This window comes from Quercus suber, unplaced genomic scaffold (genome assembly GCF_002906115.3).
Source record: "Quercus suber isolate HL8 unplaced genomic scaffold, Cork oak 2.0 scaffold_233, whole genome shotgun sequence".
NCBI lineage: Eukaryota > Viridiplantae > Streptophyta > Magnoliopsida > Fagales > Fagaceae > Quercus > Quercus suber.
Window position 1 is genome coordinate 724,721 of NW_027069690.1, and position 143,310 is coordinate 868,030.

At 34.9% G+C, this 143,310-nt stretch overlaps 13 protein-coding genes, 2 long non-coding RNA genes and 1 other non-coding gene across 26 annotated transcripts in view; 5 read left to right on the forward strand and 11 right to left on the reverse strand.

The window, feature by feature from the left end:
- Positions 1-701: 701 nt before the first annotated feature.
- Positions 702-1,419, reverse strand: LOC136070416 (uncharacterized). Its single transcript, XR_010631654.1, has 2 exons — positions 1,329-1,419; positions 702-1,036 (listed from the first exon to the last, which is right to left on the reverse strand). It is a non-coding gene; the product is annotated as an uncharacterized LOC136070416 (long non-coding RNA).
- Positions 1,420-1,446: 27 nt separating this feature from the next.
- LOC111994249 (uncharacterized) lies at positions 1,447-3,112 on the reverse strand. Of its 2 annotated transcripts, XR_010631662.1 has the most exons (4): positions 2,979-3,112; positions 2,544-2,764; positions 1,686-1,850; positions 1,447-1,519 (listed from the first exon to the last, which is right to left on the reverse strand). It is a non-coding gene; the product is annotated as an uncharacterized LOC111994249 (long non-coding RNA). The 2 variants fall into 2 exon arrangements; XR_010631661.1 differs by having other exon boundaries at positions 1,686-2,764.
- An 888-nt stretch (positions 3,113-4,000) lies between these two features.
- LOC111994257 (pentatricopeptide repeat-containing protein At5g55840) lies at positions 4,001-9,287 on the reverse strand. Its single transcript, XM_024026136.2, is given in 9 exon segments — positions 4,001-4,493; positions 4,707-5,892; positions 5,895-6,053; positions 6,056-6,535; positions 6,538-6,744; positions 6,747-6,902; positions 6,905-7,264; positions 7,267-8,622; positions 8,711-9,287. Coding segments are annotated over 8 exon segments (3,495 nt in total). The 5' UTR covers positions 8,952-9,287; the 3' UTR covers positions 4,001-4,493; positions 4,707-5,356.
- A 1,951-nt stretch (positions 9,288-11,238) lies between these two features.
- On the reverse strand, positions 11,239-12,863 carry LOC136070426 (pentatricopeptide repeat-containing protein At5g55840-like). Its single transcript, XM_065780370.1, has 2 exons — positions 12,282-12,863; positions 11,239-12,194 (listed from the first exon to the last, which is right to left on the reverse strand). Exons 1-2 carry the CDS (start codon positions 12,520-12,522, stop codon positions 11,239-11,241), a joined length of 1,197 nt encoding a protein of 398 aa, XP_065636442.1. The 5' UTR covers positions 12,523-12,863.
- Positions 12,864-16,367: 3,504 nt separating this feature from the next.
- On the reverse strand, positions 16,368-32,138 carry LOC111993879 (E3 ubiquitin-protein ligase UPL1). 2 transcript variants are annotated; one of them, XM_065780347.1, is made up of 15 exons: positions 31,779-32,138; positions 30,295-30,390; positions 30,004-30,210; positions 21,857-29,839; positions 21,439-21,756; positions 20,746-20,947; positions 20,357-20,646; positions 19,886-20,175; positions 18,561-19,686; positions 18,300-18,446; positions 18,068-18,148; positions 17,667-17,892; positions 17,441-17,580; positions 16,667-16,773; positions 16,368-16,537 (listed from the first exon to the last, which is right to left on the reverse strand). In XM_065780347.1, exons 1-15 carry the CDS (start codon positions 31,809-31,811, stop codon positions 16,435-16,437), a joined length of 11,349 nt encoding a protein of 3,782 aa, XP_065636419.1. In that variant the 5' UTR covers positions 31,812-32,138; the 3' UTR covers positions 16,368-16,434. The 2 variants fall into 2 exon arrangements, with proteins under 2 accessions (XP_065636419.1, XP_023881478.2); XM_024025710.2 differs by having other exon boundaries at positions 21,857-29,842.
- Positions 32,139-47,688: 15,550 nt separating this feature from the next.
- On the forward strand, positions 47,689-53,817 carry LOC111994159 (uncharacterized). Of its 3 annotated transcripts, none has more exons than XR_010631663.1 (10): positions 47,689-48,167; positions 48,356-48,444; positions 48,538-48,645; positions 48,726-48,831; positions 49,103-49,194; positions 49,573-49,643; positions 49,749-50,681; positions 50,881-51,233; positions 52,525-52,842; positions 53,493-53,817. It is a non-coding gene; the product is annotated as an uncharacterized LOC111994159 (transcript). The 3 variants fall into 3 exon arrangements; XR_010631664.1 differs by having other exon boundaries at positions 48,730-48,831; XR_010631665.1 differs by lacking the exons at positions 49,573-49,643; positions 49,749-50,681.
- A 7,405-nt stretch (positions 53,818-61,222) lies between these two features.
- Positions 61,223-64,035, reverse strand: LOC111986569 (uncharacterized). 4 transcript variants are annotated; one of them, XM_024018236.2, is made up of 3 exons: positions 63,882-64,035; positions 62,963-63,030; positions 61,223-62,833 (listed from the first exon to the last, which is right to left on the reverse strand). In XM_024018236.2, the coding sequence occupies exons 1-3, from the start codon at positions 63,982-63,984 to the stop codon at positions 61,856-61,858; spliced, it is 1,149 nt and encodes a 382-aa protein (XP_023874004.1). In that variant the 5' UTR covers positions 63,985-64,035; the 3' UTR covers positions 61,223-61,855. The 4 variants fall into 4 exon arrangements, with proteins under 4 accessions (XP_023874004.1, XP_023874006.1, XP_065636421.1 ...); XM_024018238.2 differs by having other exon boundaries at positions 61,223-62,836; XM_065780349.1 differs by lacking the exon at positions 62,963-63,030.
- A 1,733-nt stretch (positions 64,036-65,768) lies between these two features.
- LOC111986553 (uncharacterized) lies at positions 65,769-70,519 on the forward strand. Its single transcript, XM_065780352.1, has 11 exons — positions 65,769-65,951; positions 66,420-66,482; positions 66,668-66,822; positions 67,111-67,224; positions 67,586-67,651; positions 68,317-68,400; positions 68,476-68,562; positions 69,258-69,349; positions 69,433-69,493; positions 69,737-69,796; positions 70,257-70,519. The coding sequence occupies exons 1-11, from the start codon at positions 65,819-65,821 to the stop codon at positions 70,347-70,349; spliced, it is 1,008 nt and encodes a 335-aa protein (XP_065636424.1). The 5' UTR covers positions 65,769-65,818; the 3' UTR covers positions 70,350-70,519.
- A 104-nt stretch (positions 70,520-70,623) lies between these two features.
- On the forward strand, positions 70,624-74,401 carry LOC111986532 (poly(A)-specific ribonuclease PARN). Its single transcript, XM_065780351.1, has 5 exons — positions 70,624-71,023; positions 72,158-72,271; positions 72,587-72,713; positions 72,794-73,064; positions 73,403-74,401. Exons 1-5 carry the CDS (start codon positions 70,754-70,756, stop codon positions 74,232-74,234), a joined length of 1,614 nt encoding a protein of 537 aa, XP_065636423.1. The 5' UTR covers positions 70,624-70,753; the 3' UTR covers positions 74,235-74,401.
- A 402-nt stretch (positions 74,402-74,803) lies between these two features.
- On the forward strand, positions 74,804-83,458 carry LOC111986552 (poly(A)-specific ribonuclease PARN). Of its 3 annotated transcripts, none has more exons than XM_024018216.2 (7): positions 74,804-75,373; positions 78,701-78,831; positions 79,566-79,888; positions 81,032-81,145; positions 81,612-81,738; positions 81,819-82,089; positions 82,427-83,458. In XM_024018216.2, the coding sequence occupies exons 1-7, from the start codon at positions 75,006-75,008 to the stop codon at positions 83,265-83,267; spliced, it is 2,175 nt and encodes a 724-aa protein (XP_023873984.2). In that variant the 5' UTR covers positions 74,804-75,005; the 3' UTR covers positions 83,268-83,458. The 3 variants fall into 3 exon arrangements, with proteins under 3 accessions (XP_023873984.2, XP_065636422.1, XP_023873985.1); XM_065780350.1 differs by lacking the exon at positions 74,804-75,373 and adding an exon at positions 77,338-77,837; XM_024018217.2 differs by lacking the exon at positions 74,804-75,373 and having other exon boundaries at positions 78,720-78,831; positions 79,585-79,888.
- Positions 83,459-83,792: 334 nt separating this feature from the next.
- Positions 83,793-84,735, reverse strand: LOC111986538 (early nodulin-like protein 6). The gene is made up of 2 exons (XM_024018182.2): positions 84,534-84,735; positions 83,793-84,208 (listed from the first exon to the last, which is right to left on the reverse strand). Exons 1-2 carry the CDS (start codon positions 84,733-84,735, stop codon positions 83,829-83,831), a joined length of 582 nt encoding a protein of 193 aa, XP_023873950.1. The 3' UTR covers positions 83,793-83,828.
- A 13,149-nt stretch (positions 84,736-97,884) lies between these two features.
- Positions 97,885-100,725, reverse strand: LOC136070421 (probable L-type lectin-domain containing receptor kinase S.7). Its single transcript, XM_065780354.1, is given in 6 exon segments — positions 97,885-98,358; positions 98,361-98,636; positions 98,639-99,056; positions 99,059-99,861; positions 99,864-100,064; positions 100,067-100,725. Coding segments are annotated over 6 exon segments (2,037 nt in total). The 5' UTR covers positions 100,209-100,725; the 3' UTR covers positions 97,885-98,161.
- Positions 100,726-101,568: 843 nt separating this feature from the next.
- LOC112038496 (uncharacterized) lies at positions 101,569-111,696 on the reverse strand. The gene is made up of 9 exons (XM_024071308.2): positions 111,368-111,696; positions 107,590-110,687; positions 105,335-106,679; positions 103,855-104,204; positions 103,565-103,765; positions 102,833-102,993; positions 102,486-102,577; positions 102,306-102,410; positions 101,569-102,120 (listed from the first exon to the last, which is right to left on the reverse strand). Exons 1-8 carry the CDS (start codon positions 111,549-111,551, stop codon positions 102,379-102,381), a joined length of 5,463 nt encoding a protein of 1,820 aa, XP_023927076.2. The 5' UTR covers positions 111,552-111,696; the 3' UTR covers positions 101,569-102,120; positions 102,306-102,378.
- A 17,800-nt stretch (positions 111,697-129,496) lies between these two features.
- On the forward strand, positions 129,497-137,291 carry LOC111999939 (nicotinamide/nicotinic acid mononucleotide adenylyltransferase). 2 transcript variants are annotated; one of them, XM_065780355.1, is made up of 9 exons: positions 129,498-129,841; positions 129,975-130,048; positions 134,200-134,285; positions 134,901-134,984; positions 135,193-135,277; positions 135,812-135,891; positions 136,311-136,412; positions 136,729-136,787; positions 136,880-137,291. In XM_065780355.1, the coding sequence occupies exons 1-9, from the start codon at positions 129,765-129,767 to the stop codon at positions 136,980-136,982; spliced, it is 750 nt and encodes a 249-aa protein (XP_065636427.1). In that variant the 5' UTR covers positions 129,498-129,764; the 3' UTR covers positions 136,983-137,291. The 2 variants fall into 2 exon arrangements, with proteins under 2 accessions (XP_065636428.1, XP_065636427.1); XM_065780356.1 differs by lacking the exon at positions 129,975-130,048 and having other exon boundaries at positions 129,497-129,841.
- A 1,735-nt stretch (positions 137,292-139,026) lies between these two features.
- On the reverse strand, positions 139,027-139,930 carry LOC136070427 (nuclear transcription factor Y subunit B-9-like). Its single transcript, XM_065780371.1, has one exon. It carries the CDS (start codon positions 139,928-139,930, stop codon positions 139,199-139,201), a length of 732 nt encoding a protein of 243 aa, XP_065636443.1. The 3' UTR covers positions 139,027-139,198.
- A 3,300-nt stretch (positions 139,931-143,230) lies between these two features.
- The window catches only part of LOC111999938 (nuclear transcription factor Y subunit B-9), a 4,989-nt gene continuing 4,909 nt past the window's right edge, over positions 143,231-143,310 (reverse strand). Inside the window, exon 2 of the mRNA XM_065780329.1 lies at positions 143,231-143,310. This exon is cut by the window's right edge and continues 837 nt beyond it. The gene's annotated coding sequence lies outside the window, so the exon portion shown is untranslated.

Sequence of the window (143,310 nt, forward strand, 5' to 3'; positions counted from 1 at the left end):
TTCTTTGTTCTTCTTCTCCTTTTTGTGGAACTCAAGTTTTACAAACTCAATTTCCACGTGTCTTTTTTCTTCCACATCGGATTTGAACTCAAGTCTGAAAGACTCAATTTTCGTCACTAATCTCGACCCTTTAACACTCGAGACATTAGTTTGATAAAATGTTTCCAAAACATGCAAACTAAAAAAATAGTTGCTAACAATAATGTTACTCTACAAATTACCCCGAGTATAGATGCCACAACAAGAATAGACATTGCTTCTTTGTTTATGTAATTGGGATTGCATTGAGTTCTTGCTGATGGTCTTAGGTTTTGGTTAGTTTTATTACTCATCTAGATAGGGGGCTACCAAAGGCTATATGTGTTTTGTCCAAAACTCATCTGTAGTGAACTTAGTTTAACTTTGTTTCTTTTCATTTTATCAATTATTTACTCATGTTCAACATTTTAAAATCTCACTTTTTCTAGGTATAACTGTAATTTTGCTAATTTTCAGCAAAAATAATTTGCCATCCAAACGGCAAGACTTGCAAGAACAAGTTATAAGCTCTCAAAATCATAATCAAGAGGTATAGCTTGAATGTGAAATAAGGAAACTCAATTTTTATTTAGTTTGTAAAATTCCAAGAAACTTATAAATGAGAAAATCAAGAAAAGAATCTGGCTTATGAGCACAAGGCACGACACATGACAACAATTACAGGAGCTCCAATCATGGTTATACTATAAATTATAATTGTGAAGTCAATAATAGTCTGATAAAATTGTTAGATTCTGTCTGCCACGCAATAACAATGCATTATATTTTTGTAAAATGGTAGTCCCTCGACAAATTTTTATGACAGCCTAGTTCATGCCTCCACTATAGGGTACAGATTAAAGAGAAATATTGAGGCACACTATAATAAATTTTAGACACACCACTACCATTATGGTTCCCACACAGGCCAACTTGTTTCACAAACAAGTTGCTTCATCCACCTTTGTTGGGCTGCTTTCTTTATTGTTGAGTAATCTGGCCTTCCCAAAATCATGACCTGGGGAAAGAAGGGAAAAAAAAAATCATTTACCAGGAAAAAATCTATACTGACAAAGGGTGATACTTAGGTCCAATTCTTTAGGTATTGTAACTTAGATTCTCCAATTATATTCAAATATAGGTACATTGAATTAAATTGTGCTTCAAAAAAATAACGTTGTTTGCGTTGCATTGGTCAATGCAGCCATGTGTTGAATTTAATTGGGAATCTTCAAGTACAATACCTAATGAACTGCATCTAAATTTTGTCCATTGACAAATAATGTGTTTTCTGTGTGAGATTAACTTACATATTGGTCACCATGTGCCACTGATTTTTTGTCCTGATCTTCCAAGCAGTAGACCAGATGACAGAGTTCACTCAAAATCCTGACCCCCCCACCCCCTTTTTTTTTTTTTTTTTTTTAAGTCTCAAGCAGCATGTGAAGAGATGTGCCCTTATTGCTTGACACCCCCTGCTGTGAGGCTCCATCTTCTAGTTCTGTTTTTGGCGGTATTTGTGAGAAACAAATCTAAAACTAAGAGGACTTATCAAGATATATCTAAATGTGGGAATAAAGAAGGAAACCTGTAGATGAGAAAGAATATACTTTCATAACAAAAATGAAATCATACCCACATTTCTTCACATAAAATCTGATAGATACCTTTGGAAATAAGTCTAATCATATCGTGTCTGAGTATCTTCAAAAGCTCTTACTGCAACTGGCCATCAGCAAATTACCCCCACATTGAGAACTAAAATGATTGTTTTGTAGTTCATTGCTCACAAAATGATTGTTGTGTTTTAGGCTTTCTGAGTGCAACATACTCTGTCAGAAGTTAATTGATTAGGAGCAAATGGTAATAATGTGAAGTGAAGCTTGGAATAAGAGAAAAAGTTAGACCCAAAGAACACAAAACAAGATAACTGATTACATTTTTACGGTCTGTCAAGATGAATTATAGTTTGTCAATAACAAAATTCATGTTTCTCCAAATTGAATTATCCAAACATTTTAATAACTTAGCATACCAATATCAAAGAAATGGGAGGAAACAAGATTATACATGGGAGTCTCCCAATGGAGCATACAGGTTGGCTGTATACCAAAGTTTCCCTACAAATACAGTACTCCTGCTAATTCAAATGATTAAAATACGGACAAACGTTATTAGTTGTTTGCTCTGATATGACTACAAAAAAGTTGTAGTTTCCTTCTGAAAGTTGCTCTAAAAGTTAAAAAGAACCAGAAAAAAGAAAACCTTTTGATAAATGATTATTTTTGGTAGGACCCTTGAATTCTAACCGTCCTTTTATTCCACACCATATAACAAAGGTGATGGGGCCAAAATTTCATTATAAATTTTTTCTCCACAGTCCACATCAACCAGGATATCCAGATCCTTACAAATGTGGGACCCCTAAGGCTTCAAATATCAAAGAAATTAAAGGACTACAGTCACTGCACACACATTTATTGAAAAAAAGAAGAAGAAGAAGAAGAAGAAGAAAGAAAATGGACTTGCACTGAATGCAATGCAACTCATGTTGGCATAACGAGACCAGCTCAGAATGTTGATCTAATGTCGAGACCAGCTCAGAATGTTGATCTAATGTCTTACTTCTTGTCTATACACTTCAAAACCCAGCATCAACACATCAAAGAGTAAAACCTTCCATGCCGTCAACCCCAGGGTTTGGTAATTCCAATGATGTCCAAGCATGAAGCGCAGTGTGTATCACCTAAACAGAACAGAAAATGTATAATTGGTTAAAAAATTAAATGAGGAACAAAACTGAAGGACACAACATATTTGAATCACATCTTATGCATCAAGATTCCATCTTGGATTTATAACCTCAAGCGGAATTGGCAACATTGACAGGAAGGGAGAGAAAAGGAGGTAAAATTATAATTTTTTAGGTGCAGCTATGCTAAAGTAAGTAGTCAGTGTACCTTGGTACAAGAGAGAAATGCAAGCATTGGATGCATGGGCATTGAGAAGGAAGGACACATTCAGAGGCTCCCTGAAAAAGTGGCATGACTTTTCAAATTGGAAGCGGACAAGTGAGTAGTTGAATATCTGACAGGCAGTTAGCTGACATGACCCCCCCCCAAAAAAAAAAAAAAAAAAAAAAGATTCTCTCAAGCAGCATGTGAAGAGATGTGCCCTTATTGCTTGACACCCCCTGCTGTGAGGCTCCATCTTCTAGTTCTGTTTTTGGCGGTATTTGTGAGAAACAAATCTAAAACTAAGAGGACTTATCAGGATATATCTAAACCAAGATGCTCATTAAGTATCAAAATGTGAGAATAAAGAAGGAAACCTGTAGATGAGAAAGAATATACTTTCATAACAAAAATGAAATCATACCCACATTTCTTCACATAAAATCTGATAGATACCTTTGGAAATAAGTTTAATCATATCGTGTCTGAGTATCTTCAAAAGCTCTTACTGCAACTGGCCATCAGCAAATTACCCCCACATTGAGAACTAAAATGATTGTTTTGTAGTTCATTGCTCACAAAATGATTGTTGTGTTTTAGGCTTTCTGAGTGCAACATACTCTGTCAGAAGTTAATTGATTAGGAGCAAATGGTAATAATGTGAAGTGAAGCTTGGAATAAGAGAAAAAGTTAGACCCAAAGAACACAGAACAAGATAACTGATTACATTTTTACGGTCCGTCAAGATGAATTATAGTTTGTCAATAACAAAATTCATGTTTCTCCAAATTGAATTATCCAAACATTTTAATAACTTAGCATACCAATATCAAAGAAATGGGAGGAAACAAGATTATACATGGGAGTCTCCCAATGGAGCATACAGGTTGGCTGTATACCAAAGGTTCCCTACAAATACAGTACTCCTGCTAATTCAAATGATTAAAATACGGACAAACGTTATTAGTTGTTTGCTCTGATATGACTACAAACAAGTTGTAGTTTCCTTCTGAAAGTTGCTCTAAAAGTTAAAAAGAAAACCTTTTGATAAATGATTATTTTTGGTAGGACCCTTGAATTCTAACAGTCCTTTTATTCCACACCATATAACAAAGGTGATGGGGCCAAAACTTCATTATAAATTTTTTCTCCACAGTCCACATCAACCAGGATATCCAAATCCTTACCAATGTGGGACCCCTAAGGCTTCAAATATCAAAGAAATTAAAGGACTACAGTCACTACACACACACATTTATTGAAAAAAAGAAGAAGAAGAAGAAGAAGAAAGAAAATGGACTTGCACTGAATGCAATGCAACTCATGTTGGCATAACGAGACCAGCTCAGAATGTTGATCTAATGTCGAGACCAGCTCAGAATGTTGATCTAATGTCTTACTTCTTGTCTATACACTTCAAAACCCAGCATCAACACATCAAAGAGTAAAACCTTCCATGCCGTCAACCCCAGGGTTTGGTAATTCCAATGATGTCCAAGCATGAAGCGCAGTGTGTATCACCTAAACAGAACAGAAAATGTATAATTGGTTAAAAAATTAAATGAGGAACAAAACTGAAGGACACAACATATTTGAATCACATCTTATGCATCAAGATTCCATCTTGGATTTATAACCTCAAGCGGAATTGGCAACATTGACAGGAAGGGAGAGAAAAGAGGTAAAATTATAATTTTTTAGGTGCAGCTATGCTAAAGTAAGTAGTCAGTGTACCTTGGTACAAGAGAGAAATGCAAGCATTGGATGCATGGGCATTGAGAAGGAAGGACACATTCAGAGGCTCCCTGAAAAAGTGGCATGACTTTTCAAATTGGAAAGCGACAAGTGAAGTAGTTGAATATCTGACAGGCAGTTAGCTGACATGCCCAGAAGGCCGTCTCCATCATTGGGTTCGTGGTTGAACCACATCGTGGCTGCTGTGGTGTTGTGGTGGTTTTTTTGTTGGGTTTGCAATATGGACATTGATCAATCTTTATGCTTCGCGGGAGCTAGTGCTTGCTATCTAAGAATTGCTCCATGGGTCTCATTGGAAATGTTTGATGCTTCTTGGGGCTTCTTTGGAAACCATGAGGTCACTGGATGAATTTCCAAGTAGAAGATCAGATACCGAGATATCCTTTTGTTATTGTTCCTGATAACGAGGAATAAAACCATATAGTCGTTATTCTTTCTGTTTTTCAGACGAAACCTGTGTCCCTTCCAAGCACCTCCATATGAACCACATGATAACGGACATTATTGAAAAAAAGTAGCAGTTCATCTGTTCATGAGTACCACAACTGCCATCATAAAGGAAGTCCAGTGTCAGTCTCATCTGCCACAAGTCCAGAAGAAGGGATTTATGTTTTGTGAACCCAATCAAATTAAATTGTTTTCCTACTTATTTTCGGCTTCCTTCTATTTTTCCTCAATGAACTTATTTTTTCCATGGCAATTATCAATCCCTCATTTAATTGTTGGGTGCTTCCATCCCAATCCCAAGATATCCATCCCCTTTCCTGCAAGTCCCTCAAGAGCATTTCACCCTTGATAATATTATTTTCTGCTGAAATGGCTTCAATGAGAACAGCATAGGTGGTGGTGTTGGGCCAGAGACCTATTTGTTTCATCTCTTCATAAAGTTCAAATGCAACCACACCATCACCATTAGCACAAAGACCTGAAATGAGAACATTATAAGCAGCAACATCAAGCTTCAGACCGCAATGTTCCATAATGCCCTTCAACTTTAGAGCCTGCTTAAGGTTTGCATCCTTGCACAAAATGTGCATCAAAGATGTAAAAGTTGCAGTAGTTGGAATGAGTCGCATCTGAAGCATGCAATTAAAAACCAGCATGGCTTCTTCAATTTTCCCACCTCGTGCAAGCCCTCTAACCATAGCACTCTCAGCAACATCACGGGAACTGATACCAGTGCTTCCATCTCATCTTTCAGCTTGAATGCTCCTTGTATATCTCCCACTCTACACATACCATTGATTAGAGTGATATATTGTGTACACTTCGGAATGAAACCCTTTTCTAACATGTCATGCAAAAGAATATGAGATTCCCGAAAGATGAAGTTCTAACCAGTCCATTTAAGATGGCATTTTGGGTATTTACATCTGAACATACACCAAAAAAATTCATAATATTAACCAGATCAAAGGCCTTTGACATCTCCCCAGTTTCACAACACTTGGCAATAAGCATGTTAAATGTAAACTGATCAGCTATAACACCTTCCATTGTCATTTTTTTCAGCATTTTGATACCAACATCCAACATACCAGACTCACAAAGTCCAAAAATAAGAGAATGCCAAGTTAATTTGTCAGGCAGAAAACCTGTCCTCATCATAATACTGAACAACCTAGAGCATGCTACCAAATTATGTTTCTTTGAATACCCATGCAAGAGAATATTATATGTAGCCAAGCTAGGACACAAACTTTTGCTCCTCATAGTAGAATAAAGATTATTTGCTTGCACCAGTTTTCCCATCCTTGAGTATCCATCTAAAATTGCATTAAGTGCAACAGTGTCAGGGTTCAGGCCTTGTTCTCCATCTCTTCATAAAGATACAATGCTGCCTTTGATTGCCCGACCTTAAAAAGGCCATCAACCAAACAGGTATATGATACCATATTTGGAGATAAAGTTTCTTTTTCCATCAATTTCCCCAACAACAAGATAGCAGCAACCAATTTTCCTTTCCTGCATAACCCAGAAAGAATAATAGTGTAAGTATAACTATCAGGCAGCAACCATTCTGGACCATCTCATCAAGAAGGACCACTGCCTCCTGCAAATTCCCCAATTTACATGTCTCAGCGAGTATTGTATTGTAGAGAACAGTATCTACAGCAGAAGGAATGTGATAGAGTTTATTCAAAAATTTCTTTGCCTCCCCCAGATTTCCCCCTTGCATAGTCCTTTCAGTAAACTCCCATATGTAAAAGGACTTGGGTGATGACCTAATCTATTCATTTCATCAAAAATAGAAAATGCTTTTAACCCGTCACCCAAATTTCCATAGCCATCTATGATACAATCAAAAGTGACAGAGTTAGGACCAAGGCCTACCCTACTCATGTGTTGCATAAAATCTTCTGCCTCTACAACTTTTCCAACCCCACATAAAGAAGTAACCAACATGTTACATGTGAAATGGTCCACATCACAGCCACTGATATTCATAGCTGCATAGACTCTCAATGCCTCTGTAATATTTCCCATCTTGCAAAAATTATAGACTAATGTTGAGTATATGATATTGTTGGTAGAAGTCCAGCTTTATAAATTTTACATAATATCTCCTTTGCATTTTTTATCTTCCCCACTCTGCAAAATCCATTTATGAGCACTGAAAATGTGAAAACATCAGGATCGACACATTCCGTGGACATCTTATTGAGCAACTGCACAGCTTCATTAAGCAACCCATTTTTGCATAATCCATCAATCATTGCAGTGTAAGAAATACAATTAACCTCCATCCCCTTCATCCTCATTCTCTCTAGAACACTTCTTGCTAATTCAAAATTGGCATGCTTGCACAGCCCATTTAAAAGAGTCCCATAACTGACATCATTAGGCTGCAATCCCTCTGCTTCCATCATATCCAGAAGTCTAAATGCTTCCTCAAAACTACCCTTTTTACACTGCCCATCGACCAAAGCATTGTAAGTAATACAGTTCAGTGAAAGATTAAGTAGTATCATCTCATCCAAAAGCCGAGTAGCAACTCCAATCTTTCCCTCCTTAACAAACCCATTAATCAAAGTATTATAAGTCACTTCATTAGGAAATACCATCTTTTTCCTCATCTTTTTTAGCAGTAAATAACCTTTTGCACTCCTGTTGTTTCTACACAAATCATCAATAAACATATTATATGTACAAACATCTGCTTCAATACCCTTAGATCCCATATAGTCAATGAGATCAAGTGCCGCTTTGTATCGTCCCTTCTTGCAATACCAATTGAGCAAAGTATTATAAGTAACTATAGTTGGAATGTAACCACTATCTTCCATCTTTCTTAACAGATAACCGGCTTTCTTTAGCTTCCCTTCCACACATAAGGCATTTATTAATATATTAAAAGTAGCAACATTAGGACAAACCTCCCTTCCAAGCAATTCCTTGAAAAAAGACCAAACCAACCCGGCTCTCCTATCTTTCACCATTGAAGCTAGAATCATATTACACGTAAAAACCGATGGCCTAAATCCCCGAAACCCCATCAAATAGAAAGTTTCTACAGCATCTCTAACCATCCTTTCTCTAATATAAACCCTAATTAGAAGGTCAAAAACTGCAGGATTTGAATTACAAAGAGGGTAAGTGTCCATAACAGCACCAAAAACTGAATTAGTCCCAATACCCATTTGTGATAAGTGCCTCAAAATTGATTTGGCAGAGTCGTACATTCTAGCTCTAACAAGTACATGTGTTGTAATGCAGAGTATATGGGTAAGATGATTGAGTTCCAAACCAGGTTGCTTGATAACCCAGTTGAGGAATTTCAAGGCCAGCCTCCCATGAACTGGTCTAAGTGAAGCCAACCTATATTCCATGTGGTTGAGTGACTCCCAACGGTCTATAGTGAGAAGTGTGTATATGCTCTTTTCCATTTCTGCACCTATTGGTCCCAAAATCCAAAAATTTACAATAAATAAAAGGCATATATATGTACATATATTCAAACACACATGAAGAGAGAGGCATACCAGCGGTTTTTATGTTCTGCAGAGCTTCATTTAGGCTACGAGAATTGCATGTATTCCTTTCTCTGGCAAAACTAGAGAACCCCATGTGAGAAAAGGCTCTAAATTTTGATACTCGGTGTGAAATCAGAGAAATTTTGGCTGATAAAGAAATAAAACACATTACTGTAGGTTCAGCAGAGCTATGTTTTGGCCTGCTAGAAGTGTGTATATTGTTTTCTTTGGTAAAACTAGAGACACCCATGTGAGAAAAGGGTCTAAAGTTTAAAACTTTGTGGGAAACTTATAGGCATCACTGGCTCTTCCTAATCATATTCATAGCCATTACTGTGTGTGGCGGAGCTGTGTTTTTGCAGCTAGAAGTGTGTATATTGGCAGAACTAGAGACACCCATATGAGAAAAGGGTCTAAAGTTTCATGCTTTGTAGGGAAACTAGAGAGATTGTGGCTGACGAAGAACTCAATCGCCGGCTTTTCCTCAACATCGCTGTTGCTCTGGAATCATAGGAATAATGAAAATGTAAGAATTTCATCGTTACCTCATTTGGGCCTAGGTAATGGGTATCCATAAATAAACATATTTTTACACAAACTTATACTACAATTCAATCTGAAGTCTATAAGCACATTCTATCAACAACCCAAAAAAAAAAAAAAAAAAAAATCTATAAACACAATATTCTTAACAAAGCCTTTATAAACATATTTTTAGACAAGTATATGTATAAAAATATCATATTATATATAATTAAATCAAGTCTTATGTTGACGAGTTGTTTAAAAGCACATTTTTATGTTTGAGCTTAATTCGTTTAATAATCGAGCTTAAACTTGGGCTCGAGCTTGACTTTTTTAGGGCAAATTACAGCTTACCCCCCTATGGTTTGGCTGAAATTTAAGTTGTCTATCTATGATTTGAAATTTGACACTTTCCCCACCTGATGTTTAACCAAAATTTTAGTTGTCTACCTGTGGTTTGAAATATCATAATGCAAGTGTTCCACTGGATTATTTTTTATCTTATTTGATCTTGTATTTTTACATTTTTGGATGAGAGAGACATAAAAGTGAAATAAAATTACATTTTTAACCATGTTTTTAACAATGGTGGTTTATAGAACTCTAACTGAGCTAACCTCAGGTGTGTAAAGTGTCAAATTTCAAACCACAGGTAAGTAACTTAAATTTTGACCAAATTACATGTAGATAAATTGTAATTTTTCCTATTTATAAAATAAACAAATATAAAAAATAAAAAATAAAAAAACTCTTTTTTTTTATCTGAGCTTGAGCTATTCTTAAGCAGTTTGGTTCATTTATAGGCCCAAGATCAATCCCACTAATTTCTATAAAAAAAAAAATCATCTATATAATTGGAATGAGGTTATGACACATATGGTACGAGAAAAAGATCTAAAAGTGATGAAGAACTCAATCACCTGCTCTTCCTCAAATAATTTTTCAGATATTCGCATTTGTTCAAAAATTGAAGTTACAGTATTTGTTAATATTTTTCATTAAATTCAATTTTTATTTTTAAGGGACACTGGATTTTTTTTTTTCAAAATTTATACACTACACCAATGTAAATGTTTAATAACCCTATTTTACACCCTCCCAAATAAAACAAACTAGTTCTCAAAATTAAATTAACCGAACCAAACAAATTATTATAAAAGTTATATGAGAGAGTGAGCGAGAGAGCTAACTTTGGCAATCTCATCAACCATTTAACGGGTAAGTTTATATTATAACATGTAGTGTGTCTGCTTCCACCTACCTACAAAAAATCTTCTTTAGATCTTTGTATATTGAAATATGTGAGTTCACAAATAATGAGATCTACTGTTTAGATTTTGTTTTCTTACTTGAATACTTTTTTTTTTACTCTGAAAATTTGGTTCGCATAGGAGTTTAGTCCACAAAACCTAAATTTTAGTATACATTCAATTTTAATTCATTAAATTTAAAAAACTACAGTTTAAAAAGAAATGAAAAGCATCAATTTCATAATTGTCTATTTATTACTAAATTTATTCTAGTCCAATTTCCACATGTGCAATTTCTTTATCAATGGATATAAGGAAGAATGAAATTGATGCCTTGTAAAATTTTTGGGAAAAAATTCTAACTTATGAAATTTGGAAAATGAAAATAAAATTTAAACCAAATAATAGGTACAAATGCTTCTTCTTCGTCTTTTTTTTTTTTTTTTTTTTTTTTTTGCAATCAATATCATACGGAAGGTCATGAATATTGCAATCTGGTAAATCAAGCAATTCTTAGTGACTTAGAACCCACAACTAACTGCAGTAGGTTTTATATATCAATAATTAGAGATAGGAGGATTTGAATATTGAATGTTTTTGTTAGAAACGTTCGAGATTTTTAATGCAAGTTGTAATGTTAATAAGACCGCTTTTGGCATAAAAGTTGTGTGCCAGTGTTTACCATGAACTTCATATTATCATTCTTCTTGTATTACATTACTTGATACAATTCGATCAGTTTGAGGACGGATATCTTCATGATCAGTTTGAGAAAATAAGAGNTAGTAGTATCATCTCATCCAAAAGCCGAGTAGCAACTCCAATCTTTCCCTCCTTAACAAACCCATTAATCAAAGTATTATAAGTCACTTCATTAGGAAATACCATCTTTTTCCTCATCTTTTTTAGCAGTAAATAACCTTTTGCACTCCTGTTGTTTCTACACAAATCATCAATAAACATATTATATGTACAAACATCTGCTTCAATACCCTTAGATCCCATATAGTCAATGAGATCAAGTGCCGCTTTGTATCGTCCCTTCTTGCAATACCAATTGAGCAAAGTATTATAAGTAACTATAGTTGGAATGTAACCACTATCTTCCATCTTTCTTAACAGATAACCGGCTTTCTTTAGCTTCCCTTCCACACATAAGGCATTTATTAATATATTAAAAGTAGCAACATTAGGACAAACCTCCCTTCCAAGCATTTCCTTGAAAAAAGACCAAACCAACCCGGCTCTCCTATCTTTCACCATTGAAGCTAGAATCATATTACACGTAAAAACCGATGGCCTAAATCCCCGAAACCCCATCAAATAGAAAGTTTCTACAGCATCTCTAACCATCCTTTCTCTAATATAAACCCTAATTAGAAGGTCAAAAACTGCAGGATTTGAATTACAAAGAGGGTAAGTGTCCATAACAGCACCAAAAACTGAATTAGTCCCAATACCCATTTGTGATAAGTGCCTCAAAATTGATTTGGCAGAGTCGTACATTCTAGCTCTAACAAGTACATGTGTTGTAATGCAGAGTATATGGGTAAGATGATTGAGTTCCAAACCAGGTTGCTTGATAACCCAGTTGAGGAATTTCAAGGCCAGCCTCCCATGAACTGGTCTAAGTGAAGCCAACCTATATTCCATGTGGTTGAGTGACTCCCAACGGTCTATAGTGAGAAGTGTGTATATGCTCTTTTCCATTTCTGCACCTATTGGTCCCAAAATCCAAAAATTACAATAAATAAAAGGCATATATATGTACATATATTCAAACACACATGAAGAGAGAGGCATACCAGCGGTTTTTATGTTCTGCAGAGCTTCATTTAGGCTACGAGAATTGCATGTATTCCTTTCTCTGGCAAAACTAGAGAACCCCATGTGAGAAAAGGCTCTAAATTTTGATACTCGGTGTGAAATCAGAGAAATTTTGGCTGATAAAGAAATAAAACACATTACTGTAGGTTCAGCAGAGCTATGTTTTGGCCTGCTAGAAGTGTGTATATTGTTTTCTTTGGTAAAACTAGAGACACCCATGTGAGAAAAGGGTCTAAAGTTTAAAACTTTGTGGGAAACTTATAGGCATCACTGGCTCTTCCTAATCATATTCATAGCCATTACTGTGTGTGGCGGAGCTGTGTTTTTGCAGCTAGAAGTGTGTATATTGGCAGAACTAGAGACACCCATATGAGAAAAGGGTCTAAAGTTTCATGCTTTGTAGGGAAACTAGAGAGATTGTGGCTGACGAAGAACTCAATCGCCGGCTTTTCCTCAACATCGCTGTTGCTCTGGAATCATAGGAATAATGAAAATGTAAGAATTTCATCGTTACCTCATTTGGGCCTAGGTAATGGGTATCCATAAATAAACATATTTTTACACAAACTTATACTACAATTCAATCTGAAGTCTATAAGCACATTCTATCAACAACCCAAAAAAAAAAAAAAAAAAAAATCTATAAACACAATATTCTTAACAAAGCCTTTATAAACATATTTTTAGACAAGTATATGTATAAAAATATCATATTATATATAATTAAATCAAGTCTTATGTTGACGAGTTGTTTAAAAGCACATTTTTATGTTTGAGCTTAATTCGTTTAATAATCGAGCTTAAACTTGGGCTCGAGCTTGACTTTTTTAGGGCAAATTACAGCTTACCCCCCTATGGTTTGGCTGAAATTTAAGTTGTCTATCTATGATTTGAAATTTGACACTTTCCCCACCTGATGTTTAACCAAAATTTTAGTTGTCTACCTGTGGTTTGAAATATCATAATGCAAGTGTTCCACTGGATTATTTTTTATCTTATTTGATCTTGTATTTTTACATTTTTGGATGAGAGAGACATAAAAGTGAAATAAAATTACATTTTTAACCATGTTTTTAACAATGGTGGTTTATAGAACTCTAACTGAGCTAACCTCAGGTGTGTAAAGTGTCAAATTTCAAACCACAGGTAAGTAACTTAAATTTTGACCAAATTACATGTAGATAAATTGTAATTTTTCCTATTTATAAAATAAACAAATATAAAAAATAAAAAATAAAAAACTCTTTTTTTTTATCTGAGCTTGAGCTATTCTTAAGCAGTTTGGTTCATTTATAGGCCCAAGATCAATCCCACTAATTTCTATAAAAAAAAAATCATCTATATAATTGGAATGAGGTTATGACACATATGGTACGAGAAAAAGATCTAAAAGTGATGAAGAACTCAATCACCTGCTCTTCCTCAAATAATTTTTCAGATATTCGCATTTGTTCAAAAATTGAAGTTACAGTATTTGTTAATATTTTTCATTAAATTCAATTTTTATTTTTAAGGGACACTGGATTTTTTTTTTTCAAAATTTATACACTACACCAATGTAAATGTTTAATAACCCTATTTTACACCCTCCCAAATAAAACAAACTAGTTCTCAAAATTAAATTAACCGAACCAAACAAATTATTATAAAAGTTATATGAGAGAGTGAGCGAGAGAGCTAACTTTGGCAATCTCATCAACCATTTAACGGGTAAGTTTATATTATAACATGTAGTGTGTCTGCTTCCACCTACCTACAAAAAATCTTCTTTAGATCTTTGTATATTGAAATATGTGAGTTCACAAATAATGAGATCTACTGTTTAGATTTTGTTTTCTTACTTGAATACTTTTTTTTTTACTCTGAAAATTTGGTTCGCATAGGAGTTTAGTCCACAAAACCTAAATTTTAGTATACATTCAATTTTAATTCATTAAATTTAAAAAACTACAGTTTAAAAAGAAATGAAAAGCATCAATTTCATAATTGTCTATTTATTACTAAATTTATTCTAGTCCAATTTCCACATGTGCAATTTCTTTATCAATGGATATAAGGAAGAATGAAATTGATGCCTTGTAAAATTTTTGGGAAAAAATTCTAACTTATGAAATTTGGAAAATGAAAATAAAATTTAAACCAAATAATAGGTACAAATGCTTCTTCTTCGTCTTTTTTTTTTTTTTTTTTTTTTTTTGCAATCAATATCATACGGAAGGTCATGAATATTGCAATCTGGTAAATCAAGCAATTCTTAGTGACTTAGAACCCACAACTAACTGCAGTAGGTTTTATATATCAATAATTAGAGATAGGAGGATTTGAATATTGAATGTTTTGTTAGAAACGTTCGAGATTTTTAATGCAAGTTGTAATGTTAATAAGACCGCTTTTGGCATAAAAGTTGTGTGCCAGTGTTTACCATGAACTTCATATTATCATTCTTCTTGTATTACATTACTTGATACAATTCGATCAGTTTGAGGACGGATATCTTCATGATCAGTTTGAGAAAATAAGAGTTCAGGGATTTTTCTGACTGGGGTTATAACCTTGTGGGCTATGCTGATATAAAAATAAACATGTCTTGGAGGGCCTAAATAATGATTAATGCTGAGTCAATCTTGCATCCTAGTATGATTCTGAAATGCTGAGTCAATCTCTTGAAGTAGAGATTATTAGTTCAGACTTCAGAGAAGGCTGCAATGGTTACTCAAGCCAGCTACTTGGTTGTTTGATATCAAACGGGAACTTAGACTGATAGTGGCGGGGAGAATTAGCAGAGCAAATTCATGGGGTCAAAGGCTATTTACTTCTTTTCTGGAAAAGAATAAAGATGGACATGCGCTCTCCTCTAGTAGTTGTCATTTTCTCTTCTCTTTTTTTTTTTAGCTTCTTTCCTTGTTTCAAAATCTCACTGATTGCACACACTCTTCACAATCACATTCTTAAGATACGCGATCAATACATGCTCATAATTCAGTATACACTGGTGAGATGTAAAAGGGCTTTCACAAATGCAAAAGAAATTTACTAATGTGTCTGAAGTTAAACCCCTCCATGCTTTTTAAATATTTAACTTGTTACGAACAAACAAGTTGAGAAGATATAATTTACCATTTAAAGAAACAAAAGAAAAATTTGCCTACAATTGGTGCCATAGATATACATTTCCTAGCTTATTACCAACTACTATGTAGTTACAGAAACTAAAATATAAGGAAGCTAGGGATAAAGCTCAATGCTAAATAATGTAAAAATTAACCCAAGAAAAAAACCTAATATGAACAATGAAATATTTATCTATTACATTTGTACACTCCCCCAATACTCGTTTCATGGCAAGAATTTAAAAAAAAAAAAAAAAAAAACAACATTTTCCTAACCAACTGTAACTGAGGAGCCCACCAATCCTTAAAAGCATAATCATCATCTGTTGAATATATAGGTTGATAGAAGCACCGAATGCCAGCCTCAATGGAACAAAAATGCTTGAAACAAAAATGCTTTCAAGAAACTTTTCGCGGTCCAAGTCCTACTTTTTTATTCTTGTCGACTTGGGCCAATAAGCCTTTTATCTGGCACCACAGAGGAGATGGCATTAAAAGAAAAGGTTTAGCAACAAATATACAACATTTAATATGGACCAGAGACACAGACAGACATGCACACCCATACATGAAAGAAACTAGCATTTTCAACCACTTTGTTGTCAAACAGAACTAGATAAAGTAAAGAAAACATAATTCTTATGGGAATGGCTTCGTTTCTCAACCAATCTAATAACCCTCCCACCCTAACACTCAAATCCTTTCTAGATCTAATCAAGCCCAAAATATGTTGAAAATAAACTATTCTTGCCTGTCAGGGCAAAAAAGGTGTCTTGCATGGATATATTCCCTATGACCGCAAATGTCCAATATTAAAAGAGCTATAGGAATCCTACAGAAAACATGCCTTGCTTATTATACCAAAAAGATTTTTTTTTGATATATAAAACAGAAGTAGAGCAGAGGATCAATAAGCAATTCTATACAATAAATAAAATGAAAAAGAGAACTGACATGTAATGGCAACTCTAAAGGTAGGTTGCTGGCATTGCTGGGGCCACAATATCACATTAAACTCAGGTCAACCAAAGCCAAACCCTTCGCTGGCTTCGTGGATAGCAAGCAGCAAACGTTCTTGAAGCTGTTCCTTGGAGGTATACTCAGGAAGGTCAAGTTGATTAAAGCTGAAGCATTTTGGGGGGTGGGGAGTGAATGGTTAGTTTAAGTCCTAAAAGCAGAAAATTTAATTCTATGCAACCATCTGGCTGAAAAATAAAATAAAATGAATGGTGCACATATATCTTAATACAGACCATGTATGAGCTGAGGGCAAACGGTCAGGAGCTCCATACGCCTTATGAATCTGAAACCGTTGAGGACCAGATATACCTTGCAAAGCTTTAAAACCCTCCAAAGGAACCTGAAAAGTCAAAAATAAATAATGGCTTCATGTCAAAACATATAATTCAACCTACCACCAAAAATAATGTAGATACATGAGCTGCTCTAGTTAAACAAAAACCCCAAACCAGCTTAAACCCTTGCCCAACTAATTGATTCAGATAACCAACTATTTTATTAAAAGCCATGCATCCACATGAAGCATTTTAGATAAAGAAGCAGAATATATCATGACCAGCAACAAGACATCAGCTTCTCCTATACCCTAACCACTACTTCCATGCCAAAACGTAACACTTAGATGAGGAAACAACCATAGTAACATGCATTACCCCAAAACAAAAACAAAAAGCCAATATCTAATTAACTAAAATAATCAAACTTCTGCCTGTGCCATTTTCCACAAGAAAGTAAGATCAACATCAGAAAAACAGCAGCAAAACAAAGCATCAGATGAAGACTGGCAAAGGACACATAGCAAGCATAACATAACCACTTAGTAGTCAATGACTTCTAACATTTGTGCAAAAGAGTCTTTTGTAAAATTTGAAAGGAAAACAAAAGAAGCCAGAAGAAGTGGCAGCAAAGAGGGCATAAAAGAAAATAAAAAATCTGCAAAATATACAAGTCAACTCATATTACATTGCATATTAAATTACCATTTTATGTACACTGCACCACATTACCTTTGATGTTCCAGTGACAAATTGCAGCAGTCTTGCCATGTCTTCCTTGTTGAAAGCAGTGACAACCTCCCAAAACCATTGGATAACACTAGATGCTGCTGTATAGCCAGTATACTCGGCATTGGCCTTCAAATCATCCACTGCAAAAGCAATAACACCAACCAAAAACTTGTTAAGTAAACCACAAGCACAATGCAGAAATAACTGCAAAGGAAAGCCAACTTACAATCAATTTCTGGAAGTCCACTTATAAGTAGCTCAAGCTCCTTATCATTAAAAATAGAAATCAGGTCTCGTGGTACCAATTCGTTGAAGCCTTCTAAAAAGGAAGTGATTTGAGGACGGATGGCATTGGTCAAGATATGTTCAGCAACAAGATCAACATACTCATGTTTTGTTTCTTCTGTAACCCTAATATTTCTTCCTCCAGGCTTAAGCTCATAATCAGTAACCTTTTCAAGGGGGAGAACCAGAACAAATATATTAGACAACTTGATAAAAACTTTAAAACTTATTTTTCATAAGAAAATCAGATCATAAGTCCTGAAAATTTTACAAAATCAGCTTTGAAGAATAGCCAAATTTAATACCATTTAAGTTACAGATCATAACTTGTAAATTGCATACCTCATTTTTCTCATACAGAATGAGCTTTTCCTCATCCGCATCCATGCTAAACGTCAGATCAGGAATTTCACTCACATCATTCTGAAATAGGAAAAATATAGAAAATGAGACAAAAAGCAAGACTCCATATAAAACAATAGTAAAAAAACATAGCAAAAAGTCATTATAACCACAAAGGTCAAAAAATATAAGAAGAAAAGACACGAGACTTTAAGTAGATGAATCCGCTGACCTCCAACATCCACTTTAAATTCTTGTAGTAATCAGGATCAACTGCCTCTATATCATGGTAAGTCACCTTTACACCAAGTATGTGCTTGTAGAATGATCGAGTAAAATAAACATCCAAAAGCTGCCCATCAAACAGTGCCTTGGCAACCTGCACGAAGGATCAAAGAAAAAATATAGGAACCTTTGGAAGCAGAAAAATTATGGTACATTAATGAATGAAAAAAAAAAATTCAAATTTAAAACTGGCTCCCAAAAAAATTACCACACGGCCCACAAACTTGAAGTAGGAAAGATGTTCCGTCTGGAAAACAGAATTGGGGTTTGGTTGGAACGTAGCATTATTTCCCACAGTAGTAAAAAGTAATGCTCCCTTGTCAAATATAACCCTTGACAGTAATTGATACCATTCTCTTGTCAAACCTCCGGCATCAATACCCTCTTCACCTTGAAATTGCACATTCAGCCGACCCTTCAGGTCCTGAAACGGACGCATCCGTAACTGATTGTATGAGTCCTCCAAGACATAAGCCCTCCTAACACTTATCCGCAGTGGACCAGAGAGATGCTGCTCATGCTGCTGCCTAATTTTTGATCGGAAATATGCTTTCTTATTGTCAAAATCAATCAGCCTTGGTGCCTTCAGCAGCATAGAAAGTGATTTCTCTAATAAACCTGGATTCTGTCTAATAAAAGCATTCAAAAGCCGGCGATGCTTCTCCGCAAACCTTGTAAATGTGACGGCACCATCAAGCTTCTTTTGAGATTCTACACTGCACTTAATGATGAAAGAGGATGAACTCCCAGCAGATTCTTTAACTTCTCTTGCAGTAATATTGGCCTGATCTTGCTGTGTGATGGATTGGTTTGCTTGTAGCTTTTCACACAAAACAAAGAAAGCCTCAATGAAAGGCAAGAGTCTCTGGGTTCCAGGAGGAAGAGGAGATGAAGAGTTCCCCTGGACATGTTCCCCAACATTTATATTTAACACGGTCTGAGAGAAGGAGCTTTGACCCAGCTGTGTCTCAGTCACACTTATACACTCACTCAATTCTTCCCACAAGGGGTCAAGTGCGATATTCAGCTTTTTCATAATAGCTTGCTCCTCCTGCTCCCCATCACTCTCTAGTCCTGCACCCTCATTAATGCTACGTGAAGTGAGTGAGCTAAGTGCTTGTAGAACGCGTAGGATTGCTGCACCAGCCATGGAACCAGCACTCAAACCTAGCATGTGCGTTTTCCGCAGAGTGACAAGCTCTTCAACAGCTGAACAGCCCAACCCATCGGCTAATTCAGAAAGCTCTGATGTAAAGAACTTTCGATGGGATGAAACAACTGAGGCCAACTTCTTCAACACCTCACTGGCAAGCATATAAACTTTATCTGAAAGCCTAAATAAGTTAATGAGGAAGGTTAGTCACTCTTTTAACAGAAGGAAAAGAGAAGAGGACATCAAGTGGATACATACATAAAGTGAAACACAAATAACAAAGGGTTGACAGGACATCAAAATAAATTGTAAAGGCTACAAGGTAATAAAAATTAAGAGAACATCTAAACCATCCAGAAATGAAAATCAGAGCATCGTACCCCTCACGACCAAGAATGCTACACAGATTGCGCAATTCTGATTGTGGCAATTGAGAAAAAGTATTATATGTATCTACGCTCTTCTTTCCATCTGAAGAGGATAAGTCAGCACCAGCACATTTATCCTCTTTCTTAGACTCTGGTTCCGATATGGGAGGATCTCTTTGGACATCAGCAGAAGCTTCATTCACTGACAAATCTGAGGCATTTGCTGTTGCATGTTCAGATTGAGGCTGGTAATCTAATTTTGATGCTGCAGTATAAACAACTACTTGCAGCAGACCCATAACCTGCAGCATTTAGAAAAATAAAGAAATATACTATATAAAATCAAAGCAAGATGGACTCCAGGTTACTAAAATTAATAAAAAGACTATGGAACAAGCTATGTCTATATATATATATATATTCAAAAGCCTAAGATTGCAAACTAAGATGTTTGAAATCACTTGACCAGGAAATCAGTCCAACCTGCTCAAGGTGAGCATTGCTGCGAAGAAAAAGTGGTCGATTCAAAAGCTTCAGGAACAGTATCAATGGAACATCCCCATCCAGAGAGTTTCCCAAAAGTTTTGGTGAAAGTCCTCCTTCCACAATCTTCTCTTTCCCTTTATCCTTCTTATTTTCCATACATATTGGACTTAGAGGCTCAGGAACAAGTGAGGGATCAAAGTAGAACAACATATTGGCAACAGCAGTATGATTAGTAGCCAAAAATGTCAAAATCTCAAAAATTCGACGCAAGACCAGTGGAGGGAGACCTGTTAAAGTAAAAAGTTGAGATAGCTTTAATAATTAAAAAAATTAATAAGTTAAAAACATAAGATGATAGTTCTAGTGACATCGGATGAAAGTCTTACCATCTAACAACTGCGATCGACCATAGACAACATTTGATTGACAACCATAAAGCCTCTGGGTGTTAATTGTTGCCAATCCACTGACTGCACCTTCAGCCTCAGGCTTGATCATATCAAGCAAAAGACGAACTAGAATTGCCCTTGTGACACTATGTGCACAAAGGTTTAACAGGAGTCTCTGCAAGAGGCCCTTGCCAAGGGGCTAACCCAATAAAAGAAAACAATTAGCTAGATATCACAGCACACACAAATACATCTAATTGCCAGGAAAATTTTGTAATCATCTTTACTCGGTCAAATTTTTAAAGAATTCCAAAAGTAATAAATTTTCTTCAAAAATTGAGATATATAAACATACTAAATCTGGAACAATTTTAAATTCTTTCTATACAAAATTTTGCATTTGGATTTGTCCAGGATAAGAATTGATATATGAAGTCCAGATCATCAGTTCAAAGTCCAACCTAATCACAACAGAAATTCGTAATTCCTTTTACACATTCATTTAAGCTTTGTTGATTTGACAAACCAACTTCCAATGTAGGTGCTGACACCATTTCCTTTGTATAAAAGAACTATAATTTATTTTCAACTATCACACAATCTATAACTACTACTTGCTAAAGATACACAAAAACTTCCCAACTAGAAATAATATTTACCCAAACAACCCAAGAATGGAACATGGCATACCTGTGCTACTCGTAGGAGCCGAACTAAAGCTTTCAATGCATTTGCATCCAAAAGTGGCTCGCCTTCAATTTCCTTCACGTTCAAGCCATCTGAAAACGCAGAAGCTGCCCTCCGGCCTATTGTAACTCCCACACCCCTGTCCATCACCGTCTGTCGGTCGAAACCCAACCCATTCCTCCGATTATTCAGCCTGTGGCTGCTTCCAAAAAGACTGCGAGCCTGATAATGACTCATTGCTCGGTCCCTTAGCATTTGGGCTTCAGCAAGTAATGGAGAGGGCAACGCAGACAGAACTGCTTCTGATGAAGTCAGAAGTACCTGAAAACAGAAGCAAAAGATAAGGGTTATTAAAATTCAATAGAAAAAGACAAATACATATCACAAGTCTATAATGAGAAGGAAAGTTGTAGATCCAAACCTCTTCACGCAAATCAGCAGGAAAAGTAGCAATGATTGAAGCATTGTCCATGTCAACTGGTTGTCCTTCAGCCTGTTGTGCAACCCTCTGAGCTCTTTGTTGGGCCAAAACTTCTGCCTGAATATCTGGAGGAAGAGCAGCTAAAAACTCTGGGTCAATATCTTCTGCCGAAGGCGGTGCATAAGTTGGAGGTTGAACAGACTGAGCTTGCTGGGAAGCTAGCACTTCTGCTCGAAGATCTTCAGGTAGTGCTTCCAAGAAGGTGGGATCAATAGCATTATTGCCAGGCACCTCACTACTCACACTAGTCTGCTCAGCCTGATTATTGTCCAGAGCAAGCAGTGTGTTTTGCCCTGATGATGGGTCATCTGTACCATCTTCGGATGCAGGCACAGGTTGCTCAGATTGATTTCCTTCAGCATCAATTGTATTCATATCAACATCAACACTTGCACGAACAGAAGAAGCAGGACAATCATCTGAATTAAGCATCTGTGAACCAGAAACTGCCAGACCATGAGTACTGGCCTGATCATCTGTTCTTGAAGATCCATCGCAACCTGTGGCCTGAACTGGAACATCATGGAGACTCGCATCTGCTTCAGAACCCCCATCATATTGTAGATCAGCATGAAAGTCTGTAGATGAATTGACAAACTCTGCCATTGTCCCCACCTGCACATCAGCAGTGTCATTTCCTTCAGCAATTTCCATGCTATCATGCACATTTGGCGTAGTGTTCAGTGAAAATGGTTGGATTAACATAGGTTCATGTGCCTGTAAAAGTTCGCCTGCATGTTCAAGAATGGATTCTGGATTAACTTGTCCTCCAGAAGTTACACTCTCAACAGTAGGGTTAACTTGCTGATGTGTGATTTCATCACCATTTTCTTGAGGCTGCCCTTCACTTTGATGACTATTGGTGTTAGCACCATCCACTGCTACTACTGGACTGTCAGCAGATGGAGGGGCATCTGGTTGTTTCTCTGGCACTCCTGAATTTTGGGACTGCCTTTCATTAGGACTGTTCACAGGAGCAATACTGCGCAATTGAGAAATGAACTGTTCCTCTATAGCCTGTGCAATAGCAGCAGCTTGAGCAGTAGCTTGTGGCTGACCATCATCAGTCCACCGACCATCACTAGGCCCTCTTCGTCCAGGTAACTGCAAGGAGTCCATGCCTACAGAATAATCAGTCAATGGAGGGGGTGCTGCACCACCCAACCGGTCACCAAAGAGACTGCTTGGTACATTATCAAACGGAAGAACAGGAGCATCAAACATGTAGAAATGAGATACATCAAAACTCCCAGATGACAAAGCTTCTACATCTCTGGATGAATTCCCACCTGATGACCACATTGAGACCAGATCCCCTGACTGGGATGGTCTTAAAAGGAGAGGATGTTGAAAACCATTTACTTCCGCAACAGATCGCTCAAAGGAAGACCTACCTGTCTGACGACGGCGTTCAAAACCTAAAGGCCTGCGAAGACCAAAAAGGTCATCCACATTAACTCCTTCAAAAGGTTCAGCTGCAACATCAATTAGACCACCTGTAGCCCCAGGTTGACCAAGTACCTGCAAATGATCTAACCCATCAAGGGCTTCCCTCCATCTTACCTCTATGACACGATTCTCATGAAAATCATCATCCTCTTCATCAATCATCTCATCATTATAGTCATCTCCCAAGCCTGTGTCATCATGGTCTTCCACATCTGTATCAGCTAAAGACATCATGCCACCACCATCTTCTGCTATATCCTCATCCTCATCCTCCCCTTCATCATCATCCTCATCATCCTCACCATCATCACCCATGTCATCATCTTCATCACCCATATCATCATCTGCCCTATTCTCAACATGAAAATTCATCTCAATTTGGTCAGTGTTGTGTAAAACACCACCCTCTTCCATCTCTTCACGCATAAAATCCATCCCAATCTCCATAGGTGGATTTGTAGCCATCGTCTCCTCCACATCTATTCTCATATCTTGCTCCACAGGCTCATTAGAATTTGCATCCTGATTACCTTCACCTTGAGAAGTACTTTGATTCTGTTGTTCATTTTCCACCACATCTCTGACTTCCTCTTGTCCAGCTGTATTCTGATTATGCTCCACAGTCTGAACAGCTGATGGTGCATTTAACTGGTCATCAGGTCTTCCACTTAGCCCCATGGTTTTTTTCTTGTTCATTCCATCAGATTTAAAAATTTGATCACTAGCATTAGCAGCCCTTGTTAAAATTTCCAATGCCTTAAGTATGAGATTCACAATTTTTGGGGCATCAGGATGGTCCAAATCAATCACTTGAAGAATGCCAGTCAGGCACTGAACCATTCCTCCATCTATCATGCTTTTTGCTATGTCTGGTGAGCACCCAGAACCACCAGGTAAGTTGCTGGATGACGAATTTTTTGACAAAATAGAGTACACCAAATCAACAAAAGCAAAAACCTTCTTATCTGGCAGCAATATGTTCTTAGTGGAGTTGCTCTCCAAGTTTGAAAACGAGGATAAGGCTTTCACAAGTTCATTAACTACTCGTCTACGACCTTCACCAGAACGGCCACACAGTACTACCACGAACCATGAAGCCTTTTCAGACAACTTGCCTCTCCATTCATCAGGTCCTGCAGATTTATCAGTAGAGAGTGGAAGCAGCCGATGTAAAATATGATGAAGTATTCCAACACCATTTCCAGGACTATCTGGAGGGTTGGATCCCCGGAGTTGACACATTTCCAGATCCCGCTTAAGAATAACCCCAACTGCATGTACATACATCAGAAGAACATCACTTAATAACTTCAGAACAAAGGTCACCTTTGCAAGCCCCGCAGACCTTTCAGATTCAGATTCTGATTTCATTGTCTCATCAACCTTCGATTTACCCTTAACCTTGGTTGCAGGTTCATCAACCTCCATGGAATTATTTGCACCAACTTCCAGGATTTTTGGAGAAGGGTATTTTAAGACTATATCAAGAAGCTGATCTATTACTTGAGTGAGATTGGCAGGGATCTTTTTGTGGCCTTTAGAGCATTTACCTGATCCATCATGTGTTTTATTTTCAGAAATACGGACACATTCATTGGAAGATAATCCAGCTTCAACACCAGATGCCTTTGATTTGTCCTTCTCCTTCTCTTTCTCCTTTGATAACACAACAAAAGTCCTACCTCCAGATGTCTCCAACTGGCAAACAGCACCAGCTGCTTTCATGAAAACCACAGGATCCCTAGAGATAACAGGTGCCATTGATGTCAAAAAAGTTCGTGCAGAAACACGCCCAGCATGCCGGTTTCCACTCAAAGTTTGTCGTATCTCCAATTCCATAGCTGTTTGCAGTGTCTGAGGATCCTCAAGGAGATGCCGGACAATAGTAGATGCAACAGTGTCATATCCAGGGAAAAAACAACTTCTTGGGAGACTAAAAAGAGCAGCCAAGCCTCCATTTTCAAGGAACTGCAAAGCTAGCGAATGTGTTTTTGTCAAGCGCGAACACAATTGCAGAACAGCCTGCATGATCATAGCAGGGACGTGCAATTTTATCAAGTCACAAGCAACTAACAGCAACTTACGAGACTCTTCAGAAGTCAAATAACCAGTAGATTTCCCCAATATTTTTTCAAATGCTGAACCAGATTCTTTTTCTTGAGCATCTGAAGCTGATTTTTTCTCTTGAACTGATGCAGGAACTGACAAGGAAGCATGTTCTCCAGAAGAGTCCAGCAGAGACCCTGCTGGAGTTCCATCTGTACTCTCAGAAAAAATTTTGGGCCTGGACTGCAGCATGTTATCCAAGATAAGAAGTAAAGAACTAATGCATTTTGGGACCAAAAGCTCATTCCCTGATTCATTTCTAGCCTTAAAGTTAGTCAAAATATCTATCGCAGCGGATACAATACCATTCTCTGCAGCAATTTCTCGTGTACTTCCATCCTCAAAGAGAATTAATGCTATAATATGTGATAATATACTCAATGCACTGGTATCCTTTGAAAAATCCAATGGGCAAAGCTTTAGCTGCTGAATAAGGTAAGATGTCACTCTTGGACGGTCTTCTCCTTTGTTCCGATTGCAAAGAGTAACAAACAAATCTGTCAATGGGAATGCCATAGTATCAATGATCTGAAACAGTTTAACTGACGCAGCAAGAATATCATCAACAGGGGGTGCCTTCGTCTGCCCATCTTCTGTGAGGACATCCATGGACTTGTCAACATTATCAACTTTAGATGTTTCTGTTGAACTTCCCAGTGACAGAGCAAGTGCCCGAGCTAATTCATCATCCTCCTGTACAGGATCATCAGCATGACTAAACAGCCATTCCATGGCCATTTCAACGCTATTTGTTTCCACTCTTCTCAGTGCTTCCTCTGCTCTAGCCCTTGTAAAACCCATTTCAACAATGGTAGCAATAGTACCTTCATCAGGAGGTGGGGGCATGAATCTCTGGTTTGTGGTACCCGCAATGCCACTACGATTTCGTTTCACATCTCCAACACCAGAGTATACATGTGTAACAAGTGAAAGAATGGAAGCAATGAATCCCAGACTACAATTGGGAAACATTGGGTGGTTCCAGACAGGAAGTATCACATCAAGAACCTGAGATTGCAGCATACGAACAAAGACTTCCGGGTCCCTAGGAACTGGAAATAGCCCAATTGAAAGACCAACTGCAACTGGCTGCACAAGAAGCTGCGCTTGGGATGCAGAGGTTGGAGATAGAAGTAAAGAAGAATTAACAAAATACTCAAGCACACGGCAATAGCTCTGTAATGTATCGAGCAGCCACGTATTGTGTGACAATTTACTTCCTTCACCTGTCTTTTCATGATCAATACCTGATGTTGGGATAGAGTATGGTAGTGTCCACAACAACTGACTAGTGGCTTCAAATGTTGTCAGTAGCTCCTTAAAGGTACCATGAACATAAAAATTATTAACCATTGCAGTATAACAAGTACGTCGCCGGCTGTCAAATGTTAGTGATGCCATGTCCTCTACTACCTTTCCTAGATATCGACACTTTACTGAGAGCACAGCAGAAGTAGAATGCCCAGAGAAACTAAGGGCATCAAGAAATACTTTAGCTAGGCCAGTTCCAAGGGTCTTCGAAGCTGAACTCAATGACCCTGTGTCAGCTCTACGACGGTTTGGTAACGTGAATCCCTTGACAAGAGCTGTGAAGAAAGAGCGCAACGTAGAAGCCAGCTTATTAAGAATCTCTGAAGCAAGAACATCAGGACTTTTCTTTTTCAAATCCTGGGAAGATGTCTCCGGTACATTAGATGGAACTTCATTATCAATGTTTAAAGCCTCCAGGTGCCGACCTGTCCTTCCCCGTATGCGTGTCAACCCATGTCGACTACGACGGTGCAAACCTTCACCAGAACGAACTACAGACAGAAACTCCCGGTCTCCAGCCCACAAGGACTGGGAACCATTCCTGACAGAAACAGGGTTCATATATCTCACCGCTGGAATATTTGCATCATCATCGCTTTCTCTACCAGCAGCATTAGATGGGGCTGCCTCTGAACTCTCAGGTTCTTGATCAGCATTTTTCTTCTCATCTACCTTGGAATCATTACATAAAGAAATTTGCCAGATTATTTCCCTGTATGTGCTCCCAAGATCTTTCAATACATCCGCATCTGCAGTGCCAAGCTCCGAGACCACACTAGTAGTCCCCTTCAATAAAAAATTAGATAGAGACAGAATACCTTCAAGACTTGAAAGATATCTCAAAACCTTTGTTTGCAGGGCAGATTCAACCACAGCAAGCTGAGTGCCTCCAACTGAAGCTAAGAGTTCATTCGTTAACTTTAGATGCTCTCTCAGAAATAAACATACTGCCCGAGCAAGAGCAGCAGAATGCTGTGGCGAGAAATTCTTAAAGGCAACAGAGATACTCTGACCAACTGATGCAGAAAGAGGCATTAAAGGCAAAGTAAACAACTGCAGAACAGCTTCAATGCCCTTCTTCTCTACAAATATACGACATGTGTCAGCATTCTGAAGAATTGTTTCAAGAAGCCGACCAGTATTGGCCACGCACTCAGGGAGGAATGACTCTAAATTAACTATTGAGGAATCAGCAGATGGCTCAGTGGTCTGCTCTGAATTTTCCATCTTCAATGCTTCCCTATCATCAGAGAGGACCAGGTTCCTCTCTTCACCATCAGTTTCCATGGGAACAGGAGTAGAAGAGCACAAAGGATCAGTGGACAAGTAAGAAGCATCAATCCCAGATCCAATTCTCAAAATGGTATTTAAGATCTCAATCAACATATCCACTCCAGGCCCACGCAATGAGGAAGCATGGCGCATTAGTTCATCTAGTCCGCTAGACAAGGAGGTATCGGTAGTAAGGGCACGCAAATACGTTCTTGAAGTAAATATTCTCACAAAGCATTTCAAAGCATTTCGATCTTTGACAGCCTGAAGGCCATTAGTGTTTAAGCACAAAGCATCCAAACATTGAGGTATGCATGCTATTGCTTCAGCAGAGCAGAGAACACCATCCATTATAGCGTCCAAGAAGGCAGAAGGAAGACCAGCTGCATCCAAGACAGGAAAACAAGTGGGATCTTTGTGAATCAGATCACTCATGACAGTAGCTGCAAGTGAAAACACCCCACCACCAAAATCTTTTGCCCTTCTAAAAATTACACATAAGCAATACGGTAACAAACTCTCCTCAGAGCCATAAATACGTGCAGTATTTCCGGGGGCATAAGTTCCAAGGGATATAGCACGCAGTAAAGCTTTCATCAGCAATCGCCGGTGATGCGAAACTAATGCTTCTGAATATAGAGGCTGCATGTCATCTAGCTCACTGGAGGTGCTTGCAACAACTTGCTTTCCCTTCCCACCACTGTTAGAACTTTCACCTTGTTGCCTTGAACCATTTTCTATATGTGAAACCTCCACCTTCAAACGAAAGATGGTATCATCTAAACCACCCAAGTCTCTGAACAAAGCAACAGCTGGATTACTGTAATCCAAAAATGCTTCTAGAATATGCACAGCTGTGCTTACCAAATGCAAGTGTTGTGGATTTGTATCTTTAAGGAGAGGTAGAAGTGTAGGGATGAATCCTGCTTCACGCATGGCAGAGCAACCTGACGATGATGAGACCAAAACAGTGACAAGAGATAACAGAGCCTCAGCAAAAACCACTGACCACTTTGAGGCATCACTAATGACAGAATCAATGGCCTTCTGCATGAGGCTGGACAGAATGCCACGGTGACCACCAGATGTGACGGCAGTCAAGACAGAAGGCTGGCGAGACCTATCTTGACAAAGAGCAACCAAAGAAAGCAAACATAGAATTCGAATTTTCTCAGGAACTGCATCTTCATAGCTCAATAAAGATACCAGCTCATTAACAAACTCAGGCTCAGAGTTGAAGAAAGAAACTAGGTCATCTGCATCACCGCTTGCTTGAACAAGAACTATGAAGGCATACAGACGAATGCAGGTATACTGCTGCCGAGAAGCTAAAGAGCCAAATGCCCTTGCAAACCGCAATCTTGTCAATAAAGAATATCTTAAACTGGTGGGTACTTTGTATTCTGCAACTAAATTACTCAAAAGCTCTAGATCAGTCTCTAGGCGAGTATTGATGTCAGGTAAATGGATGATTTGTAAGCCTTGGGGCGAATACTCTGCAGCAGGTTGTTCAGATGACAAATCACTGGAAGCATAGAATTCAAAATGCAGTGTGCAACCCAACTCATAGGCAATTGGGTCACAACTATCCTGTCCAGCAGTTGCAATTAATCCAAGTCCCTCTTCCTTTCCCCCCCAACCTTGTGCAAGAGCAAATAACTTTGAATTCAAGGAAGTATCTCTAATGGAGTACTTGCCAATTGTTTTCTTCAAAAAAGCAGCCAAGGTCTGCAGGCAAGCCTCAATGACATCCGGATCGGTGGAAGCAAGCAGTAACGAAAGATGCTGCTGCAATTTCATACAAACCAAAAGTGAAAATTTTAAGGAAAGATAAGAAAGAAGAAGAGAACTTCAACTGAAATTTACATGAAGCAAGACATACTAATTTACATGAATGTGACTAAAAAAGAAATTGCAAAAATACTTCTAAAACAGAAATATAAGCGTACCTCATAAGAACTATAAAAGTGCTTATTTGTACAATTCTCCAAAATTATTCTTATAACACGGAGAATTTGAATTACAGCTTCTCTTGGGAAGGGAGGATCAGAGTCCAGAAAATCATCTTCAATCTGCAAATCCTTCCTCAATTTTATGTGTTTCTCAAAAAATGAGTCAAAATGATTAAAAAGATCCACCCAGTGATGAAAATCCCCCTGCACCACCAAGATAAACATAAATCAAACTGCATAACAGCAATCATAACATTAAAAAAAGTAAGGTGGAAAAAAAAAAAGCACCTTATCAAACTCCCAAACAAAACCTTTGAGGGGTTCTTCTACATTCTCGAGTGGAACCGCAGTGACACTGTCGATGAATGATCTAATTTTTGGAGGCTGAAACAAACAACAGAGAAAAATAGTAATTTAATGTGCAGTTGTCACAACACTACTGGATAATGTATTTGTATCTCACTAATAAGATAAACACATCGCAAATTAGAGATCAAAAACAGATGAATTTTACAGAAGATAAATTTGTGAAGTACATACTCCTGAGCTAAACCTCACCTAACACCTAAAATGGGTCTACAATATCAAAAGCTAAAGGCATGAAACTTCCACGGACAGAGCTCCTAAAAGGATTTTCCAATATCAAAAGCTAATAAATTTCACTGCCAGAGGTCCTAAAAGGCTTTCCTATTATCAATTACTGATAATATATGAATGACAAATTCCTTATTTAACTCTTATATAAGCATGAACAACCCTACTTCTTTTCTTTTTTTTTTCTAAATCCTGCTCTGTGTAACATAATTAATTTATATCTAAAACTAAAAAATAAATCAAGCATCATATTTATCCTGATATAAGAAAATTTTACATTTCTACACAAATTAGGTTCTCTTGATTTCAGTTTGCACTAACGCCCATTTCACCTCTTTTTTTTTCCTATTTATATGTCATTAAGCATTCCCCCCGCCCCCCAACAAAGAAAAAAGAGAGATGTCAGGTAGCAGTAGCAGATTAGCAATCAAAACATTCTCATCCCATATTCCCACAACTTCTAAGCAACCATACAAAGGATTAGTTTCATGTTTGTTTGTTTTTTTGCTCTCTCTTTTTTTGGCTTGGCAGTTTCATATTTCTTGGGACCATGTACTTACTCCATCAAATAACATTCCTACCTCCGCAACAAGCAATAATCAGAAAGTATTCAAGTGATGACAGGAAAAGACTCCTTTCAACTTAAACAACTAAATGACCCAAAAATCATGGTTATAAACATCAAAGCTCTAATGGACTTCTCATAAAGTACAAAGTTTGAAACAACTGAACCCCATGTAATCAAAACTCTCACTGAAGCAGTAGAGTCTTTCAGCTCAATAAACTGAACATTTTCAAACTCGCACACCCCAACAATAAATCAAACTTAAAAAAATAACAATAAAAAAATAAATTAAAAAAAAAAAAAAAAGACATCAGTTTCAAAGTTCGTTTCCAGGACTTTCTCAGCAACCAAACAAGGCATGGCCATAAAAAAACCAATAAAAGAACAAATCTTTAGTCCATCCAAATCAGTCCCAGAGCATCACAAAACAATCAAATTCGCCTAAACCCCAATACAAACACACTCATTGTACTTCCAATATCACAGAAAAAACACACAACTAAAAATTAAAAATTTCCCAGAAAAAAAATTGATCATAAAAGCGCATATATTTATATAAATAAGCAAAAATCGAATAACAGTTTTGCATTTGGTGAAAAAAAAAAACACTAACCACTTCCAATGCTCTCCTTCTTTTCAACTTCATCTTTGAATCAAAAGCATTTCACGGCTCCAAAGCCTTTGTCGAAACCGATCAATTCCCCTAATAACCCGAGAATCGATCGCACAAATAGGAAAAGATGATGAAAAGGTAGGGTTTTGAGTTGAAGTATTCACAATGATCGGATCGTACAAATAGAAATCCGATGGAATTTGAAGAAAGAGAGCGAGAATTTTCTTGAAATTTCAAGATTGGGAATTTTAGGGTTTTTGATTAGGATCGAATAGATAGAGAGATAGAAATAGAGAGAGAAAGAAAGAGAGAGAGTTTTGAAGAAAGAATTGTGTATAACATAAAAGAAGAGAGCTAAAGTGCTGTGTATGTGTATATATATTTATATATAGGGAGAAAAAGGAAGAGGAAGAGAATAAGAAGAGAAAAAACTAGAGAGAGATATATTCGGAGAGAAGTATGAAAGAAAGAGGAAACTATATATAATTGAGATATTTTCTCTTTTTTTTTTTTCTTTTTTTTTTTTTTATGCTTTGGGGATTTTTTATTTTTTATTAATTTTTTTTTTTTTTTTTTTTTTTTTTTTTTTTTATGCTTTGGGGATTTTTTATTTTTTATTTATTTTTTAGAGGAAACTATAAATATTTCACTTTTTTTTAATAAAAATTGTTGAGTTTTTATGTTATGATCGTGGTATAAATGTGATTACGAGGGGGCTGGGCTCGGGTTTAACGGTAATTTATCATCCGACTTGACTTGACCATATTAGAGTCGAATGAATTCAAATTATTGATAATAGATGGACGGGAGAATTGTAGGGTGTCTTTGTTAAGGCTAAAATGATGAGTTGATTGGTCATATTCGTGGATTGTTTCATCAATACAACTAACTAGCAAGCAAGCTAATAGAGATTATAATACTTCATTTAAATCAAGTTAGAGATGGAAGTGCGAGGGACAACACCACACAGAATGGAGTCGAGGAGAGGATTGACGATGTGATGATAACTAAGAAAGCAAGGTATTGGGCAAAACTCTTTAAAGAGGTAAAGTTTATTAAAATTCCATAGAGGAAACTTGATACTCAATCCAATCTCATCAAGGTTTTATTGGTGCCATTGCCAACAAACTGTAGATTAAACTAACTGTTGCATTTATTTTTTTTCAAATTTAGCTCCAAATAAGATGAGTTTTGTCGAGTATGGAATTGAATGGTAAGGCTTATCAGTGTATTAAAAGTTCAATCAATAGCTCATTAATATAAAAGAGACGTTGCACCAATCATAACTTGTCACGTTAGTGAATTGTGAAATTCTTTGTGTCTTTAGATTTTTTTTTTTTTTAAATAACCATTATTTGGGTATATGAATTTTGTATTTTAGAGTTTATTTTTTTATTTAAATTATTGATTGCTAATTTGTTCATAAAGTTTTGAAAACGATTAAGCAATGTATATTTACCTACTAAAAAAAAACTAACAGCAATAATGATGAGGTGGCTCAATTTAGACATGTGAGATCCACTTTCACGTTAAATATCATGAATGAGTTATTTGACATCAAAATTAAGAAAAAATGAAAAAGAAAAAAGGAACACAAGTGTAAAATTAAACAAAAATTATAAATTAATTTGGATTCAATTTGAATTTTGTTTGTACATCAACTTTTTTAAAATTAATGGCTTACCTTTGGTAATAAGAATAAATAAATATATATATATATATATATATATAAGTTGAACAAACAATTAAGATGTGAGGGACTAAATTAACATGATAGTTCAAAGACAGAATTGAACCATAGTTCATAATTTAGTAACTAATATAATAACTTATCTTGTTTTGGTTTCTAGCACTCTTCATTTGTAATGCGAGGGGCCAAAATTAGTATGATATAAAACTAGCATTTTAGGGTTATTAGCATTATAAAAGTTGATAGCACTGTTTTTTCCAATGAGAACAAGGTCAATATAGGGGTGGTCATCAGGAACAACTCCGGTTTAGCCATTGCCTCTTGCTCTCAAAAATTGCCTCAAGCCTACACTTGTGAGGAAATTGAAGTTATGGCATCGACAAAGGCTTTGTTCTTTACTCTAAAGTTGGGTTTTACCAAAGTTGTGCTAGAAGGAGATTTTTTGCTCATTATAAAGGCGTTGTGTGATGATGGTTGTTCTTTGGCCCTCCACGGGTTGCTGGTTGAAGATGTGAAGTTATTTTCCCAATGTTTTGTTCAATTACTTTACTCTCATACAAAGAGAGAAGGTAACTCAGTTGCTTATAATTTGGCTAAATATGCTAGTAATATTCCAGACTTTTCAATATGGATGGAGGATACTCCACCTCAATTACTTTTTGTATTTTCAGGTTGATTTAGCTATTCTTTCTTAATAAAAGTTTTTAGTCTTCCTTCTATATAAAAAAAAAAAAAAAAAAAGGCTTTCTTGCAAGTTAAGAAACAAAAATAATGGTCTTCCCTTCAAACGATCGCTAGATTTTTGGGTTTTTGTATACTGCTAGAAATTTTTTTCCATGATTTGAGGTTATAGATAATGCAAAGAAAATTGTCTTTTTTTTAAATTAAAATTAAAATTTATTTTTTATTATAAAAATAAATTATAATTTTTTTTGAAGTATGTTTTTTTTTTAAGGAAGTATGTAATTATTATTTTTTCTTTTTTATTTATAAATTAATTAATTTTTGCTTAAAAAAAATACCAGCATTAGTAAAGTTCACATTAATGACCTTTACATACTCTTTTTTTTTTTTTCGGAGAAACAATAACCTTTACATACTAGTACTATTTTTTATTTGAGAAGGACATACATACTATATTTGGTTTAATGAAAAATAGATTTAGTTATATTAATTAATTTCTTATTAATGATTCTCAGAAAAAGAAAAAAGAAAAAAGAAACCGTCTTTATTAGAGTTGAAATCTGTGTACGTGTAATAGCTGAGTAGGTGACAGATGTATCCCACTAATTAATTACGGTTTAATAGCAGTTGCATATACCTAGGCCCCTACTTATAATTATTGAGCACACATCAAAAAAAAAAAAAAAAAACTAGTTTTACTTGTGTTAATAATTGTTAACAAGTGACTTCTTAATGACCCAATGTGTATTTATTTTGTTATTTTTGAAAAAGAAAGGTTAAGATGTAAAGTGCACCATCTAAATTTAACTAAAATTTATTTCAATTTTTTAAATTTCAAAACTATTCAATTTAAGCATTTTATCAAATTTTGTTAAAAAAATATTGCTATTAAATATGCGATTAACTAATGAAAAATTAATTTTTGAAAAGTAATTCTTACGTAAAAAAACTTACAAAATATTTTATTAATGTTTAAAAACTCCACAAATTGTTAAGTACTTTTTAGAGTTCACTTTTTTTTTTTTTTTTGGGAGAAACATTTAGAGTCACTTTGGTAAAACAGGTACGTGCATCAGCTTGACTTTCTTCACGACGAAGTTTTGGAGGGCTTACTTCCTTAAAAAAAAAATGTTTTGGAGGGCTTGAGGCCCACTTCAACTTTATTCCATGAACCAATAATTTTAAAAACCATAATATGCTTTTTGGACAAGAATGGAAAAAAAGAAAGAAAAAAACATAAAGAGGACTTTATAAAGTCTCACTGAAAGTGGCAAAACCAGTGAATACAATTTGAATTTACAATATCTGTTTTACAATGGTTATTTATTATTATTAGCTCAATATATTAATGTGTATTTTTTTAAAAAAACCAAATTTAATCATAAACCTTTTATTTGACAATAAAAGAAAAACTTTATTAATTGGACTAAATTTACCCATTCATATGATATAATTATTAAATGAGTTTGTAATTTTTTTTTTTTTTGAAAACTAAAGGATTCTGTTAAATTACTCATTCTGCTTTGTTATTGTAACATGTCCCATCCTGATTCAAGGAAGTATAGTTGCTTTGCATGTACAACAGTGAAGTACTGAAGTAACTGAACTCTAACTATAAGTCAAAGTCAAAATCATATAGTTAGACTTCAGTACGTCACTGTCTTATTCCTTACACATTCACCAAAGTTTAAGTCAAATTACTAAAGTATCCCATTGTGATTTTTTTAAAGAATTGAAATTTTAGATAGGGCAATTGTTGTAATTTGCAAGATAATACCCCAATATATATGTATATGTGGGGGATAAGGGGGTCAGGCCCAAGTTAATGGGCCGAATACCCAGGAGAGGACTGTTTCACATCCGAAGATAAAGATACGGAGAGTGCAGGGCTCAGAGTGACGCGGAATCCTCCTGTAGAGAATCAACGCTGTCCGAGGATGACATCTCCAGTCTGAGGAGGACATCACCTGTCCGAGGAAGATATTTTACTTTGATATGATATAGGAGACTAACTGAGTAGGGGAAAAGCCTGATTGATTGTCCGAGGACTCCACCTGATCAAGATAACCTCAAAACATACTCAGGAACGATAAGGATGAGGAAATATCTGAGGGAAAGGCTGCTGCCACCGTATTCAATGCACTGCAACAGCTTTTCTGGTCGCATTTATGTGGAGAAGACCTCTGAACAGTGCTTCATAACCTACCGCCACTCACACAGAGATGAAAAGAAGCTGCCTGACGTGACAGGTACTTGAGCAAGTTCATGGATGAGGAGCACGTGGACGGTAGAGATGAGAGTGAGAGTGGCTATATAATAGAGGGAGAGGGTTTGAAACGGAGCATGGAATGTATGGGAAACTGATCAATAAATAATAAAAAGAGTGATAATCCTTTGCTGTGAATCCCTTGTCAACTCTAGTTCTTCGACCCATACTCTACAAATTAATTGTCTTTGGGTTTACGTAAAGAAATTAGACCCTACAAATTTTTTTTTTTTTTGAAAACTAAAGGATTCTGTTAAATTACTCATTCTGCCTTGTTATTGTAACATGTCCCATACTGATTCAAGGAAGTATAGTTGCTTTGCATGTACAACAGTGAAGTACTGAAGTAACTGAACTCTAACTATAAGTCAAAGTCAAAATCATATAGTTAGACTTCAGTACGTCACTGTCTTATTCCTTACACATTTACCAAAGTTTAAGTCAAATTACTAAAGTATCCCATTGTGATTTTTTTAAAGAATTGAAATTTTAGATAGGGCAATTGTTGTAATTTGCAAGATAATACCCCAATATATATATATATATATGTATATATATAAAGCTTGAAGTTTATGAAAAAAGGAACTCTAGGCTCCAAAAAATAATTAAATGCAAAGTTATGGTATTCAAAAATATAAGTTTTTAGTGGGTTTTAATTAATCTAATTGCTATACTATTTTATTGTCAAAATAAGGGAGCTTTGGCCAAGGGTAAACAACTCATAGAATTGTAACTTTCAATGAAAAGGCACATTACTTCCTCTATAAATAGGGACAACATCATTAGGCAATTTCATTAATTCTCTTCACATTTAAACAAAACTCTCTTTTCATGTGACTCATGTTCATGAGATTCCATCTATTTGAGACTAATGACTACATTAAACAAGTGATGACACTTCGGGTTGTACCTTGACTCTTTCAATGGGAAAGGTTCAAAGATGCAATTGAGCTACAATAAATATATTAATTTGCATGTAATTTTTACATTATATAGCAATGGGGAAATATGATTTTTATTTTGACATATGTAGAATCCATAATGTGATAGGGAAGTACAAAATCAGCCATTATGAATAGCAAAAGAAAGAGTATATATATATATATATGTATTCCATCTTGCTTTTTTATAAAGCAACAATTAAGGTTGCCTAATTACTGCTGATTTTTGCAAAGTTGTTGATTTTAGCTTTAACAATGGGAAAAGAAGTTCTCATAAAAAATATTTAGGATTTTCTCAACCAATCCAAAGGTTTCTTGTCACTTTGGGGAAGCAGGAGGATCCTTAAAAGAATCCTTTTCTCTTTCATCCTATAGTGAAAAAGGTGAGAGAAAGGGGTACCAAATTAAAGCAAATTATTCCTTTCTTTGGGTCCAATTCATAGTTACTCTCCATTCTTTTCTTTTTGGGGCAGGAAAATAATCTGAAAACTTGATTGGACAAGCCCTGGGCTTTAAGTTTCTTTTACAAACATATTGAGTAGTACTTTAGTTAACCTGGTCCTTGGATTGGAACTTTGAAAATTATATTATAATTTATAAGCTGAGAAAACTGTGGGTTTTCTTTTATGCTTTCGATGTTGCAGAATATCAGCAAAGGAATTCATTGACTTGAGGAAAAGAGAAACAATTAACCAAAAGGGAACTAGGTTGACAATTACAATTTTGCACACTAACAAAAATGGAATTTTGATTATTTTTCCTAAAGTAGTGTTTTGTAATGCCATTGAAGGCAAACAGCTGAAGACACCAATAAACTAATAAATCATCAGAAATCAAGAATCAACATAGATAATGTTGGATATTTTATATATCCAACATTATCTATGTTGAATTAGTAATACAAGTTTGATATTTTATATATCAAAGCAGGAGGTTGAATTAGTAATACAAGTTTTGATCTCACTTTGGAAGAGGAAGAGTGTTGCTATTACTTTAGAGGGGATAGAGTGAATGGAACAAAAGAAAGTATGTGTAAAATGCATTTGTTGTGTCTGATAAGGAACTAACGAAACTCTATGTCTGACGGTTTAAAGTGTTTTGTTAGATATGAGTAGCAAACGAGATTGTGCAAAATTGCATTTTTTTATAGTACTTGTATACCTCCACTTTTCAGGATTTTTTTAGAAAATAACAATAAAACCCAAACAATACCATTAGTTAAGAAACGTTTCAAACATATTTGGTTTCTAACAATTTGAGTTCAAAGGAGTCGATTTTTGGGTTATAAAATCGAGTATACTGTATTCGAGTTTCCTGTTTTGCCAGCAGCTGAGGTGGCCAGAGTGGTAGCCACATAGGCCAAAAATCGAGTTCATTGGACTTGGTTTGTAAGCCCAGAAAACGAGTTCATTGGACTCGGTTTGTAGGCCAAGAAACTGAGTTAATTGGATTCGGTTTGCAAGCCCAGAAACCGAATATAGAGCACTCGGGTTGGTTAAAAGGAAATCAATTACAGTGTACTCGTTTTCCTTTTAACCACGTGTCAATCATCGCACTAAAAAGTCCTTTTTTTGTTTGAGACCCAAAAAAACTAAGTTCAAACACACAGAATGTTCAAAACACATAGTACACTCTTAGCCTCTCTCTCTCACTCTTAGTCTCCTCAGTCTCACTCTCATTCCCTCACTCTGACACTGCCCTCAGTCTCACTCTCAATCCCTCTCACAGTCTCACTCACCTCTCGCTCCGTCACCGTCGCCCCCTCTCACTCCGTCGTCGTCGCCCTTCCGCTCCGTCGCTCCGTCTCCGCCTCGCTCAGTCTTTCTCCCTCAGTGGTTTGGCTCCGACTACCTCACAAAAGTAAGGACTCTCTCTTTTTTCTGGGTTTATTGGTAATGGTTGATTGGCATGCATTGATTGTACTTGATAGATTTTGGGGGGGGGGGGGGGGTGCAGAGTTTGCTGCCATATCTGATACTCAGCATTTGTAACTATGTATAACCAAATTTATGTGAGGAAATGATTTGTTCACTTCAAGAAATATGTAGGATTTTGATTATGGTCATCTAGCTGGCCTTTAATAAAATGTGCTCGAGCTTTAATAAAATCTAGCTGGCCTTTACTTGTATTATTTATTCAAAAAGTTTCTCATTCTGTCAAATGTAATCCATGTAAGCTAAAAGATTTTGCTTGTACATTTTAATTCTTCCATTGCCTTAAAAATTGTGAGTCATTTGTTTCTCTGTTGTCTAATTCCAAGTACAATTTGGTTTACTTCAGTGTGTGGTTAAAATGGATTTTTTGCTACCCAAATCAGTGAGGGTTAGGTGCACTGGCTATTTTTGTTTTCTTTGAAAATAATGTTATTTTCAAATTTCAGGATGTGAAAAAAAAAAAAACCAAACCATAGGGATTCTTTCTATGATGGGTGTCTTAATTTCTTCACAAATGAAGAAATTATATATATGATGGGTGTCTTAACTTTGAACCCTCGTGTAATTCTAGGAATTTGCATAGAGAAACTTGTCTTGTGTGATAAAATTAAGCAATGTTATTGATACAACATTTTTTATAACAAATTTCACACCTGTTAATCTCATAAGAGTTCATCATTAAATACTATTTTATTATCCACTATTAACAACCTGCCAACTTAGATAGTTATATTTTTGTTCTGCTTATATTTTAAACAAAATAAACCAATAGAAATAAATTAAATTATACTAAATTACCACTTAAAAATAAACCAATTCGACACTATAAATCCCAAAGAATTAGGATTATCCCAATTCAACTCAAAGTTACATTTTCTTTTTCTTGCCTTAAAAAAAAGGTTACAATTTGTTTTACATCCAGCCCAAAGCTTATAATGAAGAAATGTAGAAGGCTTAATTAATTAGCTCATACTGAGTTTTTGGCAGCATATTGAGTTTTTTACATGTATCTTTATTCCCTGTGGTTGATTGTCATACTTATCGTTTGTGCAAGAAATTAGGCTATACATTGAGATCCTTGCCAATTTATGTTCAACATGTGCTTATATTACTCTTGACTCCCTAAACTTCGTGCAGTATGGCTGCTGTTCCTGCTTAGATTCGTGATGAGTTCAAACCTAGTACCATTGAGCATTCGGTGTTAAGGTTTCTAACAACTCATCGATCGTGCGCTGTTTGGGAAAGCAAGGTAAAATTAAAACCGACCACATGCTGAATATTCTCTTCTTATCCTTTTACATTATGTTTATTTTTTTTTCTATTTGTAAAATTCTAAGTTTGTCAATGGTATTACTAGGTTTGAATGCATAGTCATGCCCATTAGTTGGGTTAAGTTAGATTGGTTGACTGTTGCTATGAGAGAGATGATATATATAAAAGTGGGACCTATTTGCTATGAGAGAGATGATATATATACTCGATACAGGATATAATTCTTTGTTACTTGGAGTTGGATGCATAAGTTGATGGCTCATATATAATAATTAACATCCCTCATCCCTAGTCTTTGTAAGTACTCTTTATACAGTGAGAAACTAAGAATATTGTTTAAAGACAAGATATTAATTTTGTGGCCCGAAAGAAACCTATCTATGAGCTCCAAGTTATTTGGGTTTAGCTTTAGAAACATTCCCATGTAGGGTCCCTAACATATTATAGCACCCAAAGCTTAACTTGATTTTTTATTTTAAAATAAAACATTTGAGTTGTATATTTTTATCTCAACTTTTAAGAAGTATAAAAAAAGAAAAGAAAAAGTGATGTTAGATATTTTACAAATTCTATTTTTAAGTCTTAAAAATTGTTGTGTCACCTATCACAATAACTAATTCAAATTCATTTATTATATTGTAGTTGTGGAAGTGCCACCAAGTTATTTGAGTTTCTTAATTTTGTTTCCACAACAATGTGTAAGCTTTTTGTAGTAAAATTTGTAAAGATTTGAGATTTGGGAGATATAGTTGTTATTGCTTTATAGGTAGCTAATTGAGTTTTATAAATGTTATTATGTAGTTGCGCAAGCAATACTTATTAACTGTAGTTGAAGAGATTGACCTAAACTCAGGTGTAGTCTTAGGGGGAGTGCAATTCCACTTTCAAAATTACATAGGTCCCCCACGAGTAACAACAAGAGCGTAGCCATGAATTTTTATTTAAGAAGGCCGATTTGTAACATTGATATAATAAACATAATTTATAAGTCTATTATATACAAAATTATCAACTTCAATATATCATCATATTCTTAAACATTAATGAACATACAAAAACTATTTAATTCACTATAGAGAGATAGAAAAATATCCAAAAAGAACGTTTCACAGCAAAATCATGCATAAAGACAATTTTTCATGTAATAAAAAAAATTCATTTTCTATATAAACTATCATATTATTTGCCAAAAAGTTCATCATTTATTCTATTATTAAGTCTTATTTTTACTAGTTTCATAGCTAAAAAAACTTGTTTTATAGTTGCCGTAAAAACTGAAAGAATCAACACATAACAAATTAATCTATCAATCACATTCTAAATTTTAGACTTCTCGAAATTTCTAATCCCCTACATAGCTTAGATATTGTCCCCCTATTTATGAAAATCTGGATGTGAAATTTGTCCATTTCGAAAATGAGCTTTACATGGCTCTCTTTGCTGGACTTGGTCGATGATAACCATGACATCATTTACTCAAAGATGACTTCGTATAAACCAATCCCAACAACAAACATAATCGCACATTGACAAGCCAAAGCTTCAACTTCCTCCACTGTTTGTGGTAGTAGGATTTCTTGTGATAAGGCCCCAATAACCCTTCCTTCCGAGTCTCTAATAATCACTCTGATCCCTGCTGCTTATTTATCTTTGAATATAGCACCATCAAATCTTGCCTTGTAAAAATTGATTGCAACCTTGTTTATCCTCTCTAGTTACTTGGAATTACAAGAAATTACATCAATTTTTGAAGAAAAAAAAAATACATCACTTTTCATTATATCTCAATAGGCTCCAAGAAATTACAACATTTCCACCACTCTGTCCTGATTTAAAATACCAATAAAACTTAACATCACGCCCCTTAACCCCAAAATGCATATATCTTTCTAGAACCATGAATTTATATCCAACAAAGCTAAGAAAATTGATCCAACCTATTAACATCTTAGGTTTGATTTTTGTTAGGAGACTAAAGAACTATTATCTTATACCCCAAAATCAAACAACTCATTAGAGACTAGAACCCAAATTTCAACCTTGGGGGCCAATGTATGAAGTATGAACTTTTTATTTTTATTTTTTTTTATATTAAGAAAAAAAATACTAAGATTCAAGATTAAACAAATTTATGAAAAAATAAAACTCCTATCTATTCATTGTTGAAAATTTTTTTGATAGCCTTTCAAGAATCATCTAAAATTGTTTAAATACTAATTTCATAACAAATTCCTTTTTATTGTGTAAAATCTTCTTTGCTATTGGAAAGCCTAATTTTCCCTATTGAACCTGGTTTTATAAAGTTCATTTCCTCTCATGGATCCCAAAATAAGCCTCTCTCAATTTTGGACCTGGGCTCTAAATTTGAGAGGTTTTCAGTTGGGTTGGATTAGACGTGGGCTTGCTAGGTTTATAAGTAAATGGACTTGAAGTTTCAAATTGGGCTAGAATTAGATGTGGGCTGAGATTTTTTTATTTCAAAAAGGGCTTTGGTATGAGCTTCAAATGTGGGGCTAGTCTTATTGTTTTTGGGTTTAAAGGTGGTATTGGATTTCAAGGTTGGGCCCAAGAGAAGGTGTTGTGACATGTGAGGCTAAGTTTTGATTTGAATTGATGACACTACGCGCAATGGACCTTTCGAGATGAGGATGCCAACAAAGTGCAAGACAGAGAGGGGCTGATTTTTTTTTTTTTTGCTACTCATCTGCTAGTGCAGAAAATATTAACTGAAATGGAAAAAAAAAAACACAATGTATCAGATGATTTTTTTTATTTAGTTTAATTATATTTTATCATAATTGTCCTTGAAAATTTTGGTTTTATATGTTTGCAATCGGTGTTTAGGAAGTTGTAAATTTTATTGCATTGTGCTTATAATAGATTAACTCTTTTAATATAATTTTTGTATGTATGGGACAAGAGAGTCGAGCATAAAACATTTTTCCAAATTTACTTCTGAGATTATTATATTAACCACCACTTAGAAAATTGAAACAAAAGCTCTCAGTCTAGCTGGCAACAATAAAACCAGCATTGAAAACCTTCCAAGTTCTAAGTTCTAACACTGACCAATGATAATTAAGCATTGAAAACTCCATTAATGCTGGCTATATGTGGTCAATTATTATTTTTTTTTTTTGAGAGGAGAAAAAAAATTATCATACAATTGTTTGTATGATATAAAATTGTAAGATAATAATTTCAAATGGGTCTTTTTATAATTAAATATTACATGAATAATATTTGGTTATTAATTATCAATTTAGTAAATATTTGATAGCTCTGCATTGTGCACTAGCATTCTATCAAATGTATCAAGTGCATTGCATCCTTTTATTTTGCTCCCGTTGTTGCTTTTTTTTTTTTTGGGATGATATTTTAATTTCTCTTCATAACAGCTTTATTTTTGTTTTTTGGGATCAATAGCTACAATCACATATATAAAGGTTATGGCATATTGCATCTCATCACCATGGTTCTATCATGTGCAGGATCCGGGGGCACTGAAATGCTGTGGTTGTAATGACGAGCTCCGAAAACGACGCCCCATAGTGGTGGATGATCGCGTCCTCGACATTGTCAAGAGAGTTGGATTAATTGGGCTGTATAGGACCCTATGTAGAGAGATTGATACTAACTTGATAACGGCCTTGGTTGAGCGATGGCGACCTGAAACCCACACCTTCCACCCGCCATGTGGTGAGACAACAATCACATTACAAGATGTGGAAGTTATTTTCGGGATTCCAATCGATGGTGAGGCAATTGTTGGATCAACTGACTTGACATGGATAGCTGAATGTCAGAGTATGCTTGGAATTCCTCCTAATGGAAATGTGCTTAAAGGACAAAGGATCCTAATTAACAAGCTACTAGAAAAAATTGACCAAGGGTTGCCTAATGATGCAGCAGAGGTGGTTGTGCATCAATATGCATGGTGTTATATTCTAGCACTCCTGACAGACATAATTTTTGCTGACAAGTCTGGCGATAGGGTGCATACGATGTGGTTACAGATGTTGAGGGACCTTCGCAATCCACCTCAGTACAACTGGGGGAGCGTTTGCCTTGCATGGTTGTACAGAGAGTTATGCAGGGCAACTGACAGTGGTGCCAGTCAGATTGGTGGGGCCTTACTATTGGTTTAGTATTGGGCATGGTTTAAACTCCCTTTTTTTGTGCCTAAGGAAGGAGGACCTCCCACCAGATAATGCATATGGCCCACCATTTGCACCTTCTCCACTGTCCATTAAGCAAGTCTCTTCCTTGACGGTTCTCTCTATTGGAAATAGATCCATAATTTTAAACAACATGACACATTGTTAGACTCTGAAAATAGAATTTTAACCTTGAGATTCCTCAAATTTTGGAAATTAATAGGATTTTTTACGAAATCCAGATATATCGTCTTACAACCACTGAGGTCATATGTTATTATTGATGTATAATACAAGTGTTATTAATTTCTAGCTCCACCACTAATCATATGTTTACATAATCATTGTTTGGTATAAACTTAGTGGTATGTAATGTTAAATTTACAATTGTCCATCATTATTGTTGTTGATTACTTCAAATTCGCAATTCCAAGTATTGACTCTCTCTTTCTTAATTGTAGGACTGTGTGGGTCATGACCATGAAAAATAGCCCTCAAGAAATCTATCTGGTTTGATACTATCAGCTATTAGATTGTATGCGTCCTAACCAGGTACCCAAATTATGTTCCTTCTATTGTTGATGACTATTGTATTTACTGCTTGTAAAATAGCTCATAGTCGAAAATAATGGAACATTGCATAATGTGCTGCCCTTTTATTTGGCTATTTTAGGTGGTGTGGGAACCATATCAAGATGACTTAGCCCACCTGCCTCCGTTATGTGTCGCAGGAAGGGACGTATGGACGGTGAGGGTGCCGCTTGTATGCTTTTGGCTAGTAGAGAAACATACACTGGACCGTGTTCTTTGTCAGTTTGGGATGGTACAAGAAATCCCCCCATATGTTGATACTGACGACGTCCTTTATGCCATAGACCTGAGAGGGAAGATAGAGGTGAATTGGAGGAACAAACATTATGGCCATATCCAAGTATGGAATAGTTGAGCACGATCTCTATGTCATGGAGCATGACTACAGGGTGCGATGTCGCCTGCTCATCCATACTTCGATTGGTATGGTAGGGTGACTTGGAGGTTCGTCGACCACACTTCCGCTTCACTTCTTATTATGGCAATCGCTTTGACCTTTCTTTTCAATTTTTGTTACGTATCACCATTTTTGTGTCAGGTGTACTAATTGTATTTTTGTACTTGCAGGTTGCTAGTCACAAGCAGATGTTGACGCAGTATACAGTAGGCAGTCCCATGTACAAGCATATCTCAGCTGTACTTAAATATGTGGAACGCCTTCATCGTATAACTGTCAAACTTCCCTTGGAAGAGACCAATGGGGCAAATCCAGATGCTGCAGAAGATACTGGATGACCAAGCACGAGCTCAAATCGTGCCAGCCATAGCCATGGTCACCGTGGTGCACCCCATCAAGTTGTCAGTAGGCCGGATCCCTCTCCACCCCCACATGCATCACATGCATCTCCTGCCCCAGAGTTCCCTCCACCTCCACATGCATCGCCTTCCCCAGAGCTCCCTCCACGTACTGCTCATGCAGTTCCTGGCCTAGAGATCCCTTTACCAACTGCTCATGCATCTTCTCACCCTGAGATCCCTTTACACACCTCACGTACATTTTTTGACCCCTCTCATCTTTCATTTACTCCGCCATCCTTTGATCTCGGCTATGATTTTAGTCAGACTCCTCCTGTCATGCACACTCAATCCCCCTCGTACAGCATTGGTCATATAGACCATGTACCACCCTATAGTCACTCCATGTCATTCATGCCCACTCCTGGACTGCGTATAGATCCCATGACTACGGGCGTCACTCACATTTCATCTGCTACACCATCCTCCCCCGCAATTGTAGGATCTTCAGTTGTTGGGAGTCAAGCAAAACAGCCAGATGTGCATGTTGAGAATGAGCAGGTAGTTGGGTTACAGTCACCCCTGCAAGGTCAACCTAAACGCATAAGAAAAGCACCTCCTTGTGGGACAGGTGGTCATAAAGCAGGACACAAGGCTGGCCCCACGGTATGACAAGTCATTTCATGTAATGAATATTGAAGTAATTGCTGTTATGGTTGGTATTAGAATTCATGTAATCCATTGTTTGGTTGTAACTCCATCTTTGCAGCAATGTGAGGAGCCTCACCAAGGAGATGCAGTACTCCCTTCCCCATATACCAGACATTATACGAGACAACATAAACGTAAAATGCATTAGGATTAGCGCCCCATCTGAATGTGTATGTGAATTTTGTTATTGGGTTTGCAATTCGTTTTTTTTTAGGCTAAATGTAATATATTGTTATCTCCGAAATTTGGTGTAAGCTAGATTTCTTTCGTCACTTAATTTTAAAAAGTTTCAACTTTTGGCGGGCAAACAGAAGAAAGGACATCTAAATCATATGCTAGCACTGCAATCAGCAGTATATTTAACAGTCCAATTTTCAGCTGGTATTTTTTTGTTTTTTTTACAAGTTACCATAGTGAAAACAGTTATACCCGGTTATGTTGTTATGCAATACTGGTCTGGTTCAATGACATGCCAAACACCCTTCTTTGAAACCATAATCGTCTTTGTGTGTGTGAGAGTTTATTGCTTTAGAGTGAATCAAATGGTCTAACTGTTCGAGTTAACTTATATACATGTGTGAGCTTGGGTGTGTTCTTTTATTGTTTTATTGAATGAAATTGTGCAGCCTGACTCAATGCATATATGTGTGTGTGTGTTGGGTTGTTGCTTTAATGATATAGTATTTTTTTTAGGCTAAATGTAATATATTGTTATCTCCGAAATTTGGTGTAAGCTAGATTTCTTTCGTCACTTAATTTTAAAAAGTTTCAACTTTTGGCGGGCAAACAGAAGAAAGGACATCTAAATCATATGCTAGCACTGCAATCAGCAGTATATTTAACAGTCCAATTTTCAGCTGGTATTTTTTTGTTTTTTTTACAAGTTACCATAGTGAAAACAGTTATACCCGGTTATGTTGTTATGCAATACTGGTCTGGTTCAATGACATGCCAAACACCCTTCTTTGAAACCATAATCGTCTTTGTGTGTGTGAGAGTTTATTGCTTTAGAGTGAATCAAATGGTCTAACTGTTCGAGTTAACTTATATACATGTGTGAGCTTGGGTGTGTTCTTTTATTGTTTTATTGAATGAAATTGTGCAGCCTGACTCAATGCATATATGTGTGTGTGTGTTGGGTTGTTGCTTTAATGATATAGTTTGGGTTGTCAGCTGTACTTAAAAAAAATCCCCTTTTCCCAATCCAAAGAGACTACTTTCAACATGTATTGTCGTAAGAAATTATTGCAACCTACCATTATATTTCCTTTGTCTATTTGTTTCTCTTTCCAGCAATTCTAACTATATATAGCTCTTTTTTCCCAATATAGCTGGTAGCCTATATACGACACCTCCAATTGATCCTGTTTTTATTTTTCTGCCCATTTTTGAGGAAGCTAGAATGAAGGTACAATTAAAATTTATGGTGCTTTTGATCAAAAACAAAAATCATGTTCTGATTATGCATTGTCTTCCTTTTCATTGTCTAATAAGATTGTTAATTGCTCATTACAAAAAAAAAAAAAAAGTTGATATAGGTGAGTTTTGTGTGATTATGTCATTGTGCTGAATGGTGTTGGTATTTGGGTATGGCAGGGAAGGGGTCATATGGGGTTGTTTACAAAGCTAGGGATTTAAGAACTTCAGAGCTGGTTGCCATCAAAGTGATATCGTTAAGTCAAGGGGTGTGTTTCTTTCTTGCTCTTTCTTGTGTCTAGTGTTGCATTTACTGTGAGTTTGGCCCTTTTAAAGTGAATTATGATGTTTGCGGTGTTTAGGAGGAGGGATACGAAGAAATCTGTGGTGAGATTGAGATGTTGCAGCAGTGTAGTCATCCCAATGTTGTGCACTACTTGGGGAGTTACCAAGGAGAAGATTGTCTTTGGGTAGGAAACAAAGAGTTTGATTTATTTACTAGTGAAATGAATTGCATAGTTTGAGACTACTAATTTTAGTATCTTGGCAGATAGTTATGGAATATTGTGGCGGTGGAAGTGTTGCTGACTTGATGAATGTTACTGACGAGCCTTTGGGAGTTTCAAATAGCATTTATCTGTAGGGAAACATTGAAGGTATGGTTGACATTGGTTGGTTTGAATTTGAAAATTGTCGAGAATAATCAATTTTAAATACTATGCCTATTTTATAAAATCGTGCTAATTTTATTGCTAGAAAACTTAAGTCGGCCACTCTTTTTGCCATTGTTTATGTGAAGTAAATGCTTCCTTGCCTACCATCTGATTTATAATTAATTTGTTGGTAAGCAAAAAAATTTATTCTGTTGGTCGAACTTTTTGTTTTATTTTTTTATTTATCTATTTATTATATTATTTTTATATGTAGGGGCTTGCTTATTTGCACTCAATTTTCAAGGTCCATAGAGATATTAAGGGTGGAAATATTTTTGTTAACGGAACAAGGCGATGTCAAATTGGGTGAGTAAACTTCATATTGTATTGCCAACTTCATGTCTATTTACATCTAAAACACGTCTTGTAGTAGGGATTCATGAATCCTACGTTGTATTCCTATTTAATGTTGTTGATACTTGTTTTGTATTGGTATAAACCATATAAATATAATATTGCTTATTATTTTCAAAAGCTGGAATGCAGATGCTTTTTAGGACAGATTATTATTTTATTTTCAATTAAGCAACATGTAGGTATTGGTCTAAGTAATATCTACAGCCTGCTTTCTATGCATTTTAGTTTTGATATGTTGCTAGTTCCTTACTACACTACCTGTGTGTTATGGTTCCCTGTATGTTCTCCTTTTTGAACAAAGTATTATTATTTACCAAAAACATGTAGGTATTGGTCCAAGTAATTTTCCAAAGCATATTACAATGCCTGGACCTCGTGGTTCAATGTTTTGTTAAGAGGTGGGTTAATTCCAAGGTGTTACTAAAGTATCAGCTCTTTTTGTAGTTTCAAGAACTTTATAATGGAATCTTATTATGAAAAGTATGAGAACTTGCTTGATTCAGATTTCCAAGATTTCATAGCACAAGTACTTCCGTTGGGCATGTCTGGGAAGCTGCCAGATAATTTGAACCTTGTGCCAAGATTATTAGTTCTACAGCACAATCTGATTGGTGAAGGTTCTCATCGTCATTTATCCTCATCCATCAGATTTAGCATGCATCCAAATTGACTTGGAGAAGAGGAGTCTATTAAGGAGCGACATCATGGTTACCAGAGACCTAATATTGACTTGGAGAATGCAGATGGTGCTAAAGAAGGCCCACTATGAAATTATACTTTTATATAATGTTGTTTCTGCAACTGTTGTTAATATTTTAAATTATACTTTTTCAAATTAGAAGGGCCACTATGAAGTTATAATGAATGACAAGGTCCTTTCTCTTATCAAAGAGGCAGAGGCACATTACAAGGAGCTTGAGAAAGATCGTTTGGTACGTTTGGAGAAGAGGAGTCTATTAAGGAGCAGCATCATGGTTACCAGGAACCTAATATTGACTTGGAGAATGCAGATGGTGCTAACGAAGGCCCACTATGAAATTATACTTCTATATAATGTTGTTTCGGCAACTGTTGTTAATATTTTAAATTATACTTTTTCAAATTAGAAGGGCCACTATGAAGGTATAATGAATGACAAGGTCCTTTCCCTTATCAAAGAGGCAGAGGCACATTACAAGGAGCTTGAAGGGCATTTGTAATGTGCCTCTGCCTCTTTGATAAGAGAAAGGACCTTGTCATTCATTATAACTTCATAGTGGCCATTCTAATTTGAAAAAGTATAATTTAAAATATTAACAACAGTTGCAGCACAACACATGGAGATGCAGACACTGTAGATATTTAAGTCTCATTTTACTAGATTTAAACTCTTCCTCTACTTATCAACAAAAAAGAAGGAAAGATTTAAACTCTTGCTCTATGTATTGATATTTAAGGTGAACCCTTCAATCAATCATTCTCATTGTGTGTTTGCTGAATTATACAGTAACTCGAACAAAGCTTTAATCAATTGCCAATTATTGTAGGAAAAATGATTTGCGAATGTAGATGTAATGGTTATATTTGAAAAATATTTTTCAGTTATGGTACAAAAAACAGGTTCTGAGCTGTATTTTTTTGTTCTCTTCTTTTCAGTATCATTGTGGATCCTTCCAATCTTGCTGAAATCTGCCAAAGCAAGAAAGGATGAAATTCTTGCTTCTGTGTCTGAACTAAAAATAGCAAAAGAGAATCTGCCAAAGTTGGAGGGGAGATCAAAGCTTAAACCTGGTTTACCCAAATATGATGGGAAGATTGACTATACCCATGATTTCTTTGCCTGTCAAGCATTTTTGACTGTCTCTGGCCAATTACAAGTTGAATCTTATGCATGTGCTCTTACTAGTGTCTATACGTTTGGACCACTAAAAGCTGAAAACTCTCACACTTCCAGTCATTTAGCTGAGTTCTGGATGGTGAAGCCTGAAATAGCATTTGCAGAACTTAAGGTTTGTGAATTTGCATATACTTATTGATATTTATCGTGTTTGAGAAGGCTGATCTATAGACTTTTGAAGTTCTATTGAATGCTTCAAATGAGTCTGTGCATAGGTGTTTGTATGTGTGGAAAATCCTAGTGTGGGTAGCTCCGTTATCATAATTTAATAAATTAATTGTTGTTAAATACATCAACCTTGACATGGCTTTGGCCAAGGAGCAATGCAATTTCAAGATAATAGAGTTTTGTTCCAATGAATTCATTTTACACCGCTTTGCTCATCCATTTGCACTATTTCATCAGCAATTGTTATGTGTTGGGATTGCAATGCAAGCTGTTATGCAATAGGCTGTTAAGAAATTGAAGGAAATATTGGTTGAAATGTCAATTGTTGGGTCAAAAAGGCTGAAATGTTGATGTTTTATCTTGTTGTGGTGCACATATATACATGTAGTATGAAATTTAATACACAGATGCAAAATTAAAGTGTCTGTTTTTGTAGGATGATATGAACTGTGCAGAGGCATATGTGAGATTTCTGTGTCAGTGGTTACTTGATAACTGCCTTGATGATATGGAATTTATGGCTGATAAGTTTGCCTCTATAACTTTTTCTTTTTGGGCTTGGGCTAAAGAGGAAACAGATCTTAGTCGCATGACGAGATCTTTTACTGTCAGTACATATTTTGACTGCTTACTTTGTTTCCTGCTTTCTTTTGGTGCTTGTTCTGATTTTGATTTTCTATTTTCTTTGCTGAAAATTCATGAAATGTCTACTTAATTCATCATGTTTCAGCCACAAATTAAGCACATATTAATTTTATATTTGAAACTTTTCTAGAATCTAATAGAGTAAAGTTTTTGTTTTTGTTTTTTTGTTTTTTGTTTTTTCTTTTTTGTTTCATTCTTTATTTAAAGAGTGGTGGTGGATAACTGGTATTTTAATAATTAGTTAGCTTTCTGTTCTTTTTCTTTTTTTGTAATTCTTGAAGCTCTTCTTGGTCTATTATCTTTTTTGTAAAAAATGTAGGTAATTTTCCCAGCTATTCTATCATCATTGAGTGATTTGGGTAGGATTCAAATGCTTCAATTTAAGAACTATTATGTGTTCTTTGCTTCCCTTTAACCATTTGTTGCTATTTCAGCTTATACTTAATTTGCCTAGCTCTTTCTTTCCATTCTCTTGTTAGGACAGTAAGTCAGATCAAAAGGAAGCTACTTAAACAGTCACCCGAACACACTACTAATGGTCTTTTTTATATTTTTTTTAAAGTAATCAATGTTAAACTTTTCTCTTCCAGCTGGTGGATGTGCTTCTGGTACTTGCTTTACTCAGTGATGCTTCATGGGCTGCCAATGGCAACTTATGTTGCAAACAGACAAATTCAGGGGAAATTTGACCTCACAGTGTCTCAATTACTGAATTTGGCGCGGTTGGCGACAGGTCCACTCTCAATACAAAAGCCTTTCAGAATGCCATCTTCTATCTCAATTCATTTGCAGACAAGGGTGGGGCCAAGCTTTTTGTCCCGGCAGGCCAGTGGTTTACAAGAAGCTTCGATCTCATCAGTCATCTTACTCTTTGGTTAGATAAGGATGCAGTAATTCTTGGATCAACAGTAAGCATTCACCTTCCCTTATTAGCAGAAAAGCTTGTAAACATGAATATTAAATATGAAAATTTGCAGATGATTTGCCTCTGCTTTAAATGACATCTTTGCAATTAATCTAAGATAGGAAATTTAGTATGAGGGACAGTATGGAGCTATTCACAATATGGTTAGAAAAACTAATGCTCATTCCAGTGAAGTTGGTTTTGAGTTTTAACTAAATTACAAGCAAAATCAATGTATTTTTTGGGATAGATATGCTACTGTAATAATTCATTTACTTATCCATAATCATTAATGCTCCACTGCTAGTCCATATTTAGGAATAATTTTAGGAGTGATGTGAAAGATTTTATAATTTTATTGTATATGTCTTACAAACTGATATGTCACGAGATCACAAAAAAGTAATTTAGATAGCTATTTATTATGTTGTTGAAGTGGCACCAATCATATTCATTGTCATGTCAGTTTGTAAGTTTGTGTAATAGCTTTAGCAATTTCCTATTTATTGACCTTCATCAACGGACGCAATTTAACAGATGTTATCATAACAGGTTCGTGATATTAATGAAGAATCATCTTCCATATGCATTTTTTATGGGTTTTTATTTTATTTTATTTTATTTTTTTTCAATGCCTTTAATTTCTTCATACAGGTAACAATGGAATTATTGATGGTCAAGGTGACATCTGGTGGAACTGGTTTTAGAATGGAAGCCTGAGATAAGAAGCTGAGTCGAGTTGCTGATCTGTTGCTATTGGCTTTTGAGATGGGTATTGAGATGATTGTTTCTTGTAACTTTGTGTGCAATAACAAATAAGTGAGTGATTTATTAGAAAGTGGAAATAGAATGAGCTTGTCTTCAAAACAGTTTTCTTTTACTTTTGGAGTTATATATGGTTTTCAAATATTCAATCTTTCAAACTTTATGTAGAGAAACAAATTTCACGAAGATTTTGTGTATTTAGAAACTTTTTTGTCACTATTTGTCATTGTGAGTGTAACTTACTATGCATTGAATCAAAGGCGAAAGTGTAGCACATGGGGAGAATTATGTGGTTCTACAGGTAATTTCCTCAGTACCTCACCCTTGATTGAGAAATAAAGGCAAATTTTAATTTCATTATTGCACTAAACAGATCCAGGTCTTTCGGTTTCAAAAACAAAACCATTAACACAGATCTCTTAAAAAATAAGGCCCCAAAAAGGAAAAAAGAAAAAAAGAGCTACTGGCACAATGGAGCATGTTCTACGGCCTACCTAATGTATGATTATGGGAGCTAGACAATGATGAAGTCAATTGAGAAAGTAACCACATAGAAGTTAAAGCAACATCATTAATGCAGGGCAGTTGTCATACCATCAACATGTCCATCTGTGGAAAGGGTATTATTTGATTTGAGTAGACTTAGTTTGAAAAGTACATGTATTTCTCACCCTGGGGCCTGGAAAAAAAAATCAGATATAATTTGTAACATAATGTACTAATATGGATTTCACAAGTAAGATGCCCATCAAGGCTAACTGAATTTCACAAGTACATGTATTTCTTAGAATGAGGATAACTGAATGATGCTATATCATGTTTTAGAGGGGGAAAAGAATGGAAATAGATTCCAACTAATTGAAAGACAAAATTAAACATTCATAATATCACAATCTAGAAACAGGTATATTGGATATAGAATACTTCGATTAAAAGTTCATTCAATGATAAACAAAATAATAATTGTCCACATACAACCTAGTAGTAATAATTGTCCGCATAGAACCTAGTAGTAAGTTCAAATACACAATAAAGAGAACCCCAATTTACATCTACAATGCCATTCCAAAATTGAGTATCTGCATACCTGACAAAAATTCAAATATTGTCGTTAGATACCAAATGCTAAAACATACGCACTAATCTATGCAACTTGGCTAATTGATACAATCATGACATTTTATATAAAAGGATGTCCTGAGTACCTATTATTTAGTGACAAAAGCACAATTTTGTATTCCAATGGCTAAGTGCATTTTTATTATTTTTTATCAAAATGCAATTAATATAAACTAGATTATAGACAAAAGCAATGGTGTACAAAATAGTTGCTCTAACTAATAGTTGCACTAATCTATGCAACTTGGTTAATTGATGTCCATCATGGCATTTTATATAAAAGCATCACTTACTTAGTTTGGATCATTACCACTTGTCGAAGCCCCACGGGAAAGCAGACATCTTCTACGGTTATGGCATGTTGATGACACAATCCACAGCTCTGCTTTTGTTGAATCTCCCTTAAGTCAGAATCTAGCCTTCGGCTTCCCGGTTCTTGCCGAACCCCATCCATCTCATTCTGTATCCTAGATGCCACAAGTCGACCTTTGCCTCGCAACAGGTTTAGGTCAGGCACCCACTTTGGGCCGTTCACATCCCTCCACAATGTCTCCGACATTGGCACCACAAATGGATGTGAGTAGGTGCGAATGGCGTTCTCCAAACTATAACATGGGTCAATATATGTAGTCGCATCTTGCCCCAAGTGCTGAATAGCTTTAATTGCATGTGAACAAGGGATCTTTTGATTTTGCCACTTTCCACAATGACATGTTCTGGCTATTAGGTTTACTTCATGATTATGGTGTCCCCCTCCAAAGTTATGGATGTTGTATGCAGTAATTACTTGATATATACCATTCGCTTTCAATTGTTGCTGGTGTCTCTTGAAAAGGGGGTGTATAGCCTCCCAATGTGGTGCATCGATCATGTAAGACTGCAAACTGTAAAGATGTAGTTGTTTGTACAATTTCTTCCTCTATGCCGACTTCCGCATTAGGCTCCAAAGTGAAGTACAACTCAAAATATGTTGCTTGTTCCCATTTCTGCATCTTACTAAACATGAATTTCACATATTTGTCCTCTATTATCTCCATATATCTATAATTAATGCATTGGTTGAGGACTTCATATGGAGAACGAAAAGTAATATGCATGTCATGCTAAGCAGGGTTCACTTGCAACTCTTCCATAATTTTTACTTTCAGCTCATTCAGGGTCTTTAGCTTACGGCATATCATCATATAGTAGCACTTGATACCCGGACCTTGAAATGAGAATCCGTCATAAGGGTTGGCATTGGTAAGGGGTCCACTGTAGTATATATTTATATGGATCATTGTTAACCTATAGATCATCAAGTACAATTGTGTTAGTCACAAATTTATAATGCTCAATCAACATCAATCACAAAACTTTGCGTATGAAATGCCAACAATACTAACCTCAACAAAATTTGCATATACTCACCTTTAGTAATCTTACAAAAATAGTCATTACTAAATTCATATTCTTTAAAAATTACAAATCATTCTAGGGGCATGACTTCCAAAACCCATTCAAATAAATTATGATGAACAAAAATATTATATACCAACCAGTTATCCATTGAAATCTCTGTTACAAATCCTAAGAGGTATATCTTGAAATAATTTATGGTAAAAAGACTACAAATACTATCTTAGGTATCAAACTCATAATCCATTTCATATCCATGATAAAGACCTAAAAGTACTAAATATTCCTAACAATTGATCACAATATTTAGTACTAAATATTCCCAATAATTAATCATAATAGTAATTTAAAAAAAAAAAAAAAACTTAGCATATTATCACAATATTTACACTAACAAACAAAACAAATATTCCCATATGTTGTAATAACATAATTAATCACAATATTTGGTACTAAATATTCCCAATAATCACAATATTAATTTTTTTAAAAAAAACTTAGCAAATAATTTAATCACAATATTTACACTAACAAAAAAAAAAAATAATAATAATTCCCAATATGTTGTTGTAAGGTAGGAATTTGTTCCCCCCACATCTGATTGTATCCTACCGCGGTGCGGTTTTGTCCTCGTCCCCGAGTGCAGGCACAAGCAAGCAAGCGCCTAGCTTGGACTTGTACCCGTCGAGTCCCACATCGGTTAGAGAGAGCGCCCCACTACCCAAGCTCCTGAAGCGTTATAAAGGGTAGTGGGGCGCTCTCTCTAACCGATGTGGGACTCGACGAGTACAAGTCCAAGCTAGGCGCTTGCTTGCTCGTGCCTGCACTCGGGGACGAGGACAAAACCGCACCGCGCCAGGCACTGCGGTAGGATACAATCAGATGTGGGGGGAACAAATTCCTACCTTACAGTTGTTATTTAATCACAATATTTAGTACTAAATATTCCCCAATAATTAATCATAAGTAGATTCATGATCTTATATAAATGTGTATATAATGTGTCCAAAAAAAAAAAAACTAGCAAATAGTCACAATAAATTACACAATATTTACACTAACAAATAACAAAAACAAAACTTTTCCTAATATGTTCTAAATTTTTCTTCAAACAAAAACTAGCAAATAATCACAATATTGTAAACACATTACCTAAGATGAGTGTTGTGTGAGACAAGTGTTGTGAGAGAGTAGGAAAGTTGTTTATGAATAGGAGCTATTGTTTATGAGGAGGAGCTGAGTTTCTAAAGAGAAAAAAAGAGCTGAAGGTGTGAGACAGGGTAAGGAGAAAAATAGGTCCCAGTTGGGACCCACGGCAACACGTGGAGGGATGGGGACCATTCTTGGAAATCGACTCCAAAGGACACAATTTCTAGCTCAGTACACATGACCGTCTGCCATGGGATGAGACTGGGATGAGACTGATGATGCTGTGGATAGGACAGGATACTAGAAACTCGAGTCCAATGGACTCGTTTTTTATGCATAGAAACCGAGTTTAGAGGACTCGATTTCTACGTATAAAAACTGAGTCCAATGAACTCGGTTTCTGTACATAGAAACCAAGTCTAGAGGAATCGATTTCTATGTATAGAAACAAAGTTTGTTGGACTCGGTTTTTATACATAGAAATCGAGTCCTCTAAACTCGGTTTTTGGCTTACGTGGACTTTTTGTCCACCTCAACTGCTGGCAAAACAGGAAAAAAACTACAGGAAAATTGAGTCCTCTGGACTCAAATTGTTAGAAACGAAATTAGTTTGAAAGTTTGCCTAACTAATGATATTGTTTGGGTTTGATGGGTATTTTCTAAAAAATTCCCACTTTTCACCTCCCCCTTGCGCAAGTATCTAGCCCAATATCCGAGACAATATATTTTAGCCCATTAATCACCACAATTAAAAAGAATAAAATAGTCTCTCTCCTTTTCAATGTGAGATTAAACATTTTCACTAATTCCTTATCTTCCATATTCACTCCCACATCTTTTCATTTATGTTATAACATTTATTCATTTTAATTATTTCATATTAAAATGCTCATTCTAGGGTTCTTATGATCACCGTCTTAATCATCATCATCCATTTTATCATCTATATAGACATTGTATATTTGTATACTAGAGCTACAAAAGAGATCAAGATTCAACTTTATACTCAATTATTCAAATTATACCACTCAACAACAATTATAGAGCATGCTCAAAGAAATCAATCAATCAATATATAAATACAAGCATACTAATAAAATTATATATAAGAAAAACATTTTAGTAATATTATAACACAAATTAGTATATTGATCAAACAAATTTAACAACATTATACCTTAAAATGTAGCAAAACCAATATAAATTATTCATTTAGAAATGATGAAACATTTCTTCATTTTGATTACAAATGAACTAAAAATAAGAAAACATTTGCTTAGGTTAACATAATTTTATAAAAATAAAAAATAAAAAATAAAAAGTCATACTATCACAACATAGAAAAATAAAAACCCTTAAAGTTTAATCAAAACCAAAAATTTATCCCTTAAAAAAAAAAAATCAAAAATTGATGTTTTGGTAGGATTGGTAGGATTTTTGTTGACACCATATTTTGCAACCCATATTTAACCTCACATGGAGGGTAAAAGGGTAATTTTGCCTTGAAAATATGCATCTTGATTCTGGCCATTAGATCCTTAATCTCATTTTACTAAAATGATCTTGATATTGTAATGATCAAATCGACTGGTTATAAGCCTTAATTGGACCACCAGATTGAAAGTTATTATCAACTCAAGTTTTAATGGTTGAGATGCACTATCACAAATTTAGTCCAACTATATGTGATTATGAACAATTAATTTTAATTGGTTATAAATGTAATTAATTTGAGGTCAAAGATGTGTCATAATTTGATTGGTTATAACTACATTTTATGGTGAGGTTGCATAAACCTAATTAATTAGATAGTTAAACATTAATTATTCAATGAGTAATTTGTACAATTATCTTTTAATTAGAGTAAATTTGAAATTAATTAAGTCTGAAATTAGAGTGATTGGAGCCATTTAATGTTAATTTGGAGCTAATTTCGGACATATTAATGTTAGTTGTGTTGAAACCATTTTTTAACAAATGACCTCTGCTCACTATTTCATCTATATCTCTCAAAATATTTTGAATCTATGAATGAGGTTAATTTTTCCAGAAACTAGACATCCGGGGCTTCAATTTGAGCATATGAATGAGACAATTTTGATCAGAATTGAGTTGGATATAATTTTTCAAAGTTGGCTCTACAGGCTGTTATAGCAACTATAGGAAAACTAAATTTTGACTTGCTCCTCATTCCCACCAATCTTTTTATTTAATGTACCAGATTTTCTCCAAAGCTAAAATAAGGTCTAGGTTCATGATTCTTTGTCAGCCCTCATTAAATGACATTCCATTCATATTTCCTCCACCACTACCATATAAACTCTCACTCTTCTTCATTCCAAAGCACACCAAAACCCCATTTCTTCTTCTCTCTTGAGTTCTAGACTCAAGATATTGAGTGAGACTTACTCTCCCTCTCCTAACTCTTCTTTTCCTCGACCCTTAGGACCTCTACCAAGAGTCTCCTCCTCCACCATATGGATTTTGCATGAAAGTATAATCCATTTCCCTAAATTGTTTTTTTGTAAGAATTTAGGATTAAAACATGAAAGTAACTATTTAAATTCTCTTGAATATGTTGAATGTTCTTAATTGTTCTTATGTGTTCTTCACATGTTTTTGGTTGTTCATAACATGTTCATGCATAACACTAGTTTTAATCTTAGATCCACATCAAAAATACAAAAAAAAAAAAAAACATGTTTGTTTCATAATTTTTTCAAATTTTTGAATCTAGGATATCATTATCCACACACATTCACTAAAATTAATTTTTCAAATCCAAATGCAATGCTTAATAAATTGAATTAGGGTTTATCACGTGCACACACATTAAATTCAATATGCAAATTGATTGATAACATATTGAATGATGTGATATGAATATTGGCCACCATAGTCTAGAAGACTGGTTTAACCGGGCAAGGTGGGTGCCTAACACCTTTCCACCTTGTTACATAGCCTCCAAACTTAGATTAATGGTTAGTAGGTCAAATGCTTATCTATGTAATTTTCGATTTTTAGATTGTAACTAAGGAACAAAGTCATGTACTTTATCTTAGATTGTATTTAGGACCAAAGTCATGTAATTTTCCTATGGTCAATGTAAATTTCAAAATAATAAAATGAGGAATTTTTCAATTATAGTTTTCTTATTTTTTCCAATAATTAAATAAATGGCGATTCCATTGTAAAACTTTTAATCTAAGGGGAAAATATAACTAGTTAAACTTCCATTTTGAGCGGCAATAACACAACTCCACCCATTCACGTGGGTTTGGCCCAACACATTCTATAAAAATGGGCCAGGGCCGTAATCTCTCATAATCTTATATGATCCTACGATCCTATATGATCCTATACAATTCTACATACGATCCTACCATTTTTACGATCCTAGTACGATTCTAAAACTTTTGGTAAAATGAGATCGTAAAATCGTGCGATCCTACAATTCAGATCGCGATTTTGACAACCACGATTAAGAGTTGCATCACTTGATATTTAAACTTTTGTGGACATTATGAGATTGTATCTAATTGTTTTCTTACCGTGATAATACTTTATTTGTGACTTTTCATGGTCTATATATGTTGTTTAAACTCTCATTATTGAAGTAAGAATAATTATTATCCCATGATAATCAAATTTTAAAAAACACAAGAAATTTGTTGGGTTTTTCTGAAATTGCTATTTGTAGAACTCAGCAGACTTAGTTGTATCTCAAGGAAAAATTTGTAATACCGCTTGCATGGGGGCAAATATTGTCTAAGCACAAGATCCATTTGTGCCTCTAAGCCATTGTTCTTTGTTCATTTGGTTGCTTCTTTTATTCCTTTGTTTTCCAACGGATAAAAGCATAGAATTAACTTCATGCAGTTGAGCAGAATAAAACTTCATCGTTGAATACTTCATATATATATATATATATATAAATTTAAAGTACTTCACTCTTTCTCTTAACGCTAACACATTGAAAATTGAAATAAATTTCTAAGAAATTGCAATCTTACAACACACCACACCACACCACACCAGAGTATTAAAAACTAATGCTTTACTTGAAAGAACTGTCTTCAATCTCGTTTAGTTGTAAACTTACTACTGATCTCACTGTAGACGTACCACTGCAAGTTCATTCACTTCAATTACCTGCTCCAGTATGCATTCCTTTGCTAAAGACAGTTTCTCTTCAAAAAGCCTTGACAATAGCTATCTTCTATTTTCATCTATGCCTGGCAATCCCAGCAATGCTTACGTGGAAGACCAACATCTTCACGTAAAATATCAGCATAAAAAACTGCTGGTCAACCTAAATCATGAGTTTCGTTGTTCTTTAGTTTGTTTCTCAAAGTATTCTGTGGTTGTTGCTTGAACTGAATCATGAGTCTGATTGTTGATGAGCAGGTGTTTATCCAAGTTCATAGAAAGAATTGCTCATAATCCATTCATTGTTTTTCACTTGCTCAGCAAATAACTGGCCCCAACCATGAGGATGAGCCTTCTGCCTAGTAGCTTCTCCTCAGCATGAGCATAATATTTTAATGCAATAGTAGTCCCAATCAGCAAGAGGCCTCCAAGTAGTGTCAGTCATCACTGTCACTAATCTCAAAGACTGAATTTTTAACCATAGAGGATTCTAACACTTTTCCATCTTTGAATCTGCATAGCGGAATTGTAGGTCTTTGCTTGCTGCCAGAAGTCCTGAGATTAGATGAGGCCAGAATGAGACGTTTTCCAACTTTATATCTTCCAGGCTTATTCCCCAAACAGTCTGGAGTTCTAGCAGTTGTTTGCAATGGCAACATCCTTGGTGGTGTTTTGACTGCAAACCCAGGGAGGGTATCAACATGTATGCTTGAGCATTTATCAATTGCTTTAGTCTTCAATGGTTCTTCCATTTGACCTTGAAAGGTTCTATGTGTGACATCAATATCAGAGATTGAAGGGCTGCTAAGACTGCTCACCTCATTGGAAATTGGGAAATACCTCTTAATGATAGCTGTAACTGATACTACTTCTGATGACACGTCACTTGGGGCCGCCTTCACTATTGCACTGGTGCTCAATCCTTCTCTAGCCTCAACTTCATTTGCAGACAGACAAATATCAGACCTCTCTTTAGCAGTAACACCAGGAGCGTCTTCATTTCTACCATTACATCCCTTCTTTATTTCACTTGCTGTGCACTCCAAAAGATGGTGTTTCTTCAATCTCTTATTTGTCTTTTCCTTTGGACTAAAGACGGTGCTCTGAAGCTCTTGCAGGGAAGGTTTAATGCAGTTTGATCTTTCTGAACTCCTTTTCTTTCCTTCTCCTCTTGTGTCAGTCTGAGCAGTATTTGTAAGGAAGCTTGGTGGTTCCAAATAAACTGCATCTTTCCTACCATCATATAATACATGCTCCATAACTTTAGTAGCCACACCCTTGGGTAAACCGGACCTACTTAAATCGCTCAAAGGCCGTGCTTCCACATGCAGAAACCAAGTTCCTTTCTTACCCTGGAAAGCATATTTCATTGGCATTGACTCAGGCAGATGGTAAAAGAATGACTTTCGCTTCACCTACTAGAACATGGAGTACAGAATTAGAAGCTTTTTTTTTTAAAAAAAAGTAGATCATAAAGAAAAGAATTCAATGGTATAATTGAGAACAAGAAATGGGTATTGAGTAAAATAAATATGATAAGGCACCATTAATCCTTGGATCATGATCTCTCCTGACTTGGGGAAACAATTGAAATGCACTCTTTCAGCTTCTCCTACAGAGAGATGTTGGACTAAATTATCATTCCATAAACTAGATATGGCCATCATTTATCAAGCTTACACAAGACAAATGAACTAGAAGCTCTTCTATGAAACATAACATGGGGCAAGTATACAAACTCACAATATGGAAGTAAACACACACACATTCATAAAGACCATATTAATAGGATCTCCACCAGCAAACCTTAGACTCCCTAAAACGATCAGTACTAATATCCTCATACAAGTAATTCTTCAAAGAGATTAACTTGGATATCACATTTAACCTTCTACAATGGCACCAATGGTTTGCATTATTAAGGATTGTTATAAACCAATAAATCTTAGTTAATCAAAACAAAGCAAAATGATTTAGACCCCCCCAAAAAAAATTATAATCTTACCAATCAGCTATTTAAATACAATAAATAATTTTTTTTTTAATAATTATATTAATGCATAAAACTATACTCAATCCCAGAGAGCCAAGTAAAGATAACCAAATAAAGGAAGCCTTTTTAATACAAAGAAAGTAATTTGGAAACAAAAATGGCTACCACCCAGAATAATTCACCTTATGTTTTTTCACAATGCATTACCCAAAAAAAAAAAATTGTGTTATACAGAAAAGAGTGGATGGTATAAATGAGGAAAAAAGATAAAATTTTGATAAAAAGAGAGTAATGGGTGTGAGATTATTTTGCTCATTTTACATGAAAGCTACATTATTTTTAAAAGCAAACTGTGCTATACAGAAAATAGTGGATAGAATAAAAAGAGAAAAAAAGAGAAAAATTGATATAAAAAAGAAAAAAGAAAAAAAAAGAGGGTAATGGGTGTGAGATAATTTAGTTTTGCTCACTCTTGAAGTCTCTTGCAGTGATATCTGGAGGGACAGCCATTGCTATGCGAGTGCCCAAGTTAGTTTCTGTGAAGATTGGTACTTCCACAGTAGAAGCAGCCATAAGAGCTGTGAAGAATGGGGAGAGAAACTGCGGAAGAGAAGGCAATGAGTAATTAATGACTTTGGAAAAAGATGTACATACATACATGTACATAAAACTTGCTGGGTCGGGTTTCGCCCGTTTTTAGGATGGACTATCACTTTTGGAGGACATTTTTTTAAAAATCTCAATTAAAAAAGAAAAAAAAAAAAGAATAGGCATACAGTACCCTAAAAAATTGATTAGTATTTTTATATAAAAATATAAAGTTATCGTTACAAAAACAAAAGGCATAACTTGAAACTTTCAAATATAAAAAAATAAGAACAAAAACATTGGTCTTCAGAGTTTCATTTAAAAAAAAAAAAAAAAAAAAACATTGGTCCTCAGAGAAAGGGCTGAAGAGAGAAGTTCACATCATGTTTTCTTTTTTTGGGAATTTCCTTATGGTCTATTAAAAGTATCTAATAGTTTGAGTAGATATTTTTTTACTCTTAAAAAGTTTTTAAAGAAAGGTCCTCTATTGAACTTATTTTTAATGATTATGTAAAACGTTTAGACAAATAAAATATTGATAACAGAATCAAGGAAAAAACATATATTGTTTCTCAAAAGTTGGTCCTAAAATTTGGGGTCACTTTTTATTTTAGTTCCTCAATTCAAACAGTCCATTTTTTTAAGAAGAAAGAGCTCACTTTTATTATTTTAAAAATGAGTAGTGGTAGGGGTAATACAAAATTTACTGGTTTCAAAAAAAAAAAAAAATACAAAATTTACTATTTAATAAAAAAATACATATTTTTATTATAATTAACTTTTTGACCAATATGTCATCAATAACCAATTACAAATAAAAATTCACATATTTAATTACTAAGTGGTAGTCCACTCATTATATTTATTACCACATTAATTTGTAAATTTTATTTTATATAATAAAACTTATAGCATTTTCTTTTAAAATTTTGCAAATACACTTTATTAACCGTTTAGGGTCTGTTTGAATACCGCTTATTTTGCTGAAAACTAAAAACACTGTAGCAAAATAATTTTTAAATGAGTAAATAGTGCCGTGGAATCTATTTCTAATAAAAATTTTGTTGAAAAAAGAGGTTTGTGGGTCCCATGTTTATTAAAAAAAGAGGTTTGTGAGTCCCGTGAACAGTACACGGGACCTACTGAACAGTGTATAATCACATGAAAATTGACTTAAAAAAAAAAAAAAAAAAGCCAAAACACCAAATGCTGGGACGTGGATATGTATCCAAACGAATACGCCTTTCCATGATCATGCTGTTATAATTTGGATTACTTACATTACAAAATTAAAAATTTGACAAAGCAATATAGCACTCCTACAATTGTTGAGAAAATTTAGGAATATAATTTTTTTTTATCATAATTTTGTCATCATTTTTATGTGACCTATTTTTGAGTAGTAGAAAAAAATTGAGTTTATATGAAAGTGTTAGACAATCGTTCACAATTTGACACGTCAAAATTATGGCAAAGTTGGGACAAAAAAAAAAGATGTGATTTTAAAACAACTCATGATTGTTGGGAGAGGAAAAAGCTTTAAAATATTTTTCAAATTTGAATGAATAAAATATAACCATTCAGATTTTACTATTTTAGGGATAAATATTAAATAGGAGTTAGACCCAAATATTAAATAGTACTCCATATTTTGTTTACCAAAAAAAAAAAAATAGAACTCCATATTTTTTTAATTTTTTTTAATACCAAAAATCAAGTATTAACTTGGAACAATCTTCTTTAAAAAAAAAAAAAAAAAAACACTTGCACAGTGGCACGTTTGCATATTATCCAAGTAAACGTAGGAGTTAGACAAACAATGGCGCAAGTTCTCTCCCTCACTGCAACTCTGTGTGCAACTGAGACCCACAAAGCTTCTTCAAAGCCACTGAAGCTTGCCAAGACCTCCCGGGAGACAAAGACCAAGACACCTATTTACAATCCCAGAAAAGGTAAAAGTTCAGAACTTTCCTTTTGGTTCATGAGAAAATTCAAGAAAAGTGAAATGATGGGCTCTCTAAAAACAAACACTTAATTTAGTGTAATGGGTTATCATTAAATTTTAAAATTGTATTTTCTTTCTCAGCAGCCAAAGGAAAGGTGTGTTATAGTAATATAAGAGAGGGCTTGGCTTTGTTTAATGTTAATTGAGGAAAAAAAGGTAAAACTTTTGGGTTTGGTTTCTTAGGAAGTGTAATGATAGAATCGAACATGACGGTTTTCAATGGAAAGCAATAAGTATCCATCTAATAGATGAGTGTAATGCCACTATTGTTCTTAGTGTGGTTCAAAATTTTGTTTTTCTTTCTTAAAAATCATGGGGAGTGTGTGTTTAGTAATATCAGTATAATATTTTTTTAACTTGGTTCTAGTTTACCTTCTTGTTACTCTGATTGACTTGAAAAAATGCAAATTTTCAGGTTCTGACAGTTCCTTTAACAAGATCCGGAAGCAGAATTTGGAGGTCTCACCTCACAGGGCTGGTAATTGTAGCTCCTCTGTGTATGTTGTAGAATTAGTGTATGATAGAATTGGATATTGGTGTTTTTGTTATGCGCTTAAGTTTGGGAATATTGCGGTTCATCTATATTTGGCTATAAGAATAGTTGGTCAGAATTTTTGTGTCATTTTGGATTTCTAATGTCAATTTGTTTTTGGCTTTATATAGTGTCTGCAGTGAGATTGATGAGAATAGAGCTGGGTGGTGCTTTTGCTGACCTTTTGAATGAGAAAGGGAAGGGTTCTGGTGATAATGAGATGGGATATGTTGAAAGAACTCTTGGGTTTCGCACCCGGGAGTTAGAGGATCGGGATCTTAGATTGGTTCTCTCTCTATTTCTTATCTGTCGTTTTTGTATATATACTTTCTATCAATATTCAAAATTTCTTTAAGACCTTTTTCCTTTATCTCATTTCAAAATTTAAAGGAATGCAGGAAAATCTTGATATAATAGTTCCACCTAAAGGGTTTAAACTGTTTAAGTTTGATGTTCTTTGTGAAAGTGGGATAATAATACTTTCTTGCAGTCTGAAAAGTCTATCTTGGCAAAAACCTCTTCCATTTATATCTTTCCTTCTCCCTTTTGATATTATTTTTAAAAAATTATATAGGTTACAGATATTGTTGGCGGCACCATCCGTTGGAGGAGATATCTTGATTATTTAATCTGTTCAATATGCAACGATGATAGAACATTTAGACACATGGAGCCTCTTCTCTTACAGGTACTTTTGATTTTGCACACTTCCTGTTGGCTCTTTTGCATGCACCAACCAACTATGGTGTAACAGCAGCCAGTATAACAATACAGTTGAGTGGGCAGATTTTATGAATTTGACCCTACATTTATACCTTTCTCTGGTTGCATGTATGCTTGCTAATAATTTATTGATATGTGGACTTATATTTCATCTGTATTCTAAAGAGTTTATGCTTGAATGCTGTTGAATCAAATTGGAGGGTTCAGGGTTGCACAGAGAATATAAACCATTACCAAGATTCTTTGAAATTATATTTGGAAAGTTTGACCCTATACTGATAATTATCTCAATTACTCATGGTTTTGTTTTTAATCTCTGTTTCTAGATTCTCCGAATTGGTTTCTACGAGATTATCAAGCTAGATATGCCATATTATGCTGTTGTTGACGAGGTAAACTTTTGCTTATATTTAATTAATACTTTTAGTAAGGTTAATATGTACTAATTTCTATTGTTGGTTTTTTTACTCTATTTCAGCTAGAGATAATTATCAGCAATAATTGATTAACTGATTGGAGATATCCGTTTATCATTTTCTTCTATGAATATGAAAAGGTTGATATTGGTAGACCGGGCATTTTGCTGTGACATGTGTGCTGGGCATTGATTTTTAGGACTTAGATTTATTAAAATAATTGATTAACTGATTGAAGATATATGTTTATCATTTTCTTCTATGAATAATGAAAATTTGATATATCATATATGTAGATTGAGCATTTTGTTGTGAAATGTGTGCTGGGTGTTGAAAATACATGAAAATGATTCAGTGATCACTCTTTGCTGACCCTTTTTGGTGACTAGTGAATTTTCTGAAAGATCTGATTATTTTCATGATCTTATCATTCTGCATTTGACATGAAGATCACCCATGTGGCACCTATCATATATAGGGTCAAACCTTTGAATATGACAAATTATTGTCTAGTTGGGTGTGACCTAGTTTCAGTTCTGGCCCTATAACTTCATAATTTTCACCCTTTTGGATGTAACTATCGTTAAATGTTTCATCAAGTTGTTTATTTCTTTTGACACATTTGTTACGTATAACTGCAGAATGTGAGGCTTGCAAAGGTTGCCCTTAGACCAGGTGCTGGTAACATGGTCAATGGGATTTTGCGGAAGCTTGCTTTGCTTAAGGTTTGCCATTATCAATTAATACATGCTGCTGTTACATGGTTACCATGTTTGAATCCCTCAAACTTTGGTTTGCAGGAAAGTAACACTCTTCCTCTACCCAAAGTGGAGGGTGACGGACGTGCACAAGCACGTGCTCTTGCCATTCTGCACTCTCATCCTGTTGTAAGTACATGGTGCAACATTTTTACTTCTATGAAAAATGTTATTATAAGATAACCTGGATTGCCATCTATATTAACAAGTAAATATCCTGATCAAAGGACCTGCTGTTAGAGTTACATTTTGTCAGAGTAAAGTTCTCTGGAGCAATATACAATCAAATGTATGAAGTTTTCATTAAAATTCAAGGATTTAATTTCTCCGAAGGAAGCAAAATTAATGCTGACCAAATTTTGTATCTGTACCTGAAGTATTGGTTGTAAACTTCATTAACTTCCTTAAATTAGAAAATAATTGCAGGTAACTCAAGTTTAACCTGAGCTTTAACCTTACCATTCTACCATTCTCTAAATCATTAATGAAAGACCAATTCATTGGACTAAAAGGCCAAACTCTGGACTTAACTCTCTGGTCAACATTCCGTGTTATATGGAAAAAGTGTTGAAAGGGTTTTCCACATGAATGAGTCAATGCTTCATATATCTTTGAACAATTTGTTAACAGTTACTTGTCAAGGCCTTTTGCTGCATCATATTTGATTTTCTGTTTCAGTGAGAATCATGCTTCATTGTACTACTGTAAAAAACTTATTATTATTGTTTTCTAAAAAACATGAAGATAAATTGGAATGTTAGAATGAAAGGCTATCAACAATGGATGTATGTTTTCTTAGTGCTCATTAAATTTCTCCTTTCCAGTGGATGGTAAGGCGATGGACAAAGTATATTGGGCAAGAAGAAGCCATTAAATTGATGATCTGGAACAACAGTGATCCCAGTTTCAGCTTGAGGTTTTTGGCTACAATATTTTGTTCTTCCTCAGTATTTGATGTGAAACAGATATCATAGCTGCCTCTTTTGATGGTAATGTCAGGGCAAACAGTGGGAAAGGTGTTTCAAGAGCTGACCTTGTGATGCAGCTTAATTCATTGAAGGTGCTTGATAACTTTTTGAAATTTCCTTACAGATGATTTAAGGTGCTTAGTGATTTTATGTATACCACTTTGTGTTGTATTACCTCCTGACTAATGAATTGATGGATCACTTTCCTTGAAGTTTGGATTTACAACTACCTAATCCTCATTTTGAGATCTTCTCTCTCTCACACACACAACACAGTATTTTAGAGTGTTTCGTGCTACAAATGTATTGATAATTTTTCTTCTCTTGAGCTACAGGTCCCACATGAGCTCTCTTTGCATTTGGATGATTTTGTCCGTATTCAAACTGGGATGCAGGTTTGAGTTTGATATATGGTCTCTTTCTAACAGTCATAGATATATTTAAATGGAGGACAGTCGCTCAGTGTTCCTGCTATATTGTCAAGTTGATGCCAACTAGGGTTGTTACTGAGAAGTTGCTAGATGATGACATTTCATTGGCAGAACAATTGTGATTAACATAAATTTTTACTCTTAAAAATTCATGAGGGCCCAGTGTAGATCAGTAATTCACTAATTCTAATTGTCATGCGGCCATGTGGCATTCTCTTGGTTGTCTCTTAACTGTAGGCAATGACCAATCTTTATGTAAAAACTGATGTGCATATTGTGTGTGTTAAGACAGAGGGGGGGGGGGGATTAAAAGATTTCCTACAGAAAGGGGAACCATGGTGATGTTTTCCCAATTAATATCAGTCATTACTGAAGCGCTCAAGTTCTGTTTCATTTTCTAATTACTTACATGTCTTCATTTCAGATTGTCATACAAGCTGGCTTACTCAAAGAAGGTTTATGTTCTGTTCAAGATGAGAGTGCAGGTCATTTTATCCTAACTTTATTTTGGATGTGAGTCAAATTATGGCTTCCACTAAAAAAAGGAAGTGGATTTTCATAAATATATCTTTCCCTGACATGTTGTGGCCAATATGATGGATCTGGTCAAAGATGAATGGGTGTTTGATAGTCTTACCAAGACTGATAGTGTCGATGTATGTATATTTATAGATCATGCCTAGATGTACATGGCCTGTGGAGAGGGAGAGAGGCGGGGGGGTTCCTTGCAGCATCTAGAATGCTAGAAAGGCTATTTTTTATTTAATTGATTATTTTGCCTTACAAATTAACACCTGTTTCCACCATGTCATTCATCATGCTATTTATGATCTTTCAGTTTGAGAATTTAAATCTTGGATAATCTCAGGAATATCTTATTTATCCAGAGGACAAGAAGAGGAAGCATTAAGACGTTTGAGTATGGCATACGAGGATGAGTTATCAGATACATGGTGCAACTTGAAAGAAGTCAGAGACATTCCAATAAACCGCATGGCTGACGTTCTTTTTTCTGAACGAATCAAGAATACATTCAGCGAATGGCACGATGGATTATTACGGGATGGAGGGTCCCAACTTCAATTGAACTCAAATGACTCAAAGCAACAATTTCAAACTGTTTTCTTTAAAATGCGTCCAGCTCTTAGTCTGGCCGGCTTTACTTCTCATCAGTTTAGGTTAATTCAAATGGTAATGTGTTGTATTCTCATTTTATCTTCTAATTTAAGTTTGTAAATTGTGAGAAAATTCTCTTAGAAATGTAGTTTGGAAAATTATCCTTAGGAATGAGGTTGTGGGATTGAAAGTTGAAACTCAGTGTGTCTAATTTACCAATTGAAAAATAAAAATAAAAATCCTTGAGAACTGTTTGGTAATTTCCCAAAGTCAGTCAGACCTTGTCTATCCACTCACCCTCTGTCATTCAGAGAAAATTGTATCATTTTATATGCTAGATGTGGACTTACGTACAGCACTACAGCTGTATATTACCTAAAAAACAAAGTAAAATTTAATTAACTCAGTTTTTCCTTACCAGACCTAGTTTCTTAGGCTTCTCGCAAGCATAGCTCAAGGTTTTTGTATGTATGTTTTGAGCATTAGGCATTTAGGAGTTGTGACCTGGATTTAGTTATTCACTTGCTTATTATGAAGCATGATGTACATTGAAACCATTTAACACTTAACTTACACTTCCTCAATTTTTTCTCATTTTTTTTTGATATACCTTATAGTCATAAACACTTTTTGGCTGTTAGCTGAAGTTAAAATGTGTTACGATCTTAAGTCTAAAAGCTGTCATCAACTCCAGTCTTCATAAAACATTTTGAGAAATTCAACATTTTTTTTGAGATTCTATTGTGCTCTGTATAAGCTACTATGAAATATTAATAACTTATGCATAAGACATTAAGTTCTTAACTCAATTTCAATTCTAAGTTTTTCTACTATGCAAGATAGGAAGGTGGATTTTGTATGACTGATGGTTCAACAGGATTGCAAATTGGTGGTTATGTTTTCCTCGTCTATCTAACACATCCTATTGTCTTATGAAGTATTCATTGTTAATCTACCAGGATTAGGATGCATATTGGTTCTATATAGTTGTAGCCCAATAAGATTTACTAACGCATTTATTGACTTATCAAGTGTCTGCCTTCTAGAACTTCAAAGCCCTCTTTCTAATCTCCAAGTCTTTGTTTGGTCTGCAATCTATATCTAACATGTTTGAATTCATTCATTTATTTTCTTTTTTGTGGAGAATAAGATGCTTCTTTTCTCGCACAATGGCCTTATCTAGCTGAGTATAATATTGAAAATATGCAGGTCATTAACAAGCACTTCAAAGATCTTTCTTATGTGCGTGTGAATGGTGATGATTTATGTTCACAACAACTAGTAGTGTATACAGAATCAAAGGATGACAGGGATTTGCTTATGGTAAGATAAGTTTTTATATGTCCTTGATGTAAAATCTATTTGATGTGCACATACATATGAGAGTTATTTTCCAAATGTTCTGATATGGAAGTTGGTTAAATTGTTATCTGTTACTTTTTTTTTTTGCTTACAACAAGTGGGGGAAGGGGGGATTCGAACCCAACTGGGCCATGCCACTGAGGCTTTTATCAATTTCTAAAACTGTAATTTGAATTTATTTTTCCCTTCAAGGCAGTCATAGTGGTTTCAAGTTTTGTGTGATTTCATCTGTACCTCACAAGAAATTAAAATGTTCCGTATCCTAATCTTTTGCAGAAGGAGGTGAAAGATGAGAATCGCAGAGTAGCAGAGATGAAAATCCAAGCTGCAATTGGGTTTCGCCATGTTATTGACCTACTTTCATCGGAGCAGAAGTTGATTGTTGGTCACAATTGCTTCCTGGGTAAAATTCTCATTCCAAGTCTCATGAAGAGGTTGTTATCATTATTTAGTATTACTAAGTACTTTCTATCTGTGACACAGATATTGCACAAGTATACAGCAAATTTGTAGGTCCTCTTCCTTCGGCTGCTGAAGAATTTGTCTCCTCTGTTAACAAGTACTTTCCACATATCATTGACACCAAAATACTCTTGAATGCCAATCATGTACTCCAACAACTGATGAAGAAGTCCAGCACATCACTATCCTCAGCATTTGCTTTGTTGTGTCCACAAATTGCTGTTAGTTCTAAAAGCATGGGGCTTACTTTTCAGCAATGTGTGCAAGTGGAGGTTCAAATGGATGATATGAGGTGTGCCTGCCATTCTGCCCATAAACTATAGCTTGGTAGTGCTTTATTCCATTTGGATTTGCAACCAAGTTATCATTGTAGACTTGTACACTAGTGGACCCTCCAAACTTGGTATATATTCAGTCTAATACACTAAATATCTGCATTATGGGACGTATAGTTGTGCACGTATTGCTTCTGTGTCTTTCATACATCATAGTTATCTTCAACGCTTAAATATTCAAGCATAAAATGTTTACCATTTTATCTTGACACAAATTGTTAATGAAGCATAGTGCCTAATAGTCTTTTTCATGTCCAAGTGGCAGAATTGATAGCTCTATTGAACATGTTTGCAGGTCCTCCAACTGGAACTCTGGAGCCAAGCATGAAGCTGGGTATGATGCTTTTATGACAGGATGTATCTTTGTGCAGGCCTGCAGTTATCTAGGCATTGATTTTAAACTCCATTCGCCCTCTGAAAATTTAGCTCACAATGAAAAGCTCTGTAAGCACGTCAACCATCTATATCTCAGTTGGATTAATGGAGACATCATTGATTTAAGTACTGGTAATAAGGTTGCGGAGTTGTTTGGAACTGATTCCTTCAAAAACAAATACCCAAATATTTTGTTTGAGGACATTGTTTTAATCTGGGGATTCCCATCCAAACTCAAGGCAAGGGAGATAGCGGAATCCGTCTGTAAAGTCTTCGGCCTGACCTCTGTTACCTCTGTTTACCACTTAGATGAAACTGCAGTGTTTGTTCAGTTCAGCAAGCCAGAATTTGTCTCTTATTTTCTGCTTCTAAAGGAAAATTTAGAGAAAAGTGATGGTCCAATCTCAGTTTTGCACCCTCTTGCAAAACTTTTGGAAGGTGGAAACACTCGTGCTGGGAATTATGAAACTTATAAAGAGATTTGCAGCTCACCCATTTCGAAAGTATTGTTTGCTAATCAGGCAGAGGCAGTTGGTATTAAATGGAAGAGTGAAGCGGTGGAACCCAAGATAGCAGTGGAGAGCAAAGAACTAACGAGTTTCTGGGAAGAAAATGCGGTAAACAATTCTACTAAATCTTCTGAAAAGTCAAAGCAAGGGAAGGTACACAAGGCAAAAAAAGGATTTGGATCCTCTCCATTTCCCTTTGAAGTGGAGAATGACCATTTCATGGCCGGGATTGATTTGAAATAAATGAAAGGCTAGGATGTGTCACATCATTCAAAAAGATACTGACTAAGGCTTCTATGAAGTTAATGGAAGATTCTGTCTAAACTGTGGTTAAGAAATTATATTTTAGCAAAAAGAAAAAAAAAGAAGAAGGCTAAATTAAAAATTACACCTTTTTACTTTGCTTGAAATGCATCCTAGTTCTCTAACTTTCAATTTTGATCAATTTAGTTCTTTTGTTAGTCTCCATTAAAATTGCGTTGTTAACTCTCAACTTTTTTTTTTTGGTAAAATATTATTTTAATTTCTAAACTTTATCAAAAATTTGTTTTTTATTTCTAAATTTTCAAATTTTTTGCCCTTATACTATTGAAAAGTTTGTTTTTTTCTCCTTAAGTTATTGAAAATGTTTTACTTTGCCTATAAACTTAAAAAAAGAAGAAGATATTTTTCATTCCTAAACTATTAAAAAACATTTTTTTATCCCTATTTTTTTCTCTTATTATTACAAATATTGTTTACAAAATTTAAGGATGAAAAAAGAAAATTTTAAAGTTTAGTGAGAAAAGAAAACTTTTGATAAAATTTAAGACTCAAAATAGTGTTTTTTTTTTTTTTTTTAAATTATAATTTAGCCTAAGTATAAAAAGAGTTAGGGAATATCATGACGAAACGACGACGTTTAGTTTAACACCCACCCGTTAATCTTCTTCTTCTACCTCCTCTAAACCCCAAAATCCAAAACCACGAACAAAAAAACAAACAGTATGCTCACACAGACACAGTCGCACAACAATGAAGAAGCTCTATCCCATTACTCTCTCACGTGCGCTCTCACGTGCCCTATCTTCTTCTTCTTCTTCTTCATCTTCAACCTCAAGCTCAGCCCAATCGATTGCGTTTCCTCTGAAGCACGTGACGAAGGGGAACTTCGAGTCGGCTCTAGCGGAGCTCCGGCGTCACGTGGCGGCGGCAGACTTCGTCGCCATTGACTTGGAGATGAGCGGCGTCACCAGCGCCCCCTGGCGCGAGTCCTTCGAGTTCGACCGCTCCGACGTCCGCTACCTCAAAGTTAAGGACTCCGCCGAGAAGTTCGCCGTCGTTCAATTCGGCGTCTGTCCCTTTCGCTGGGACTCTTCCAAGCTCTCCTTCATCGCTCACCCGTATGTCACTCTAGCATTCCCTCACATTTTTCTTTTTTCCATGCTCTGTTTGGTTGCTCAGAATTTCTTCTTTATTATTATTTTATTAAATTTTGTGAAGAGGAATGTAGGGAAAATAAGCAATAGGAAGGAGGGAGATCTATGATATTTGCAGTGTTGTGCTCTGTTTGGTTGCTCTGGATTTCTTTATTTACTAAAAGTGCTTTTTTGGTGTTTAGGTTCAGAAAATGTAGGGAAATAAGCAATAGGAAGTTTATGGTTTGGGGTGTTAAGTTATATGCTCTGTTTGCTTGCTTACATTTTTTCGCTATCGAAAAATTTGCTCACTTTGGCTGTTCAATTGAGTGAGCTTGTTTGGGGATGCTTGCACAATGCCAAATGAGGTTTATGAGCTTCTCAGATATTCAGCTTCATCCAAATTTAATGTATACTTGTTAAAGAGGGAGAGAGAGAGAGAGAGATTTGCAGTGCTTACTTTAATCTATGAAAATTTGTAATGAATACCCTAATTTGATATTAATTTGTAATGTTGAACCACTATCCAAATTTTGTATCTGAGTTAACAGATTAGTCTCATCAAAAGAGTGTTGAATTTTTGTGATCATTGTTTTTTTTTTTTTTTTTTTTTGACGGACTAGAAATAGATTTTTCTTACACAAAAAGATAATGAATGTTAAGTATATCTTGATCCTTTTGAAAAGGAGACTACATTATATTATAGTGGCATAAACCTCTTCAAATCTACTATACGACAAAATTAGGTACAATTCCTTAAGTAATTTCAACCATGTTGTACATTGGCCGATAAATCTCATAGTTGAATTAATATTGTGAGAAGATAACACATTTGTGCATGAATATAGAAAATATATTGATGTAATTGTACATATCGGTCGTTTTAAGCATAAAAAAAATAGTGGAATAATCATGTTTTGTATATATCTTTACTTTTAATAGTTAACAATCATGCAAAGAACGCAATAATTTTCACTAAAATCATAATTGGAATAATATCATTTTTTATATGGGTCCATTGCTAACATTAGTTTTATTGGTAACAGGTCGACAACCACAACATTTCACTTTAATAGGCTTGTAACCCTAAGCTTATTTGAATAGTTACATATAAGTTTATTGCCTGCCTACTATAATATGTTTTAAAAGATTAAAAGTGCACTTTACATCATCTAAATTTGGGGTTGCCCTTGAATCAGTCACTCAACTTTCAAAACTTGCAATTAATTTACACATTTGTTTATTACAATGATATCAACATACATCTTTCACTATGGTTCGTCACATTTTTGCCATTAACTCGCATGAAAACAACATTGTTTTGCTTGGGTCAGAGACTAGATTTTACTAATGTTAAAAGACACATTCATATGGATGTAATATTGAATAGCCTAAATTGTAAGTTTAACTTTTATACATTTTGATAACTTGATAGTTGGGAGGGAAATTTGAAATTTGGATATCTCCGTCACACATCAAAATTAATACTAAAATTTAAGGAAATAAATTATATTTTAGCAAAAGTAAAAACAGATAAGAAAAAAGAGATATTAAATTACAAATTACAACTTTTAACTTTGTCTAAAATTTAACAAAGTTATTAACTTTTAACTTCGTTAGATACAAAAGTAACAAAACTACATTAGGGATCCTTAATGGCTCAATTTTGACAAAAAACTAATGAAATAACTGAATTGAACAAAGTTGAAAGTTACATAACTATATTGAAAGAAAATAAAGTTAGAGGATTGAGTTGAGTTTTAGATAAAGCTAAAAAGAGTTCAAATTTATAATTGAGTCTTGTTAACGAATATCCTCATGACATATTGTTAATGAACTAATTTAAAAAAATTTTGATATCACTTGACTTTCATAGAAAATATAAAAAATTGTAAAAATAAAAATAAAAATATTTCCTATAAATTTTCCCTTTATAATTTAGCAAAAAAGGGGAGGTGGGAAAAGCATGGTGAAACGACGACGTTTAGTTTAACACCCACCCGGTAATCTTCTTCTTCTTCGACCTCCTCTAAGCCCCAAATCCAAAAGAACAGACAATATGCTCACACAGGCACAGACACAGTCGCACAACAATGAAGAAGCTCTATCCCATTACGCTCTCACGTGCGCTCTCACGTGCCCTATCTTCTTCATCTTCAACCTCAAGCTCAGCCCAATCGACTGCGTTTCCTCTGAAGCACGTGACGAAGGGGAACTTCGAGTCGGCTCTAGCGGAGCTCCGGCGCCACGTGGCGGCGGCGGACTTCGTCGCCATTGACTTGGAGATGAGCGGCGTCACCAGCGCCCCCTGGCGCGAGTCCTTCGAGTTCGATCGCTCCGACGTCCGCTACCTCAAAGTTAAGGACTCCGCCGAGAAGTTCGCCGTCGTTCAATTCGGCGTCTGTCCCTTTCGCTGGGACTCTTCCAAGCTCTCCTTCCTCGCTCACCCGTATGTCACTCTAGCATTCCCTCACATTTTTCTTTTTTCCATGCTCTGTTTGGTTGCTCAGAATTTCTTCTTTATTATTATTTTATGAAATTTTGTGAAGAGGAATGTAGGGAAAATAAGCAATAGGAAGGAGGGAGATCTATGATATTTGCAGTGTTGTGCTCTGTTTGGTTGCTCTGGATTTCTTTATTTACTAAAAGTGCTTTTTTGGTGTTTAGGTTCAGAAAATGTAGGGAAATAAGCAATAGGGATTTTATGGTTTGGGATGTTAAGTTATATGCTCTGTTTGCTTGCTTACATTTTTTCGCTATCGAAAAATTTGCTCACTTTGGCTGTTCAATTGAGTGAGCTTGTTTGGGGATGCTTGCACAATGCCAAATGAGGTTTATGAGCTTCTCAGATATTCAGCTTCATCCAAATTTAATGTATACTTGTTAAAGAGGGAGAGAGAGAGAGAGAGATTTGCAGTGCTTACTTTAATCTATGAAAATTTGTAATGAATACCCTAATTTGATATTAATTTGTAATGTTGAACCACTATCCAAATTTTGTATCTGAGTTAACAGATTAGTCTCATCATATCAGGATATAGTTTAGGACTCACATTGCTAATGCCCCCATCAAATGCTTCAGGTGTAAACTTAGAAACTGATTTGGACAGTGCGGTGGACATTGCAAAATAATCTCGTATCAGGGTGCTACTGCCAAATTTTATAATTTGGGATTCGCATTGCAAATTCCGTATAGCTTTTAGTTGACAGCTGTAATTAACTCACTTTTTTGGCTCCAGGAAAAATAGAAGTCAATTGGTCTGAACTTATTCTCACTTTGATAAATTTGACGATTATCATGTGCTTTCACAGGCACAATTTCTATGTCTTTCCGCGTCAAGAGGTTCCGATTGATGGCCCCTCTTACGAGTTTCTCTGGCAGACAACATCAATTGAATTCTTAGCCAAATATCAGTTTGATTTCAATGCCTGCATACGAGAAGGTAGTTTATTTTGCTTTTGTTTTGGGTTGGATTGTATTGGACCTTTAGCTAACTATTACGATATTGTAGTTATTGCACATGGTTTTTTGTTTAACCTGTGAAAGTTCTAATGTATAGAATTTGTGTTTGAATGGGCATGTAGTGCCTTAAATTAAATACAATAATGCCCAGGATATCTTATATATAAAATTATGAAAAGGTAGAACAGAAAGGTAGTGGGATTTCAGGGTGGGCAACTGGTCATGCTCTCCCCCACTGCCAGTAGATTGAACATTTGGATTTGAATGCATAAAGCCAAAAATGTTTCCAATTTTTTGCATTGATTATTAAGATCTATCAATTAAGGAAGCAGTAAAAAATGACATGTCAATAGAGAGTATGACTTTGGATTGAATAGAATGGCGAAAAAGAGTACATGTGGCCAACCCTGACTAATATGTTTAGGATCCATAGCCGACCCCAAAAAATTCAAGACTAAGGTTTGGTTGTTGTTGTCATTATAGTATTGATTATTAAGATCTAAGATGAGAAAACTGCAGGAATAAGCACAGCTGCTGCCCCTGTGGAGAGGGAGAGAGGCGGGGGGGTTCCTTGCAGCATCTAGAATGCTAGAAAGGCTATTTTTTATTTAATTGATTATTTTGCCTTACAAATTAACACCTGTTTCCACCATGTCATTCATCATGCTATTTATGATCTTTCAGTTTGAGAATTTAAATCTTGGATAATCTCAGGAATATCTTATTTATCCAGAGGACAAGAAGAGGAAGCATTAAGACGTTTGAGTATGGCATACGAGGATGAGTTATCAGATACATGGTGCAACTTGAAAGAAGTCAGAGACATTCCAATAAACCGCATGGCTGACGTTCTGTTTTCTGAACGAATCAAGAATACATTCAGCAAATGGCGCGATGGATTATTACGGGATGGAGGGTCCCAACTTCAATTGAACTCAAATGACTCAAAGCAACAATTTCAAACTGTTTTCTTTAAAATGCGTCCAGCTCTTAGTCTGGCCGGCTTTACTTCTCATCAGTTTAGGTTAATTCAAATGGTAATGTGTTGTATTCTCATTTTATCTTCTAATTTAAGTTTGTGAATTGTGAGAAAATTCTCTTAGAAATGTAGTTTGGAAAATTATCCTTAGGAATGAGGTTGTGGGATTGAAAGTTGAAACTCAGTGTGTCTAACTTACCAATTGAAAAATAAAAATAAAAATCCTTGAGAACTGTTTGGTAATTTCCCAAAGTCAGTCAGACCTTGTCTATCCACTCACCCTCTGTCATTCAGAGAAAATTATATCATTTTATATGCTAGATGTGGACTTACGTACAGCACTACAGCTGTATATTACCTAAAAAACAAAGTAAAATTTAATTAACTCAGTTTTTCCTTACCAGACCTAGTTTCTTAGGCTTCTCGCAAGCATAGCTCAAGGTTTTTGTATGTATGTTTTGAGCATTAGGCATTTAGGAGTTGTGACCTGGATTTAGTTATTCACTTGCTTATTATGAAGCATGATGTACATTGAAACCATTTAACACTTAACTTACACTTCCTCAATTTTTTCTCATTGTTTTTTGATATACGTTATAGTCATAAACACTTTTTGGCTGTTAGCTGAAGTTAAAATGTGTTACGATCTTAAGTCTAAAAGCTGTCGTCAACTCCAGTCTTCATAAAACATTTTGAGAAATTCAACATTTTTTTTTGAGATTCTATTGTGCTCTGTCTAAGCTACTTTGAAATATTAAAAACTTATGTATAAGACATTAAACTTCTTAACTCAATTTCAATTCTAATTTTTTTCTACTATGCAAGATAGGAAGGTGGATTTTGGATAATTGATGGTTCAACTGGATTGCAAGTTGTTAGTTATGTTTTGCCTTTTCTGTCTTAACACTTCCTTTTGTCTTATGCAGTGTTCATTGTTAATATACCAGGATTAGCATGCATATTGGTTCTATATAGTTATAGCCTATTAAGATCTGCAAACGCATTTATTAACTTATGAAGTGTCTGCCTTATAGAACTTTAAAGTCCTCTTTCTATTCTCCAAATCTTTGTTTGGTCTGCAATTTATATCTAACATGTGTTAATTCATTCATTTATTTATTTACTTTTTTGTAGATAATATGATGCTTCTTTTCTCACACAATGGCTTTATCTAGCTGAATATGAAATTGAAAATATGCAGGTCATTAACAAGCACTTCAAAGATCTTTCTTATATTCGTGTGAATGGTGATGATTTATGTTCACAACATTTAGTAGTGTATACGGAATCGAAGGATGACAGGGGCATGCTTATGGTAAGATAAGTTTATATAAGTCCTTGGTGTAAAATCTATTTGATGTGCACATACATATGAAGTTATTTTCCAAATGTTCTGATATGGAAGTTGGTTAAATTGTTATCAATTAATTTTTTTTCTTGCTTACAACAAGTGGGGGAAGGGGGGATTCGAACCCAACTGGGCCATGCCACTGAGGCTTTTAGCAATTATTATCAATTTCTAAAACTGTAATTTGAATTTATTTTTCCCTTCAAGGCAGTCTTAATGGTTTCAAGTTTTGTCTGGGTAGATTCTAAAATTTGAGCTCAGAATTTTAATTTCAGTGGATGGAAGGATGGAATTATTAAAATTTAAAAATATATATTGAAAATATGAATTCCAAGGCTTAGATTTTTGGCATCTCATGTCAAATCTATTTTTTGAGTGATTTCATCTGTACCTCACAAGAAATTAAAATATTCTGTATCCTAATCTTTTGCAGAAAGAGGTGAAAGATGAGAATCGCAGAGTAGCAGAGATGAAAATCCAAGCTGCAATTGGGTTTCGCCATGTTATTGACCTCCTTTCAGCGGAGAAGAAGTTAATTGTTGGTCATAATTGCTTCCTGGGTACAATTTTCATTCCAAGTTTCATGAAGAGGTTGTTATCATTTTTTAGTATTTCTAAGTACTCTTCATCTGTGACACAGATATTGCACATGTATACAGCAAATTCGTAGGTCCTCTTCCTTTGGCTGCCGAAGAATTTGTCTCCTCTGTTAACAAGTACTTTCCACATATCGTTGACACCAAAATACTCTTGAATGCCAATCATGTACTCCAACAACGTATGAAGAAGTCCAGCACATCACTATCCTCAGCATTTGCTTTGTTGTGTCCACAAATTGCTGTTAGTTCTAAAAGCACGGGGCTTACTTTTCAGCAATGTGTGCAAGTGGAGGTTCAAGTGGATGATATGAGGTGTGCTTGGCATTCTGCCCTTAAAACTATAGCTTGATAGTGCTTTATTCCATTTGGTTTTGAACTAAGTTATCATTGTCAACTTATACACTAGAGAACCATCCAAACTTGGTATATATTCAGTCTAATACACTAAATATCTGCATTATGGGATGTATAGTTGGGCACATATTGCTTCTGTGTCTTTCATACATCATAGTTATCTTCAACGCTTAAATATTCAAGCATAAAATGTTTACCATTTTATCTTGGCACAAATTGTTAATGAAGCATAGTAACTACTAGTCTTTTCTTATCCAAGTGGCAGAGTTGATACCTCTATTGAAAATATTTGCAGGTCCTCCAACTGGAACTCTGGAGCCAAGCATGAAGCTGGGTATGATGCTTTTATGACAGGATGTATCTTTGTGCAGGCCTGCAGTTATCTAGGCATTGATTTTAAACTCCATTCGCCCTCTGAAAATTTAGCTCACAATGAAAAGCTCTGTAAGCATGTCAACCATCTATATCTCAGTTGGATTAATGGAGACATCATTGATTTAAGTACTGGTAATAAGGTTGCAGAGTTGTTTGGAACTAATTACTTCAAAAAGAAGTACCTAAATATTTTGTTTGAGAACATTGTTTTAATCTGGGGATTCCCATCCAAACTTAAGGCAAGAGAGATAAGAGAATGCGTCTCGAAAGTCTTTGGCCCGACCTCTGTAACTTCTGTTTACCACTTAGATGAAACTGCTGTGTTTGTTCAGTTCAGCAAGCCAGAATTTGTCTCTGATTTTCTGCTTCTAAAGGAAACTTTAGAGAAAAGTGATGGTCCAATCTCAGTTTTGCACCCTCTTGCAAAACTTTTGGAAGGTGGAAACACTCATGCTGGGAATTATGAAACTTATAAAGAGATTTGCAGCTCACCCATTTCGAAAGTCTTGTTTGCCAATCAGGCAGAGGCGGTTGGTATTAAATGGAAGGGGGAAGCTGTGGAACCCAAGATAGCAGTGGAGAGCAAAGAACGTTCAAGTTTCTGGGAAGAAAATGCAGTAAACAATTCTACTAGATCTTCTGAAAAGTCAAAGCAAGGGAAGGTACACAATGCGAAAAAAGATATGTTGGGCGGCAATTATGAGATCATAGATTCTTTATATGCTGCCGAAGTCAATCAAATTAGAACAAATAACTTGTGACTTTGGTCCTAAGCTGCGGAATCTGTTAACTTTATTTTGTACCATTGCAATTCATTTAAAAAATGCCTTGTAAGCGTTGTATTTTATTAGTAAATTCTGTTTTTGGTTTACTAATGTTAGGATTAGGAATGTAACAAATAGGAACAGCAAAGGAAATTATATAATGAATTTGCATCAGAATGGCCTTTTCATTTCTCTTTATTATACTTTTTGAGCCATGTAATATTTGTGAGTTCACAATTTAATAATACGTTAGTTACTTCATTTTATCATCAACTGGCATGAAAGCCTGAATAAAAGCAACTGCACAGTATTAAGGGTTTGCAATTACTGACTGAGTTGCATCAACTCAATGGTTCCTTGTTGCACTGAGACTTGTTAATTAGTAATCACAACAGGCAAAGTACAATCTATTGAATGAAACTTGTAGCAACAAAAGCAAATTAAATAATACAATGCTCCATAGGCATTGATCAATCAATTTACAATACCAACAACCATAAAAATAAAAGATTAATCCCTAGGACTAGGATTACCTTAACTAATATAATCTATCCTATTCTACATGAAAACATAGAAAATAAGCAACACACCCCCAAGAATAGTTAAAAAATATGATGTAAAAGACAGCTTGATGGTAGAATTTAGTGGAGGCCCCCAGTTGAAATCCCAAGCATCATAATCGCCTGAATCACCACCTCCTTTAGGTGAAGGTGCGGATGTTGGAGACTCAACTTCGGATTGCACCATTACGCGGATGACCAGTTTCTGACCAGCTTTGCAGTGATCAGGCTGCCCACTGATGAAGTAGAAAAACCCGTATCGATCAATTCGCAAAACTGTATTTCCGTCTTCAAATTTGGAGATTGGGTTGGACACAACACAGTTCTGGTAATCAGTGTAGTTCACTACCAGCACTGAGTCATTCTGGTACTTAAAATCTGTAAGACATTTAAAGTAAATAAGCAGAGTGTTAATTAAGTTTTTATTGCTTTAAGTAGAAAATATTTAGTGAGAAAGTCTTTAATCTAGAGAAAGAAGCAAATTTCATAGCAAAGAGATACTATTGCCTAAGGTAACTGAAAAGACACAAGTCCTTCTCAAAGCTTCACTAATCACCATTAGCATCCTCATCAACAAAAACAACAACCAAGTCTTAGTTCCAAAATTTTAAAGCATACAATAGATTATAACACCCTCCAATACCAAAAATTTATTCAACAACTACATTCCATTAAAGAAAACCCTATGATGCTGTGAACTTACAAAGAATATCTCCAACATGGAACCTATTTTCTGTAGCCCACTTGAAGTAAGTATCAGACTCATTTCCAGTGGGTTTGATCCAACCCATCGCGCCACCAACTTGGAATTGAAAAGAAGACACAGGCACAGCAACAAAAGTGACACAAAATGCAGAAAAAAACATGACATAGTTGAAGAGTTTAGTAACTGAAGGAGAAGCCATTGACAAATGCCAGTGAAGAGTATTCAGCAAAATGGAACTAATGAAAAAGAAAGAGAGTTCAATTCGAGAGTTTTAATGAGAGGGAAAAGAAAGTGGGATATCGGTTAAGTTAGTTATTCCTCACACGTTGGTGTGAAGCGGGGGAGGTGGGCAGTTAAAAACCTAGTAATAGTAGTAGTAGACCACCACCTAGTACGGGGCACGTGCATGCGTGTTCGCACGTTCTATGATCAATTGGTTGAACGGTTTAGATCTTTTTTCTTGTGACATCAATTTTATACGTTATTAACACCCTTTTTTTGAGTTCCAATTGATCAACCGGTAAAGTATAGTTGAATAAGAGATTTGGAGTTCAACTCCTGCCTATACTAAAAACTAATTAATGTTTTGGTTTGATGATAAAGAGCTATTATTAAGAGTAGACATTATCGGTTGAAATTATTTATAATTTTTTTTTTTTTTTTTAGTTGTGATTGGAGTAATATCATTTTTACTATTTCACGCATACTTACTAGAATAACTATTTAATATTTTTGTGGTTCCAATTAACTCAATTAGGAAATTTTTTGATGTTAAATAAGACATTTGAGATTCAAACTTGGCCTACAGCAAGAGCTAATTAGTATTTTAGCGTGATGATAATAAAAAATAACTATAATGAAATGAGCGTCATAATTTAAAATTTTATTTTATCTATCAAAAAACAATTTAGTATTTACGGAGTACATTGACTTGATACTCACCCCTCATATGATAATAAGTCTTACTAATTAAATTCATACAAAAATCCATCATTCAAGGAGGGAGTTTAACATTACCATATTCTAATACTAGCTAAAAATTTTATATTCTATTGATAGGTTTATTTATAAACCAATTACAATAAGTAGGGGTATGCATGCATGTGTCAAGTTGGAGGATTTTTCAACCCAACCTAATATTGGGTTGCATTCAGTCAATGGATTGGGTATACATGTGTTTATGTCTTGTAAAAAATTGTACCTTTATCATTTATTTAAACAAATTTTTAATAAATTATTATAGTTCACAAAATATGCTTAAATTATATTCAAAATTTTCAAAACTTATTAGCAAAATACATTCAATTAAACTAAAAATATTTAAATAAGGGTAATATTAATTATCAACCCAAACTTGACTTGACCCGAGATTCAAAATAAAATTTTAACCTAACTCAACCCACCAACCCACGAAAACCAACTTGCACGCGTCGCGTTGGGTTGGATTGATTTCATCGCGTTGGTGGGTTTGATACACCCCCCCTAACAACAGGTCATATCAATTATTTACACAATTTTTTTAATAAATTATTATAGTTCACATTATATACTTAAATTATATTAAAAAATTTCAAATTTATCAAAACTTGTTCTCAATATACCAAAGTCAATTAAAACTATAAAAAAAGGTTAATAACTATCAATCCGAATTCAATCCAACACAAGACTCAAAATAAAATTTTTACCCAACTCATAAAAACCAACCCAACGTGTTGGGTTGGGTCAATTTGTCGAGTTGGTGGGTTTGATACATACCCCTAACAACAAATCATCTCAATAATTATAAAATTTTGTGTCATTAATTATAATTGGGTTTTTTTTTTTTTTTTTCCTTAAATGAGAGTTATCTCTATATATTAAGAGGATTCGGAAAATACGAACTTTTTTTCCTAAAAATTAGCACAATCTTTATTTAAATATATCTCACATACGTTTAATACTGATATTTTTGCCTATGTAAGCTAACAACCTTGTGAAGCCATCGACTCCACGGAGGCAAACGGACCCTTCAAGTGATGGGCGTCTCTCTCTCTCTCCAGGGACTGATGGGTGTACTATCCAACGGGGACCTCTGAAACAGTAGATGACCTTAGACTAATGGAAGAAAAGCTGACGGGTCCAGCGTGGCCTTGCGTGATTCTCACGATTACTCATTTAAGGAAATATCTTGCGTAACATACACGAAAACCCACTACTGATCCATATCTCCCTCATATGGAAAAACATCCTAAAATCTTGGAAACCCTAAGTATCAAATCTCCCCTACTAGGAAAGATCCGTACTTTGAAGGGATCCCGATTCGCCACTTATTATTATATAAACACTAGATCTCCTCTTTTCTCAGATACGCAGAAAATCTCTAGTTCCCTTACTATAGAGTTCTTAAAGATTTCTCATTCGTTAATTTGACATTCGGAGGGTTCTTGGTCAATATCACACCAGTGCCTTCTGTTTGATCCTTGTGTTTTTATTCTACAAGTACTCATTGGCGTGACTTGGAGTCTACAACTCATTAACAATTTTAGCACATCATCAAATACATTTTTTCTTAAAACTAGCACAAACTAAACGTAGTACTAGATTAAGCTAGATTTTAGAGAACATAAATAGTATATTACTAGGTTGTGAACATAAATAGATTTCATAATTATAATTGAAATCGTGTTGGTGTTTTCAAAACACGATCTTGGCTGGGCTGTGTAAACAGTATATAACTCAGGATTTACAACAATAATACAAAAGTACAGGACAGAGCCCTTAAAAACAGTGCCTCAACCATGTACGACTCTACAACTTGACTGAACGAAACAAAACAACCACCAAATAGAGGCGTAAGACATGACCATCTTCCGCAACTCGACTGAGGAAATACACAGAACCGAGCTCGTGAGTCACAGAAACCACAGTAATCTTTTTGCAGAACCAGTACTGAGTACTGAACGAGTAACCCCATTTAAGAGGAAAGTTCAAAAGAATATTTGCAGTAGGTCAACCATGGCTTCTTTTGCTTACCTCATTTGCCTCTGCATGCATTAAGTAGCTTTGAAGTTACATAGCTTAAATGGAAAACTAAATGTGACAATACGATGTCATCCTTAAATTTATTGTTACCAATGTATATATAATGATTTTAATGCAATATATGACAGACAAATCAATGTGTTGAAGATGATATATTCATATGGAAGAAGCGTGAGATGGTTCAAAAACAAGAACCTGAAAGTGATGTCAACGAACATAATTTTGGAGAGGTAATGATGGACGCCCGCATGGGTTCATTTGGATTATAGCACTTGGAAATTAAATAATGTGTTTAATTTTTTTTCTTCAATGTTTTCTTTTCTTCTGGGCTTGACCATGTTGGTTATAGTACTAGAATTTTCAAGTTGGATAGCTCTCTTTGGCAAAACTTGAGTATAGTATACTGTACTCTTCAGGATTTCTTGAGAATTAGAACACTGGACCAAGCTAAAATCATTTCTCATAGAAAATGCCTAATATATTAGAATAATATTTTGATGAACATTGCCTGAAAATTGAGCTTGGTTGTGTACTGTACGATTGATTTGATTGCTTAGCTGTGATATCAGTTACATGGAGGAAAGAGAACGTTTATAAACACAAAAATATTTTGCAGTAAATTCTAAATTGTTAGTAGTTGATATATATATATATATATATATATAATAGAAGTGAACCCAAATGAGAATCAATACTAACTTGCTAATTTAATTATTATGAAAAATGTTATGAAATTTTTTGTGTATATAACATTACTATGAAGAAAATATTGGAGGCACCCATGTCAATTAGAGTGTCAAACCAAGTAGTTGATGGTCAAATTTAAGATGATTGGTTTGTTTTATTTTTATTTTTTAAATAAGCTGAATAAAATTAAATTTTATGTAAAATAACGAGAAATCAAAAAATTGTACATATGTGACAATGAAAATAAGCTTGACTTTAAATTTATCTAAACACACTAAATATCAAGATATATAGCCCTTAATTGTTGAGGCTCCTGTTTAAGTTACATTCCTTGAATGGAAAATGAACTTGGTACAATATATGACTATGATCTCATTTATTATTTTTTGGCCAAAGAAGAATAGATCTAGTTGTCATATCAAGGAGGTGAAATTTGTGTTTTGGTTCGGAAAGAATAGCCCGAGGACGGTGGGATACCACGCCCTTGGTATTTCAATTCAATGACCCCAAATTAAGGGCAGCAAACATTGTCAGAGGTTAGAATTATTAAGGAAAGAAATGATGGGAGCAAATCTCATTATGGTGATATAGAAATTTTGTTTTTTTCTTCTTCTTCCTCTTCTTTGATTTTTTTTAATCCCATTTACTATAGTAATGAATTGACATTTCTTGAGTGCCACTTTTAGAAATGTAGGTTGCAATTGTTACTTTTTTTTTTTCTTTTTTTTTTTGAACCGCAACTGTTACTTTTTGATCTACTAATTGGTACAGTATTTACTCTTGTGCTACAATCTATTTGTTTATTTTATTTATTTTATTATTATTATTATTTTTTTTTTTTTTGAGAATGAACAATCTATTCCTATTTGAGCATTCATTTTGGTCCAAGTTCAACTCTTCACAACTACGAAAATCATTCCTCATACAATAGATTCATCAAAGGACCCCAGTACTCTGCTATTGTCATTTATGAAATATGGAGGAGGTCAGTAGAGTCTGTTGGAGATGGACGACTAATGTGGATTCCAAGAGAGTTGTTGTGACAATTATTTTTCCCTATCTACCACGGAAGCCTTGTCTAACAGGGACATGCATTCTATGGTCATCAAGTCATCTTCCCATATTTTTCACAAAAAACCTTTTTTTTTTTCATTTGTGCGTTGTAATTGGTCCAAATGAAATGAATGCACGAGAGAGTGAAAATTTTGATAAAAGTTTACCTGTAACAACTTTTGTTATAGGAAAAATTACACTTTATCCCCCTAAAGTATACTCTATTTTACGGTTACTTTATAAATAATGAAAATATACACTTTACCTCATTTAACTATAAGAATATACATTTACTTTCTTAAACTATTAACCATGAGATGTGGTGTAAAGTGTTACATGAGTAATAATTTAGCGTAAGTGTGCACTCTCTTAGTTTATGAGGACAAGTGTTACATGGGTAATAATTTAAAAAATAAGTATAAAATGGGGTATAGTTTATAGGTTTATAAAACATGCATATTTCTAATTGAAGATGTAGAGACTTCCATTTTAGATTGCTAATGCCCATTTTAGAAAAATGGCAAGTGCTTAAGTAGTGCATATAATGTGGGTGGAATTGGGTTTCATTTTGTTACTGCCTTTCAAATAAAACTGAATGAAAAAAAGAAAAAGAAAAAAAGCAGAAATAAAAATTAGGCTTAAGGTATATTTTGGGCCCTAAAAATTTGGAGTTATTTTCATTTAACCCTTTACATTTTATAATCTTCATTTTTGTCCTTCAAGTTTGATTTCATTTTCATATTTTTCATGTCGTCTATTTTCGTTAGTAATTTGGTGACACTTAGCATGATATGGGTGACATGTCTTAATAAACAACACTTATCCCAAACTTAATAGTAGATTACTAACAAGAATTGACTTATAAGGGTAACGTATCTTAATGGACAACATTTATCTAGCACTTAATGGTCAGATTCATAACATTTATCTTACACTTAATAGACCGAATTACTAACCAAATTGTACAACATGGCCAATATGAAAACGAAACCAAACATAAAAGGTCAAAATTAAAATTTTAAAACATAAAGTACGAAAATAAAAACAATCTCAAACTTTAAGGGGTAAAAATATATTTTAGTTTAAAAATTAATATGGTTAAACTTGATGACCTATATTCATAACGAAAAGCACTTTGTTATATCTTTAAAATATAAACGATAATGAATCCAATATAGATTATATACAATAGTCAATCCTAAGCTAACTCTTGGGTTGTAATAATACTTACACCACAAAGAGTAACTCTAGGTTGTAGTATTTCAACCCTAAGCAGAACTCAGGTTAATTTATTTGCTCTTTTCAACCTGGCAAGTTGGAATGATGTCTGATTCCCTAAAATATTGAAGTAACAAAATGAGTAAATATAAGTATATAAATCTTATTTCATACAATTTTTTTTACAACTCGAGTTTGCATTAATTATTGTGAATTGAATTTTTCAACAGGGCAAGTTGGAATGATGAAAGGTGAAATGATTCCTTAAAAATGTTGAAGCAACAGAATCAGTAAATATTTTTATATAGTCTTTATTTCATAGAAATTTTTTTTTCAACTTGTGTTTGCATTATTGAAATTTGAGTTTATCTCATCTAAAATAAAACTTACAATATGTCAAATATATAACAATATAATTTTTTGAAAATTCCATATTTCACCACAGAAAAACATTCAAGTAAGTTCAAAATTCTTTCCTGCATGCATTCCACGTGGCATGATAGTGGGGTCAATTTATTCTCAAAAACACGAGAAAAAAGCCACTCTTTAACTCCCATGCGTAAAACGGGTCTACCTGCTTTTAGCCAGTCACCCTCAATCTCTTGAGATTTGGTTACCCATTTATGAGGTTTGCTTCAAAACAAAAAGAAAATGGGGCCAGGGTAAAATAATGCCAAGGAGACTACCCCATCCGCAAACTGTTTACATCTCAACTCGTGAATCGTTGATAAGTTAGAAAGAAAAAAAAAAATCAGAGACTTATATACGGTAATGGATTGAACATAAAGTAAAACACAAAAAATAAAACAGATATTTTGTATTCAACATTTTTTTTTTTTAATTTTTAGAGAGGGTTCAACTTATGACGTTGGCTTCTCATAATAACTCTTTATTATTAGACCAAAACATCAATTAGTTTTCAGTGAGATTTATCAATTGAGCTAACTAAAACCTATTCAACTTTATTTATTACATGTTAGACATGTTTAATTTAGGGGCAATGATACTCTCAGACACATTTTTTATACATATATTTTTTATATCCACTTTCATGTTTTAAATATGGATATTTTTCTTACTTTTTAAATTGTGGACATTTAGCATCAATTGTTAATGTTTGTATAAAATAATTGATGTAAACAAGTGTAAGAGGATTTTTTTTTTTTCCTTAATTTGTGTACTATCCCTAGTCCTTACATATTAGACAACATATAGGATTCTACTCGGTAAGTAGAAATAAAATCGAAAATTCAACAATAGCACTCATTAAGGACTAAAATTCTTCTTAAAAAAAAAAAAAAAAAAAAAGGACTAAAATTCTTCAACGGAATATGATCATTAAGTAGAAATAAAATCGAAAATTCAACAATAGCACTCATTAAGGACTAAAATTCTTCTTAAAAAAAAAAAAAAAAAAAAAGGACTAAAATTCTTCAACGGAATATGATCATTGATGAATAATGAAGCACTTTAATGCTAAAATCAGACATCAAACAATATTAATTAATAAGTAACAGTAGGATTCAATGAATCCTACCAATTAATTAATTATTCATATTCATATACATCATCATGAAAGGCTACAGAACGTAACAATAATTCTTCCTTAGGGTAGTCGGGTGAATTTCACTAACATCACAGACTTTGAATATCGATAGTACAAACACAAATTAAGCTGCATTAATTTATTAAACAATAGTTTAACTGATAAAATTTATTATTGTCAAATAAAGGAAGAAAAAAAAAAGTAATCTAAATGTGGGTTTTAAACAGAAAATTATATTGAATATAAAATTACTTAGTGGTGTAACAATAATTGCTAAATTTTTCTTTTTTAAAGAGTTTTAACTTATAGTGTCCACTTCTAATTGTTAAAATTTATACAATATATAATTTGAATCTAGCCCACACGTATATATATATATACACACATGCCCATGCGCACACATATATTCCATTGAAAAATTTCATGCTTTAGAATAATGAAGTATAATAACACCTCTCAAAAGTTCTTAATTCAATTTCTTTTTTGAATTTTTAATATTTTAGTTTTAATTAGGTATCATCTTTTCATGTAAGATTTTATAAATTTCAATGAGAATTTATTTTATCTATCAAAAGTATAATAACATTTTATTTTTTTGGTGAAATTAATAAATTTGACAGTGATGGATTCATTGTAATTTCTCATTTTTTTCTGTCTTATTTTAGTTGGGCCTCTGGGTCTGGATTCTAAAAAAAAAAAGAAAAAAAAAAGTAGAGTATTAGAAATCATAACCCAGAAGAATCCTAATTAAAATGGTAACTGCAAAATCATTATTTAAAAAAAAAAATGCAGAAAGCATGGTAGTAATTAGAGAGAGGTCCACATTCACTCTCAATCGCAAGTCATGTCCATGTTTTACTGGTTGTAGCCGGGGGCTCGGTGTCTATAAGAAGAGCTATCTAGCTAGACTCAAGTAGTGCAATGTTTTCCCTTGTGGTCAAGAGTTTTTAGCTTTTACGTTTCTCTCTCTCTCTCTCTCTCTCTCTCTCTCTCTCTAAGCTTCATCTTCATTTTTCTGCCTTGTCAGGAAATGTTCTTTTTCTCATTGTTTTCTTCATGTTTAAACCAGTTGATGATTGTTTCTTTAGCTAAAGCCCAAAATCATCCTTTCATTCCAAACAAACCATCCATTTTGATGCTAATATCTTTTTTTTATTTGGTTGAAATTTTGATGCTAATATCAAGTTCTGTTTCTTTTACAAAATGATTCTTTCATGGAAAAGAAGAGAAACTTTCAGTTTTAACAAACCCATCGGTCTCTCTCTCACTGTAGTTTTGAATCTTACATAGCTCATAATCTATATTCAGTGGTCTAAGAAATAATAATCATTTCATGGGAGAATCTTGAACCGCAGTATACACAGAACAGGCAAGTTACTTGGTGCTTCTCCTTATTTATTTTTTCTTTTAATTTTTTATATGGTAATCTCTGTGTCTGGAACTTCATATATATTCTGTTATAATGCCTGCACATCCATACAATCATGCTAATATATTAAATATATATATATATATGTATGTATATATATATATATGTGTGTGTGTATGTATATATATATATATATATTTTAATGGGGGAGGAAGGATTAAAACCTGGACACTATTAGAACACCAAGAAATACCATTTCACAACACAAAGAAGGGTCTTTTGACTCAAAAATTAGCCTGTGGCTAATGACTAATAAAATGAGGACAAAGTTTAGTTCCAAACCGACAATTCATTTATGCATACATGGTAATATACAGACATCTTGGCTAACGAGACAATTCATTTATGCAATACATGGTACCATACAAAGATTTTAATTTGTGTTTTTGTTCGATTGGTGCGTACATATGTTTTTTTTTTTTTTTTTTTTTTTTTAACATGGTTTTTATGTAAGAGATTGAGACTTTCAATTTTGTTGATGTTGATAGATTCTAACTCCAAAGACCCTATTACAAAGTCTTCCCCTTTAGTCTCATTTGGAGTATATGTTATGATAACTAGTGTCCTAAAAACCATTCGTTTAATATTTATGGTAAATTTTTGTACCCACAAGTATGCTTTTATGTTTCTCTCTTCCCAGTCAATTCCTTCGTATTGATGAATATAACATATACATGAATATGCATGGTTTGTGGCTTCGTGCATATATTGATCATGTATGAGTTCATACATCATATGGTGAGATTCAGATATATACATAGAAGCATGCATGTATCTGATCAGCTGTGATCTTATACTGAAGCAATTTTCATGGTTTTCCAATATTTCAGTGCTTGTTTGATGAGGAGGAATGCAATGCATATAAGGCAATGGCATTGATGGGGGATGTTGGAAATGGGATGAGAGTTCATGTTGACAGAAGAGAGGGAGCACAACCCGCCATTGGCTAAAGAGAGTCTTTGTCTTTGTTGGGAGTGTGCTTTCTCCTCTTCTGTCATCATCAGTTACATTGCTTTAATCTTCTGGTCCTTATCCAATGGCAGTGTAAGATTTGTCTTTATTATTATCTTCTTAAAGTTTAAATCATACTTGGTACTGAAATTGGTTCAATCTGAGTCAAGAAGCCATAATTACATTTATCTTTTCCTCCATGTACCAAAAAGTTTTCCTTTTTGGAAAAACAATAAGCGTGATACACAATATTTTATCATCATTTTTTTTACAATTATTGACATAATTTGTTGTGATTATAGATATAATAAAAAAAGTTTTAATGGATACAAACGAAAAATATGTTACTCCAATTATAACAGACTATACAAATATTGTGTCATTACTCTTGCAGAAAAAGCAAACGGGAATGCTAATTAATTAGGCATCAACAATGAGAAAATGAAGATTTAAAAGACCAAGGATTACAATTTAAATTTTTAGGAAATTATTTTTATTTATTTTAAAGGGAGGAAATTATGTTTATTTGTGTTAAATGATAAAATACAATGATGAGGCAAAGTTCATCCATTTATAGAAAAAGTACTTGACATTGTAAATAGAGGATATATATGGAAACTTTGAATATAGCTTTTTTTTCATTATGCATTTCTAATTGCAGTGTCATCATCATTTACAAGAATATGGCTAAAACTAATAGGACATGCACAACTTACTAGAAAATGTGACTTTCTTGACCCCCCTAGAAGCTGAAATTTCCCTTGTATTTTCCTTGTGGTTACACATAGCACTTCACTCAAAGAAGGTCAATTTAAAAATTTTACAAGGTGATGCACACTGCACAGTCCATAAGCTAGCTTCCAGTACTCTGTTGGCTGCTACTAGGGAAGAATATTTTCTGACACCACAAAAGTGTATGAGAAAAAACCCTGGTTAATTGGCACTCTGTGACAGGCACCACTGAAAAAAACCCAGGTTAAACACAAGAATAACAGTGATTCAAAACTCTAGTACTGTCATTATGATTTAAAGCAATTAGTGACAATAAATGGTTCACATCCTTTGATTTTTGGGATGACTTTACTATATAGTTAGCATGCAATACTTATGTCAAGAATGAGGTTTACCATCTGTTTTATATGTTTTAGATATTAAATGTTAAATATACAGCTCAAGAGTCAAGTGCAAATCTCTAAGAAGATCATAGGTGAAGGAATGTTCTCCTGTTGTTTGTTTTAATAACATGATTAATGATATTACAAGTGAAAGGATTAAGATCAAAAAGATTTGTAGAGCAAAAGTTGCTGTTGGTGAACTCCACACCAGACGCAGAAAGGGTTTTATTCCTTATAGATAAGGACAATAATGAAGTAAAATATGATATTATAATAGGAAGAAGTACTGGACCACAATTCTAGGGATTTGGTAGCCCCTAGTAATCTAAAATTCACTAATATATACAGAATGTTACCTATGTTTTATTTATTAAAAAGAAGGCCTATTCATAGACTTTAATTGACCCTAAAAGCATATTAGAACTTTTCAATCATAACGCAAGCAACTAAGCTGTAATACTAATCCTAAAAGATGGTATCTTTTGACATTCTCTATGTTTTTATTATGTGCTTTTTGTGCATGCCTGGTCTATCATGCTTCATTGCATAAAGATTTTACTTATTTCTTCCAAACTGACTTTACATGCTTCCAAATATTTGTTTATGATGCTTTGGGCCTACTAGTTCTCTCAATATAATTGATTTTCTCAATATAATTGATTTTGAATCTTCAATAGCATTGAATCCAATGTTGAAAGGCTGAACTGCGACGTCTTTGTAATTGCAACCATAATGGTCAATTTGGAGAGAAATCATTTTTCATTATATCACGCGACAAAAGCCATCTTATATGTTTTTAGTACACATCATCCTCTATGTTATTTATTATGTGCTTTTTGTGCATGCTTCATTACATAAAGATTTTACTTATTTATTCCAAACTGACTTTACATGCTTCCAAATATTTGTTCATGATGCTTTAGGCCTACTAGCTCTTTCAATATAATTGGTTTTGAATCTTTAATAGCATTGAATCCAATGTTGAAAGGCCGAACTGTGACTTCTTTTGTAATTGCAAACATAATGGTCAGTTTGGAGAGAAATCATTTTTCCTTATATCATGTGACAACTGACAAGAGCCTTCTTATATGTTTGTGGTACGTATCATCCTCTTGAGGGATTTTGATTCTTTGAGTTCCAAATTTTTTGATCATACAATGAGATGTACAGGTAAATTAATGCACTGTATAAAGCAGTAAGATCAGTTGCACTATTCCAACCATAAAAAGAGCATTCTTTGCATTTTGCATTAATATCACACAAGTGGGCTAGTGAACAAAAATCTCAGGTTGCTGTACAAGCCGAGTACAAACAAGAAGAAATGGAACCCGGTGTATAAATGCTGGATGAGAAGGTTCACAGTTGACAAGAGAGGCATCACACGTATCATGACCAAGCTTTTCAGCCCAAGGCACATACAGTGGCCCAAGTCAAGCAGGAGGTACATCAACTTAATTTTAACAAACTAAGCCCAAATGCTGGGAGACCTGATTGCAGATCTTTCCGTGGCTTTGCCTTGTCTTCTAAGGGATTTCTTCCAAAACGGAAATGAGAATAATACTTTGTAATCTCTTGGAGAAGAAGATTGATTTGGAGTTATTGAGTTATTGGATAAGAACTCTTTGTTTAGTATTATGTATCGATATTTCATTCTTTACTGTACTGGTGCAAAATAAGATATATCAGCAATTTGAGTTCAAATATGAGTTTAGTGGTTTGCTTAATATACCATCCAATCAACCACTTTTAACATTAACAAAATGACATAAAAAAAACTTTCATCTATTTCCAAAATTAAGGTCACATTTTGTATTCAATTACATATTGTAACAGTGACTCGAACACTCATAAGTTTCTTATTACCCTTGCAATCTTGGACTCAAACCCCCAAACAAGGAATGGTTTGCCAAAGGGAAATATTAAATCCAGAAGATCCTTATTCCATTGTTAAAGCCAATCTCAAGCCCAGAGTTTTCTGAAGCATAAAACTTTTGTACACTTAATACACACTATAAAGCAAGGAACTTGAAACTTAAGAGCAAAAGAAAAACTTGACTTTTATTATACATCTTAATTTACTTCTAATCATTATACTAAGAACTTCACTAAAGCTACACACACAAAGTTAAGGCTCTAGAATGAAGCTCAATAGAGAGACTCCCCCATCGCAAGGCAGTTCAGCATTCAAAGATCAATCTGCCTGCAGACGCATTATAAAATCACAAAATTTGTTCTGAGATTCATTTGCTTATATTAATACAAATTTTACAGAACATGTCAAATATTACTCGTTGCTTACTGCAAGAGAAAAAAGAAAACAATATCAGATTCAACTTTAAAGAAAAGCTTCATTTCAATAGCCAAAAAGATGAGTTAGGGCAGAATAAGTTCACAATTGAAACAACTAAGGCAGTTTCTTTTGTCCCAGATACAACAGAGACCACATAGTTCAACAGAAGTATTTTGAACTCAGGCCAGTTAACTCCTACAGACTACAGCCTCTATTTACCAAACTACAAAATAACTACACAAGAATATAGCTAAAAGAATAAAAGAATTCAAACTATCAATAAGCTTTGTATAAGAAAAAATATGAATTCTTTCTTCAGTCAATTATAATCTCACGCATTGAGTCGGGGCTCTCACACTCTTCACCATCTGAAACGATGTCTTCTAGACTCAAAGGCAAACCATAAGAGAAACTGAAAGTAGGCTTAATCTTTGGCACAAAGAGTGGCTCTGCCTCGTTATTAAGGATTTGGAGCACTCTCCTCATGGTTGGCCTAGCTGCGCTATCGGGTTTGCACAGCTTAATCCTACCAGTAACAGCTTCCTCATCTCTTCCTCCTTAAACTCCCCATTCAACCTTGCATCAGCTGCTTCAATGACCTTTCCTCGAGAATGCAATCCCCAAACCCAATCAACCAAATTCACCATCTTCATACTATCTGGTTCTCTCTCAATTGGCCTTCTCCCACAAGCCACTTCAAGTATAACCACACCATAGCTGAAAACATCAGTCTTCTCAGTTGCTTTCCCATACTGAAGATACTCAGGTGCAAGATATCCCATTGTTCCAGCGTAAGTGTTGACACAGGGCTCTTATCATGATCCATAAGTTTTGCCAACCCAAAATCACCAAGCCTTGCATTAAACCCCCCATCCAGCAATACATTACCAGTCTTTATGTCCCTATGAATGACTTGTTGTTCACATTCTTGATGCAAATATGTCAAAACTGAAGCTAACCCAACAGCAATGTTAAGCCTATGAGGCCAATGTAACGATGTACCCTGCCCAGATTCTTGATACAACACCTTATCGAGACTCCCATTAGGCATAAAGTCATAAACAAGTAGTAACTCACCCTTGGCAACACACCAACCTTGGAGCTGAACCAAATTCTTGTGTCTTAAACCAGCTATAATAGACAATTCGGCTAAGAATTCAGTCTTACCTTCATGGGAATGCTTCGATCTTTTTACTGCTGCAACTGTTCCCCCGTGGCTGATGACGTGAAAAGGGCCTTATAAACTGTCCCAAACGCCCCATGGCCGAGAATCCGGCTCGAATGAAACCCTTTTGTTGCTGAGTTTAACTCCTTGTAATTAAATTCTCTTGGCCCTGCAAGCAACTCTGCTTTGAAGCTCATCTGCGTCCTAATGCCTCTCCATTTTCTAACAGTAACGTACCCAAAAACTGCAAGAACCACGCAGAAAAAGGCCGGACCAGCAATCCCAAGGCCGAAACCAATCTTATTGTGATGCTTATTGCTAGAATTCGATACGGGAATTTCCGGCATCACTGTCACCGTGTTTTCAGACACATTGTGAGGCCTTGATCTTGGCCTTGCCGGAACAAACCCGAAAGTCGAAAAGCTCCAATTTTCTATCAAATGGAGCTCAGTGCTGCCCTCGGTTGAAGCTGAAAAACCCAGATACATAACCTCTTTTAGATGATCAGAGAGGTCGAAATTGACACTCAAGATTGGGTTTTCGGGCTTAGTTTTCGAATAACTCAAAGAAACATTGAGCTCTTGCTTATCATTCTTGTAATCAATCCAAGCTGTTATTGAAATCCCACTCTTGAGATCAATGTCTTGCAAGATTGGATCGGCAGTGTCAATGGATTTAAGGCTTTCGATATCCAAGCCGACATGGTTATCGTTCGGGTCACCAAAGAGCGAGTCGAGGCGTGTGTCAAATTCGATGGCCACGAACTTGTTTTTGGTGAATTGGGATCTATTTACAAGACCCAAATATCCTCCAGGGCTGCCGAGAGTCTCGTTATCCGGCGAGAGAAAGATGCTAATCCATCTCCAAATGAGCTCGGATTGACATTGGTGATGGAGAAGGAGAATCTTGTGGAGAAAGAAGCGGTGGTATTTGATTCGGGGTCGAAGAAAGTGACGGGTTTGTTGTAGATTGCAGTGCCGGAGCTCGAAGACGGGACGCCAAGCTGCCGGGTGAGGCCAACTACGCCGTCTCCTCGGAGGTAGGAGTCGCCAGGAGAGTGAGGTTTCGGAGTGTGAAGGTGGGGAATTCAAGATTCACGTTGTTGGCTGAGGCAAAGGTGGTGAGAGTGAGGAATAGTGATGCCAAGAAAACAAGAAGCCTTCTTGGAGACATGGGTGTGGAATTGTTGAATAGCATCACAACATTCAACAAAATTGAATGTAAAAGGATATGAGATTTCAAGAACTTGGGAGGTTCTTGTAGAGAGAGAGAGGCAAGAAGGTTATGACTTTGCAAAACTGTGAGAGTGAGTGTCCATGTGTGAGCCAAAAAGATTGACTTTCCAAAAGAGAGAGAGAAATGTTTACGACTTGGCAAGAGAGAGAGAGAGAGAGAGAGAGAGAGAGAGAGCAAAAAGGTTAGATTTTGTGTGTGTGTGTGTGTGTGTGTGAGAGAGAGAGAGAGAGAGAGAGAGAGAGATGAGGTGGGTGCGAAAATGGGGTTTAAACGGTGGGGGAAATAGGCGCGTTGGTCGGTTTGAAAGGGAAAAAGAATATAGGGTTTGTAACGGTCATTAAAAACTATAGGGTAGTAGTGGGTATGGAATATAAAGGAAACGACACAGTTTCAGGGTGGGTACATTGTGGGCTAGTTGGACTCGGTCAAAAATTGGGGCACATTGAATTATATAGGATAAGGTGTGGCTCATATAATGAGTAAAAGAGACTTAGTGAGGTAGTACTATAAACTAACCGTTCTCTTTCAGATGTGTGTATTAATTTAGTATTTTATCTCTATCAAAAAAAAAAAGTGTATTAATTTAGTTTTTTTTTTTCATGATAAGCATGTTGCTAATCCACGTTCTGATTAGCCCACTACTAAATTGATGAGGCTGCCAATGGTAATAGAAATAGCATATACGCTAAATTATTTTAGTCAGCACTGTTCCTTTGAAGAGTGGGGGACTTTAATGGCACTGAATTTCACAATTTTTAAAAGCTTTTCACAAAAATTCTTTCACTATTATTGTCGGTGAATTCAGTCCCTAAAATGATTCTTAATGAATTTGGAATTTAAACGGCAACATAAAAAGATTCTCTATCTGGCATTGAGCTTCGGAAATTGGGTCACTGCTAGTTTGTAGAATTCAATAATGACAATGGGAGGCCATGTGATTATGGGTCCCAAATCTAAATCCATTATTTCAAAAGGTGAAAAATAATAGAATCGCACGTCATATAGCCGTTACAATTATGGATTTTTGTAGTGGACTGGTGTGGTGTGATGAGAGGAATAAGAAATTGGCCTCTTTAACGTCTTTAATAACAGTTGGTAGATGGTCCAAAGCCATTGATGTTTCTTACAGTATACCTATACATAATCCAAGGAAATTTTGCTTCAATTATTCAAGGCCTATATCAAAATTTTCCTTTCAAACCTCAAAAGTGTTTCCTAGAAATCAACTTATTTTATTTGACTAGTTTTCAAAAGGAAACAGATTGGACAGATGTGCAACTTTTTAAACAATCAATTTACAATCTCATCTTTCTAGAACTCCTGCACGTCAAATCCTCAGTTTAGATATGTATTGAAACAACTTGAGGCTCCTTGAATTTCTGCTAAAGCGTAAAAACAATTTATTTCCATTAAATAAGACTACAAAAAGATACACAGAAACTCTTACAATTTTATCTGGACTACTGTCTTCCTGCTTTGGTAATGAGCCACTGTGGAAGCAACAGACAGTACATCTAGAGGTCAGAAACTTGTTTTTACTGGAATTCATTGAACGCTTGGGGGCTTTAAAATTAGAACTAGGAATTAGCAACGAGCAAGGAGATGGGGGGAAGTAGGAGGATTCGTGTCAGAATTGGTTTATCTTCTATGACAACCATGGAAAGTTTGGCTTGATAAACCAATAAGCTGACCAACAGCTTCGCAATAGCCCTTCCCATTGAAAATGGAACTTAGAAATTAAGGTCATATTGTGAAATATCCAATATGACACAAAAGAAGTATATACATCATAAATTCTGCAATCTTCGGGTACAATCATGTTGGAAAGGAATCACCAAATCCTAAACTTTTCACAGTTATGTTCCTTGGAAGCCTGCCATATAAAACACAAACAATGACTTCCTGGTTCCAAATTTTGAAAACCAATGAGGGAGGTAAAAATCTTGTTCTTTAATTTTGAGTCTTTTGTTTAATGTGAATGGGCACAATAACACACAAAGCAAGCTAAAAAAGTAAAAAGGAAGACATGATGCTCCTCACATTCTAAAGGAAACATACCTAAACAGAATCTCTGATACTAGATGACTGAAGAAGTGCAAATTTATACAGTGCATTTTCATTCTCCAGCGTGCTACTTTTTCTGAGGCTTCCGAGCTAAAAGAACTGCAAAAGCATAATTTATTTTTTTAGTCCATTTTCATTTATAGCTTTTAAAAAATAATAATAACAATATTTTACCTTCATCTATATTGCAAAAGCTTTCTAGGGGAAAAATGGATTCAGGATCTATTCTTTGCTGGGAAAAAACAACTTTAGCCACACAATGTCTACTGCAGAAACAAAACAGAGACTTGTGAGCATTCATAGTCCAAGCAGAGACAGGATTCTATGTCTTTTCACCAGGATACAAATCAACAAAGAAATGGTTACAATCATATCATCAGGCGCACTTATTCTAAAAGAAGAAATGGCTATGAAATAAGTCATTACATGGTTGCTTAGCTATGTATGCGTGTGAAGTTATTCATGTGTTTTGACTTTTGACAGCTATTTTTCATTTATGAGGATAAAACTGAGTGACAAACCTGGCCCATGAAGGAATAATTTTGCTGTTTGGTACATCATCATCATCATCGTCATCTTCTTCATCATCTGAAACTTTGTATGGAGATATATCGTATTGTTCTTGATTTGTGTTGGCAAACGAGTTGTCTTTTTCTATTGCTTTGTCTAAATTGCTTGTTACCTTAAACAATATAGGATGTCTCAGCATGAGGCAGTATATGCAAATCAAATATATACAGAATATTTTATAATTGTTCAAGTAATATAACTTTCTACAATTTCAGATTAAGAATTATATTAAGCTATTATAAATTTAACAAAAATAAATCCTTGCAATAGGAAGAGTAGAATGGAAACATTAAGGCCTTGACCGGTATTAAAAGGTCCATGCAAACAATAACAACAAAGGAATTGTGTTCAAGCCAACCTTTCATCTGATCAATCTGCTACATCCTAGCACAACTACAGTCCAGGTTGTCATACCACCTAGAACTTAATTTGAGATATCACATGACTTCTGAAGATGAATCCAAGAAAGATGCACAGCATGGAGTATGAGTGCAAAACCACTCACCATTAAGAGAAACTCTAGCCTTTTTTTTTCTTTGGTGGGGGAAGGGGGAACAGGTTTGCTTGCTGTCTGTGATGAACCTCAGATTTTAAGTTCTCTATCATTAAACTCTATAATACATAAAGGTGAAACCATGAAGGAGAACTCTTTAGTGAAAAATCATGACAAAAATGAACTTTACCTTTACATTGTTACCAGAACCACTCAATGCCTTAGAATCTTCATGTAGAATGCTTGCTTTAATGATGTCACTTGTTGGAATGCTGGTTGTCCTAAGTTCAGTTTCTGACACCTTCCTGATGTTGTCCTCCCTAACTTTTTCAATGTTTCTATGCTTATCTGCTTCATCGTTAGATTCCTTCCTCTCATTTGTTCTTGTATCCTATAGCAGACAGACAAATAAAATATGTTAATTCCTAAAACAGCAAGCACAAAGCAATCCTAAAATATATAGAGCAAAAGGCATCTTACTGTGGCTTGGGATTTCAATTCTCTCTCATCTTTCTCGCCATGTAACTTCTCCTCATGTTCGCGCTGCTGCCTACGTGATTCCTCAACACGTTTTCTCTTTCTCTCCTTCTCTTTCCTTTCATCTTCTTCCCTCTGCCTTTTCCTTGCTGCCATATCAGCCTCTTTTTTCTTCTTTTCCTCTTCTTTCTTTCTCTTCTGCAACTCCAACTGCCTCAAATTTTCCTGCTCGAGTCTAGCTCGCTCAAGTTTCAAAGCTTCCTTCTTCATTTTTCGTTCATTATCCTTCTTCTCTGCAAGACGTTTTGCAGCCTCAGCAGCCCCCAGGGCCTTCACTTTGATGTCTCTCTTCCCTATGAGGAAGCACAAGAACTTTCAAAAATACTATATAATCATTTAAAATAAAATAAGGAACTTTCAGAAAACATACACTGGCATCCAATTCAACAACTAAAAGAAGCTTATTCCAACCAGATTCTTAAATACCACAGAATTACAGACATGATTAACAAGTAGCTTCACTTTTAGAGGAAACCATTACTAAGCATATGAGATATAACAAAGGTTAATTGTAGCTACATCATACTTTCCTATTATCCCCAAGTCCTTATTGAACTCCTTGGGGTCAACAACATAAATCTTTCTAGCATTCCATTTTTATTACTATAATCATGTCTATTTAGGTAATCACATCAGGTTATGGCACAATCAACTTGAGCTTGTAATTCTTTTTTTTTTTTTTTAATAATTATATAAAACACAGATTCCATTTCTTCAAGTAAAACTTAGCGTATATGTCAGGCATTTTCAAAACATGTGCAAAACATTTCATCCATGGCTCATTGTATCTATTGCAAATTACTCCTCGATTTCAGAGATGATTTCTAACATAAACCCTATTCACTTTTCCAACTATTCATACCAGAATCCACTTCTCTATTACAATTTATCTTGAGGGTACATAATTTACTTGGAAACTTTAAGGCATATGGCACTACTGATCCTACAGCTTGTTGGCAAAGAACTCTTTATAGTCTGATTTCAGACTTTTATGAAACATTATAGGACATAAGCTGAGAGAATGAGAAGCAAGCGTAGCAACAGCATTTCAGTTCCAGAGGATCAAGAGCTGGATACCAAAATATCTGACTTAAATGGCATAGACTAATTTAAAAATTTTTTTAAAAAAGGAACAAGCTAACAAATTGACCACAAAATTTAGTTCAACAAAGCACTTTGACAAGAAAACTGAGACTTTCTTATGGTCATGGTTAAGGTTGCAATGCCAAGTTGCATGGTCAATGGAACAGCAAATGATCCATGAAAAATCAAGTTGGGATCTTGTATACATTATCTTGAAGCATCTGTATACATGCGAAGCCAGATACCAAAATGGGGAGATCTTAACTTTTTTCAGTAACCACATGTCAAAGAAAAACGGTGATTCTTCAACAACAACAAAAAAAGGAAGAGAAAAAATTACCTGTGACAACTGCAGCTGCTTGCTTTTGTTGAACAAGTGGAATAAAGGAAGTGATATTGGAGATTATATTGTTAGTCTTTGCCTCCCTCCCACTAGGGGCCCCATTTCTCATACTGGTTTTTCCAGATAATTTTGTCTTACTGAACCTACTATGGAATGATTCCTTGGCCCTCTTAACACCATTTGCTCCAATTGACACACTCTGTTTCTCTTTCACCTTCCTGTCATATCTTCTCCTAGAGCTGTTTTGGTTTCCATGCTTCTGTTTGACCCCAGTATGAGTCCCAGTGAAGCTGAATTCCGTGTTTACAGAATCTAGACTGTATCTATCAGCATGTATCTCCACTTCAGAAACTGATGCAGGAGGATTAGGATTTTCTGTAATGTCAGCAAGTGGTACTCTTTTGACTGAGCTAGTAGTCACTTCTGAAAAAATGCCTTCCGGTAATGTCTCGGCTACCTCATCTGCATTCTCATTTTCTTCATCAATGCAGGGAAGCTCCGGATTTGAGCTCACTTGCTTCTCTGAACTGCCAGTGTTTGATGTGATTCTATCCCAGAATTTCCCAACTGGAGATGAATAGGGATTTCTTATATTCCAAGTGGATTGACCACTAGAAGTTGGTAGGCAATCAGAATAGGACCTTCCATGAAAAGCAAACCCAACTTCTTCACTCAAGCAACCATTATGGAGCTGCTTGCCAGTACTATTCATAGAGAGGGTGCTTTTCATGTTAATGCCCTCTAGAAGCCCATTAGGAACAGACTGGTAAAGACTCGGTATTCTGTGCAATTGATGTGAAGTTGAAGAACAGGATAATGGGGTATTCATGCTAGCAGATCTGCATAGCTGCTCCAAAACACTAGCACGTTCTATTGCAGTATTTGGAAGGTCAAAGTTAATTCCCTCCTCAGCAATGCATGGCTGTTTGTCATCTGTTTGCATAATGAAACTCTCAAAATCAGGCATAATCTCATCAGCCCCAGTCAAATCCAAGGACTGGCTATGTGGAGAATTAACCGAGCAATATGAAAAATTTTCAATCCCTTCCAAATTATTTCTCTTTTCCTGCATGGTTCTTTCACTGTTAGTAAAATACTCTGTAATTCCCAGCTGTAATTTATCTTCAAGATGCAAAGGAACTGGGTTCTCTTCTACAAAGCATTGCATTCTTTCATCCAAGAGTTCGCTATTTGGATCAGCCACTCCTGCTTCCTCTGCTAAACAACTTTGAGAATCACCAGCAACCTGGTTAATCAAACTTGAGATATAGGAAACTCGTAACCCATCATCCATAAAAGTGAAAGGCGTGTTTCCATCCCCACCCTCCAAGCTATGTTCAACCTGTCAGACAATATTTCGAAAGATCAGATATCAGAAAAGCCTTAAGAAAAGCAAAAAATGCAACCTGTGGAGTTAAGAAAATGTTTTGAACCTGCAAGAACTTACAATAAAATGACAAAATGGTAATCAAAGTTATATGAGGTAAGAGCGCAATACACAACAGACAAGTGTATAAGTTATCATAAGTGATTGCATGATTATATTACATTTTAACAATTCTTTGTTAGTGTATTCAGTTACACATGCATAAGGCCATATACCCAAACTCCATCCATGCATAATTGGACCATACTAGAAATGAACAAGGATTGGTGATTAAAATGAAGTCTACCAGGCCAAACCATCTCTTCTGATAGACATATTTCAAAATCCCAACTACTTGAGGCTGATACGTGAGTCCTTTTAGCCATTCAGCTAAAGCCATGTGTTTCCTCACTTTATCTACACATGCTCTTTTTGGTCACCACGGCAAACTTGGATATCATTGACCAACCTTGTCAAGGTTATGGGTAAACTTGGTGTGCTTATTTGCAGATGTGATAATTATATAAAGTGTCAAAAATCGTTCTGGGAGAATGTAAATATCTAACATAATATCACAAAAAGTGTCAGTGAAAAAGAAAAAGGACCAACTGTAAAATTTAAGTAATGAGTGTTCTAACTTAAAGATTATGATATTGAAGTGATTGCTAATACCGAAGGCAACTGTCATTACTTAAATCACTTTTGCCTGAAGTTTTTTGGGATGGATGGTAAGTGACCAACCTAACCTAGTATTATTTTTTAAATTGAAATGACTATCAAACAACAAATCAAAGAATGTCCTAACCCAGTATACTTTTCCTGGGATTGTTGACGTGACATAAATCAACCTAAAAAGTTTTGGAATGTATGACAGAAAAACAAGTACCTCTTCAACTTGCAGCCTAGTTGAAGCTTCAGACCCTTCTATGATGTGGCCTTCCCCATTTTGTTGCAATTCTTCAACTGGGCTCTTACTGGCATCTGATTGTGCAGCGTCCTCCTCATAAGATAATGACAAGTGTTGAGATTCAAAGACAGCCTTCAGAATATCTTCTGCACCATCCAGGTTTTCACTAACAGAATCCCTGTCAATCAATTTAAGTCCCTCTTCCCTCAGGCTTGGTGAAGCTGAAAGGACTTCAGTTAGTTGAAAATCAATCTTTCTCCGCTTATGCTGAGGCTGCGAATCATGCAAGCCCAAGCTAAAACTTACACTTGGCATGCCATTATTCAAAATTTGCTCTTCAGTTGATTTTGAACTATAAACATGTTTGTCTTCACTGATACATCTCCCCAAGGAGTCTTCATTTTGACACTGTGAAATGCCTGAATTTGTAGTCTGCTCCACCAAAGTACCTTCTGTTTCTTCCACCAAAACAGCACAAGGAAGCTCAAATGTAGAATCTCTTAAAGTTACGTCTGAATCTTTAAAAGGACCAGATTCCCTAACTATTCCAAAATTAGCACCTGTTAATTGCTTGAGATCACCACAGAGATCACTATCAGGTTTACCGTCTTCAAACACCAATTTGGTAGATTCTCCACCATCACGCTCCATGACAACATTCTCAACTGAAACATCCATCCTTGTATCAACACTATCATGCAACAGGTTATACCCCACTTGTTTTGGAAGTTCAAGCAAATCTTCACAGGAAAATTGCAATAGAGATAAATGATCTATCAAAGAAGATTCCTCCTCTTTGATAATTTTGTCACTTTCTAGCAAAGTGTGTGTAGTTGCATCCTTAGGAACCTGATATGTCTCTTTTACTGCTGACACAGCATTTCCATCTGAGCTTCTGATGGCTTCATCTGTCTTCTCCACATGGACTTCAGATGAAAAACTCGGTTCCAATTCTTTTCTAAGATCTTCCTGCTCCTCCAGCAAAGTTTTCTCTTGAGATAAGTTGCAATTTGCTTGGTAACTCACAGAGGCCACTTTGTCCATTATATCTGCAGGATCAGGCAAGGTAAGAGGACTTCTTTCTGATGACCTGCCCTGTATTTCCGTCTTGGATGCAGGACTTGAAACTACATTCAAACTGGACTCTTCGACATCATCAAAATTAAGTTGCTTGGGCCTCATAAGCACATTATAATCAGAGGGTGGCCTCATGGCTAAAACCTCCACCCCAATCCGAAGGCTAGCAACGTCCAAGTTAGCCCCAGGAAAACCCGAACAGGCAGCAACAAGCTCATCAGGATCAATCTCAAATCCTGCAGCAGTTGAAGCGCATCTCTCCGGGCCAACAGTATCACTGGTGCGAGTGCAAGGCAGGACTTCTATTTGAGTGCCTGACACTTCCTTAAGGTCAATTTTCTCGGACCTGTTTAGAGATTGTGCAAGTGGAGGCTTGCTAGAAGCATTAGATGTGGAGCGTGTAACTTTACAACCTAAAGCATGGGAGGAGTTGACAGGTTTTGATATTTTCTCAATGGTAGTAGTTTCTCCCCTTATATTTTTACCATCAGCAATATTTTCCTCATCTGAATAATATGCTGCATTAACTTTACATGACTCTTTGTCTTGAATTGGCAATGACCCTCCATTGGAAATTTGAGCACCCTGAACTTTATTAGACTCACTGGAAGCAGCAAATCTGGAACAGGTAACTCTTTGATCAGACACATTGGAGCACACAGCCTTTGAACTTAATTTGATGTTATTAGTAGCAAGTGATTTCCTGGAAATAAACTCGGCTTCAGAATTCCCCTTCCTTGATTGTTCGCTTGCATCTGCTCTGTGAAACTCTTGATCCTTTTGACTTGGCAAGGACCTTCCATCATACATCTGAGGGCCCTCTTCACTTTGAAAAGCAGCATCTCCTCCAACCCAACGTGGAGATTGAGGCGGTTTTATGGATTTGCTAATGGACTGTGCCTGTGTGATACGGTTAACATTGTTGGATGGCTGGGAAGAACTTCTAGATTTTAGTATTCTACCAAAATTAGCGTTGCTATCACAGTCCACTTCTTGTTTCGCTCCACAACTCTCATCAGTGATAACAGAGAATTTGACCAATTCCTTGGACTGATCAACATGGTTGGAATGTCCAACACCATCTACCTTATCCTTGTCATAAGAGCTATCCAGCTTCATCAATTTATTCATGCGGTTGGGCTGTTGACTAGAACCTCTAGATCTTGTTATTCTTCCATGGTAAACATTGCTTCGAATGTCCTCACTCCAGTTATCTCCTATTTTTGATTTCCTCCCCCTACTATTTCCATCAGTAATACAAGATGGTTCAGCTAAACCTGATGGTTCATTCTCTTTTGATTTGATAATAGAACTTGCAAGTACACTAGCATCTTCCCTACCAATATAAGAAGAGTTACCCTTGTTGAAAGAACTGACTTGCTGGCTAGAGCTTCTAGATCTTGTCATTCTACCAGAGCAAATATTGCTACCATCTTCCTTGCTCCGACAATCACCTATTTTTACTTCTTCCACTACACAACTAACATTGTTGGTTTCTACAGGATTGACAAACACCAACTCATCAACAGGGTCAGACTGGAGGGAAGCAATTGCAGACCCCGAAATCCCACCACCAAAAGTAGCAACAATATTCTCATCCCTTGAACAGCTTTTGGCTGCTTTTGCACTACTGCGAAGCTCCAGAGCCCTTTGTCTTGACTTGGACCTTTGAACCCTCGCCAATGATAAAGCTGGATTTTGGTAAGTGTCTGATATTCTCCTCTCTCTCGGATCTTGAGGAGATATAGCACTCGGACCCAGCTCAGAATCAGCACTCGGTGCACATCCAGCATGACACTCTGGCAAAAATGATGGCCCATCTCCGGCATGAAGGCCTTTGTCCAAAACACACACTTCTTTCAACAAACCATTTTGTGACACACAATTATCACCTGCGACAACCGGCTTGTTGTACTGAGAGTAACGGCTACTAGAATAAGGGATAACAGGTTGTGGGCGTGGGAACAACAATCCTGAAATGAGCTCCTCTTTATTGAACTCTGCAGTGACAACAACAATGATTATGAAGCCATGGACATTAGTTCTTATCATACTCGAAAAGCTACCATATAAACATGATTTCATGTAAATCCAGTTTGAGCTATGAAATAAATTAATTATTTAGAAGAGATTGTGAAATTTTATAACTGGTTGCCCTAAATCAAAAGGTTTATTATACTATACAAGAAGTTATTATGTAAACACAAATTATAAGAATTGTGAAGTACAAGAATTAGTGTTATTCAATAGTCACACTATAGCTTTTTATACTCTGTTTGGTTAATGAGAAAATTCTTAAATATGAAACTTCCAATAAATTTTGCTCACAAAGCGTTAGAAAAGTACTTCAAGAAAGGCTGACCAAACAATTCCTTACTGAATTCTAAAGCAAAACAAAGTACACAAATCGAAGCAGATTTTTCACAATTTCATTTCTCGATTTGCTTGCTAGTATTAGAAGCAAAAAGTCAAGGCAAATTTTGCTTCCAAAAACGCTAATCCAAAACCTAAAACACATACACACTAAGAAATCGAACCAGAAACCTCGAAAATTTTCCAAAACAACGAAATCAAAAGCGCTTATTCACCATTCGATTTACAAATTAGGCACTTCGAAAGCAACGGTATCCAAACAAAACCTAAAAGAACAAATTACGATTAGAGAGAGGTGCGAAATTACGATTTGGATCGGAGGAGTGAGCGTGGGGCGGAGGGGGCACCAGCCATGGAGGCGGGGCGATTCCGTCAATAAGGAGTTTGGAAGCGAGGTTTTGGTCGAAGAGAAGGGTTTGGTGCTTGGCTTGGTCGATGATCGACCGTTTCCGATCGAAGATCTGGGCCAATAGCTTCTCTATCGTCGACATTCTTCTTCTTCTTCTTCTTCTTCGTTCTTCGTTCTTCAGAGAATGGCCATGGAGATTCACTGTGAGAGAGAGAGAGAGAGGGGTTTGGGATGAACGGTGAGGATAGAGTGGCGTTTAGCGCGGAAAGGGATTTCAAATTTTGGGGAATTAGTCAAATTGGAACGTATAGGTACAAAGGAAAGTTTACGTTGTGTTTAAAAAAATTAAAATAAAATAAAAATAAATAAATAAAAAACCCAACAAACCAAAATACTTTCTTTTTCCTTATAAAAAAAATTACATTTTTTTTCTTTTATAATTTTCCTCCTAATATTTGGTTTAATTGATTTTTGTACTTCTAATTAAAATTTTATATTAATCCTTTTTTTATTAAAAAAAATTTAATTTTGTGTTGTCTCAATTGTGTCATGTTAAAAAATTTACTAGCTTTATAATGAATTTAGAATAAATGAAATTGATAATTTTAAAAGCATCACGATTAAATTAAACCGAGGATAAATTTTAGGGATAAAGAATATATTTCAACCTTTATTTGATTTTGATTTTTTTTTTTTTTAAAAAACGAACTTTGGAAAAGTTTATTAAAAAATTAATTAATCAAGAAGTGTAATATTTAACAAATAAAATAAAATAAATGACATAAGTTTCTTCGGGGACACTTACTTGTGGGTTTAATTATCAATGGATCTAAGGAATATGCCATAAGTTTGAAGGTCTCAAGTTTGGATTGAGATCAGGTGCAATACCTAGGGTATTGCACATGTATTGCACCCGATGCAATTCTTATGAATAGTTGAGAATGCTAGTTGCAAAAAACGACTTTCAATCTTAACCATTGTTTCAAAAAGTTAAGAAAAAAGTTAAGGGAAGTAAAAAGTGAAAGTTAAAAAGGTGAAAAGTGAAAAAATTTTGTAAGAAAAGATGGCTGAATAATGAATTGCGTTGAATCCTAATCCCTCAAGTTTCATCTATCACACTATTAGCTTATGGGAATTTTGAGTTGTCTAATAGGCATAAAAGGGAATAATGTCTGTCCAAACCCAATCGAGACTCGACAAAACCATCCAACCTGGAGCTACCCGAACCAAAACTAACTCAATCCGAGCAAGACCAGTCAGTGGCATGTCTCAGGCTTCAAGAATCAACTCTAGCAAGTCAAGTGGCAGGTCTTCTTCTCTAAAACCCGATCTACCTAAACCGACTGACCAAATCATTGAAATAAGGCCAAATCTACCTAGATCTGTTTAGATCTAACGTCGATATGGTTTTTGTGGTCAAATCCGATGAAGATCTGTTAGTATTTAGTCAAATTTGGTGAAGGTCTAGTCATGTTCACTTAGATTTGATGACAAGATGAAGGTTTTCGCTCAAATCTGGGCATAATATGGTGTTTTTTGCAAAAATTTGTCCAAGATCTAGTGGTTTTCACTTAGATTCGATGAAAAATATATAGATCACCACCCAAAGATTGAGAAAAACCTCTAACAACTTCTCCATTGGCTTCAACCAAGCCCGACCGTTGTCCAACTAAGATTGATTCAACTTGATCCATGGTTGTTTGTGGTCAAGGGCAAGTCTTCTAGCCTTCCACTCAATGTCGCCAATTTCGATGTGAGTTGAACACAAACTCAACTTGCACCAACCCATAGACACCACTTCCTTTTTTTAACAAAAAAATTAACAATAAGTTAAAATTAGTGTAAAAACTTGGAATTGTCTTTTTGTTTTTTGTTCTTTTAATTTTATATACAAAATAAATTTTTTTTTTTAAACCCACTAAACCACTTATCATTTTTCACTCTTATATGCTGCATAGCCTTGTTAAACAAAAATTCATTATAAGCTTTTGTAGTTGCTTGTCTTCCAATAACTACAAGCACGTCTTTATAATCAAATTCACTACAAATGTAGTAAAACCATCAACAATCTGGTACTCATCATCACCAGCTATTATTACCTTGCAGAACCTTGAATCTTGTTGGATCAAGTCCAGTGTTTTCTTTATCTTAGGAGAAACCAAAGAATTTGATGTATTGTCCTTCTCTAACCTTTATTTAGTCTTCCTATGATCTTGATATGGATTCCATCTAACATGGTAAGAGTTGGTTTAGCTCTAAGGCCCCCAATTCATTGATTAAATGATTCTATCATGTTATTAGTTACATGGTCAATCTTAATTCTTGGATCATATGCATGTCTAGCCCACATTTCCTTGGGCTTACTCAACAACCAAACATAGGCTACCTCATTGTTCACTCTTATACGTTGCATAGCCTTGTTAAACAAAAATTCATTATACGCTTTTGCGGTAGCCCAAAAATCTATCTTAAGCATGAAGCCTAGAAATTTAATTACTGTACATGTGCCTACAACATAGCCTATGGCTCCAAGGAAGACTTGAGCCACTGCATCAATTAAACCCTAAGAAACCATAATGACAAAGAAATGATTAACAACTTACCTTTCAAAAAATACAATTCTTAAAAATAGAATATGTTCATAGCACAAACATACAATATCTCTCTCTCTCTCTCTCTCTCTCTCTCTCTCGCTCTCTCTAATAATACTAACTCTTAAAAAATAAAACAACTTTACAAAATAATATCTAACTAGATTACCATGTAGCAAGTGCTAGCACTGATGAGTCATAAATTTATGATCGTCATTAACTAAGAGAAGGTGTTGTGCATTTATTACACTTATTGATGACAAAGTGTAACAGACAAAGCAACGGTCACACAGTGAGCTGTGAACTTCAAACAAAGATTTTGTAACGTACTAGCCGTTAAGCATAAATACAACAATTCATTACCCATTAATAAGGCACACAACTATAAAAAGAGAAGGCAATAGAAGTTAAAGGTACACACAAAATACTCTACGAAAATCACTCTCTAGTCAATTCTTTCTAAAATCTTTCTCCCTTACTAACTTAAGTTTTGGAGGTGGTTTGGCTAACGCCACACTGACGTGTTACTCTTCCACCCAGTTCATTTTTGCAGGTTTTCCTCCAACAAAGATGACCCCAATCACAACTTCGTCCATCCACTACGATGAAGAGCTCAACTGCTGATTTTTTGAAACATCAAAGACTATATCAAATAAAATCAAAATTATCAATGTTCTAGTCACTTTATACTCCTAGCATATTAGATGCATTTGACATCCTCAAATAGGGAAAAAAAAAAAAAAACTCAGGGATATAAAAAATTGACACATTAAAGTATTAAAAGAATCAATCTACATACCTTTTGCTAATTAGACATAATACAAAGCGCGGCTTATCAATCATGCTAACCAATGCAAGATCTAAATGGTGCAAGAAAAATAGCCAATTACCCTTGCATTCAACCTCTATAATGGCGACTACAACTGGAAATAAGCCATTGTCACTATCAAGAGAAATAGCAACAAGTAGAACACCCCCAAATGGCCCCTTAAGGTCGCAACCATCAATTCCTAAGAACGACCTACAACCATTGATAAAACATTTCTTCATAGCATCAAAGCATAAAAATAACCTCTTCGTGGTAGGATTAATTCATTGCAATGTCGGGTCTCTCATACTAAATCTTTGCTATACTGCCAAGGTTGGTTTCTAAGACCACATTAGCATATGCTATTATTTTCTTATAAGACCCTGCATGGTTTCCATAATCATTTTCTCTAGCCTTTCCCTTTGCTCAATATAACCTCCTTTAGCTTACTTGAGCTTCAAACCTTTGTCAAGCAGATCTTGTTGCATACTAGAATAGCTTAAGTCAGGGTTAGCATAAAGTTTGCTTCTTAATTTCGTAGCAATCTAAGTGGAGGTTGCATTTGAATTTTTGGAGGACCTAATACATGTGTGTTGTGAATAGTAGGTTTTGATCCTAAATGTGATCCCATAGGGTGTTATAGCCAATGACAGAGTCAAGAATTTATCTTTGGTGGGGGGTCATATATAAAAAAATTTGTGCATATGAAATCTAAAATAGTAATATACAATACTTCATAACTCAATGTGTGCTATAAACAACAACTAAATACATGTTAATTTTCTTTTGAAGTTCTAAATACATGTTAATATAGTAGTATATACTGTATATTTTAATCAAACTAATCAAATACATTTATAAATTGTAATGTCATGCGATATATAATATATTGATTAAAGCCCTTTTAGATATACACAACTGTCAGTTTCTTTAAGACCTTCTTCTCTTTCCCCGTGTGTATGTGTGTTAAAATATTCAGTATTCTTAAAAAAAAAAAAATATATATATATATATATGTTATAATAACAAATAATATATTATAAGGAAAAAAAAAGTAAATGAAAAGTAAAGTAAAGAAATCAAAAGAAAGCAAACGCAAGTAAAGTAACAAAGGAGCACTAAACAAGGATGAGGAGCCTACGGAAGCTTCAAGCTTGTCTTTCACTTTTTCTTGTCTAGTCTAATCACACAGAACTTTTACTTATATATTGTAAACACAAAACTGCAACAGCAGCGGGAAAAGGAAAGAACTGAAAAGGAAAAAAAAAAGAAGGCAAATGTCAACAGAGAGAGAGTCACATGTGAGAGCACTGTGAGCAAAATTTTCTGCAATTGTGTGGGGACTTGGTGCGGCGAATCAACAAAACTACTGACCTTTCAATTTTTCTATTGATGTGGTACAAGTAAGCCCTAGATGTGTTGGGATTGTAGAAGTAATTGTTAAAATACCTATGTGTTCATTTTAAAGATGCTGAATGTTTAATTATTGTAATTTTTTGACATATATATATATATATATATATATTTATGAATTGTATTCTATTTTACAATATTTTTACAAAATTTTGTTATGGCTAACTTCTTATTGGTTTCATCTAGGCCAGCCATAAATATCACTTTTTCATTTACCAAGAATCACTTATCACATTAGCAATTTGTAATATTTTTTGTAAAATAGTTTGTATCTCTAGCATTATTCTTTTATTTAAATGATAGTTATGTTTATTTTAAATTTTCTTAAATACATATGTATATTATTGAGTATAAGGGGCTAAAATGATAAGGTTCTTATAAAAGTTTTCAAATTATTTAGGATAATTCCATTAAAAAAATCCTTAATTTTACGAAAAAATTTAGGGGGGCCAATGGCCCCCTCAATCATAATGATGGTCCGCCACTGGTTATACCAGCATGAATCTGCTATAGACACCTATCATTGGCACATATGCAATCACTTTTGCTTTATTATTCTTCACCAGAACAAGTTCAAGTCCTTCTTGAATTGCAAAATCCCTTAATGCTTCCCTAAACTCATTCACATTAGTAAATACCATGACATTTTATAGCCTTATTGAACCTTCTTCCTTGGATAACCCTATCCATGAATATGCTCTATGTCAACATCAAAATCAAACCCATCCTTATGAACTTCTTCAAAGCCATAGTCTGAGAGGCCACCATCCTCACCTTCAGATTTTTTTCTCAACCACGGACTCATTTACTTCGTACTCACTATCACTGTCAATTTCATCTTCACTTTGCCACTCTTCATTAGAAGCACTAATATTAAATTATTCTTCAAAATAATCAAACTCTACACCCATAGGAGCAAGAATATTAAAATCCTCAAGAACAATAGCTAATGCCAATAGCATTTCATCAGTAACCTCTTTCCCCTTAGTAGCATTAATGTCATGGCTAAAATTCATAGCAGCCCCAGCAAAAAGATCATTGCCAAAATTGTCACTAAAATTAGGATCTTCAGATAAAGAAGTTGTACCAACTATAGCTTGTTCTTGAGTGAGTTGAGAAGTAGTGCATTGAGGCTCATTAGGTGCAAATGAAACATGAATGTTAATTTTACGACACCCTTCATCTTTATATGTGTCAAACATATTTAACATATTAGTATCATTATTCACATTCATGATGTCCATTGAATTTGGTATTTCACACTTGATGTTGATGTCTGGACCTATGTTTGTAGGCAAGTCCACAAGTATAGTCTCTAATACATCTTGACACATATCCACATATGAATACCAATTCGGATCAACATCGTGAATGATCAATGTTGTTGGACCATGATGAATAAGCAAAGAAAACAAAGTTGGTGTTGCTGCCATTGATATTTATAAAACAAAATTTGAAAAAAAAAATCAGTAACTAAGATACAAAGTGGCCTTAAACACACTAGGTATTAAAATTAAAAAGGAAAAAGGAAAACAATAAAACACTCTAAAACAGTTACATGCATAGCAATTAGATATTTTGCATAATTTTAGGATTAGAATAAGTTGTTGCATGATATTATGATTTATTGCATTTGTGTTTGCATTTTAATAGGATAAGGGAATATGTTAGTCATTTGATTAGATTTATTGAGGATATTTGAATAAAATTTTATTCACCATTAATCAAGCACATGTGAATTAAGGATCCATGAATCTAGCAACTACAACAAGCGTGGCAGCTAAAGTCAAATATGTGCTAAATAAAGGAAATACTTAAATGATATCATTTAGAATATCATGATGAATAAACTTTGATTCCATCTAAATGATATTCATGATGAATAAACTTTGATTCCAAAATATCCTTAATTGGATTGTAACGGCTAGTGGAGCTCCTTAAGTTTTATTAAGATAGGTTTTTCCTAAAATGAACGGGTTATTTTGTATAAAAGTAGCAATAGTTTATTGGAATAAAATCATCAGAAAAACCATTTATGCAAAAAATTCTATTGAGGTCTAGGATTTCTTAGTCGATCCTAATTTCTTTTTAGTGTTTATCCTTTAATTTCCATAAAGATCAAGTTCTTTACATACCAAAACCTATAACTTAGAGGAAAAAAAAAAATCCAAGATTACATACCAAAAGAGTTGAAATTATCAAGCAAAAGGGCCAAGTTTCTAAAAGCGCAACCTACAAAAAAAACTAGAACAAAAACTAAATCAACTATTTTTTAAGGAATTAATACTGATTGGGACAAAGTTAAGGACATTCATCTGTGGTGGTCGTCCACAGTCACCACATCCATAACTTGATCACATCCAGAAAACCTTAAGAAGAAGAGAACAAGGACATTGTACTTAGGAGCAATACATGTCCCTTTATAACAAGATTAGGTTAGTTGTCCATAGCACAAAAGCAAGGACAACCAAATAACACTTGGTGAATTCTACAAAAGAACTTTTCATAAAGTTCCTTATGATTTGACCATAATATGCTACTCTCAAAACATGAAATGAGTTCCTCGTAATTCGCTTCATGTACTCCATTAACTACTCACATCACCTACGATAGTGGTGGATCCGAACAAGTAGACCCACTTCAAACTCTCTATAAAAGAAGCAAGTCTCATTCACTTGAGATAAGTTCTACCATTCACAATTTCCCATCCTTGTGTTCTAGAGAGAGCACTGACTTAACTGTCGGAGAGTCCTTGGTTAAGTTATACCGATCACCCTTGACATTTTTTTTCCTTTTTTTTTTTTCAGGATCATAGAGCCACCACCATAGTCTGAAGTATTCCAGCCTACTGATTTTCATGCATCATCAGTTGGCACCGTTTGTGGGAAAGACAAGTTAGTTAAATTTCAAAGTGTTAACTTCTTAGCTTTCCAAGACAAAAAGGCTGCATGGTTTGAACTAAGTCGATGGCCACCAACCCAAGACACCAGGAGAATGGAAATGCCTCCATTTACCCAAACTGTGCACCAGCACCCTCGATGATCATTTAACAATAGTTACAGTCCATGGCAGCAGCGATGGCAAAACTGACGCAATAGAACCAAGAGTTAACTAGAGAAATTAATAGACAACATCAATAGCGACGTGGTGAAGAACAATGCTAGAATTTAGAGAATGAAAGGGCTGAGAATAATGTTAAAGGAGACCAGTCCAAAGGTATTGTTACTCGTAGGGTACCACATTTGGAAAGGGAGATAGACCAGATGAAAAGAGCCATGGAAAAGATGAAGGATTCCATAAGGAGAGCAAATCATGTGGATGACCTTATCCACATGACTGATTCACCTTTCATTGCATTCATCACGAGTCATCCCCTGCCTTACAAGTTCAAAATACCTACCCTAGACTTATATGATGGGATGCATGATCCTCGTGATCATATTGCTATGTTCAAGACAACCATGCATCTCCAAGGTGTTCCAAATGAAATCATGTGCAAAACCTTTCCTACCACATTGAAAGGCCCGGCCAGAGTATGGTTTGGTATGTTACCACCAAACACCATAACTTCATTCCAAGAATTAAGTAAGTTGTTCGTCAACAACTTTGTAGGGGGACAAAGGCAGAAGCGTTCCTCGTCCAGCTTATTAAACATAGAATAAGAAGAAAACGAGAGCCTGCGTACTTTCATTAGTCGTTTTAACAAAGAAGCTCTATTGGTGGATGAAATGGATGATAAGATCCTCTTAGCAACTTTCTACAATGGTGTCAGTTTAGACTTGTTTATCCGTGGTCTGTAGATGATGGTTGACTTGATACATTTAGCCCAAAGTTTCATGAACGCAGAAGATGCGATCATTGCCAAGAAAAAGAAGAAAGGTGAACAACTGGACAATTGTTATATACACCATCCAGAGCAAGTTCCTTGTCCAAAGAAAGCCAAAGTAGGGGAGAAAAAGGATCGTGACGATAAGAAGGCAGGGTCATCCTTAGGACGATACTCCAATTACACTCCTTTAAATACTCCGCTTGACTAAGTGTTAATGCAGATAAAAAAAGATCAATCCTTGAAGTAGCTTGAGAGGATGAAAGGAGATCCTAGCAAACGGAACAAAAGCAAGTACTTTCGTTTTCACCACAACCATGGACATGATACGGACGAATGCAATGACTTGAAGCAGCAAATTGAAGCTTTAATTAAGCATGGAATGTTAACAAACTTTCTTGAAGGCGAGACTATAAGGACAAGAGACAGCCAATGAAGGGCAAAGCAGAAGAGCCAGCACGTCAATCGCTTGGAGAAATAAGGATCATTGTAGGGTATACATCAATAGGAAGCTCATCTAAAGCCAAGAAAACCTACTTGTAGGAAGTCCAGAATGTTCAAATATCTAGACGGCCATCGAGGATGATCAGAGCAAATGAACCAGCCATTGTTTACACAGACGAGGATTCAAGATGACTGCACCATCCTCATGATGATGCGATTGTCATTACTTTGGCGATTGCAAATTATACAACTAAAAGGGTGTTAATAGATAATGGGAGTTCAATAGACATCCTCTACTATCCAGCCTTCTAGCAAATGAGGATTAACAAGGAACTAATTTGTCAAGTGATGCGCCATTGATTGGGTTTGAAGGATGAAGGTTCTAGTAGTGGGCAAAATCCCCTTGCTAGTCGTGGTTGGCTCTTACCCACGGCAAATAAATAAGGAAGTAAATTTCCTTGTTGTAGACTGTTCGTCCTCGTATAATGTCATTATTAAATGACCAACTTTGAACAATTAGAGGGCTACAACGTCCACCTACCACTTGTCTGTTAAATTTCCAACGAGGTACGGCATTAAAGGAGTGCAAAGAGATCAATTAGCTGCTAGAGAATGTTACTTAGCAATGTTAGCAATAGACGAGCAAATGCGAACAATGAACATTGAAGAAAGAAGAACATTGGCTAAGCCAATTGAGGTATTGGAAGATGTACCGTTGGATGAGTCTAACTCGGAGAAGTTTACCAGGATTGGGACGAGTATGAGGGAGAAGATAAAGCAAGATCTCATTAGATTCCTTAAAAAGAGCACAAATGTTTTTGCTTGGAGCCATAAAGACATGCCTGGGATTGACCCCCGTGTGATTACTCATCGTTTAAACGTGTCCCCGTCTTATAAGTCCATCTGTCAGAAGAAGAGAGTTTTTGCCCCAGAACGAGATAATGTCATCAAAGAAGAAGTTCAAAATCAAACCCATCCTCATGAACTTCTTCAGAGCCAAAGTCTGATAGGCCACCATCCTCACCTTTAGAATTTTTCTTAACCACAGACCTATCTACTTCATACTCACTATCACTGTTAATTTCATTTTCACTTTGCTACTCTTCATTAGAAGCACTAATATGAAATTCTTCTTCAAAATAACCAAACTCTACACCCACAGGAGCAATAATATTAAAATCCACAAGAGCACTAGCCAATGCCAATAGCATTTCATCAGTAACCTCTTTCCCCTTAACAGCATTAATGTCATGGCTAAAATTCATAGCAGCCCCAACCGAAAGATCATTGCCAAAAAATGTCACTAAAATTAGGATTTTCAGATAAAGAAGTCGTACCAACTATAGCTTGTTCTTGAGTGGGTTGAGAAGTAGTGCGTTAAGGCTCATTAGGTGCAAATGAAACATGAATGTGAATTTTATGATACCCTTCATCTTCATAGGTGTCAAACATATTTAACATATCAGTATCATTATTCACATTCATGATGTCCATTGAATTTGGTATTTCACACTTGATGTTGATGTCTGCACCTATGTTTGTAGGCAAGTCCACAAGTATAGTCTCTAATACATCTTGACACATATCCATATATGAATACCAATTCCAATCAATATCATGAATGATCGATGTTGTTGGACCATGATGGACAAGCAAAGAAAACAAAGTTGGTGTCGCTGCCATTGATATCTATAAAACAAAGTTTGAAAAAAACAAAATCAGTAACTAAGATACAAAGTAGCCTTGAACCACTGGGTTTCTTGGCTTCAATTAAAATTAAAAAGGAAAACAATAAAAAAAAAAAAAAAAAATCTACAAGTGTTATGTGCATAGTATTTAGATATTTTGCATAATTTTAGGATCAGAATAACTTGTTGTGTGACATATTAGGATTTATTGCATTTGTGTTTGCATTTTAATATGATAAGGGAATATGTTAGTCATTTGATTGGATTTATTAAGGATATTTCGGAATAAAATTTTATTTACTATTAATCAAGCACAAGTGAATCAAGGATCCACGAATCTAGCAACTACAACAAGCGTGGCAACCAAAGTCAAATATGTGCTAAATAAAGGAAATACTTAAATGATATCATTTAGAATATCATTCAATCTAAATGATATTCATGATGAATAAACTTTGATTCTGAAATATCCTTAATAGGATTGTAACGGCTAGTGGAGCTCTTTGAGTTTTATTAAGATAGGTTTTTCCTAAATTGCAGGAGTTATCTTGTATAAAAGTAGCAGTAGTTTATTGGAAAAAATCATCAGAAAAACCATTTATGCAAAAAATTCTATTGAGGTCAAGGATTTCTTAGTCATTCCTAATTTCTTTTTAGTGTTTATCCTTTAATTTCCATAAAGATCAAGTTCTTTACATACCAAAACATATAACTTAGAGAGAGAAAAAAAATCCAAAATTATATACCAAAAGAGTCGAAATTATCAAGCAAAATGGCCAAGTTGCTAAAAGCGCAACCTACAAAAGAAACCAGAACAAAAACTAAATCAACTATTTTTCAAGTAATTAATACTTCTTCCATCACAAGAATTTTAGCTATATTTTGATATCAAGAACTAATTTGTACTTCGCTTCAGATTAAAACTTGCACAGAAGCCCTCTTTCTCTTTGTTCCGTCTGAAATTTTTTTTTGAATGAAAGTCTAAATTCTAACTTTGATAAAGACTGAAGAGAGCCATTGAACCAACCATGACTTGGTTTACTCTCTTTTGGTTTATATTAAGAGCACTTATTGTTCTTGGGAAGAGAAAAAAATGATGTAAACCTATTGGAGTGTTGACTAAAATGTGATGATCAGAGGTGCATTTGGGCTGGCTAGAATAAATGAGATTTGTGGAGTACCCTTTCTAAACATGCAATCTTGGAAATGAAAAAACACTGTGCAGATTTTGTTCTACGTGGAGTGAACAAAAATTGTTTGTGTTTAAGGACCAAAATGGTTGTTTTTCAATGTTGGAAAAATCTGGTTTTGTATCTCATACAAAACACACGCAACGGAAACAACAAAAACACAAATCTATTTCAATCATGAAAGATAAACATGTAACCATGAATTTTAGAATAAAGAATAGAAAGTGTACCTTGATGCAGTAAATTTCAAAACCTTGACTTGAGAATATCTTCAATCTTCATCTCAATTCCACATGGTGCCTTAGATGTGTGGTTTCTCAATCAGTCTTTTGTACATAAACTCTCAAAGAAAAATCCTTCTTTTTCTCCTTGTGGAGAAAAATTGATTTCTTTTCCTTTTCATCTTACGTACATCAAACTATTCACATAGTTTCTTTACTTAATAACTCTTATTAAATAATGACTGATTATCTAATTGGGTTAGCCTTTTGGGCCTACCCAATTGGGTTTTAGTTTGTGGCTTAAGATGGGACCAAAGGGAACAAATAAGACTCTAACTCCAATGGGCCTTGGGCTTTTCTGTCAACTCTTGACAAGTCCAAAGTTACCATTAATTATATTCATTACCACTATAAGAATATAATTGCACTCTAGACCTTATTAATAAATTATATCCCAAGACTTTATTATACATACAACCCCTTCATAAAAATATTTGTAATAATACAAAGTCATAAATATTGACTGCCACTTTGAAGGTTACTACATCTTAATCCTTAATTACCCGGTTTAATCTTTTATGTTATTCATAATATATTTATGAAATCCAATTCCATAAATATATACTTTAGTAACTCTTTACTAAAGTAGTGGGGTCTAACATTCTGAATAACCAAACCCATTAAACTTATCTCAAGGGAATATTTTATATCTCCGTTAAGAGATTATGAATTTCATCTTAAGAATATATGTTCCATCAACAATAAATGCGGCTACCCAACATACTGAGGTTTTGACCATAACTTATAGATCTCACTCATGATATGTCAAAGCAACCTACATCTCATGATCAGGTCCATTACTCTCTCAAGATTTAGAGTTGATGTAAATAGAAGTCGTGAGCTTTATTATTCATTTGACAGTCACTAGGAGAATAATAAATCTCACAGCGGTCCAGTTCAATATGTCTTACTCTTAAAACATATCAACATATCAACTAGAAGTCTCCACTTCCATGATCAAAACAAATCATCTTAGTTGATATACTATAGTCTTCGCAGATGAAATGTCCAATTTCATCACCAACTACGAACTAAAATTCTGAGTTTACAAAGAACTTGTGATTTACATCTTCTGTGACTTTTCACATAAATCACATACTATGAATCTCATAGACTAAGATAATGTCCCATTAGTTCATAAAAAATCTCATATAATTAAACAACCTAATTATTTATGACATGCCAATAAATTGGATTTTAGGGCACAAACCCTAACATTCAATTGTCTTGGATGTGTTTGGCATTAGACCAAACCTCAAGGTAGTTTTCTAGAATTTACCTTTCTTATCTTACTTTTCATTTATTTGATTCCACAATATGACTTTATCCAAATGAATTGATGGATCATGTCTAGAGTCTTAGGTACACTTAAACAAATTTGGAAGTCAAGCAACTTTTATAACAATGAGAAGTTTTTGGAAGTGGTAATTAAGGCTGGGGCTTGGGATTACAGAAAAATGAGTTTTTTGTTTTTGTTTTCATAGGTTTAAAGGGGTCTTTCATTCATAATTAATACTTCTTCCATCACAAGAATTTTAGCTATATTTTGATATCAAGAACTAATTTGTACCTCTCTTCAAATTAAAACTTGCACAGAAGCCCTCTTTCTCTTTGGTCAGTTTGAAATTTTTTTTTTTTTTTTTTTTTGAATGAGAGTCTAAATTCTATCTCTAATGAAGATTGAAGAGAGACATTGAACCTACCATGACTTGGGTTACTCTCTTTTGGTTTTATATTAAGAGCACTTATTGCTCTTGGGAAGAGAAAAAAATAATGTAAACTTGTTGGAGTTTTGGACTAAAATGTGATGATCAGAGGTGCATTTGGGTTGGTTGGAACAAATGAGATTTATGGGATACCCTTTCTGAACATGCAGTCTTGGAAATGAAAAAACACTGAGCATATTTTGTTTTACGTCGAGTGAACAAAAAATTGTTTGTGTTTAAGGACCAAAATGGTTGTTTTTCAATTGTCTTGGATGTGTTGGCATTAGAACAAACCTCAGGGTAGTTATCTGTAATTTACCTTTCTTTTTTTAATTTTCATTTATTTGATTGCACATATGACTTTTTGGAAGTGGTGATTAAGGCTGGAGCTTGGGATTACCAAAAAAATGAGTTTTTTGTTTTAATAGGTCTAGAGGGGTGTTTCATTCATATATAAAGGTTGGGTCCTATTAACAGATGCCTTAGGGGCTTTGGGCATTTGTTAATGGATCATTTTAAGAAAGTTTTAATACCACTTTCATGAGATTTTTTTTTAAAATTTTTTTTTTCCATAAAAGCTTTTAAAAACATTTCTTAAACCAATGCCCTTAAAGCATTCATTAACTTTTTTCATAATGATTTTTATGTTTCATATAAGTTTTTATTAACAATTACCTCAAAGACACTTAAGACCATTTGTTTCATACAAATTTTATGTTTTTTCTCTTTAATTTATAAATGCTACTTTGAGAATTTTGGTAAATCCTAGTCCTACTCCTAGATCCTTGCTTACATTTTTTTTTTTTAATAAATAATTTTACAAATTGTTGATATGGTGAGTGGTTATTGGTAAATAAAAAATTGATGTAAATGGTTGGTCTAAATAAAAATCAGTAAAAAGTTGATTATATTAACAGTTTGTAAAAATATAGTAAAATAGTTTGTGACTATAATGTTACTCCTATTAAAAATAATTATTGTAATACATAAATATACTCTTCAGATAAGGTTTAAAAAATACCTTATGGCTTATAGTTTTTAGGGATAATTACACTTTATCTACCTGTGGTTTGCTTCTAATTTGATTTACCTACCCGTGGTTTCAATTTTGACACTTTACCCACCCGAGGTTAAATTCGTTACTGCTCTGTAACCCACCTCCCTGTCTGCAGTTACTCTAACACGTTTTCTTTCAAAATCAAAACACACAACAAATCAAACGCATTTGCCTTAATATTATCTTTTGGTTTAAATCCTGGTGAAGAGGAAGAAGGAGACACAGTGTTCATCTGTTCATCTATTCAGCTGAATCAAATACTGATTCAGTATGAACTATGAACTTCACTAAACTTGAAAAAAGAAAAATAATAAACCCATGCACCCATATCAAAATTTTGGCATATCATGGGCTCATCTTCAAAACAAAACAACAATCGGAGTAAATTTCAAGGTAAAAAAAAAAAAAAAATCAAATGAACAAAAACAAAAGACTGACAAAACAAAATTTTCTAATAAACCTCCAAGAGCAACTTTCGGCCAACTCAAAGAAGCCAAGAATCCCTCAAAGATTTCTCTTTTACTCCACACCAAACCAAGCAAATCAATACTTAAAATCACTAGTGAACTTTCAACAACGCAGGAGAGGTTTCTTCTTCAAAAACTTTCAATTAAGAAAAAAATTTGTCTTTTGTTTATGCATAACAAGAAGGTTCAAAGTCTTTCTATTGCAGTTTTCTTGTTCTTATATAAAAGTAAAAAGAATGGCCAATCCACTACCAATGTTCTCAGAAAGCAGCTTCTTTTTTAATAAGCAAGCAAGAATATATTTTTCTTCTAATCTAGTCCCCTCCATCACCCCTTTCCTCTCCAGTCACCACCTCCGCCTTCCTCAAACTCCAATTGCCACCCCTCACTCCAACTCAAAGAAAAAAAAAAGTTTCCAAACTCCAAATCAAAGAGATCTACTCTAAAGGGCTTTACATCTGCTCTAAAAGAAAATTTCTTCATTTTTTGAATTTGAGATCTGAGATTTTAGTGCAGAGCGTTTTTGAGATTTGTGGGTTGTGTTGCGATTTAGTCTATTTGGTTTTCGTGGATTTTGATCTTTTGAACTCTATTAGTCTCTCTCAGATCTACTCTCTTTCTCATGGTTGTGGGCTTACTTTTCTTCTTTTTCTTGCAGAGCGCCAACTACTGCGCCAACAAGATTGGCCATTGATGGGGTTGGAAATTCAACCCTGTGGTGTGCGGTAGTTGGGATTTAAAACAACTGACCCTTATAGTGTGGCTCAAATCTTTTCCTAAAATCAGCCTCACCAAACTGTAACATTGGTAGTGAACACTCCTTTGTCAGGCTAGGGTTGCCGATTAAGGCCGTGGGAGTGGCGTTGGGGTTTCAAGCTTTCAGATTTGGGGATTTTTCAGACTGGGTTATGTGGGTCAGTGGGTGTGAGCCTTTGAGGATAAATTTGTCTCACCAAAACTTTTTAGTCCATGCGTTTATAAGTTTAAAAATAAATTAGTTTGGTCAGTGTCAAATGCCAGATGAACATTGTTTCTCCTTCTTCCTCGGTTTGCTCTCACGATCAAAACCCAGGAGATGAACCCACAACCAAAGTCACATAAAAATGTTCTTAAGCAATTAAAAACTCTAACTTTTTGATCTGTTTTGTGTTTTGATTTTAAAAGAAAACGTGTTAGAGTAACGGCAGACAGGGAGGTGGGTTACGAAGCTGTAACGGATTGAATCTCGGGTGGGTAAAGTGTCAAAATTAAAACTACGGGTAAACAAGTTAAATTAGAGGCAAACCACAGATTGATAAAGTGTAATTATCCCTAATTTTTATATATAAATTTTTAAATCTTCACTTTTTATTACTTAATATTTTTTCAAATAAACTTTATTTACACCATTCAAATAGACTTTATTTAAGGCTTTTTCTCCTCCGTCATGTGTTAAAATATTTAATATTCTAAAAAAATAAAGAATTAATTCAACGTTGGAAATGAGCGTGGATGAGAAAGATTTAAAGCCATATACTCTTAATCGAACTTTTTCTCCTTCCGCAAATTCCATTTGTCTTCAGAGAAAAATATCAGTTTCTCAACCCAAAAAAAAAAAAACTCATTCTCCTTCCCCAGAAGTCACCGAATCCAAGCCAAGTCTCCTTCCCATCAATCAATCTGAGATCAATCAAACTAGAACAATCCGGACCTTCCCCCAAAATCAACGCAGATGAGTTTCTTAAAAAAAAAAAAAAAAAAATCAACCCAATTCCATCGTCCTCCACAGACACGCCTCTGATGGTTGAGAGAGACAAGCAAATCAACGCAGATCAGTTTCTTAAAATAAAAGATGATCAACCCAATTCCATCGTCCTTCACAGACACATCTCTGATGGTTGAGAGAGACAAGTACGTGGAGAGATGGGTTAGAATTCATTGGTGTACAAAGTTTACAAAGCAAGATACTTTCCAGAATGTGATTTTCTACATGCATCTTTAGGGAGTAAGCCTTCTCTTATTTGGAGAAGTGTCCATTCCCCAGGGGGATTGTGGAAAGAGGAGTTCGATGGCGTATGGGTAATGGTCAGTGTATTAGGAGTGTGAAATTCTCTCATGTCTGTCCCAATGGAAATATTTCTGCTTGTTTGTTAGCTAAATATGTCATAGGCATTGTTGGTATTTGTGCTTAAACTGGAGAGAGTCCTTATTTAATTGTTATTCATCTCAAACTTAACAACTAAGGGTTTATTTGGTCCATTCACTTAAATAACAGTTTTTAGTTTTTAAACAATATTATACGTATTTTTATATATTTTTTATGCATACATATTTTTAAAAAATACAAATAACGTTAGTAAAACAACACTATCAAACAGCTTCAGCTCCAAATTGACATAGATCTGAAATCTCGTACCAATCAATCGTTGTCTTTCCCATTAGGTATAACAAATTAGTTTAACCTCAACCTGGCTTTCTCATTATAAAAATAGTCGATTGTGGATAAGAGTCTAAGACATAGAGTTGAGCAAAACTTATTTTGAACGACACTTTTCATTGTTTATATAATATTATATATATTTTTTTATTGACATATTTTAAAAAAATTCAAATAATATTACACAACGTACTCTAAAACATCGTCGCTGGACCCCTTCTCTCCTTTTTGCTGACGCGGACCTAAGTTATTTGTTTTTGACGTGTTTAGTGTTGATTGGACCATTTGAACATCTCTCCGTCTTGGACGGACTCAAGTTCTCACACTCAAACCGCGTTGTTTACCCGCAAAAGCAAATACTTTGGCTCTCTCTCACTTCAAATCCTATCTATAAAAACTAAGCTCTCTCTATTTACAAAAACCACTTGTAAACGTTTTATCTCTGTTGAATTTGATTTTCTAGGTGTCATGGATATCCCATTACCTTTCTCTAAATTATCCTTTGGATTGATTGGTCATGAAGATTCGCCTGGAACCGCACCCAAGTAAGTATCATACACTCATTTCTAAGGGATACCCAGATGCCACCTAACATGTCTTATAACGTTTTGCATTTGTTGTATGTTAGACCTTGGTTTAATTGGAAAAAAGTGGTAACTTTGCTTTGTTCTAAACTAGGGAGAAGGTGTATGTGGTTTTAGTAGCGAATGGAAGCTTCAATCCCCCGACTTATATGCATTTACGCATGTTTGGTAAGTTGGGGTGTGAGTTTCTGGTTTTTTTTTTTTTTTTTTTTCTTTTCATGTTTTTACTTTTTGTTTTTGTTGTTTTTCTGTAGATAATTGAGGGTTTTATATCTGTTTAGATGCTGTTTTTTGCTGAAAATTGTTTGAAGTATAGTTGTGCTTAGATAAAGTGAGGCTAAAATGCTGTATGTAAGCGAATATGCTAAAGAGTTAAAAGAGAAAGTTGATGGTGGACAAACTCATCCTTAATCCTATGTGGTTCACTCTATGGTTATTGCTATAAATCATGGCAAACTCACCCTTAATTTTATGTTGTTGGCTCTATGGTAGTTGCTTTTTATCATCAAATCAAGACATCAATGGATGTCTTTTTGGTGAAGAGAAGATTCGATTCCAGTCCCCTATTCGATGACAAGAGACTTTACCAATCGAGTCAATTGGAACCCACTTCTTCTTTTTATTTGAATGGCTATGGTTTTAGGGACATGGGTGATGATGGGTGTGGTGGGGTTTTTGATGATCTAACTCAGAGTGCAAAATGGGTCATAATTAAAGACTTTAGCTTTAATATATTTTTTACCCATTTGGCTATGTTATTTGTCAAGTGAGGAACTAAATCAAGTACATGTGTTTAAGGTTTCGTGGGTTCAAAAACATTGGGTACACGTGTAACTTACCAATAAAAAGAAAAATAGAAGTGTTAAAGATTTAGATACTCTTGTTGATTTCTGGGGATTTATTGTGTTTGTGTGATAGTGATGTACCATTGGCCCTTTGACTTTACTTCTTTTGTTTGCACTTGGAATCTCCTAGGATTTGTTTATAGTTTTGTATGCCTTTTAGAATTTTGTAGAACTTTTCCAAAGTCTTATTTGCAACATTTGATAGAGAGAGAGGTGAATAATTTCATAAGTGGTAGGTTGCTGTATGTGGTTGTGGATGGGCATGCATGACTTGTTGCTTGTGCTCATTAGCCGTGCTAGTAGTGGAGGCAGTGAGTGTAGTATTGTCATATCTCTATGGATTGATGGTGTCAACTATCCTTATAATGGTTAGGATGTACATTCAGTGGAGCAGTGATGGTACCATGGCACATGGAGCATTGTCCGGTGGTGGTTGATATGAATTTGTATATGATAGGCGTCATGAATTTGGACTTGCTTATGGATTATTATTTTAGGCTAAATCATGTTTTGTAGAAGCATTAAGGGATTGGATTTTGGTACCTTGTTTGTTGATTCAGACATGGTTCTTGTGAATTCTCACCTATCTGCAGGTTACATGGGGCTGCTTGCAGTAGCGAGTGATGATATAGAAGTGAATAGGAGTTCAGATGGTATGCCATGTACGGCAGGGAAATGGGTTTGTTGATGTTGGTAGTGGCAGGGTTATGGCAGCAGTAGTTGTGCTCTGATGGCCGGCTTCATTTAGGAAACTTAATGAATAAACTATTTTAGGTTAAACTTTAGTACGGACTAATGTGCCCAACAACAATTTATTACAAAATAAAATGTGCTTAGTATTTTGATAAGAACCTACTTCTAGCAGGAAAGTGAGCTCTAAAAGGGATAGCTGCTTCGAGGGAGCTGGGCCTCCAAGGACAAGAAAGATTTAGAGAGGGAGAGAGAGAGAGAATTAGAGAAAAGAAGGAACTTGCTTACACTCTACTGTTATGATCCTTACAGCAGTGGCAGGCAGCTATTTAGGCTTGCCTTAATATGTACAAGCTCAGGAATTCCCTAACTAGATAACTAATCTGCTAACAGCTAGCCTAATTGATCACATGGTAAATGCTATTAAGCATGTGGGTTCTAACAAACATTACTTAGACAACTATACAAGAGAGTTACAACCAATAGACTAGTATATCAAGGCCACAAGACTAATTACCAACTAACATAACTAGTGCTGCACTGGCATGCTTGCTGTTGCTGCCTAAGCTTTATTGCTGCAGTCTCTAGACACTACCGTCTGCTGCTTCCAGCTGCTTGATAGACTACTCTAACTGATTAGTTGAGCTCTTCACTGCTACTATACTGAGTGAGATAGCTGCTTAGTTGCTAATTACATAGTTCACTGCATATCTTGATAAGCCACTGCATAACTCTTGTAAATGCATACCCTGCTGCTACATCACTCAAGGCTTCTACTGAAGGCTGCTGTGTAACAACTACCAGCAGCACCAATATTAAGTAGGCAGGGTAGACAGGGTCTTAACATATTTGGGACTATTATGGCCGTTCAAGCCTACTTCAGAAATTTTTTTTTTTTTTTTTTTTTTTTAAAGCCTACTTCAGAAATTGGTCCTTAAATTAATGTTATTAATAAGTTGGGTTTTGGAAACAAAAAAACTGCAGTCTCTTTTTGGTAGATTTAATCGGTTGGATGTTTTTCATATTCACTCATCAAGTTTCCTTGATGACCCTGATTCTGTTCTCATTAATTGGTAATCCGTCAAAGATTATTTTTTGATAGATAGCAGAGCTGTTCTATTAATATTAAATAAACAAAAACTTTATGTTCACAATGATGAAACACAAAGGATCAGCAAAGTACAAGAATATCAAGTGAAAGATCTACGAGAAGCTAGGAACTCAAAAACGGAAGAACATTGTGTTAAACCCCAAGCTTTGGACCAATCAAAAAGAGTGATCCTTTAAAGATGTCTTACTATTTGTTTGTATAAGAATTGTTTTATTATATTGGGCACTGTTCAGCCTTACTAGTACTTCATCCATTTTGTGGGAGGAAGAGATGCCATTTGTGCTAGGCTCATTGGCTAATTCGTGAATGTAGTTCTAAGTTACAGTTGACAAGATTTTGAGCCAATTGTTGAATAACAGCCATTGATATGGAAAAAATTGATGCCCTCTCAGAAAGAATAAAACTCAGTGATTACTAAATATATAAGAGTGTTAAACCCCAAGCTTTGGACCAATCAAAAAGAGTGATCCTTTAAAGATGTCTTACTATTTGTTTGTATAAGAATTGTTTTATTATATTGGGCACTGTTCAGCCTTACTAGTACTTCATCCATTTTGTGGGAGGAAGAGATGCCATTTGTGCTAGGCTCATTGGCTAATTCGTGAATGTAGTTCTAAGTTACAGTTGACAAGATTTTGAGCCAATTGTTGAATAACAGCCATTGATATGGAAAAAATTGATGCCCTCTCAGAAAGAATAAAACTCAGTGATTACTAAATATATAAGTGCAACTTAAATGTAGAACTCTGTTACTAATTGTTATAATAATACATATATATTTATGCCTACTTCATTTCTTTAATGAATTAGTCTTCTCTTAATACAGTTTTTCCTACTTATTAAAAAAAAAAAAAAATACATACATACTGTTTATGAAACTTGTAGCTGCGATACTTTGCCTATGAAATAGACTTGATGATGTATGTTGCACTGCATGTTACCAAGACTATCAAATTATATATCTAATCATGTTTAGATTTATATTATTTGTTAGTATTTAGACCTTGTTTATTTTGATGGGTTCATGGCAGTTAGATAAATAAAATCTATATCGGATGTACTAAGTTCTGAACTTAACTCATTATAATTACTAGTAGCATTACCTGCTAAGTCATTGTTTGAGCATTGCAAGAGTGTATTTTTCAGATAATAATTTAGCAGATCTATTTGTTTTTTGAAGTGCCGATACTATTTTATATGTATGAAACGAGAAACACTATAATAAATTTATACACCTCACACTGTCTTCAATGAAATTGTATTTGCATAAATTGATTGAAGTATATGGTGGTCATCCCTTCTTCTGAAAACTCACATGCTGAGATCACTATCACTTGTTGTCTTGGGTTGGCTAATGAAGGTGCTTGTTGTTGAAAATTTGTTCTCAAAACAAGTAAAATTTACTTTCCTCTTTTATTTTAACTGTGGTGCCTCAGCAAGATGATATCTTTCTCCATTTATTGTAAATGAACCCTTCTTGGATATCATTTTTGACCTGAATTCTGGCTAGTTTCATACAGAAAGATCTCATTTTAAAATTCGTGTTCATGAATGGTGAAATTTGTGGAAAGTATTTTCTGTTCTAGTTAAATGTATATATGAATTTGATGGAATGCATTATTTAGTTTTCATAGGTATAATGTTGATTTGATTACTTCCAATGTTGTTCTTAGAGCTGGCAAGAGATGCGCTGAATGCAGAAGGCTATTGTGTTATTGGAGGTTATATGTCACCCGTTAATGATGCATACAAGAAAAGGGTAAGTAGTTGCTTGTATCATATTGATAGAAATGTAATTTGTAGAGTAGCCTCTGTCAGCAAATGGATGTCTTTCACTTTTTACACATTTCTTAAAAAATTAAAGCAAATGGCCTCTTTAGGAAGTGAGTTACAAACCTCAATTTCTCCAGGACTTCTCATCAATTTCTATGCCTGAATTTGTAACTATCTAACAACCCATCTTCCCCCAACCTACTGGGGTGGGGTTTCCCAGTGCACACTATGTCTGGGATAGAGAAATTAAAACTACTACACACACAAATATATCCAAACACAAACATTGAGAGGCACTTTCCAATTTAATTGGAGTACTTATGTGTAACCTTATCCATTTGAGTGCTGCCTTGTAGGGACTTTTATTTTTATTTTTATTTTTTTCCTGCATGGCAGACAATGTTGATACTATTATCATTTGTCATGATTGATAGATATCTCATATCATCACTCATCGGTTACTTGATTGAATTTGTTTCTATTAAGTTATTCTATGTTTTAGTTATAACCGTCCTGCCTTCATAAAGTGATATACCCCCTATCTTTCAGTGACCAAATATCCATATAGTGTAACAAAGTAGTAACTAGAGTTTTTTTGCAGGGCCTTTTATCTGCTGAACATCGTTTACAGTTGTGTCATTTGGCGAGCAAAAGTTCTGAATTTGTAATGGTTGACCCATGGGAGGTAAATTACTCCCTCTCTGAAGTTTTTTTTTTTAAAAAAAAAAAAAAAAAAAAGCAACTTAGAGCTGATGCTTGCTTGAATGGTACTTTGTTTCATTTTGATATAAATGTGTTCTCATCCTCAAGTGTAAAATTCAACAGTGGTCTTATCTCATCATGTTTTGCATAGTTTGAAATTTAATTTTCGAAGTTCTAAACTTTTTTTACAGGCAAGACAAAGTACCTTCCAACGCTCTTTAACTGTTTTATCCAGAGTTCAGAGTATTTTATTCGAGAGTGGGCAGGTACCCAGAGGTATGTTTAGACAAAATTGTATCTATTATTTGCTTTTGAGTGATTTTGAGTGACTAGACTAAATAACTGTGATTACATTATCTTGAATCTTTTTCTTCTGCATATAAACACATATACAGATGAGCACTCGTGCACATTCACAAACAAAAATTGGATGGCTTTCAATTTAGGAGATTGGGTCAGGAATGCTTTGTCATTTTATATTTGGATTTGTATTTGGGGGGGGTGTTCTGTTGTTGAAAACACCCTTTAAAAAGGAGGCCTTCGTGGTTGGGTTCAACCAATGGGAGCAAAGGGATCTGGGGAAGCAGAGGGGAAATTCTACCCTTGGTGGGCAGCTTACAATCACCCTTAGTCCTTAGATTGAAAATATAGTAGTTTTTGTTACTGATTTTGACTATATATTTGTATTAATGACCTTGATTTATTATGTTTAATGAATTTCTTTTCTAACCTGGGTCATATTTATGTGTTTTCATTATTGGTTTAGGCAGAATGCTGAATAACATTAACTTGCTTTTCTCCTGCTTCTAGAATCCCTTAAGGTTATGCTTGTCTGCGGTTCTGATCTGCTCCATTCTTTTAGCATTCCTGGAGCCTGGATTCCAGACCAAGTATGTACTCTCAACATATATTGGTTCATATGAATTAGGTGCTTATAATAAGATAAATGTTTCACTAAGTCCTTGATGTGGGGATACTACTGTCATTTAATTCTCTTTTGCTATAGAAGACAATGACACGATCATGAAATTTGGATATATTTAGTTCTTTAGTTCATTGGAGTGTAAAAATGCCAGTTTCATAAAATGGTAGTGTGTAAGTTCAAGTAGAAAGATTCATTTAAATGTTTCTTAATATCAGGAGCATATACTTGAGTTGAAATGCATATTGTAAAGTTAATCAGATGTTGAATTTCCTTGGTATGCGGATATGAAGTCTTTATGGGATATGGATCAAACCTTTTTGAATTGATATATATATTTGTTGCCTTGGATTATAATGTTCTATAAATCTTGTTATTGTTCTCCAGGTCAGGACCATATGCAGAGATTATGGTGTGGTTTGCATTCGCAGAGAAGGACAAGATGTTGAGAAAATTATCTCTGATGATGAAATTTTGAATGAATTCAGGGTAACCAGAATATTTGAATTGTTCCCATGTTTCTTGATGTTTTTTCAACTTTGAACTGCTATATATATATCATGTCCGCCATTGTTTGCATATTGATTGTCCACATTTTTGCAATTGACCAAATTCTGGAAATCATCTGAAAAGGTTAAAAGTGTTCAAAATTTTCTCATGTCTTCAGAATTTGAATCCTTTGTCTCAAAAGGAGCTTCACCCCAGTGGCTTTTATTGACTCAATTGTTTTAATTTATGGCTGCTTTACGATACTTTGCTTGCTGGTCTACCCTAAACGTTACAACTCTAATATTGAATTTTTCAGGATAACATTAAAGTTGTGGATGAGCTTATACCAAACCAAATCAGCTCAACAAGAGTAAGGTAAAAGTAAAGCATATTTGTTTATTGCCAATATAAAGATCAATTTAACACTGAAGGTTTTTAAAAAAAAATTAAATTTATATGTATCTCAGGGACTGCATTTCAAGAGGGTTGTCGATAAAATATCTGACCGCAGATGAAGTGATTGATTATATAAGAGAACAGCATTTGTACCTGAACTCAGATGATAAGTGATGATCTCTTCAGCATCATATTATACTGTACATAATTGATCATCATAAGAACCACATCATAGGTTATAAAGTGCCATGTGCCTAATTTATTTTAATTAATACTGGATAAATAATGATAGAGATATGTATTATTTATTCAAATAAATTAGTTTGGATTAGGATTAAGACTAGTTTTATTGATAGATAATAGGTATTTTTTATTATTTATTTTTATCTATTTGGAAGTTTGTATAAATTCAAATGTTGACAATGAATAAAAATAGTCATGAATTTTTAAATAATAAATTGTATGTATGAACTTTCTTGAAGTGGTCTAGTCTATCAAATTGGAGGGCTTGGTTTTCTCGAAACAACCAATATAAACTGTGTTCATAGCACATGGTATCTTTCAAGTAAAAAAGTCTTGTTTGAATGCATGCAATAAATGCGTTTGAAATTGAAAGTCCACTTTCTGAATTTTTTGGTCCTGAATTTTTTGCTACAATTCCGTGCAAGCTAACTGGACTTGACGTCTTGACTAGAATTACAAGCCTTCTTCAGGGCATCCCATTCAAGAAATTTTTTTTTAAAGAGGTATAATTTATGGCGTCTGCTTCTAATGATAGTTTTTTATTATCAGACTAAGACATTAATTAATTTTTAATGTAGGCAAAAATTGAACCTTAGATCTCTTATACAACTATCAGAGAATTTACTAATTGAGCTAATTAGAACTCACTATTCAAGAAATTATTTGATATGATGGAATGTGATCCTCTCAATTAATACAATTCAACTATTATGGATTTCTTTTGAAGCAACTATGGTGGATTTCAATGACTGTAACAGCATTCTTATCAGGTGTTCTATAAATATTTTATTTTGATACTAAAATCTTATTTTATTATTTTAACACATCATTTTATAATACACCCTATATCACATATTTTATTCTTCAATTCCATACATTAAAATAATATATACAATATATTAAAAAATCCAACAATATATAGAAATACAAAATAAAAAACCCACCACTCCCATTGCTCCACATCCTACCTCACCAGTTACTATCATCCATCACCCCACAACCCACCATCAAAGACACCAAAACCACCATATAAACACCCAAAATCAAACCCACCACAACTTAGAAAAAAAAACCATTGCCTCAATGGTGAATCAGTGATACTGAGATTGAATCGGCGAGTTGGCAACATTGAAATACAAACCCAATAAGCTGAAATGTAAACGAAATAATAATGCTTTGCTCTGAGATGAACTAAATCGAACCAAGTAGCTTTAGTTTATGAGATAGAACAAAGAGGAGAAAGCGAAAAAACAAGAAAAAAAAATCGGTGAAGGAGATTTTATAGATTAATGATGATGGAATTTGTGTGATAGTAGAGAGGAAATTAGTGGTGGCTCATGAATGAGAAGAGAGGAGAGCAAAAGGGAAGAGGGAGAACAAAAGAGTCTGTGAGAGTGGAGAGAGTGAAGTAGTGAACGTGTGGCTAAAAGTAAAGATAAGAAGAGATATTTTATTTGAGGTGGGAGAGAAAGATGAATAAAAAATAATAAAAACCAAATGACATTTCCTTACGTACTGTTCCAAAGATGAGGTTCTATTGTAGCAAATGCTAAAACTTTTTGGTATTTAATACACCTCATGATAGTATGTTTTTAGTGTTTGGTGTGCCAAATGCCAAATATTTGGCATTTGGCACACCTGATTCTATAAAATTAGAAGTTGTTTAAGGAATGGTTTCTTTTCACTGATTGGGAGGACTACAAGGATGTTCTCACATTGTATTGAATAATTTCTCATCTCAAGCCTTCTTAAAAACATCTAGAATGTGTATGATTAACACAGTGGCTATACCATCACTTGCAAAGAACCATTTAATTGATTTTCAGCTCAAAGAGATTGATCCCAAGACGAAGGATTAACATTAACTGTCTCTGAGCCATTGAACCAATGACTATAATTCATCTTTATGTAAAGAGTAAACAATGGTTTAATAGTGCAAGCCCAAAAATTGACTCAAACAAATTGAAATGTTCATTAAGGACTCAATAAACATTTATAGGAACTAGAAATCCATTGTAATTGAAAATCAAAATGACTAATAATGTTTCTCTCCAAACCAATCTCAGACAAAACCTTTAACTATAACAGTATATAAATATTTAGTTCTTATTGAGAATTGCCACTCCAACATTACTATTACTACCTATTCATTTGAACTGAGCATAAGGATCAAAGCTAGGCAGACCACTGTTCTGAGCACCGGCAGAAGAAGAAGAAGACCCACCAGCGCCAGACCCATTATGGTACCCACTACCCATTGCAGAAGCATCAAACATAGCCGGGTGATGGGCCATTGGAAAGCCTGGCCCGTAAGGCGGTGGGCCTGGCGGCACGCCAACAGGCCCATAATCCATGCTACGCTTGAAACCAACATAAGGCAGCTGATCAACACGCAGATTGTTGCGTTCATTCTCTGCCTCACGGTAGCGGTTGAGGTACACAGTGAGTGGCTCAACATAGTCATCAAATCCCAGCTTCCCCATTGCCCAAAGCACGTCCTCCGCGGTCACAGTCTTGCGCTGCTCGCGCTGGCAACGCTCGTTGGCCTCGCCAGTGATGAAGCTGATGTATTCGGACACACACTCTTGGATGGTCTCCTTGGCATCGTCAGATATCTTTGCATGGGATGGGAGTATGCGGCGCATGATGCGTATCACGTTGGCTATAGGCATGTACTGGTCTTGTTCACGTATAATGCATGGGTGGGCACGTTGATTTCCATTGCTAGTGTTGGCATTGGCATTGGCATCGACATTGAGATTAGCATTGGCATTGTTTGTGTCGATGTTGGTGATGAAGTCGGGTATGTTGCTGTTTGGGTTGACAGGCAATACTAGTCTCGGAGCTGAAATGAAACAAACAAAACATTGTACACTCATGAAAACCTCAAAAAGATGTAATAATAATGATACTAATAACAATAAAAGTATACATATTTACAATGATAGTGTTACTTGTACAACTCTTGTATTTACTAATTTTTAGTGAAATTATTTAGTACACATGATTAATTATAATATTCTCTTGCATTAAAATAAACCTTATATGTAGATCTCACAATGAAATCGACCTTTCTATGAGAGAAAGATATGGTACATAAGGTGTACCGAATAATTTCCCCAAATCTCATATTAGATAATTAATATCACAATTCACATCTAATTGTTAATTATGTCTATCTATAATCTATCTATAATTTTAATTTAAAATTAAAAGTAGAATTAAGAATCATTCTATACATACTTGGTGTCCACAAGTTTTTCACACATATGCTGATCCTATATGCGAGGCCGATATATAAGACCCATCTTTTAATGATAAAAAGATCTAGTATACCAAGTGCATTTGAATAATTTTACCGGAGATAGAGAGATGTATGAATAAACATTTTTTTTCCTATGTCAATTATAGTGGTGTCCAAACTTAAAACAAATCTAAAACCAGTTTTCAAAAAAAAAAAAAAAAAAAAATCTAAAACCAAGAACATCTATTTTGGGACACAATAACAACAATAAGACATAGAATAAGAATTAGTAGTTCTTACAACCACTAAACACATAAGTAGAAAGCACATATTGATCGGTCTTTTTCTCAAAAAGAAAAATAAATAAAAATTTAGTCCTTGGAGTCTTCAACACAAAGACCAAAAAAGGAAAAACACCGGGAAAAGAAAGGAAAACTACCTTAGCCTATATGAAGTCCAAAACCAAAACAAAGAAAAAAAAGATTGTGTCAAGGTGCGGGGGTACGTGGCTAACTTATATTAAAAGTGAGCGTGCTGGCCACATGTCACACGCCACCGACCGAGCCTTGAATGAACTCAGTAACTCTGGTTACCTTAATACTAGATATTAGACTAAGGATGAAAAGAGTGGTCGTAGGACCACAAACTATTTCATAACTTTTTACCACAATTCTGATGTGGTAAATTGTGAGTGATGTTTATCATTTACACATGGGAAAAAAAAAAGATTGTGTCAAGTGGGAGTATGTGGCTAACTGATATTAAAAGTGAGTGTGATAAACACATGTCACACACCACTGACCGAGCCTTGAATGAGCCAGTAACTCTAATTACCTTAATACTAAATATTAAACTAAGAATGAAAAGAGTAATTCTAAAATCACAAACTATTCCATAACTTTTTACCACAATTCTAACATGGTAAATTGTGAGTGGTGTTTATTATTTATACACAAACCTTTTTTTTCACCAATCACACTCTACCACATTACAATCATAACAAAGAAATTATGTAATAAATAATTTGTTTTACTACAATTTTTTCCGAATGAAAAAGGTCTAAAGCCATTTATAAAAGAAGCATCCCCATCACTCAATTTTGTATGTTTCTATGAATCTATTACCAACGCAATGAACCAGACAAAAATCCCACCTGGAACCAAAAAAACCCGACACCTCACGCGCTTGCATGACCAACGTTCCACCCCAGGTGGGTTCCACAAAACCACTGTTCAGATTCTATGATTGTACTATAACTTCTTTTTTTTTTTTTTTTTTTTTTTTTTTTTTTTTTTCCTGACGCAGTTTTTGACTTTGGGGGACAAAAGTTACTGTGTATGCACTGTTTATCTACTGTTCACGTAATATTTAATATTAAAAGTGGGTCCCACAATACTATTTACACATTTAAAAATTATTTTGCTACAGTGTTTTCAGCAACAATCAGTTTTTATCAACTTTCAGCAACAATAAGTGCTATCCAAACGGACCCATAATTTATTGCGTTTGCTTTTAATGATAGTTTTTTATTATCAGATTAAGACATTAATTAATTTTTAATGTAGGCGGAGATTGAACCTTAGATCTCTTATACAACCATCAGAGAATTTACTAATTGAGCTAATTAGAACTCACTATTCAAGAAATTATTTGATATGATGGAATGTGATCCTCTCAATTAATACAATTCAACTATTATGGATTTCTTTTGAAGCAACTATGGTGGATTTTAGTGACTGTAATAGCATTCTTATCAGGTGTTATATAAATATTTTATTTTGATACTAAAATCTTATTTTATTATTTTAGCACATCATTTTATAATACACCCTATATCACATATTCTATTCTTCAATTCCATATATTAAAATAATATATACAATACATTAAAAAACCCAACAATATATAGAAATACAAAATAAAAAACCCACCACTCCCATCGCCCCACATCCTACCTCACCAGTTACTATCGTCCATCACCCCACAACCTACCATCAAAGACACCGAAACCACCATATAAACACCCAAAATCAAACCCACCACAACTTAGAAAAAAAACCATTGCCTCAATGGTGAATCAGTGATACTGAGATTGTATCGGCGAGTTGGCAACATTGAAATACAAACCCAATAAGCTGAGATGCTAAACGAAATAATAATGTTTTGCTCTGAGATGAACTAAATCGAACCAAGTAGCTTTAGTTTATGAGATAGAACAAAGAGGAGAGAGCGAAAAAACAAGAAAAAAAAATCGGTGAAGGAGATTTTATAGATTAATGATGATGGAATTTGTGTGATAGTAGAGAGGAAATTAGTGATGGCTCATGAATGGGAAGAGAGGAGAGCAAAAGGGAAGAGGGGAGAACAAAAGAGTCTGTGAGAGTGGAAAGAGTCTGTGAGAGTGGAGAGAGTGAAGTAGTGAATGTGTGGCTAAAAGTAAAGATAAGAAGAGATATTTTATTTGAGGTGGGAGAGAAAGATGAATAAAAAATAATAAAAACCAAATGACATTTCCTTACGTACTGTTCCAAAGATGAGGTTCTATTATAGCAAATGCTAAAACTTTTTAGTATTTAACACACCTCATGATAGTATGTTTTTAGTGTTTGGTGTGCCAAATGCCAAATATTTGGCATTTGGCACACCTGATTCTATAAAATTAGAAGTTGTTTAAGGAATAGTTTCTTTTCACTGATTGGGAGGACTACAAGGCTGTTCTCACATTGTATTGAATAATTTCTCATCTCAAGCGTTCTTAAAAACATCTAGAATTTGTATGATTAACACGATGGCTATACCATCACTGGTAAAGAACCTTTTAATTGATTTTCAGCTCAAAGAGATTGATCCCAAGATGAAGGATTAACATTAACTGTCTCTGAGCCATTGAACCAATGACTATAATTCATCTTTATGTAAAGAGTAAACAATGGTTTAATAATGCAAGCCCAAAAATTGACTCAAACAAATAAAAATGTTCATTAAGGACTCAATAAACATTTATAGGAACTAGAA

Coding starts and splice junctions, on each gene's coding strand:
- LOC111993879 (XM_024025710.2), bottom strand. CDS start 31,811: ATGAAGTTGAAAAGAAGGAGAGCATTGGAAGTG. Junction 20,647..20,745: donor TCGATCGCAGTTGTTAGATG/GTAAGACTTTCA, acceptor TTACTTTAACAG/GTCTCCCTCCACTGGTCTTG. Junction 19,687..19,885: donor AGCATTCTTGGTCGTGAGGG/GTACGATGCTCT, acceptor TAACTTATTTAG/GCTTTCAGATAAAGTTTATA.
- LOC111986569 (XM_024018236.2), bottom strand. CDS start 63,984: ATGGCTGCTTCTACTGTGGAAGTACCAATCTTCACAGAAACTAACTTG. Junction 63,031..63,881: donor CACTGCAAGAGACTTCAAGA/GTGAGCAAAACT, acceptor ATCTCTCTGTAG/GAGAAGCTGAAAGAGTGCAT. Junction 62,834..62,962: donor TCATGATCCAAGGATTAATG/GTGCCTTATCAT, acceptor ATGTTCTAGTAG/GTGAAGCGAAAGTCATTCTT.
- LOC111986553 (XM_065780352.1), top strand. CDS start 65,819: ATGGCGCAAGTTCTCTCCCTCACTGCAACTCTGTGTGCAACTGAGACC. Junction 66,483..66,667: donor GGTCTCACCTCACAGGGCTG/GTAATTGTAGCT, acceptor GGCTTTATATAG/TGTCTGCAGTGAGATTGATG. Junction 68,563..69,257: donor TTCTGCACTCTCATCCTGTT/GTAAGTACATGG, acceptor TCTCCTTTCCAG/TGGATGGTAAGGCGATGGAC.
- LOC111986532 (XM_065780351.1), top strand. CDS start 70,754: ATGGCATACGAGGATGAGTTATCAGATACATGGTGCAACTTGAAAGAA. Junction 72,272..72,586: donor ATGACAGGGATTTGCTTATG/GTAAGATAAGTT, acceptor AATCTTTTGCAG/AAGGAGGTGAAAGATGAGAA. Junction 73,065..73,402: donor GTTCAAATGGATGATATGAG/GTGTGCCTGCCA, acceptor ACATGTTTGCAG/GTCCTCCAACTGGAACTCTG.
- LOC111986552 (XM_024018216.2), top strand. CDS start 75,006: ATGAAGAAGCTCTATCCCATTACTCTCTCACGTGCGCTCTCACGTGCC. Junction 75,374..78,700: donor CTCTCCTTCATCGCTCACCC/GTATGTCACTCT, acceptor GTGCTTTCACAG/GCACAATTTCTATGTCTTTC. Junction 82,090..82,426: donor GTTCAAGTGGATGATATGAG/GTGTGCTTGGCA, acceptor AAATATTTGCAG/GTCCTCCAACTGGAACTCTG.
- LOC111986538 (XM_024018182.2), bottom strand. CDS start 84,735: ATGGCTTCTCCTTCAGTTACTAAACTCTTCAACTATGTCATGTTTTTT. Junction 84,209..84,533: donor CCATGTTGGAGATATTCTTT/GTAAGTTCACAG, acceptor AATGTCTTACAG/ATTTTAAGTACCAGAATGAC.
- LOC112038496 (XM_024071308.2), bottom strand. CDS start 111,551: ATGTCGACGATAGAGAAGCTATTGGCCCAGATCTTCGATCGGAAACGG. Junction 104,205..105,334: donor AGCAGCTGCAGTTGTCACAG/GTAATTTTTTCT, acceptor GCTTCCTCATAG/GGAAGAGAGACATCAAAGTG. Junction 102,578..102,832: donor ATTATTCCTTCATGGGCCAG/GTTTGTCACTCA, acceptor TTGTTTCTGCAG/TAGACATTGTGTGGCTAAAG.
- LOC111999939 (XM_065780355.1), top strand. CDS start 129,765: ATGGATATCCCATTACCTTTCTCTAAATTATCCTTTGGATTGATTGGT. Junction 130,049..134,199: donor TATGCATTTACGCATGTTTG/GTAAGTTGGGGT, acceptor TGTTGTTCTTAG/AGCTGGCAAGAGATGCGCTG. Junction 134,985..135,192: donor TAATGGTTGACCCATGGGAG/GTAAATTACTCC, acceptor CTTTTTTTACAG/GCAAGACAAAGTACCTTCCA.
- LOC136070427 (XM_065780371.1), bottom strand. CDS start 139,930: ATGAGTGTACAATGTTTTGTTTGTTTCATTTCAGCTCCGAGACTAGTA.